The 144179-nt window shown below is 36.7% G+C and overlaps 1 pseudogene; it reads right to left on the reverse strand.

Moving 5' to 3' along the window:
* Positions 1–81476: 81476 nt before the first annotated feature.
* Positions 81477–84020, reverse strand: LOC129872002 (uncharacterized; annotated as a pseudogene).
* Between the last annotated feature and the right edge of the window lie 60159 nt (positions 84021–144179).

Here is a 144179-nt window from a genome sequence, read left to right on the forward strand (position 1 = left end):
GTCTATACATATGCAAAGTGACCTATCATTCTTTCTAACAAATAAAATGGGAGCACCCCATAGTGAAATACTTTGCCTAATGAAACCCTTATCTAACAAATCCTTCAATTGTTCCTTCAACTCCTTAAGTTCCACCAGGCCATACTATAAGGAGAAATAGAGATGGGTTGAGTGTTGGGAAGGAGATCTATGTCTAAATCAATTTTTCTTTCAGGAGGAATACCGGGCAAGTCATCCAGAAACACATCGGGGAATTTATTCACAATGGAAACCGACTCAATAGAAGGAGCTTTAGAATTTGTATCCCTAACCCACACTAGATGATAGATACATTCTTTAGAACTCATTTTTAGGATTTTAGGAACGATATGAATTGACCTCTAAATACTGAATCATTACCCTTCCATTCAATGGTCGGCTCATTAGGAAATTGAAATTTGACCATACGAATTCTACAATCAATAGATTCATAAGAAGCATGTAGCCAATCCATACCAAGAATAACATCAAAATCAGTCATGCCAAGTTCAACAAGATCCGAAAGGATTATTCTATACAAGACTGACACGGGGCAGTCTTTATAGACTTTCTTAGCTAGAACAGAACCACCAATGAGAGTATAAACCGAAAAAGGCTCTAGCAAGATTTTGGAACATATATCAAATCTTATGGCAAGGTAAGGATTAAAAAAAGATAATATGGCACTTGGATCAAGTAAAGCATAAAAATCAAAGTCAAAGACCGATAACATACTTGTAACCACGTCGGGAGACTCCTCAACATTTTGCCTAGCTTGGAGTGCATGGAACCTATTTTGGAGTTGGTCGCCACTTTGTTGAGCTTGTACTCCTTGAATAGCTTTCCTTTGAGGATACCCTTCTCTCCTATGGTTAGGGAATTCGAAAACCTTGTGCCTCATTTTACCACATCCAAAACAAGCACCCGTACAAAACAAACAATACCCCCATGGTTTCTCCCACACTTAGGACACTTGGGAAGAGTAGACCCACTAACACCACCACCTTGAGCCTTAGGATTGGGTAACTTGTATTTATCAAAATCTTTGGTCCAAACTTTGTGAAGAACCTTGGCCTTGTCGGAAACAACCATTACCATCACCGAACTTGGATTGAGAAAACTCTCCTTTAAATCGATCTCTCTTAAACTCTCTCACCTTTCTCTCCTTAAGCTTCTCTCCTTCAATTTTTTCGGCATATGTCATGATCCTAGAAATATCCATCTCCTTGATGAGGATAGCGGTTTGACACTCTTTCATCACCAAGTCAGATACCCCCAAAATAAACTTATTCATTTGAGCACAAGAATCAACTACCAAATAAGGAGCATACTTGGACAACTTTGTAAACTTGAGGGCATACTCCCTCACACTCATATTACCTTTCTTAAGGTTGATAAATTTCAAAACATTTTCCTCCCTCAACTCAAGTGAAAAATAGAGGTCAAGAAAACTAACTTTGAAATTTTCCCAACCTATGGGACCTCCTTCAACCCTTTCAGCCTTCCATTGATGGTACCACAGTTGGGAAACACCCTTGAGTTGGTAGACCGCCAACTTCGCTTTCTCCTCTGAAGACACCCCTATAATATCAACAATCTTATGCACCACATCAATGAAGTGTTGGGGATCTTCATCAACCTTGGACCCATGAAACTAGAGAGGGTTCTTCCTTCTGAAATCTCTAACCAGTAAAGCCGGTGTAGATGCATTGGGAGGAGACACTACTCCTTGGTTGACTTGTGTATTCATGGATTGGGATAGCATAGATATAGCAGTACAGAACTAGGCATGGATAACTTGATTGGCTAGAGGATCAGTAGGAGCTTGAGGGTCTTGTCCCTCATTTTCATCAACCCTTGTTAGAAGTGGAGCTCTTCTTGGAGACATTTTCTAAAAATTGCAAAGAACAATAGTTAGAGGGAAAAGACTTAGAGTACACTCTATTGCATGACATATATCATGAAAGAATTGAGGATTTCCTAAGATGCCTCATAGCCTCCTACTTATTAATATGGTGCACTTCACACTCATGAATAGACTCTACTTGACGTGGCATGTTGGACTCCCTAAGACACTTAAAAACCTTGTGCGGTGATACCAAGTTTGTCACGACCTGAACTAGAGCCTAACCGTGAAACAACAATTAGGATTCCCGAATAAACCCCAGCTAAGCCTCTTAGCATATCATAAGCATACACAATGTAATTAATAAGCAAAAACTCATAAATGTTCAACAATATAGCATATATAATGAGAATCATGAAAACATAAACTCCTTTACACAATATGCCGAGCATGCCTCTACATGACTACATAGGTGGGGACTATGACATATTCCTAGATCACCCTCAAGAAAATGATGAAATGACATAGAATAGTCTTAAAAATTTGACTTAGTCTAGAAGTGACATTAAACGAGAAAATGACTCGGCTTTCCCCCGAAGAATAAGGACTTACCACACAAATCTTCAAGATGGATCACAAACTAGCCACACGAATAAGATAGAGCGTATGTCCCTACATTATAATCATAATATAGGCAATAAAGTATGCATAGACATTTGAATGTACTATGTATGTAGGTGATGCAATGCATAATTAAAACCACATTGTGCAAATGACCATTTTAAAATCATGAGGAAAGTCTTAGTAAAATCATAAGTAAACATGAGAAAGGTCAAAGCACTTTAAATCATAGGAATATCATAAAGAAGTAAAGGATAAGAGTAATCTTTCAAAACATCATAAGGACCATACATATGTGGAAGATAACTATAACAAACATTAAGACCATGCGAGGTATTACATTATCATAATCATATGCTATATGTGGATCCACTAGCAAGGTCATATTGGCAATCCTATGGTGGTAACATAGTTAAAGGACTAGAGGTTGCTACTAAGACTTAAGTCGAGTCTGTACCTCAAAGTCCTCTCGGTGCTAAGTCAACATCCCATAGAATACATATCATAACATAATAATAAATAATACTTGTCATAAATCATAAGCCTTTCATAATCATACTTCATAAACATAATCATAAGAATAGCTCATCATCATATGATTCATGTAATGTGGGTGTAGTCCTTCCATCATTACAAATCCTTTTCATAAAACATCATTAGGGTCCTAATTCACCTTCATTCATAAAACATAATTTCATACTTGAAATTCATGATCATAACTTATACTTGAAATTAGGGTAAACATGACTACATGATCAATTGACTTGAAAATCATGAAGTTGGATTAAAAACATGCATGATCATATACTTTCTATCAGTCCATACATAATTCATAAACATAATATCATTTAGGAGTATAATTGAACATATCCATAATTTATATCATGAACCATAAAGATCAATGTAGAAAAATTCATGGAAGAACTCTTTAATTCAATGCAATAACCATCAATTTATATTAAGATAGACTCATACTCATGGTTGAAATCATAATTCATGCAATTGGAATGAATATCATAAAACCCATAAAAATATATATGGCTCCTTGGGTGAAAGTACCCTAGGATCAATTATACACATACCTTGAATAAGAAGATCAAAGAATTTGGAAGAATTTGATAGTTTTAATGGAGAGTTTGAGTGATTTTCTTAGAGGTCTTCAATGGAGTCCTTGATAGCCTTTTGTAGAGTGAAATATTTGAGATGGTGAATTGTAGAAGAATGAATCAAATTAGAAGTTTAGGATAGTTTATAGAGATGAATTATGTCCTAAACACGTCCAGATTTATTAACTAACAATTAGGAAAATATCTTAAGTGTTCCAACTAAAAAACTGATTTCAGACAGAAAATCCCACCAAAGTCTATGATGCGGACCCATTCCCAAATAGGCCAATTTTGACCTAATGAGATTTTGACCAGATTTTAATTTTGGGGATAAATTGCACTATGTGGGAGTAGGTGGGCGATGCGGACTTGCCGCACACTTTCCTATTTTGTGCAATTTCTTAAAAATTTTATCTTTCGATAAACGGGTTCTAAAAATTTATTGAGACCGTTTCCCCTCTAGTTTTGACCCTCTGATTGATATTTCGGACTCATATTAGCCAAAAAAGATAAGGTTAATGTATCTAAAGGTATCAATATATCATAAGCTAGAAAGATATAGGAGTATTGTTCCCAAAATATGGGAATTCACCAAAAAGGTAGCCTTCAAACAAAATCTCAACTATCCACGTGGCAGGGAATGAGGAGGTACATCGGTTCCTACATGGTGATATCATGTAGGCAAAAGTATGTATTAGTACTTTAAATGTACTAAGTATGTAGGCTTGCTATACAATATAAAACATTTAGGGAATTTATAAGTTAAAGTACATTAATGAGTGCATGCATGAGTAATCAAGTAGATAGCATTTAAACCATACATATGTGGAAAGATGACCATAACCGATAATATGACGTTGTGAGCTATAACATGAAATCCAACATAACCCTCACATTTGAAGAATGGAGACTACTTGCATAGGTAAAACTCCATCATTATTCTTTAACTTTAACTTTAAGGGCTTTTGTGGATCCATTGTCTAATCCTACAAGGGCTCCTTTTTGGCATATAGTTAATGAGACAAGAGGTTGCTACTAGGATTCTTTTACTGAATCCCACCTTAATACCCCATTCGGTGCTACGTCAAATCCCATAAAATAGTATATCATAGTAACATAAACATACATATAGTTTGAGACTTCAAATCATCATTCGGTAGAATAGCCACTTAAAACCTTCGGTGATTTAAATATGCAAGAATTGTCCTTATTGCATAAAGAATCCATCATTCATATCATTTCACCATTCTTTCATTTCATAAGACTCCCGTTTGATCGTAGACATTGCTTTCATAAATATTCATTTGGAGTCAAAAGCTTTCAAGTCAAACTTCATTGAAAACATAGTAAAACTAGGTCTATTCAATTCAACTTTCAAACATGATTTTCAATAGAATCATCCATAAACATTATCAATTGAGTCAACTCAAAACATACTTCAAATAACCCACCATTCATTTCAAAGAACCTTAATAGATTGAGATAGAAAATTACTTGAACTTCAATAATTCATACAATTGAGTAGTAATATAAGCTTACTTGAACATAATATCAATAATTTAAACCATAATCTAGAAAATGGAGATGGATTAAATAAGAACCATTTGAAAATTCATAAGCCCAAGATAGGAAATTAGGGCATTCATGGGTAGTAATCAATTTCATGCAATTTGCGTCAATAACCATAATTTCAATCATGCTCCATGCTAATAAAAAGAAATTAGAAGTACCCATAAATAATTAATAATTCAATTCAAAAATATTTATTGGAAAGGATTTTGGGACTCCATGGGTGGAAGAAACCATGGGTAAAGAAACCCACATACCTTAGAGAAAAACTCGAAGAAGAATTGGAGAAGTGTTGATGGACTTAGAGAAATCTTGATGTTAGGTCTTTAATGGGGAGCTTGACTCCTTAGCTTGAGAGGAAATCTCATAGAAGGTGATTTGAGGAAAAGAAGGAGCGAATTCTATGGTTCTAGGTAGTGAAAAGGGTGGAAAATGACCCCACAAATAGTCAAAACCCTTCTATACATGTTCAGGGAAATGTCCAAGTTGCCCTTACTTAAATATGGAAATGTTTGCATAAATTTGAACAATTCGGGAACAAGTCCGCGACACGGAGATATTCCATTTCCATATATTTTCTTCCTAAATAGGTAAATCAAGCTCGGGACATACAATAACACCATTTACACATAAAATGCATTCCTCAAATGCATTTTATGTACAATTTACTGTGCTAGGTCAAATTTGGCCAGGAAGAATTTGTACACTGGGGGAGCGGAGGTGTGACGCAGCAGGGTCACGAACCCTTCTATTTTGTGCATTTCTTGAAAATTTCATCTTGAGAAATACGAGTTCAAAAATCCTCTAAAGCCATTTTCCCTCTATTTTAACCTATTATAACACATTCCAACCTTTAAAACATGCGAGACCTTACAATTGGAAGTAACTTCAAATAATCTTTATTGTTTCTCACTCTTATATGCACCTACCAGGCTTATGGAGGTCCGTTTGGGTTTTACTTTAACTAGCACATGAGCGTACCCTCTTGGCTTATGGGGGACCAGGTTGGTTTAGTTAGTTGTATCTTCTTACTTTTTTGTTCTTACTACACTCCTACATATTCCTGTTAAGTTTGCTGCCTTATGACCTCTATTGTGTTCGATTCTAGTATTTCATAATACTTTTAATTTTCTTGCTCACTCGATCTATGATGCCTACTAAGTACCTGATGTTTTGGTACTTATACTATACTCTACATCTGTCTTTGTGATGCAGATCTGAGCACCAACTACCAATATTGAGAGCGAGCCTACAGAAGTTTGATTCGGAGGCAAGGGTGAGCATATGATGTTCTAGATTTTACCTATCTTTTTCTGTACATAGCTGACTAGTCATTTACTTTTTGAGACAAGTCTTTATTTTTGTGGTTCACTTTTGAGACTTGTATTCATTTTGTAGTAACTCTGTATATTTTACTTCCAAATTCTAGGAGAGGTCTTTTATTATGTATATTTATTTTGGGTTTGCTTCCTCCTTGAATCTTCTTTATTTTTATAAATTGATTATTCTTGTTTGGTCTCTAACCTTAATCCCATTACTTGTGGTTTTGGGATATGAATCATCTTAAATACTGATGGATTATAGTAGGTGCTATAATGAATCGAGAAATTGGTTCGTACTAAATTGGTATCAGAGTCTCAAGTTCACTAGTCTCACTTATATAGAGCTAACGTCTAGTAGAGTCCTAAACATCAATGCAGAGACGTCTGTAACTTATATTTGCAAGGCTATAAGATGTCGTTACGAAGATCTCGTCTTTTGTATTGCTTTCTTACAGTCGTGTATGATTGATTTCATGAAATCTCACTTGTTTCATTCTTTAACAAGATGGCTCATACGCACGGTACACTTGTCGACGGTAATGCACCTAAGCTCATAGGTAGCACCCCATATTGGGGAAAAGTCCTCCCCCGAGGTCGTTCTTAGGCTACAACATCAAACTGTAATAGAGAGAGGACTACAGAGCTGGTGGTGGAGCTTCAGACAACTTATATGCCTCCAAAATTAGTAGGGTTGGGACCAGGTTAGCCACCGCCCAGACCAGCTGCAGCTCTAGACCTTCAACTGATCTTCACTTAGATATTAGAAGTATTAAGGGGTATACAATAGGCCCCAACTCTAGTTGTTCTAGAACTGCAGGGTCAACTTAAAGTAATGCCAATAAGAAAGAGAAAACAATATAAGGTAAGAATATGGGCCTTGTACGCCCTGCAAGAGATTACCAAGGGTCTCGATACTAGGGGCACGGGAATAAGAAACTTCCAGTAAATAAAAGAAAGTGATGACATTGTATACTAATAGAGCAGAAGAGATCATGAACAAGATTTAAGGATTGTGCTCCAAACTTTTAGAGATCAGCGACTTTATTCCAAGTACTCAAAGTGTGAATTTTGGCTTGAGTCTGTAGCATTTTTGGGGCACATGGTATCCAAGGATGGCATCATGGTGGATATGGCGAAGATTGAGGCTATTTATGATTGGGCTAGGCCCATCTATATTACTGAGGTTCCTAGCTTTGTTAGATTAGCGGGTTACTACAAATGCTTTGTTAAGGGATTCTCTACTACTGCAATATCTATGACTTGGTTAATTCACCAGGATGTTCCCTTAGAGTAGTTGGAAGAGTGTGAGATGAGAAATTGGTAGCTCTTTGAGAGAGGGTTTTATAAGGTGATGCTGGGCAGGCTACCTTAGACTCAAATGTGGTTTCGAGATTTGATGGCCTTTTATGTATTTTGAGAGTTGGAGGTTTGATCAGCTGATCCTTTATGGTACCAATGATTTAAGATATTTTATCCATCTAGGCACAATGAAGATGTATCATGATTTAAGACATCACTATTAGTGGAGTGGCATGAGATGAGTCACGAAATTTATTTCCCCTTGGTTGTGTTGTCAGCAAGAGTAGACCGAGCACTTGAGTCCCAGTGGTGAGCTTCAGAGGTTATCCATTCTAGATTTGAAGTGGAAGCGTATCACTATGGAATTTATTATAGGATTGTCTCAGACTCCTAGAGGTGTTGATGGTATTTTGGTCATCGTAGATTGATTGACTGAGTTAGCAAACTTCCTTCTCATTCATACTTTGTTTAGTGCTGAGAGGTTGGCTCTTATCTATATTTGGGAGGTGGTTCATCTTTACAAGGTACCTATGTTTATCATCTCAGATAGGGGTTCTCAGTTTACTGCCAAATTTTGGAGGACCTTTTAGAAAGAGTTGGGTACTTGAGTTGATACTAGCATGACTTTCCATCCATATACCGACGGGCAGTCACAACATACTATTCAAGTATTGGATGATATATTGTATGTTTGTGTGTTAGATTTTAGAGGTCAGAGGGACCAACAATTGGCTTTGGCAGAGTTCACATACAACAATAGCTACCACTCAAGTATTCAAATTGCCTAATTCGAGGCATTATATGGTAGACGTTGTCCCTCTCCGATCAATTTTTTTTGAGTCTTCAGGTCCTAGGCCGTGTGGTACAAGCTTGCTTTAGGAGGCTTTTATAGAGTTCGGCCGATTCAGGATAGACTTAGAGCATTTTAGAGCATACACATCGGCCTTTTATATTTACAGTTCATGACCAGGTATTCCTCTACATATCTCCCATAAAGGGCATGATGAGATTTGGGAGGCGGGGCAAGTTTACAACCAAGTATATAGGGACTTTTGAGATTTTGAGGATAGTTGGAAATGTCGCCTATAAGTTAGCCCTAACTCTCACATTTTCAACTATTCACCCTATTTTCTATGTTTTGATGCTACACCGGTATGTTCAAGATGAGTCTTATGTGCTCCAATATGATTCAGTTGAGTTGGGTCATGTGATATTTATAGAAGAGCTAGTTTCCATTTTATCCAGAGATGTGTGACAGTTGCGCTCGAGAGTCATTCTTGTGGTTAAGGTTTGTTGGAGGCACCATCCAATCAAGGAGGCTACCTAAAAGACCAAGTAGGAGATGCGGAGCAGTTCCCTAGAATATTTGAGCCTTTAGGTACTTCTTGACCCTTACTTTTGTGGATGAAAGTCCATTTTTATTGTATATATTGTAATGACTCTCTAGGTCATTTCTATGAAAATTATTTCTTTTGGTTATTTAGAGCGTTCCTATAGCGACCCCAAGTCATTTATGACTTACTGGGACTGACTGTTCAGTCTCTTGGTCATTCATTTGGATCCTATGCCCGTTTCTGTATTTTGGAGCTTTTAAAACTTGAATTGTTGACTTTGGTTAAAAAATTAGTTAAACTGCCTCAGAATAGAATTTTGACGATTCTATCAACTTTAGAAGGGTCATTTTAGGCTAGTTGCATGGTCGTCTAGAACCGTAAAGGTTTCAATGCGAATTTGTACTATTAGGCATTTTATCTTTTAAGCTTTCGCCTAATAGGACTTTGATCAACATTCTTGGTAAACATGCTCAAATGAGTATTTTATTAGCGCTGTTAGATCTGGAATGTCAAGCTTGGTCTAGAATGACCCTTCATGCACTTTCTAAGGCTTTTGGTTTCATACTAAGCCCCATTTTTAAATTGGCTAAAAACAACACTTGGGTGTGGGACCCATTTTTATTTTATTGAAACAAACTCTATTTAAAATTTTAGCATAGCCTTTGAATTCGGAACATCGAATTTGGTGAGATAGCATAGTTTATTTGCACGTATGGGGTTTTGAACAAATTTTGAACACCTTGTTGGAGAATTGGGGCTTTCCAAAACCAATTGATATGCATCAATTAGTGCAGGTAAGTTCTGGCCTTCTCGTTAGTGGGCCATCTTTACTTTGTTCAAAAAGCTCAAGCGGCAAGCCTTCATATTTGCAAGCCATCTACCATGATGGTGGCCCCCTGGTCCCCTAACATTTGTGTTCACGAAAGGCAATTTCCTGACCCTCCGTGACTGCAGCCATTTTTTCCATGTTCTCGATAGTCATTTTTGTCTTGTCTTTTATTTAAAGACTAGACACGATCAACTATGGCAAGAAATATTCAAAGTGGGCTTTCTTTTGTTTAAGGTTTGATTTGGGTGATTAAGAGTCTAGTGTGTTCTGGGAGATTGTGGGATCATGTTATAGTGTTTGGTGATTGTCGGGGGGACCTTCGTTTAAGGTAATTTTGGGTTTGAAGGGGCTGCCATCCCTTCTCTTTTTACTTTAATGGTGGATTTTTCTCGCATAATGATCGTTTGGCTGTTTTGATCCCCGAATTGTATTTCATTTTAGGACACAAGTTTGGGAGCCAATAAGAATCCTTTGAAGGAGTCCATTCTTGAATTTTTGATGTGGGTCCTATATTCTCTTTTTAGGCTCCAAAATTGGTCCATCTCTTTTTAAGTGAATTTACTGTCTAAACATGCATATTAACATTATGATCCTATTTTTAATAGTGTATCATCATTCAGAAGTCGTACGAAAGAGAACAAATTGGAGATGAAGCGCACGCAGACTAAAGGTAAGCTAGGACTTTCTATACTTTAAATTGAGCATGAATATGTAATTGTATATTGATTTGTGTGAGTTTGGGATGGGTACCTAGTTGATCTTGCTAAGCTTCTTAAAATCTATGTTTTAGGCCTATTTCGGGTAATTCAGGATCGTTGGCATGTTAACTTCTTTATTTTTGACCATCTTTACCTTGTGGTGTGTTCAATATGTGTTTATTGGTTGATATTGAGCATATTTGGCCTTATTCTAATCTTAGTCTAGTTTTTTCTATAGATGTGCATAGTTTGGAGCCGATAGACGTTAGCCTCTCTCTGATATTGCTTAGGATGGCTTAGATCCCTGTAGACTAATATAGAAGACTTGAGTCATATAGTAAGAGCCTTAGCTAGTAAGTAACCAAATTCTTGAGACCTTTTATCCATAATTCCCTCTTTTCGTCGGCTCATGTGTACTTGGTTCTTGTTCAGAGGCCGCTCGGTGATTTAGGTTGGATTTTGTTTAGGCTTGGAGTGGTTTATTGATGACACTTGATTTGGGGTTATCCCCTTGTCGCTTATTTGGCCACTGAACCTAAATCGATCTGACTCATCTCTGTTCTCAATGAAAAACTTTGATTCTCTAAATCAGATTACGATTAAAGTCCCTGCCTCGGCTCTCAGCCTTGGTTAGAGTCCTTGGCTTATATTTTATCTTGGTTAGATTTTTCGATGTATCTTTCGCCTTGGTTAGAGTCCTTGGCGTATATTTTGCCTTGGTTAGAGTCTTTAGCATTTCTTTTGCCTCAGTTGGAGTCCTTGGGGTATCTTAAGCCTTGGTTTTAGTCCTTGACTTATTCTTCACTTCGGTTATGTCATGACCCAAGCTATGCCCTAGGCGCAACACGATGATTAGAATCTCGGAGGACCCCAACCAAGACTCTTAGCATATCATTCAAGAGAATGCATAAGGGAAATAAGAAAATTAGCAAAAACATAAACACGAAAGCCTAGTCTCAAAGTAAAGCATAAGTCTCAAAAATAAGGAATAAACGACAACATAGACTAGAAAACATCAACCATGCCTCTACTAACTAGATGGGGACATAAGACAAGCTCCTACCTCACCCAATATAAATGATGAAAGAAAGTCAAAAGCTCATAAGGAAGTAAAGTGTCATGTCCATGGAACATGAGGACTCACCAAAAGCAAAATTGTAATAAACTCTAGCCACGAATAGAAGGATGAGCATGATCATTGGACCCTACATTATGATACAATGTAGGCAAAATATATGCGTTAGTACATGGAATGAACTAAGTATGTAAGAAGTATGCATGAAAAATAAAAATATGACATAATCAATATAAATCATGGGATGCAAGACCAATATCTTAAACATGTGTAAAACCATGAAAATACTTAACTCATTCGTCATTGCATCGAAACATCATCATCTAGCTCATCTATCATTATCATAGTAAAATTATAAGAATAGCTCATTAACTTGCTTTATTCATAAAGAATCCATGGATTGGTGAGAATTGTCCTTTCATCTCTTTAATATGATTGTGCAAGAATAATCTTTATTTCACCATAACTTCTTTGCTTATAGAAACATTGAACATCATTCATAACTTTTTGCTTAAAGCATTTTTGAACATCATTCATAAAGCTTTCACTGAAATAAATTTGAAAAATATGATCATAACTCATAAATCATACTTGAAACTAACATATAGTGTAGGTCCTTAAAATCATGCAATGTCATGTGAATTATGCATAACTAGGCTAATAGTATTGAAATATATCATAATTAACAAGACTTAATGCAAATTAGGAAATTAGGGCTTTTAGAAGAATAAATCAAATGAGATTTTGAGAAGAAAGATTTGGGATTCCATGAGTGAAAGATCCCAAGGATGAATTCCCACATACCTTGACCTCTAGAAGCCCTAAGTTGCAAATAATTGAAGCTTGACTTTGAAGAAATCCTTAGAATTTACTTGATTAAGAGGGATACTTGGAGAGCATAACTTTAGAAAGAAGATTTTAATTTAAAGGGTTAGGGTGATAATGAGGGGGTTAGGAGGGCTTAGGATAGTTAATAGGTTAGAATAAACTCCCCAAAGCATCCACATTCTTTAATAAAAATATCGGAAATGACCACCCTAACTTAAACCTGAAATTGTGCCTGGACGGGGGACCCACCACAGTCTGTGAACCTCATCATGGGTATTGGTGACCTTCACAGAAGTCACCACAACTTGTGGTGTCTTCCCATGGTTGGCACCCAAAATAGGCTTGGAGAGTTAGGCTTCACGGTCCACAGCACGGCTTGTGGTTCGCACCACATGCCATGAATCCATCAGTGGTCCCTTCTCAGCATTTTCCCTTTCAACTGCTGATCTTCAAGGACACTCCCCATGGCTCGTAGAGAGCACTACGGGCCATGAAAGGTCTCGTGAAGGATCACCTTATGCAAAACCTGAGATTTTTCATAGAATCTTCTTTTGAACCTTATATTCCAACTTTCTAGCGTGGTCTTATAATATCTACCCTAGTGAATATTCATCCTCGAATGTGACTCAAACTAGATGAATGGAATCGAAAAGGAACATAGTAGCCCAACATGAATGCACAACATCTCAAAAGTGCATAAGATATGAATTTTTAAACGGTTCAGTTCTGCCTATAGGTTTTATAGCTACCATTCTTGATATATGTTAGTTTTGTGTATATTTATTCTTTTGTGGTTGAAGATATCATATCATGAATCAAGTTTTGGCATATTGAGATAGTTATTGAATATTAGGTGTATTATATTATATGAATATAATTAGAATCATGTTACTTGGAGGAATTAAAATTTTACCCTACGCTTGAAATTTGAAAAAAAATAAAATATGAGAGTTGACATATTAATTTAAATCAAGATTAGGAACTCGATTATAGATTCTGGTGAGTTTTTGGATATAGACTAGACATAAAGTGATATGGGTGTTGTTAGTTTCAAAATCTTATTGTGATTAATTATTTGATTATATTGTGGTTCTTTGGATACTGTTCGAAAGGGAAAGGCTCAAGTGGTTGATTGACTATGATTTGATTAAGGTAAGTAAACTTCTAAAACTCTGTAAATATTTAGAATCCTTGAATTTCCTTACTTGTATGCTTTGGGGAGTAATGGGAATGAGGTGATGGATTATGTATTCATATGAGTTTATCTTAATAAATAAATGGGGTTAATAAAATATAATGTGTGTCTATGATTGTGATTGAAAGGTGTGGAATGCTTGATATTGACATTGATGTGAATCTTATGATATGCCTTGATATTCCCATTGTAATTGTGAATTGATTGAACTTGTTATTTCTTCATTATTGGTGAACATGCTGATTGAATTTTGTTATTGAAAACTATGATGAGACATACATGTTGTGATGCCAAGGTCTTTTTCGGCGAGATTGTGTTGCTGAGGTAATTGCCGGAGAGATTGTGATATTTAGGTCATTTTGGCGAGAGTGTGGTGCGAGGTCATTTCCAATGAGAATGTGATGCCGAGGTTTTTTCAGGTAAGGTTCTGATGTCGAGGACATTTTCGGTGAGAATATGATGTCGATGTCATTTCTAGTGAGAGTGTAATGCTGAGGTCATTACAGGGGAATGTGACTGATGCTCGATTATTGATTGTGGATGAACATACTTGCATACTTATTTGTGGTGTATTCACTTTTGTATTTGATTTGTGTGATACTTGTGATTTCTGTCTTGTGATGACTTAACTGTGATTATGGAACATGTTTGAACTATGTATTATGAAATCTAGGTTGGGCTGATTTTCTGTGCAGGTTGTAGTTATAGAGGTTCAATAGGGAGGAAAAGAGTTCCTATATTCTTTGGATTTGTTTAGTTTATTTACTTTACTTACTGGGTACCGTGTTGATTGGTACTTATTCCTTGCTTATACACTTGTATAGGTTCTGAAGACGAAAATTGAGTTTGATATATCCATTATACTCTGAGGTTTCGAGGTGAGTTAGAGAGGTAACTGATTGACGCCTGATGATCTCTCTTTTCCCTTTTAACTTTATGATTTGTTCTATTTGAGATACAAAGACATTTGAGACTTGTATTATCTTTCATTTCATACTTATTAGTGGCTTGTACACGTGACAACCAGATTTTGGGGGTTAATTGAGATTATTTATGACTTTCACTTTTGTTTATTTTATATACTTAGTATTTCTGTAGTATCTCCTATAATTATTATGTTTAGGTTGACTTGTTCTTGTGGGATAAGAAAAGTGCCATCACACCCAGTTTTGGGTCGTAACAAATGGTATCAGAGCCCCAGGTTCATAGGTCTAAATAGAGTCTCGATTATCTGTATGGACACATGTATACTTATCTTTGAGAGGCTATGACGAGTATTAGGAAATTCTCATTTGTTCATTCTTTCTTATCGTGTGTGGTTACTTTGCTAGTACTAAGTTGGTGCACGTTCTTTTGATAGATGGTAAATACTAAAGCTACTATTGCTGGTGGTAGAGGGGAGGAAACTCCTGAGGTAGTTGTTGGGGTACTAACTAGGGGTAAAGGTAGAGCCAAAGCTCAAGGTCATGTCTGAGGAGCGGCACAAGCCAGAGGTCGTGCCCGAGAGGCTTCTCCATAGTCACAGTTGGAGGTTAGAGAGTAACATGTCCCTCTTGATCATGTAGCTCCGTTGCTTTAGGATATTTTGATGAGAGTGTTGGGGGTACCAGAGGGCCTTTCTCAAGGTGCAGCAAGATTGCCACAGGGTTCTTAGATGAGAGTAGGGTCACAACCCCTAGGTCAACATTAGGGTCTAGTTATTTATGATTAGTTGGGTCAACCCCTATTAGTACTAGCACCAGCTATCGGTGCACAAGTTGCCTCAGATATGGTTATGACTATTGTAGATCAGCAGTGCTATGAGAGGTTTCAAAAGATGAAACCACCTTAGTTCTAGGGTGGTAGGACCAAGGATGCTCACAAGTTCTTGACACTATGTCATGAGATATTGGAGGCTGTGAGTATGGATGATGCCCGAGGTGTTTTATTTGTTGCACTTCAGCTCTGTGGGTCGGCTAGAGAGTGGTGGACGATGTTCATAAGGTCTAGACTAATTGGATCAACTCCAGTTGAGTGGGGTACTTTTGCTTGGGCATTCGAGGATTTTTTTCATCCCATGGAGCATACGCGAAGAAAGCAGGTTAAAATTTGAAAGCTTGTCTCAGGGTGGTATATATGTTTCCAAGTATAGGAATGATTTTATCAGTTATATAGGCATGCTACGTCGTTGATCCCAGATTAGGCTGAGAGGGTCCACAGATTTGTGAAGGGGTTGACCTTCTCTATTCGATCCTAATTGTTTAGATCGGCCTGTGAGAGAGACTCCTTCCCGTCCATAGTGAGCACTGCTAAGGAGGAAAAAATTGATGGTTCGAGAGGAGTTTTGTGACCCCAAGAGGGCTAGTAAGATTTCTGGTGCGTCCTCTAGAGGTAGGGGTTCACATAGAGGTGGTGGTTTTGCCAAGCATCATTGGCCTGTGCATGCATCCATGCCAACATCTACTAATGGTTAGATATCCCTTAGTTCTCATAGTTCTGTCTGAGGTGGCCATAGTGGTTAATCTTGTACACAACAGTAGTCTTTCCAATCAATGTCTTATTTGGGTATGGGGATACAAGCCATATGGTACATCAATTCCCCTTCCAGGCCTATTTCACACCCTATTGTACTAATTCAACTGCTCCGGATAGAGATATGGTGCCTACGGCTAGGGGTTAGGAAAGAGGTCACAGAGGTAGATATGGTAAACCTTCTAGTAGTAGTACTATTATTCAGCATGGAGATAAAAGGGTTGTTCAGACTAGAGGTGGTAGAGGTTCTTAATGTTATGCTTTTCCAGGGAGACTCGAGGTTGAGGCTTCAGATATGGTAACCACAGGTATCGTCTCTATCTGTCATCGACCTGCATTAGTGTTATTTGATCCAAGGTCTACTTTTTCCTATGTTTCTACTTATTTTGCTTCTTGATTTGATTTGATATGTGATCGTATGCCTGTGCCTATATATATTTCCACACCCATGGGTAAACCATTTGTGGTGGATCGAGTGTATCGATCATGTCTTGTTTCTTTAGCTGGGTACAATACTTGGGTAGATATTATTATATTAAGGATGGTATATTTTGATGATATATTGAGTATGGATTGGCTCTCTCCATATCGTGTTATTCTTGACTATTATGCTAAACTGGTGACCTTAGGGATGCCTGGTGTCCTGAGGATTGAGTGCATGGGTACCAGTGGGTCTTACCTTAGCGGAGTTATTTCTTTTATTTGAGCTTAGAGGTTGATTGGAAGAGGGTGTTTTTCTTATTTAGCCTTCATCTGGGACACCAGTATTGAGTCACCTTCTGTGGAGTCTATTCCCTTAGTTTAGGAGTTTGTGAATATATTCCCTACTAAACTTCCCAGGAGTCCCTCCACCTAGAGATATTGATCTTACTATTAATCTGGAGTCGGGAGTTAAGCCTATTTCTATTGCTTTATATCTCATGGCTCCGACAGAGTTGAAAGAGTAATTACATGATTTGTTAAGCAAGGGGTTCATTCACCCTACTGTGTCTCCTTGGGGTGCACCAATCTATTTGTAAAGAAAAAAAATGGGTCTATAAGGATGTGTATCGATTATAGGTAATTGAATAAGGTGACTGCCAAGAACAAATCCCCTTTCCTGCATTGATGATTTGTTTGATTAGCTTTAGGGAGCAACATTTTTTTCTAAGATAAACTTGAGGTCCAATTATCATTAGCTAAAGATTAGGGCATCTGATATACATAAGACATCCTTTAGGACTCGTTATAGACACTATGAGTTCTTGGTGATATCTTTTGGGTTGACTAATGCTCCTACAACATTCATAGAGTTGATGAATAATGGTTTGACCGTACTTAGATTCTTATGTGATAATATTCACTGTTGACATCGTGGTGTATTCCAAGACTGAGTCAGATCATGTTTGCCATTTGATGTTAGTACTTTAAAAGTTGAGGTTGGAGAAGTTGTATGCAGGTTTTTCCAAGTGTAAGGGATGGATGAGACCTACTTCTCCTATTGAGATTCAAATTTTTATGGGGTTGGCAGGTTACTACAGAAGGTTCGTGCAGGGCTTTTCCACTATTGCAACACCATTGACTAGATTGACCTAGAAGACCATGGATTTTCATTGGTCCGACAAGTGTGAGGAGAACTTCTAAAATCTTAAGATTATTGACTTCAGCGTATGGGTTTTACTGTGTATTGTGATACTTTTGGTGTTTGTTTAGGTGGTGTGTTGATGTAATAAGGGAAAGTGATTGCCTATGCTTTGAGACAGTTGAAGGACCATGAAAATAACTATCCTACTCATGATTTGGAGTTACCGGCCGTGGTTTTCGTGCTTAAGTTGTGGCATTATCACATATATGGTTTGCATTGTGAGGTATTCATTGATCATAGGAGTCTTTAGAAAATATTTGGTTAGAGTGATCTGAACTTGAGGAAACATAGATGGCTTGAGTTGCTGAAGGTTTACGATATGAAAATCTTGTATCACCTAGGAAACGCCAATGTGGTGGCGGATTCCTTTAGTAGAAAGTCCTCTAGTATGGGGAGTCTTGCGGAGATTCGAGCTAAGGAGAGACCATTGGCTAGAGATGTTTAAAGGCTACCTAATAGCCTTTTCCAATTGCAAATTTTAGAGGATAGTGGTGTTCTTGCCTTTGTGGAGGCACGTTCTTCCTTGGTTGAGCAGATTAGGGAGAGACAGTTTGAGGATGAGAAGTTGTGTATCATTCGAGACACTGTGTTGAGATATAAATATAAAGAGGCAATACTTGATTCGAAGGGTGTGTTGATGATTGCCAGAAGGATTTGTGTGCCTAAGGTGGGTGATTTAACTAGACTTATTTTGGAAGAGGCTCATTGTTCGATGTATTTTATCATCCGAGAGCAGCAAAGATGAATCACGATTTGAGCCAGCATTACTGGTAGTGTGGTATGATGAAAGATATTTCAGATTTTATGTCTAGATATCTGACATGACAACATGTCAAGTGTGAGCATTAGAGGCCCTGAGGTGTGAGTCAGAGGATGCCCATTTCTACTTGGAAGTGGGAGCGGATCACCATGGACTTTGTTGTGGTTTTCCTCCCACCGTGGGTGGTCATGATACTATATGGGTGGTTGCCGATAGACTGACCAAGCCTGACTATTTTATTCCAGTTCGAGTGAAGTACAGAGCAGAGAAGCTAGTCTAGTTGTATATCTGCTAGATCGTTTGGCTTCATGATGTCTCAAAATCTATCAGATCAGATCGGGGTTCATTGTTCACTTCGCACTTTTGGCAGGCATTACAACATGATTTAGGTACTAGGCTTTATATGAGTACAACTTTTCACCCACAAACTGATGACCAATCTGAGCAGACAATTTAGGTGTTGAGAATATGCTTCGAGTAGTGTTATTGACTTCGACACTAGGTTAGATCAGGATTTACCCTTATTAGAGTTTGTCTACAACAACAGTTATCATTCCAGTATTCTAATGGCTCCATTAGAAACGTTGCATGGCCGATAGTGCATATATCTAATTGGATGGTTTGATTCGGCTAAGATGGATTCTTTAGATACAGACTTGATTAGAGATGCCATGGAGATGGTTCAGATGATTTGGGGTAGGTTGTTGACGACTGATCGTGGGTGCATTTATGCATCCAATAGCAAAAAATAATCCATATTCATAGTAGAGTTTTAGAGAAAATTCTTATAGTTTAATTAATTGGTTTGAATACTTGTGTGTGAATATATCTAACAAATATGATTAAGCACTTTCAGGGCTTAATATAGAAGAATGGATGTTCAAAAGATGATTGGATTGAAATTGGAGCTTAAAGGAGAAGTTGGGAACAAATGTGAAGGAAATGCACCATGCTAGAGTGTGTCCGCGTTGCGCATTTAGCTCTAGTCATTTAATTCTGACACAAGAAATTTGTGACACCTACATACCAACTAGAGTGTCTCCTGATTATGTGAGGCTGACCTTATTTCCTTTTTCTCTATTAGTATAGGCTAGAAGGTGGTTGAAGTCAGAAGCACCCAATTCCATTACTAAATGGAATGATTTGGCTCGCAAATTCTTATTTAGGTTCTTTCCTTCTGGGAAGATAACCAAGTTAAGTAGAAGTTGGGTGAAAATTTATACCAAGACTGGGACAGGTTCAAATATGTACTTATTAACTGTCATGATCATCACCAAGCTAACGAGGTTTTGGTCCATACCTTCACTGAAGGGTTGGAACCCAACACCAAAATTCTTCTTGATTCAGCTGCAGATGTATAAGATTTGGAGAAGATATATGATGAGCTCTACACATTGCTGAACTGTATATCTCAAGGAAATCCATAATAGAATGGAGAAACTCTAGGCCTGTTATCCTAAAACAGATAGGTATGCTTCAAATAGATGATGTGACAACCTTGACAAAGCAGATTACAGCAATGTAAAACATGATGTCTACTCACCTCAATAACTTACCTTTGGTGAAGCAACAAGCTCTAGTGAATATAGTTCAGCAGCAATAGACATGGTGTGAAGTGTGTGACAGCAGTGAAAACATGTCAGAATATTATGATACAAATCCTGAATGTGTAAATTTTGTAGGGAAAGAACAAAGGGGTGGAGGCCAGAAAAATTATGGAAACACTTATGACCCCGGTTAGAGGAACCATCAAAACTTATCTTGGGGTGGAAACCAACAGAACCAACACCAAGGCCAAGGTCAATATAGACCAAAGGAGGAGACTAATACTACAATCAGCAAGTCTAGAGTAGCCAAAAATCAAGTAGTGTAGGAAACATGAGCGTGAAAGACATGCTTAAGAAACATATGGCGGACCAAGATAAGCTAGTTGCAGATGTTCGCCAGTATCAAATCATAACTCAAAATTTAGAGAAGCAGGTGGGATAGCTGGAAGTGCTCCAAATTCTCGCCCGCAAGGTAGGTTACCAGGTAACACTGATCAAAACCCCAAGTAGGTATATGCCGTAAGCACACTAAGTGGATAAAAACTAGCTAAGCTAGTGACACAAAGCAAAGGTAGTGAAGGTAAAGGTAAAGCTATAGAGGTTAAAGATGGTGATCCTAGCATACCACAGAGGGAGAAAGAGCCAAAGACAAAACCACCTCGCCCATTCCCATAAAAATTTAAAAAGAAGAAGAAGTGGGAATATTTTAAAAAATTCATAGATATGCTTAAGAAAGTTCAAATTAACTTGCCTTCGATTGATGTGTTGTAGGGTATTCCAAAATATGCCAAGTTTGTCAAAGATAGTGTGGCCAACAAGAGCAAGTTAGCTGAGTTTGAAAGAGTAGCACTCATTGAAGGTTGTAGTTCAAGAATTTTGAACAAAGTAAAGCTACCAGCTACGCAAAAAGATCTAGATAGTTTCAAGGTATAGATAACTATTTGTAAGTGCAGTAATACAAGAGGTCTCTGTGATCTAGGTGCAAGTATAAACTTGATACCTAGATCTATGGTTAAGAGAATGGGCTTGGGAGAACCTAAACCAACTACCATTTTGTTATAATTAGTTGATCATTGTGTAGCAAAACCTGATGGTATTATTGAGGATGTGTTAGTTCAAGTAGGATCCCTCATCTTTCCTGTTGATTTTACTGTATTAGATTTTTAAACCTAATCTAGAGGTTCCTTTTATTTTAGGAAATCCTTTCTTAGCAACAGGAGGTGCACTTATTAATATTGTTTCATATAGGTTGACTATGAGAGAACATGACAAAGTTGAGGTGTTTGATGTATATCAGGCACTGAAATTGCCTATAGTCTATGAATAGTTATCTACTATAAGTATCATCAATAAGAAAGTGGCAGCTCAATGCATTTCAACAAAAGATCCTTTAGAAAGAGTATTGATGGGTCAAGATATTGAAGGTGACAGGAAAGCTAAAGAAGTAGATAGTGTTCTTGACATTCCAAATGTCAACATGTGGAAAAAGAATGTGAAACCATTAAATAGAGAATTGAGTCCTTCATCCAAGCCATCTCTTGAAGAAGCTCCTAACTTGGAGTTGAAGCAACTCCCAGCCCATCTCAGGTATGCTTTTTTTGGAGTTAATAATACTTTACCTATAATTATTTTGTCGTCTTTGTTTGAGATGCAGGTCATAGAAGCAATTAAGGTGTTAAAAAGGCACAAGAAAGCAATTGGATGGCAAATGGCTGATCTTCATGGTATCAGTCAAGCTTCGTGCATGTATAGGATTTTTATGGAAGAAAGACATAAGGCTAGTCCACAAACACAACGCCGGTTAAACCCTATCATAAAAGAAGTGGTGAAGAAAGAGATAATTAAATATTTAAATGCAAGCATAATATACCCAATTTCTGACAGTAAGTGGGTAAGCCCAGTTCAGTGTGTACCAAAGAAAAGGGGAATGACTGTAGTGACTAATGAGAAGAATGAGTTAATCTCCACTAGAATAGTGAAAGATGACGTATCTGCATGGATTACAGAAAGTTAAATGATGCCACGAGGAAAGATCTCTACCCAGTGTCATTTATTGATCAAATGCTCAACAGGTTAGCAGGCTAAGAGTACTATTTTTTGTTAAATAGATATTCAGGCTACAACCAGATTATCATTGCACCAGAGGACCAGGAAAAGACAACGTTCACATATCCTTATGGGACATATGCATTTAAGCATATGCCATTTGGTCTTTGCAATGCCTCTGCCACTTTTCAGAGATGCATAATGGTGATCTTCTATGATGTGGTGGAAGAGTTTGTTGAAATCTTTATGGAGGAACTTTTAGTGTTTGGAGAATCTTTTGATCTATGTTTAAAAAATTTAGAGAAGGTATTAGCAATGTGTGAGGAAACGAATCTCATCCTCAATTGGAAAAAATGCCATTTTTTGGTAAAGAAGGGAATTGTATTGGGGAAAAAGTTTATAAATATGGTTTGGAGGTAGACAAAGCTAAAATTGAGTTATTAAGAAGCTCCCACCACCAGTCTCGGTAAAAGATGTCCGAAGTTTCCTAGGTTATGATGGATTTTATCCATAATTCATTAAGGTTTTTTCAAATATTGCCAGACCCATGTGCAACTTGGTTGAAATGGAGGTAAAATTTAATTTTTAATGATAACTGTTTGTAGGCCTTTGAACTCTTGAAGAAGAGGTTGAATGAAGCCTCAATCCTGATAGCTCTTGACTAGGAGCTACCCTTTGAGTTGATGTGCAGTGCGAGTGACATAGCAGTGGGAGCAGTGCTAGGACAAAGGAAGGATAAATCTTTCACTCTATCTACTATGCCAACAAGACTCTTGACTCAACTCAGGCCAATTACACTGTGAAAGAGAAGGAGATGTTTGCACTGGTCTATGTATTTGATAAATTTTGCTCTTACCTGGTAGGTACTAAAGTGATTGTCTTTATTGACTATGAAGCTCTCAAGTACTTGTTGAACAAAAAGGATGCCAGACCCAGATTAATCAGATGGATGGTGCTGCTCCAAGAATTCGATATAGAAATCAAAGATCAGAACGGATACAAAAATCAAACAGCAGACCCCACTTATCCAGGTTAGAGGATTCATCATATGTGGGTCCCTAAAGGTCGATAAAGAAAGAGTTTCCAAGTGAGCAGCTATTGGCATTAGAGGTCAAATAAATCCCATGGTATGCTGATATTTTGAACTAAATAGTAAGTGAAATGTTTCCCCCTGAAGCAACCTCCCAACAAAAGAAGAGGCTAATGTTTGAAGCAAAGTTCTATATATGGGATGAACCTTACTTGTTCAAACAAGGTGCTGATCGGATGATAAGGAGATGTGTGCCTGAATTCGAGGTCCAACATATTCTACAAAGTCGCCATTCATCTGTATACGCTAGACATTATGTAGGAGAATGCACGGCTCATAAGGTATTGCAGTCTAGTTTCTTTTGACCTATTTTATTTAAAGATGTTGCAGGTTTTGTCAAAATTTGTGAACAATGCCAAAGGATGGCACCATATCAAAAAGGCATGTGATGACATTGAATAACATCCCGGAGGTAGAGATTTTTGATGTGTGGGGAATAGATTTCTTGGGTCCTTTCCCACCTTTATATGGAAATCAGTATATACTGGTGGTAGTTAATTACATTTCTAAATGGGTCGATGCCATTGCTTTTCTAACCAATGACTCTAAAGTGGTAAGTCATAGCCTTAAGAAGCATATTTTCATAAGGTTTGGCACTCCGAGGGCCATCATCAGTGATGGAGGTAAGCATTTCATATACCAAACAATAAAGAATCTGTTAGCTAAGTTTTGTTTCAGGCACAAGGTTGGCACATCATATCATCCCTAGACTAGCGTACAGGTTGAAGTGTGAATTAAATCCATTAGAAAATCGTCAATGCTATAAGAAAGTACTAGACCATTAATCTAGATGAAGTGCTTTAGGCCTATCGAACTGCGTCTAAAATACAAATCAGCAGTTCACCGAACCATATAGTGTTAGGAAAAGCATGTCACCTTTTGGTGGAGCTGGAACACCAAGCATATTAGGCCATCAAAATGCTGAATCTAGACCCGGAGCTGGAAGGTAGAAAGAGTATGGATCAACTTCACGAATTGGAATAATTTAGATTCCACGCTTATGAGAATGCGAAATTGTATAAAGAAAAGAAGAAGAGATGTCATGACAAGTATATAGTTGCTCACACATTTGAGCCAAGCCAAAAGGTATTGCTCTTTAACTCTCTTTTGCATCTCTTTCTAGGTAAGCTCCGATCAAAATTGAGTAGACCATTTGAGGTAGTGTGAATGTCGGCACATGGAGCTGTGGAACTATAGAATCGCACCATCAACAACATTTTTGGTGAATGGCCAATATGTTAAGCAATAATTTGGGCAATATGTCGATCGTAAAGAGGAAGAAATTGAGCTCAAGAATGAATAAATCCGGAGATGAGTCATGCCGCGACTATAAATCAGGCATTACGCAGAAGGAAACCCGTGAGGTAGTGTAAAAGTTTTTATAGTCATAGGTTATAATTGGATTTTTTGAGTTTGTTAAATTTCATTTTGTTTTAGTGTATAAGTAGGATATTATAATTTTTACATGAAAAAAAGAAGCTTGCAAGATCTCTAAAATAGTAGAATCCATGATGTCTCTACGTCACAGACCTCTCCTTCCCCGTTCAATTCTGGCCTGGGTATGTCTCGCAAAAAATTTCGAAAAACCCATGTCCAAGGAAAGAGTGCGCCAGGTCCGCATTGCAGACTTGGTTTATTCCTGTGTAAGTTTAATTTTTAAAATTTTTGTGCACCAAATAGTGTAGTCTGCGACGTCTTCATGTCGCCGACCTTGGATATTTTTCGGGCAGCATTAGTAAAAACGACATGCTTTAACCATTTTAATTGTTTTAACCCGACCTAGTTCCCTTTTAACCCTTAAAATTCACTTTTAATTTCATATTTTCAACCCCTTCACCGCACTTCACCTCTTCACCTCTCAAAATTCTCTCTTCTCAAGCAAAATCCACGACGCCCTAGTGAAATTCAAGCAAGAATTTCGAATTTCTTCTTCACCCACACAAGGTATGCATTCTTGCACTAATTTTATGATGTGGGTGGTTGAACTTGACATTGGTAAGTTCATGGACTTTGAGTTTTGCTCCATAACTTTGATTTTTTCTTTGATTCTTTGATTTAAATTGTCATGGGTATGTAAAGTTTGATGAGAATTTGCTTATTATGGGAAATGTTTTATGGTTTAAAGTTCTTGAATTGAAATCCTAGTTTTGATACTGTGGGGAGTTGATGCTTGTAGTTATGATTGATCATGTATGTTGAAGTCTTGAGTAAGTGTACATGTTATATTGTGTTAAATTTGGTTTGCTTTGTGAGTTAAGTGTGGGGTGAGCTTCTATTTTCCTAAGGTTTGGGTTAAAAGTATACTTTAAGTTTAGGGAGTTAACTTGGGATGATGCTTTATTGTTTAATCACGTATACTTGTAGCGGGGCATACTAGAATAAGGGAGGCTTCTACGAATTCATATTGTTTTTTTTCATCCTCTTGATTGATTGAAGTATAGATTGGTGTGAAGGCATGTACGCACATATTATTCGAATAAAGAGATGTTTGATTACCTTCATATAACTTGCATGCTACTGTAATGTTTGAGTGTGGGGTTGAAGGCCTTCTAGTTGCGAAAGTACATGTAAGAGCTTATATGATTTTGTTGTGACTCATGCGCAGGAAATTTTGTCATCCAGTAAAATTATGATAAGGAACCAGCAGCCTCTAGTACCAGGAAGAGGAACACAAGTGTGCCTTTCATACCACATGCACCATCTATGTCGCGAGGTAATCTCGTATGTTTGATTTCAAGGAAGTATATCAGGTGGGAAAGAATTGGTACAAAAAGAATACTGAAGCTCACTATATTTCAGATGTGCCTATAGAGGATGAGACCTTGTCCAGAGAATACCCACAAATCATGAGGAGATTAATGCAACTCAACATAAGTTTCTTATTCCCTAACACAGAGCCATGCAACTTGTACATGGTTAGGGAAGTCTATACCAATTACCAGCTGGATATTCACACTCATTATATCATAGTGCGGGGAGTTGATATTCCATTATCTCCTATGGCCATAAATGAGATATTTGAAACTGCAGAGTTTCCTACTACCCTCTTGATGGATCTTAATATTTCCCTACCTTACCAAGATATTCTCCACACTTTATATGGGTCCAACTCAACTACCAAGTAAGTCCATCATGAGCACCTGGGTTACCAGAAAGCTCTCCTATATGCCTATTTCAATAAGGAAGCTTGTGTGTGGCTGAAGATTGTGATTCATAGCCTTATCCTAGGCCTACACTACACGGATGTGAGGAGGGATAGGGTGTGTTTGGTATATTCCCTTATAAAGGGTATTGAGATTAATGTAGGTGCGATGATCAACTCAACTATCCATAACTGCAGAGTCCATCGCGGTTGAGGCTACGCCTTTGGAGGCCTAATCACCGAATTATGCCACAAGGTCGGGGTCCTCGAGGACCAGCATGATTATATAGCCCCCTTACTTCTGAAGCTTATGATGTTACCAAGATTAAGGGGCTAGACACAACTTATGGACCAGTCCTCTCTTCACTAAAGCGTGAGAAGCACGATGACATGATCACAGACCACATGTTTGGCCTGGAGATGCTTCGACACTGCACTGAAGGTCGTACTTCGACGGAGGAGGAACTGCGTGAAGTGGAAAAAACAATATCCACTCAATGAGAATGCTATGTCTATACTAGTAGTTGGGCTTGATTTTTATGAGCCCATTGAGGATGATATCCCCACTGATGAGGAAAAAATGATGGCAGTTTGGATGTTGAATAAAATTTAGAGGTAGAGAATTTCACTACATTGAATGTTTTTGATCAGGCTGATGTAGAAGATATAGATGAGTAGATAGGGAAGTCTCCTATGTCATCTATTTTGAATGTGTATGTGTATGACACTGAGGGCAGTGTCAATTATTTAAGAATGGGGTGGGAGATTGAATGTTTACTATATACATTTGTGTTATTTTGTAAAGCTGCTTTAGTTATTTTCATCTCAGTTGAAATGTTTAGATGTTTTATTTTAGATTTCACGGCATTTGTTTTCAATTTTTTGGCCATGGATAGTCCCCTTGAAATGTACAAAAAAATGTTATTTATATATGATCTTTTCTTTATTTATTTTTATTGTGGTAATGTGTACGTGAAGTGTTTTTCGAAGACACAAGATTGCATAAATAGCTAGCAAATGAGTTGAAAAGCATGAATTCTAAGAAAGCATTGACTGAGTCAAAACACCTACAACTCTGTTGTTAGACTTTAATGTGTAAGTTTAATTTGGAATCATGTGATTGATTGGGTTGAAATATCATTAAATTTTTCATTCTTAAATTAAGCATGTGTCATGTGTGTCAGAGGTTGATTTTGTGCAGTCCTTGTTACTCTTGATTGCTAGAACTTGCCAATGTTTTTGTGTAGAGAAAACAAAGGAAGGTTAGAATTAGGAAAAGGATCTAGGCATTTATTTGGTAGCCTCAGTTCAAAATGACTAATTGTAAAAACCCACCGTGATGTAATTCCATAGTTAGCCCTTTTGATCCTTTGACTAATTATTTGGTAGCCTCATTCGAAGCCTATTCCCATGTTTTTCTTAGACCAGAATTTTGATCCAAAAAGCCCAAGCTCTTTAGGAAAGAATAAGTCAAGAAATAGGGGGTTGCAACCTTGTGTTACCAAGAGTAAAGTCGTAGGCGCAAAACTGAAAGGAAATCTTGTGTTAGGGATGAAAAGAATGTTGAAAGTAAAAATAAAGCCAACTATATTGTGGTTGTGAAGAAAAAAAGAGTAAGAATAACAAGACATTCCCAACACAGATACGTGAGATGAAAAGAGAAAGGGTAAGCTAGAGAAAGAATAAAGTGATGAGAATGAGGTTATGAAGAAATTGCATGGAATGAATAAATGTAGTCTATTAAAAGAACTTGGGAACCTAGTCAATATACATGTAAATATTTACACCTACATGTCCCCTAGCCTACATTACAACCTCAAAAAATCCTAAGTGATTCTTAAGTCTTAGCTATATTAATTGAGCTGCATATTACACTAAGGACAAGCCTATGGTTTATCTCGAGTAACTTGTGACTTCATTTGATAGAGTGAGCGAATTTTACTTAATAGCCATCGTTATTATGATCAGATGTGACTGCAAGAGTATATGGGTAATTCTTTTTTTGTTAGGGCACTTGTTTAGTAGAAGAATGGTCATCTTGAATGAGTTTTGGTTAAGCAATTTACGTGAGTTTGTTGCATGTCAAAGTCAAATTTAGAGGTTAGGTTATTTTGGGTCAGTCGGTTGTTTGAATGAAGCTAATGTGCTATGAAAGTAAAGTATTTGTGAAATCACTGTGGTTTGGTAGGGCTTCTTTACATGCATGATGTGTGGTTTTTGTGCTCTTAGGATTGAGAGTTTGTTCGAGGACGAACAAAACTATAAGTGTGGGGTGGTGATCTTGGGTGCATTTATGCATCCAATAGACAAAATAACTCATGTTCATAGTAAAGTTTGAGAGAAAATTCTTATAGTTTAATTCATTTTTTAGAGTACTTGTGTGTGAATATAGCTAACCAACAGGATTAGGCACTTTCAGGGCTTAATATGGAAGAAAGGATGTTCAAAAGACGATTGAATTGAAAGTGGATCTTAAAGGAGAAGTTGGAAACAAATGTGAAGGAAATGCACCACGTAAGAGTGCCAGCCATTTAATTCCGACACTTGGAATTTATTTGGCTAAACAGAGGAGTATGCGTATGGTCCGCGATGTGGACCTGGTTTTGGAGAGATGAAATTTTGTCAAAGAAGAAAATGCAAAATTATACTATGCAGAAATACATCCATGTCGCGAGCTTCACTACAGGAGTTGAAACTTTGCATATTTCGAGGCTATAAATAGTCCACTTGTATTTTAATTTAAAACATTCAGTTTTTATTTCACGTTTGGACGAAGGAAGATGGAAGGAGAACTCTCTTAGGATTTTATTTCTTCTTCTCTTTTATTTGTAAGTTGGGTTTTATGCTATTTATTGTGCTTTGGATTCTTTCAAAAATTATAATTGTCTAAAATTCCTTGTTCTTGGGTTGTAGCCACAAGATAAAGGTTTAATATAGTTTGCTTTGATTGAAAAAGGTGTCTTTCATATAGTTGCTCTTATATTCTTATTTATACTATTTTAATTCTTGATCAACATTAAAATACATTAGTTTTCTACCCGGAACTCGAGAGATAGAAGGGAGATACAACACTAGAATATAAGGAGTATTTTTGTTCTAGAATTTCCTAGGATAATTCATTTATAGGATGCCCGTGACACATACCTATACAACATACATTGTTGTTAGACAGGATGATAGAATTAAAGCATCAGTGTAGGTTCATGCCTTTCCCTGCTCAATGATATAGTTAGGCTGCCAACATAGGTAGGCAATTAGAGTTTGAGAGACCGTAATTATAAAATCAACCCTATAAATTAGTAATTGAAAGACCCATTAAATTCCAGAGTGAAGTATGTTAGACCTTAAATCTGCGAGTGCTACAACCCTAGAGTTTATGTATTCATTTGATCACAACTTACTAATGTGCTAAATTGTTTCTTAATAATAGTTTTAATAATGTAGTAGAAAATATAACTGAAATCAACTTTTTTCAATACACACAAACAATGTAGTCAATTGAAAATGTTATTCACGCCTGATTAAAGTCCTTTGGGTTCGACAATCCACTTCTGAAAGGAGCCACTATATTACTTCTAAGACCACAAAAACTTGAGTGTGCTTTGGTAGATACCCAGAGTTACAAGAAGAGTTATGCAGACCAGAGGGTTCAACCCTTAGAGTTTATGAAGGGTGATCATGTATGTATTCGAGTGTCGCCCCTGAAGGGTGCGATGCAGTTTAAGAGGAAGGGCTAGCTCAACCCTCGATTCATTAGTCTAATCGATATTTTGGGACTAGTTGGAGAGGTGACTTATAGATTGGCCTTGCCACCTAGATTATCGGTTGTGCATAATGTGTTTCATGTTTCCATGCTCTGAAAGTTTGTTCCCGTTGAGTCCCATGTGTTAGCACTCGATTGAGTGGAGTTGGGTCCAGATATGACATTTGAGGAGGAGCCTATAACTATTCTAAATAGGAAGGTCCATACACTTAGAACCAAGGAGATAGCTTCAATGAAGGTATAGTTGATGCACCGTTCAGTTGGAGAGGGCACTTAGGAGATAAAAAAAATGTGTGTGTATATATATATATATATATATATATAATTTGATGGAGTTATCATTTCATAATCATGAGATCATGATTGGGAGGTGGTGATAGGTGTGATTAGATTATTTCAAAGGGTTTAGTTCTACATATAGGTTTCATAGCTATAGTTCTTGATATATGTTAGTTTTGTGTATAATTATTCTTTCGTGGTTAGAGATATCATATCATGAATCAAGTTTTGGCACATTGAGATAGTTAACTGAATATTAGGTGTATTGTATTAGATGAATATAATTATACTTATGTTATTTGGAGGAATTAGAATTTAACCGTAGGCTTGAAATTTGAAAATAAAATAGAATATGGGAGTTGACATACTAATTGACATCAACATTAGGAACTTGATTATAGATTTGGAAGTGTTTTTGGGTCTAGACTAGAAATATAATGATATAGGTGTTGTTAGTTTTGAAATTTTATTGTGATTATTTATTTGATTAGATTGTGGTTTATTGAATACTATTTGAAAGGGGAAGGCTCAAGTGTTTGATTGATCGTGATTTGATTAAGGCAAGTGAACTTCTAAAACTTTATAAATATTTAGAATTTTCGAATTTCCTTACTTATATGTGTTAGGGAGTAATGGGAATGAGGTGATGGATTATATATTCATATAAGTTGATCCTAATAACTGAATGGAGTTAATAAAAATATAATGTGTTGTTATGATCGTGATTGAAAAGTGTGAAATACTTGATGTTGACATTGATGTAAATCTTATGATATGCCTTGATAGTTCCATTGTAATTGTGAATTGCTTGAACTTGTTATTTCTTCATTATTGTGTGAACATGCCGATTGTATTTTGTTTGTTGAACAGTGTGATGAGAAGGACATATTGTGATACCAAGGTCTTTTCCACCAAGATTGTGTTGCCGAGGTCATTGCCGACGAGAGTGTGATGCGAGGTTAGTTCCAATGAGAGTGTGATGCAGAGGTCATTTTCAGAGAGATTGTGATGTTGAGGTCTTTTCTAGTGAGAGTGTAATGCCAAGGTCTTTTCTGGCAAGAGTGTGTTGCTGAGGTCTTTTTTGGTGAGAGTGTGATGCCGAGGTCAATGCGACGAAAGTGTAATACCGTGTTTATTTTCAGCGAGAGTGTGATGCTGAGGTCATTAACGCTGAGTGTGACTGATGCTCATTATTAATTGTGAATGAGCATCCTTGCAGACTTATTTGTGGTGTATTGACTCTTGTGGTTGATTCATGTGATACTTGTGATTTTTTCTTATGATGAACTAACTGTGATTGTGGAACATATTTAAATTATGTATTGTGAAATCTAGGTTGGGTTGATTTTTTGTGTAGGTTGTTGTTATGGAAGTTCGGCTGGGAGGAAAGGAGTTCCTGTATTCTTTAGATTTGCTTAGTTTTATCAGTTGACTTTTTAGGTACCGTGTTGGTTGGTAATCACTCCTTTCTTCTACACTTGTGTAGGTTCTAAGCCTGGACACTGATTTGAGATATTCATTATCCTTTTAGTCTTCGAGGTGACTTAGAAAGGTAGCTAATTATCATCTGGTGATCTCCCTTTTCCCTTTTTACTTTATGCTTTGTTCTATTTGACATATAAAGACATTTGAGACTTGTATTATCTTTCGTTTCATATTTATTATTAGTTTGTACACGTAACAATCATATTTTGGGGGTTATTTGAGATTATCTAAGACTTTTGCTTTTGTTTATTTGACATACGTAGTATTTCACAGTATCTCCTATAATTATTGGATTTAGGATGACTTGTTCTGGTGGGATAGGACAAGTGCCATCATACTCGATTTTGGGTCGTGACAGAAATATTCAATCTCAAGATAAAATATGACTGTATACTTATTTCATGAACATGTATGCATATGAAAATATGAGAATGACTTAAACACGGGATTTGGGCTGAATGGATCATGGAGGAACTCAATACCTCAACTAGGCACAGAAGGAAAAAGATCAGGATATCGGGACATCATATCGGCTTCGGATTCCCATGTAGCACCCTCAACCTCTTGGTTTCTCCATAAAACTTTAACTGAAGCTACTTCTTTGTTCCTCAACTTCTTAATTTACCAATCTAGGATCTCAATTAGAACTTTCTAATAAGAGAGACTCTCTTTCACCTCAATGTTTTTGAACGGTACAATAGAGATAGGATCACCTATGAACTTCCTCAACAAGTATACATGAAAAAACTGATGCACCGATGCCAAATTCAAAGGCAAATCGAACTCATATGCCTCCTTGCTAATCCGCCTCAAAATCAGATATGGGCCAATATGGTGGGGACTCACCTTCCCTTTCTTACCAAAATGCATCACACCCTTCATGGGTGAGATTTTCAAGTAAATCCAATAATTAACCTCAAATTCAAGATCTCTTCTCTTCACATTCGAATAGAATTTTTGTCTACATTGAGTTGTCTTCAATCTTTTTCTAATAAGTCTCACCTTATCCATAGCCCACTACTAGAAAATAGGCCTATGACAACACTTCAAATACCATTGCAATAGGTTGTAAAATTGTTGCAATAGACCTATTATGATCTATTGCAATGATTTAGGGAACCGCTACACCTGTTCGCATTACAATAGATCTATTGCAATGGTTTTTTGTTACGGTTGTAAAAAAGTTGCTATACACCGGCTTGTTGTTGCCTTTTCTATGGAAACAGTTAATTGTTTCTACAGGCATGGTCCAAAATCGTTGCAATATCATTTTTATGGAATAAATTTATAAGCTATTGCGGAATTTTTATTCTATAACAACGATTAATAAAGGAGCTTTAGCAACTGTTATATGGAGCTATAACAACACCTAATGAAGGAGCTATTGCAACAATTATTTGAATAATTTATTTATAATAATTAATATAATACACTAAAGTTTATATGAATTGCGAAAGGAAATTACTCATCAAGAAAATCATAATCCAACTCTTCTAATTTATATTAATCATGTATAAAACATATTATACAAGAGAGTAGTTACACATAAATTGACAATTTGTCAAAAAAAGTTTTCAAGAACATGTGAAGGCCTAACACGAAAAACCAATACAAAGTGTATGGTCTTGACTGCTTTCATCTATGACATAGTTGCTTCAGCCTCCAAAAATAGAGGAAATAGCTTAAACATCTCCTACTATAATTTACATCAGGCAGATTTAAAGATTTACTGCTCCTAAACTATTATTATTCAAACATGACACATTCTTGAGCATGGTGCATAAATAAATGTGATATTCTGAATGCAAATATTTTAAGATGTCATATGTAGCCATAACAACAACCTTTCTGAGAATAAAAATGAAGACTAAAATAGGAAATTAACCATTTATAAATTGGGATAACAATAGTAGCAGGAACATAAAAATTGTTAAAGAACATGAATCAGGGTTCAAATCACAAGAGACTAATGTAGGAATATAAAAAGATGGATGATTGTTTTGAGGCAGAGATAGAAAAGTTGGTATAAGGATCTAACAAGTGGATAAAGCCAACAAGATCATATCAATAATCATAAATTTTGTAAGCATAAAGAAACATCAGAGGATTACACTATAGAGGCACACATATAACCACATAAGATTTCTTTGTTCTCCTTTTACCGTATAGAATGATAATATTTCACATAACTCTTTTTTACTTCACATAAATGCAGTAACCACATGACTCAATTTTATTTCACATAACCTAAATAAAATTTCTACTTCGTTATCCCCTCCCCCATTATATCTTCCTAGTTCCTCCACCACTTCCCCCACCCCCAAACCCTCATTTCTCAACCAGCCATAATGCCTCTATGTAGTGACTAAATCAGCTATCATTAATTCATAGTATTTCAATGTGTCATAAATATACTTTTTAACTATAATAGAATTCAAAAGAGAATTTTTTTCCTTAAAAGTAGTTAAAAAAAGTGTGCAGAACTACTTTACATTCTGTTGTGAATTTTGCATACTATAAAACTGTTGTGCATTAGAAACAATTAGGATTTAACATGATCGATGATGTTAATACATCTTAAAATATAACATTAGTAAGAAGTTCCAAATCAATCTTGAAATTTTATCTTTCACAATTTCAAATAAACTTGAACAACATGTGGCTACGCAACGAATGTAGTCTTTTGTACCTACTGTTGATATTAATACCAAACATATTGTTTTGTTTTATTTTTTACTTTGAACATACTATAAATATTGTCCCTTTTTTGTTGTCCGAAAGCCGTCACAGAAATTTATATTTTCAGATAGCTTACTATCCCGAATCCCTTTCCAAAAAACACAAAAAGAAACACTACAAATGGAGTTTCTTGTGAAAAAACAAAAGGAACCTCAATTAGAAAGTAAATAGATCTAACATTTCAAATCGCAGAGAAGAAAAAACATTAATTCAGAAATAGCAGAAAGATATCACATAAAATAAAAAACTACAGCAGTAAGGGAATCATAATAACCAGTCATTAGAGAAGTTTCTGATCAACTAGTAACACAATAGAGCAATTAGCTTGAATTGGGGGAATTTTGTTGCATGATCGATTCGTGTTGTTTTCCAAATCCGGACTGTGTTTCAATTTGATTTTTCATCTTGGGGTGCTATTTTGGACTAGTTTTTTGGGTCAATTTTCAAATTTCTGATACAGGTACCATATTTTCCATTTTAGAATCAAAAATTGATCCGTCTTCGAATTCGATAGTTTTAGTGTCATACCGACTGTATTAATAATTTGATTCTATTGTTGATAGCGTGGCAGCGTTCAGAGGCTGTTCAAAAGAGAAAGGATCCGATTGACTTAGTTGGAGCCCGCGTGATTGGCCTACAGGTAGGCTACGATTTTCTTCACTTTAGACTAAGCATGTTTAGGCACTTGTATACTGAATTGTATGATTTTGGAGTGGTTTGGGCATCGAGCATGCTAAATCACTAGAATTCATGTCCTAGGTATTATTTTGGGAAACATTTTGAACGGATAAAGCACGACTCCTATTATTATTGTTTACCCCTACCTTGTGATGTGTGATGCGCCTTTGGTTTATATATGTTGAAAGCATGTTTGGCCTTAGTCTAGGCTTAGACTAGTGTTTCCTTATACTTGCGCGATTTTAGTGTCGTTGGTCCTTAGAACTTCTCCGACATCATTTTGGATTACTTAGCTCCCTGTAGACTGATGTAGCAGACTTAAGTCTGATAGTCTGAGCTTTAGCTAGGCAGTAACACATCTTTGGGACTTTACCTCCATAATGCCCTATTCTTCCACCAGTCTTGTATCGCTTGGTTCTTGATTCTGGAAGTCATTCGACTATTCTGATTAGATGTGGTTTAGGCTGGAGTGATTAATTGATGGCGCTCAGTTTAGGGGTACTCCTCGTGATGTTCAGTTGACCGCTGATCCTAATTCAGACCAACTTGCCTCTGTTTCTTGTTCAAGTTCCTAATTCACTCCATTTGGCAGGGTTTAAGCCCCTGCCTTTATGTTATTACCTCGGTTCAAGTCCAACACTCCTCACTTAGCCATGGTTTGAGCCTACTTCCTTTATATAGCCTTGGTTCAAGTCTTGCTCTCCTTACTTGCTTTGGTTCGACCCCTTAGATACTATTACCAGGTTCAAGTTTGTGGTATCTTTTACATGTGGATTAAAACCACGATTATCTATAACCCGGTTCAAGTTTATGGTCTAGCTTACACAAGGTTCAAATCCATGATTATCTATCACTGGTTCAAGTCTGTGGTCTAGCTTACACGTGGTTTAAATCCATGATTATCTATCACCCGATTCAAGTCTGTGGTGTCTCTATTATACGTGGTTCAAATCAATGCTTACCTATCAGTAGTGTTCAAGTCACTGGGTTTCTTTCAAATATCAATGTGAGTTCTTGATTCCCTGATGACTCTTCAATTCAAGTCCTTGTCTGTTCTCGGCTTTAGGTTAAAGTTTCAAGGATTTAGGATGGTTCGATTCAAGTTTTGGAAATTGGTGGTATTATCAGAACTCTATTGGCTCTATTTATTTTACTTCAGCTATTATTTCTCCTGTCAGGCTTATGGGAGTCCATCAGATTGTTACCTTAGACTTGTGCACAAGAGTACCCATCGGGTTTATGGGAGCCCAATGAATTTAGCTAGATTCTTTCTCTTTGTGTGTTCTCTATGCTTGTGTACATACCTACATTTACTTCTTTTCCTGCCTTTGGTTGTGATTACCTTCTCGTATTTCAGTTCACTTTTGCTTATGTTTCTCAGTCATCCTATGATGCCTACTGGGTACCTGTTATTTTTGTACTCATACTACACTCTGCATCTATTTTCGTGATGTAAGTCCAAGTACTAGATATCGGTGTTAATTCGAGCTAACAATTGTCCTGATCGGAGGCAAGGGTGAGCACATAGCGTTCAGGATTTTACCCGTCTCCCTCTGTGTATGTGTTTTACTTTTTGAGACATTCCTATTTCTATTGTCCACTTTTGGGACTGGTACTCTTTTTGTAGAAGCTCTGTACATGTGACTTCCAAATTTTTGAAGGGATATTTTTATTTTTATATATTTAGCTTTACTTCTGCCCATTCATTTATGTTCCTATTATTTCATTACTATTTTTAGATTGGATTTTTCATCTTCTACCCTAACATTCCATTATTCACAATTCTAAGATATGGGTAGGCTTGCCTACTGGTAGGTCATACTAGGCATCATTAGGATTTGAGAAATTGGGTCGTGATAAGTTGATTTTAGAGCCCCAGGTTCACCATTCTCACTTGTACAAAGCTAACATCTAGTAAGGTCCTACGGATCAGTACAGAGACGTCCGTTATTTATCTTCAGGAAGCTACAGGATGTCTTTAGGAATGTGTCTCTTTTATATCACTATTGTACAGTATGTGTCTTATCAATTTCTAGAAATCTCACTTGTTCCACTCTTTTACAAGATGGCTTACATGCGTGCCAGAGGTAGAGGCTGACTTCGAGGTCATGCCAAGACAGCAGAACCATCCTAAAATAGGGAGAATACTCCAGAGTCAGAGTGGAGCCAGTGATAGCTCTAGTACATCAATAATCGATGGGCCTGGGACCAGCTTAACTACAGCCCTATCTAGTCACAACTTCAAAATTACATGTGATGGTCGCCCAGATTTTGGCTTCTATTGGGGGTATGTAGAAGGACCTAGCTCCAGCTTCTCTAGTGTCGTAGGGTCAACCTACACTATAGAAACTAGTCGTTTAGTAGCCACTGACATCTTTCGCTTAGCTGAATGATTTGGCGGGCGTCATGACACTTCAGGAGTAGAAGATGCTCGTGGTTTTCCTTACACTATCATCCTCGAGGTTTTCTGGGGATATGGGTAACAATGCCAATGAGTTTCTACTCACTTGATCAGAGCGGCTGCAGACATTGGTTCTAATAGAGTCGAGAGGACCCAGCTTCACTACTTATCAACTAGACGGTCCTACCTGGCAGTGGTGGCATTCATATTTAGAGACTAGGACAGCTGGGTCTCCCCCAATGTCCTAGGCTTAGTTTTCAGAGGCCTTTTTGGCCCGGTTTATCCCTAGGAGCGTCAGAGATCAACTTTGGGATTAGTTGTCATGATTGGAGCAGGGCTCTATGATAGTATCAGAGTATGAGGCCCGATTCTATGAGCTCTCCAGGAATGCCGCCATGATATTAGCTATTGAGAAGGAGAGACTTCGATGCTTTGTCAGGGAATTGAGACTCAAGTTTTTAGCCTTAGGGGGGATGCTCATTTTTGTATATGGTAGACTAAATCTGCACACTTGAGTAGCTCTTTCGAAAGGCCCAAGGGGCAGTGACAAAATGCTAGGATTGATGAGTTCTTTAGACCTGGGTATCCTATGACAGATCTCTCCAGATATTCCAGTCGGGTCAGGGCTGAGGTGGTTCATTGATGAGTTCTTCTAGACAAGGTGGCCGACCTCCTTTTAAGAATCGACAGTCATAGGGGTGATATGAATGTAGGGAGCTAGATCATTGATCCCATGACTTCCCTCACCGTAGATTAACCTTACTAGCTCCACAGTCAGCTAGACGTGCGCTAGCACCAGCACCTCCAGTTAGAGGTGGAGGACAGGGCTAGAGCCATAGGGGTGGTCATCAAGGTGCATGGGGAAGTCCCCGAGGAGGCAGGGTCGATGTACAATGTAGAGGAGCCTAAGCCTACTTTTATGCAGCTCTAGCTAGAAAAGAGGCAGAGGCCTTAGACGATGTTATCACAAGTACGGTTTTATTATATCATCAGCCCACATCCACTTTATTTGATCTAGACTCTACCTATTCTTATATATATATGTATATTGTGCCTACCGACTAAGTATGAGTTTGGAGCCCGTAGTTGAGCCATTAAGTTTTTGACCCCTGTAAGTGATTCTTTCATAATGGATCATGTCTTTATATCTTATGTGGTGACTATTTAAGGGTGAGACACTAGGATCGGTCTCATATTGCTTGACATGGTGGATTTTAATTTGATTCTTGGCATGGAATGGTTATCTCCATACTGCGCGGTCTTGGATTGCTATGCCAAGACAATTACCTTAGCCATGCCTGCTATTTCGCTGGAGGTGTGGCAGGGCTCTTGTAGCTGCACACCCGTTGGGGTGATTTTTTTGTTCGAGCTTGGAGGTTAGTGGCTAGCAGGTGTTTGGCATACTTTCCTTGTGTTGGAGATGTGAGTAAGAAGGGCTCTATAGTTGACTCACTACCTATAGATCGAGAGTTTGCAAATGTGTTTCCTACGGATCTGCCTGGCCTTTCTCCTGATCGTGTTATTTACTTTTCCATTGATGTCGAGCTACGTACTCATCCTATTTCCATTCCACTATACCGTATGGACCCCGTAGAGTTCAAGGAGCTCATTTTCTAGCTTTAGGATCTCTTTGATAAGGGATTCATTCAGCCTAGTGTATCGCCTTCGGGTGCCTCAGTCCTATTCGTTAAGAAGAAGTACGGTACTATACATATGTGTATTAATTACAGGCAGTTGAATAAGGTGGTGGTGAAGAACTGTTACCTTATTCCTAGGATTGATCATCTATTTCACCAGCTATGGGGTGGCGTGGTATTTTCTAAGATTGATATGAGACTGGCTACCACCAGTTGAAGATTAGGGCAGCAAACGTCCCTAATACAATATGTAGGACTCGTTACGGCCACTATGACTTCCTAGTAATGTCTTTTGGGTTGACTAACGCCTCTGCCACATGCAAGGACTTAATAACTCAGGTGTTTAGGCCTTACTTGGACTCATTTTTTATAGTCTTCATCGATGACATCTAGTATCCTTGCGGAGATGGGATGAGCATGAGAAACATTTGAGGGTAGTGCTCCAAACTTTGAGAGATCAGCTGCTTTATGCTAAGTTCTCAAAGTACTACTTTTGGCTTGAGTCTGTAGCATTCTTGGGGCACTTGGTGTCAAAGTATGGCATTATGGTGGACCCGAAAAAGATTGAGGCTATTCGTGATTGGGCCAGGCCTACCTTTGTGACTGAGATTTGTAACTTAGTCGAATTGGTAGGGAACTACAGGCTCTTTGTATAGGGGTTCTGTACTATAGCAGCACCTCAGACTCAGTTTACTCACCAGAATATTTCATTTCTATGGTCGAAGAAGTGTAAGAAAAGATTTCTAAGACTTAAGGAGTTGCTTATCACCACTCCTATATTAAATCTTCCAGTAGAAGGCGAGGGATTCAATATTTATTATGATGCATCTGATGTCAATTTGGGTTGTGTACTAATGCAATAGGTCTAGATTATTGCCTATGCATCTAGGCAGCTTAAGCTGCATAAGCACAACCACCCTATTCATGATTTAGAGTTGGCGGTGGTAGTTTTTGTGCTTATGATTTTGAGGCCCTACCTGTATAGAGTTCGATGTGATATTTACACTAATCACATAAGCCTTCAATATATTGTTAGCTAGAGGTATCCTAATTCGAGGCAACACCGCTGGATTGAGCTCCTGAAGTACTATGACCACTTTATTCTCTACTATCCGAAGTAGTAGCAGATGCCTTGAGTCGGAAGGTGGTGAGTATGGGTAGTCTAACCTTTCTTTATACTTTGGAGTGACCATTAGCTTTGGACATCCAGTATTTAGCTAATCGGATGATTCGACTTGACATCTCTGATTCCTAGTGTTTGTTAGCTTATGTGGGGGCTCATTCATCTCTATTGGATTAGATTCGTAGACATTAATTTAAGGATGAGGATTTAGTTGCACTTTAAGATCAATTTTTAGGAGATGATGTCGGTCTGGCTACTTTAGATTTAGATGGGGTTTTGAGGTTTGGTGGTCGTCTCTATGTTTAGAGATTCAGGGGTTTGATTCAATTGATCCTTAGTTAGGCCTATGATTCCATATATTCTATCCATCCGGGCACCACTAAGATGTATCGTGACTTGAGGCAGCAGTACTAGTGGAGTGGCATGAGGAGAGATATCGTGAATTATGTGTACCATTATTTGAGTTGTCAGCAGGTTAGGGCCAAACACTTACGGCCTAGTGGCGAGCTTCATAGATTACCCATTCTCGAGTGGAAGTGAGAGCGAATCACCATTGACTCTATTGTAGAGTAGCCTCACATTTCCCATGGTCTTTATAGTATTTGGGTCATCGTAGATCGATTGACCAAGTAAGCATAGTTCCTTCCTACTCATACTTCCTATAGTGCTGAGAGGTTGGCCCGTATCTACATTAGGTAGGTGGTGCATATTCATAGTGTGCTAGTTTCTATCATCTAAGAATAAGTCTCACAGTTCACATCTAACTTTTGGAGGACATTTTAGGTGGAGTTGGGTACTCGTGTCGACCTTAGCATAACCTTCCACCCATAAACTGTTGCTCAGTCAGAGCGCACTATTCAGGTTCTTAAGGGTATGCTATAGGCTAGTGTTATGTGTTTTGGGGGTCAATTGGATCAGTTTTTTCGCTTGGCGGATTTTGCGTGCAATAACTACCACTCTATTATTCATATGGCCCCATTCGAGGCCTTATGTTATAGGCGTTGTCGCTCTCTAGTTGATTGTTTTGAGTCTACAAAGTCCAGGCCGCATGGTACAGACTTCATGTAGGAATCTTTAGAACATGTAAGGGTGATTCAGGATAGGCTTAGGACAGCTTAGAGTAGATACCAGAGTTATGTTGATCATAGGAGTTATCCGTTGAGATTTGTTGTTGGTGATAGGGTGTTCCTCCGTGTATCGCCCATAAAAGGTGTGATGAGATTTGGGAGGCAGGGCAAGATATTTAAGACAGATAGCGAGGTTGCATATGAGTTATCTTTGCCTCCGACCTTTTCAACTATTCATATGGTCTTTCATATTTTAATGTTTTTCCAGTGTGTTCCAGATGAGCCCCATGTGCTTCAGTATGCCACTGTTGACTTGGATAATCAATTGAGCTATATTGAGGGGCCAAATGCTATTTTGGCCAGAGATTTCAGGCAGTTGCGATCCAGAGAAATTCCTATGGTTAAGGTCAGTTGGAGGAATCATCCCATCGAGGAGGCTACCTAGGTGACCAACCATGAGATGTGGGCATAGTTCCCTGAATTATGTAATATCCCTCAAAATGCTCACAAATTCATTAAGAATGCCTTTGAAATAGGCCGCTCATGTAATGCATTATCCATAATCTTTATGGAAAATCCGAGTTCGGAATATCAATTAGGGGGTCAAAACTTGTAGGAAAATAGTCTTGCTGGATTTTTAGGACCCGTAGATCGAACAATAAATTTCTCAAAGAAACTGTGCAAACCAGTAAGGTGCCCGATAAGTCCATATCGCAGACTTGCTCGCCTCCGCGTCGCGAACCTGTCAATGGTTTTCTGGCCAAATTTAGCTTTTAGCAAAGGCACTTTAGACTTTTTCCTTATTGTTAGCTAATGAACCTAGACATTTTTAGGACGTAATTCAGCTCTATAAATTAACCTAAACCTCTAATTCTATTCATTCTTCTACAATTCACCTACTTAAATATTTATCTCTCTACAAAAGACTCTCAAGGGCTCCATTGAAGACTTCAAGTAAATTCACTCAAGGTCTCCATAAAAACTCTCAAGTTCTTTCAAATTATTTGGTGTTCTCACTTAAGGTATATGGGTATTAATTCATGGATTCTTTCATCCATTAAGCCCAAACAACTTCTCACAGTTTCCTATCAAATTAAAGTATGATATTTTATAGGTTTTATGATCTCGATTCTTATTGCATGAATTATGATTCAAAGTATGATCTTAGTCTATTTTTGATATAAATTGATGGTTATTGCATTAAATTGAAGAGTTTTTCCATGAATTCTCCTATTTTAATCTTTAGGGTTCATGATGTAAATTACGAGTATTTTGAATTATACTTCCAAGGGATATTATCCATATAAATTATGTATGGGATGATTTAAAGTTTATGATCATGCATATTTTTAAGTCAATTACATGACTTTCAAAGTCAATTGATTATGCAATTGAGTTCTAGTCTAAGCTCAAGGTATGAATTGCATGCAAGTTATGAAGTAAGGTGACTTAGGGTACTATGTGGTGACTTAAGGCCTAAAAGGTGACTTAGGGCCCTATATGGTGACCTAAGGCCTAACGATATGAATTATGCAAATATGATTGTAATGATGAAAGGACAATTCTCACATTACAAGTATGTTATGAAACTGAGCTACTGTATGATTTCAAACCTATGATCATGACTATGATATATGTAATTATGATTTCTAAACTATGCATGTATTCCATGGGATTTGACTTAGCACTGAGTGGACTTGAGGTGGGGGCCCTACCAAAAGCCTTAGTAGCAGCCTCATGTCCCATAAACTATGTCCTAGTTTGCCTTCATGACCTAGCTATTGGATCCACATATAGTGTATGTATGACCCGCCTAGCAGGGTAGAGTCTACCTTGGCAAGTAGATTCCCATTTTTCTTCATTGTATGGGGAGACAACGGGATTCCATGTTATAGATTGCATGGTCTTATTGTCGGTTATGGTTCCTATCCCACATATGTATGATCTCTTATGTATGCTATGATTTTAAATTATAATTTTTAAATGCTTTGGTCAATATAATTTTCTCATGACTTTACTTACCTCATCTTATCATGTGATTTACTTGACCATTGCATTCCATGATTTACGTTGCATGTTATGCCCTCATACTTAGTACATTCCAATGTACTAATGCATACTTTTTTCCTACATTGTCTCATAATGTAGGGGTTGAAGTTGAAGATCATACTCATCTACGTGGCTAGTTAAGCTTTCCTATCCAGTGGTATTTATGGTGAGTCCTTATTTATCGAGCACTAGTTATCGAGTTAGTTATTATTTTCAAAGACTTTTGCTATGTTTCATATTGAGCGTGAGCTAGGGATATGTCTTAGCCCCTGTCCATATTCATGAGTAGAGTCATCTAGTTGGACAAATGTTTCTAGTTTATGTTGTTATGTGATGTTCTTAAATTTCTATTCATTGTTTAGACTCTCTTATGATGTTTCTGATTTTACTTTACCTTATGTATGCTTATGATATGTACAAGAGTCTTTGTTGGAGCCCTTTGGGGTTTCAATCATCGTGTTATGACTAGGCCCTAGGTCAGGTCATGACAACTGATTTGAGACTTCAGGTACTTCTTGACTCTTACTTTCGCAGATAAAAGTTCTTTTAGTAGTGGATGTTGTAATGACCATCCAAGTTATTTCTAGATTAAAGCATTCTTGTAGCAACCCTAAATCATTGCTGACACTTACTGTTCGATCGCCTGATCGTTCATTTGGGGTTTTAGGCCTATTTCCTTGTTTTGGAGCTTTTATAACTTAAAAAGTTGACTTCGGTCATAACTTCAGTAAAATGACCTTAAAACAAAATTCTGACAGTTCCATCAGCTCCAAAATGGCCAAACTAGGCTACTAGCATGGTCGACATGAGTATCAAGATAATTGGTACGAGTTTGGGGGCATTTGGCATTTTTGCCTTAAAAATTTGCCGTATGGTTGAATTTGGTCAACATTTTTGGAAAACCCACTTGGATGGAAATTCTAACAGCGTTGTTAGTTACAGAATGTGGAGTTTGGTCTAGAATGACCTTTCATTTGCTTCTCGAGGTTTCGGTCTAATCCCGAGACTTGTTGTAGAAATAGGCTCAAAATGTCTCTTGGATGTGGGACCAACTTTTCATTAAAATTACCTCGTATGGGAATTTAGAATTCTTTATTGAGTCCAAAACTTAGAATTTAAGGGGGGGGTAGTGTATCTCCTTTATGTGCACAGGGTTTCAAATGAATTCCGAGTACCCCATCGTAGATTTGGACATTCCATAGTCCATATTACACCAGCTGAGTCTGGTGCCAAGCTAAAGAGACTCCTGGTGGCTTTAGCGACTATATGGAAACTTTAATGATAGTTGCTGGCGTTACTTCTGTCACGACCCAACCCCGTAGGTCGCGATTGGGGCTCGACCTAGACCCCCGTATACATGTTTATCAACTGTGGACAAGTCGAACTGTGAATAACACAATACTATGCAACATAACCCTATTGGGTGATAACATTTTCATAAACCTGTAGCCTCTTTCATTTGTATCACATCATGAAAGGGAACGCAAGCCGACAAGGCGGCTATAATATAATAACATATACCATACATAATGTAGACCCAGCTGAACCAAACTGACATATACAACCCACATATACATATCTACAGACCTCTAAAAGTATTACGATAACATATAGTGGGACAGGGCCCCCGTCGTACCCCTGAATAGACAAAACAATTTTATAAACAGTGGTCAGTACGAAAAACTAGGCTCCGATGCAATGGAGCCTCTTCTAGCTGAGTTGAATGAGATCCTAAGCTGACGGACTCCCAAAACCTATATCTATACCTGCGGACATGAAACACAACCCCCCCTGAAGAAAGGGGGGTCAGTACGACATATGTACTGAGTATGTAAATCATAACATAGCATAACTGAGATAGGTAAGCAGGGGAAAAATATATCGTAAAGGAAACCTCGATACCTGTACTCTGTAAATTATAAAAACATGCATGTTCAAATTATACCATATAGCCGGCCCTATCAGGGATCTGGTGAATACATCTGTAAAACCATCATATACCTAGTGCCATCACCACCTTATTACAACACATCATCATATATATACATACGTAATCTGGCCCTCTAGTAAGGGGCAGTGGACAATGTAATGGAATTGAGCACGAATCTAATAACCAGCCCGGGACTCGGAGAAGAAGATTTACAGTATACACGAGTAGAGTAGTGAGTAACCAAATGCAATTTAAATCATTATCAGAGACTCAACAGAATAAGAAAGTTAAGCTTTTGCATGAGGACCCGAGTAGTAGTGTAGTCATCTCGAGTGTCATCCAAACGCCATTATAGGCTATATCAATTGTAATCTCGGGGACCCTAGACATGTATTAACATAGGGACAAATCATTTATGGAATCAGAAACACTTAGTACCATATAGTCTTTAAGGCTTGGAGCCCGTACATTCATTATCTCCTTAATACATAGAAGTTTCCAAGGAGATAGCTCAACTACTATAAGAGTTCAGTATTCAAAAGTAAATAAGAGATGCTTAATAATGGAATCACACCGGAGCTCATATCATATCTACCCTACAAAAAAGAAATGCCAAAAAGAAAGAGAATAAGTTCTGTGTAGTCTGCACTTTCCTTCTGGTGATCATCATACAGATATTTCGTATCCGACCCATCATGGGGGTCGGTAAAAAATTATGGCATCATAATCTTATTTTCATACCAAGTACCTATCAAGAGAAAGGAGAGGTATCTTTATACACAATACTTTTTAACACGTAGAAGCCCTAACAGGCAACACTCAATTCTTGCAGGAGTACCAATACTAAGCAGTGGACAGGGATTATAAGGCATACTTGGAGTTCTATGAATGGAATTATCCCCTCAGTTTACGTACAATTCACTTAAGGCTAAGACATGCCAAAAGGAATGAAAAATAGCTTTACATACTTATTCCAAAATATGCCAAGAGGAAGCTTCACATACCTCGTATGGACTTTTCTTAATCACGTCCACGTCGTCGTCCTCCAAACCTATTTAACATAGAAGCAATGCGAGTATAAACAACCTTAAACTTTTCAGTGCCTTCAGTTTCACCTTGGTATTCATAGAACCTATGTCCTTGTTCGTCTCCTCGACTAGGTCTTTAATTAGTTAAGGCGTTAAAGAAAATTGGGCTGCACCTCCCCTATAACATGCCCTATCCGAATTTCCAATTAAATCCCTAAATACTAAATCCAACCAAAAACAACAACCTTCAGCATATTTTTAATCAATTCACACCAACAATATACAACATAAACTCCAAACGACTCGCTCAAAATTACGATACCAAAATAGGGTGTCTAGCCTTTATTTTGTAAAACCTTTAATTATACAAAATGGGGGTTCATGTGGATGAAACCAAAAGAACACACACCCATTTTAGAACACATTTAGTCCCTGCAACACACCCCCACACACCTGTAATAGCACACCACAAGCACAACACTTCACTTCGAAGACAATTCAACTATAACGACTCCAATTTAGATTGTCTTCAACGTCAAGAATTTCTATGATGTTTTCACATATAAATCCACTTAAACAACATATAATATACTTATTAACAATACCATAAACTCCAAATTGAAAGGGAAGGTCTTACCTTACCCGAAATTGGCTAAACTCACCCAAAACTCACTTCGGAAACCTCTTGACGTGCTAAATGGAGCAGGCTATTTGTGTTGCTTCTACGCTGCCCCAAATTGGAATTTTATGTTATAAAACATCATTATATAACCTTGGGATACCTTAAATAATTAATTTACGGAATGAAACTAGGGCCTTACCTTTCTTGGCCTCAAACCCGTAACCCTCTCTTCTTGCTCTTAAAGTTTTTCCTTCAACTTTCTCTCATTTTTCCAAGTGTAAAGATGAAGAAATGATTCTATAGACATCATAAGATACATATATACATCTCCACATGATTAAGGAATACCGTAGGTAAGTAATTCACGGAGGAAAATTAAGGAACTCACATTTAATTCTTCAAAACCATGGCTGCCTTGTTCCTTTTGTTCTTCATGTTGTTTTCCTCTTCCTTGGCTGAAGTTTCAGCTTTAAAATGTGATAATTAATGACTTAAGAGTCATATATATGTCTCCTCAAGAGGTGACACATGTCAGCCACTAAGGGTGACACGTGTCCAGCCCCCATTGGGCCAATATATTTATGCAGCCAATCCATGGCTGCCACGTGTCCTTGGTGGGGCCCACTCCCAAGTAGGTGGGTCACCTACTTGATCCCAAGAAGGTGGGTCACCTGCTTCCACATGTCACTTTCCTAGGCTGCCACATAGTACCTTCTCTTGCTGCCACGTGTTCTCTTCTCCTCTTTCCCGTGGGTTCATAATCTCGTCTTATTTTAAGAACCCGTGTAATCCATGCTATGTAATCTTGGTATGTACTCAAGTATCTTAGGTACGTAAGACTTCCAAATTAGTAGATTATGTAGTTTAATCGAGTCCTATGACTCGTTACTTGTCCTCCAAATCCTTCCGACTTCCCATGACCCTAATTTCAACCTTCCCTACCATGGGGTATCGTATTCTTCCTTCCTTAGAGTCGTTTGATAGGGTGGTAGATTATCTGACTCACTGGATAACTTCTAAGAAGCCTAAGAGACATTCCGAGCTCAAGAGTGTGGGGTGTAACATTCTTCCCCCTTTAGAACATTCGTCCTCGAATGTTAACTCTGCTTATAAGGTTTTATGAGGATTTTGAGGGTTCTGTATAACCGTTGTTTCTCCCTCCATTTAGGGGTTTAGACTACCTTTGTATATAGGGAACAAGTACGGATATCTTCTCCATTCCTTTTTTTTTTGACATTCTAGGTCATCCCCTTTCTAGTTTCTGCTTTATCATAATACCTCGACGGAATTTACGCCCTAGTTTGCAACCTTCTAACTTGCCGATCCAAGATAGCTATAGGTTGTTCCTCGCAGGATTTCATTTCCTGAACATCATCTATGGTACATACTCTAGATGGCTCACCAGTACCCTTGCGAAGCATCCCTATCTAATAGACTGGGCGTATAGTTTTCCAATCAGGTGGTAAGGTCAACTTACCGACAACTTTGCCCACCTTAAGAGCAGCTTGACAAGATCCATTGTATTTTAGGCTAAGTTTCCTTTTCTTGCCAAATCTTATTACTCCCTTCCTGGGTGACCTTGTTACGAATGCCTAATCATTAGTTTGAACTCTGACTGTCGATGTTGATTAATTGAATATCACTTCTGCCGACTCTAGACTTCCAGTCAATAGCTTGCTCAATCATGTCGGGGACTTTTAGTCTCTTCCCCCAATAGGGGGACTTACACATTCTACTATACAATATCTTATACGGGGCCATCTGGATACTGGAATATATCTTCTAGCGTTTGATAGTACGTTCACTCTGTCTAGCAGCTCGAGGGAAAAATATGGTACTAAGACTTACTTGTGTTCCCGATCTCTTCTTGGACTGATCTCCAAATGTTAATTATAATTAAAGTCCCTCTATCTGAGATAATAGCTGGGGAAACCTCATAGAGTCTTACTACCTCCTTGACTTATAACTTCACCTAGTTTCAGCTGCATAGGTGGTCTTGATTGAAAGAAAATAGGATAATTCATTAGCCTACTTATAATAACCCGTATAGCACCCTACTCTCGCCTAGTATGGAATAGGTGCATACTGACGTTGCTAATTTGGGAATCCCTAGCCTCGTATAGTCCTTCTCGACTCTTTTCAAAACACTAACTGACACTCTACCTTTTGGGTTTTGTTTTTCTTTTTTTTCAAGTCCTTAGGGTTGGCTACTGAGTAGTGCTAACGTTCGCTCATATAGTGACCTTTATAGCCATTTTGAGTTCTGTCTATTATTACCTGGCATAATTCCAAAGGATTTTGGCATATGTGCTCACCATCCTATAGTAACCAGTTAGTTCTGCCCATCTTACTTAAACTATTTCACAACTTTCCTTACCCCAGCTGGTAACACTTTGAATTTATTATCTCGTGTCATCCTTTACCTTTACAAGAATATGAGAAGGTGCTCAATTTAACTTGAGAAATATCCTAGCGTCGTCTCGCTAGGTCTCATGTGTTACCTTGCTGTTTTCTCCCTTGTCCTATGATCGATGTCGGAGTAGATCTTTGGTCCAACCATGGTCATGTCTTACTTTGTTCATAATACTAATTCTGTCTCGGTAGTTTGGCCTAACCTATCTTCGCCTCTCTCGGTAGGGTATTCAAACTATCATAATTGTATTGCCATTATTAAACCCCTATTACTTTTATCATGTACTCACCCTTCCCTTTAGTTGTCCCGAGTCATTTCTAATTGGTACCGGGTGTTGATTTTTAGAAAATTCTAGGAAAAGTTAAGACTTTTGAAATTTTGAGTTTTCATAAGCTTTAAATGTTCAAAAGTGGTATTTGGAGCCAACCGGAGCTACGGGTCTCAGAATGGAATTCCATCAATTCCACCAGCTCCAGAATGTCGAAATTATCCTAGGAGAGTTTACAAAATCAGTTTTGGAGTTTTAACCAAGATTTGAGGTCTTGAATTGAGAATTTGAGGAATTTTAGGCCAAGGTTTGACTTTGGTAAACTTTTGGAGTTTCGATACTCGGAATGAAATTTTGACAATTATGTTGGATTCAGTGAATGGTTTTTGGTCTAGAAGAAGTATTGGTTGAATTTTTAGAGGTCCCCAGCCCATTTTAGTATTTTGAAGGCCTAAGTTAGTTTAGTTGGGACTTTACAAGTTTCGAGTCAAGGAGACCTCGAATACAAATTCTGATGGTTCCATCAACTCTGAAATAACTAAATTATACTACAAGTATGGTCGGCTTAAATAACGAGGCAATCGATATGAGTTTGGGGCCATTTGGCTCTTTTAACTTTGAAAGTTAGCTATGGTTGACTTTGGTCAATATTCTTAGAAAAATGCTCGGATGAAAATTTTGACAGCGCAGTTTGTTTCAAAATGTCGAGTTTGGTCTAGGACAACCCTTCATTCACTTTTTGAGGCTTTCGATCTAATTTTGAGGCCCGTTGTGGAATGTGACTTAAAATGACATTTGGGTGTGGGACCTACTTTTTATTAAAATGACCTAGTATGAGAATTTTGAATGCGTCATTGAGTCCGGGACATTCGATTGAGGTAAACTTGTGAGATGTTTCATGGAGAACGTATTAGGGAGCTCAGAAACTGATTTGGGACATTCGATTGAGGTAAAATCTTGATTCTAGTTGCTGCAATGTCCATTTTCAGAATTAATTTTTGAAGAATTTTGAGAATTTATATTTTGGTTTATATGAAAATGATTTTGATTTTTATATTCAAGGGTCTAATTTCAAGAGAATTTCATGGGGAATCTACTGGTAAACTCAAAATCTTATGGCGAGTCTTCATGTGAGGTAAATTTATGAATCTAAATACTATTTTGGCCATTTTCAGTTTGAAATGGTGTGAAATTTTGGAAGATTATTTCTTGATCATTGAACTCCATTTTTAGTGATATTTTAGGCTAGATTGTGGAGTTTCTTGCAAGGAACGTCATGGTGTAATATGTTTGAATTGGAAGGCTCTATTGTTTTCAGAATTCGCTGATCAAGAAGCTGTCATTTTCATCTTTTAGTTTGAATTTTGTGAATTTTCATTGCATGTTTATTTTGAATAGATTTCTATATTTGTATTGGTTACCAAATTGATTTTTCAGTGTATGGTGACGTTTAAAACCTATTTTTAGGGCAAATTCATAATTCCGGATGCAGTCCCATATTTCCTATTTTGGACCCCGAAATTGATCTGTCTCCAAATATTTTGAAATTTGTGTCTAAATAACCGTATCAATATTGTGATTCTATTTTTGACAGCGTGACAGAATTCCGAGACCGCTCGGAAGGGAAAGGCTCTAACACTATGATTTCTAGCTTGTGTGTTCAGCCTACAGGTAGGCTACGACTTTCCCTTCTTTAGATTGAGCCGGAATATGTGAAATTATGTTGAGATTGATAGAATTTGGGTTCGGTGGCTTATTTGTATATCTTAGGTGTTAGAAATCATGGTTAGGGCTTTTCATTGGGTTTCTCGGGTATTTGGAAGCATGTGTATCTTGCCATTATCAGTTAGTATTGTAAGGAGAGTTGAATGAGTATATTGTTGATATTGTGGGGTATGTTGGCCTTAGTATAGGTTGACAACTGCTTTATCTTCCCCGGCATTGCTCCGGCGAACTTAGATCCTCGTAGAATGGTGTAACGGGCTAGTGCCTGGTAATTGGCCTTAGCTAGGCGACACCCATGCTCGTAATATCACCCTCATCCATAACTCGGTATGATCATGACTTTGGGATGCGGCGACAATACTAGATTTCATGACAATTTGGCTTTGGCTCTGGTTTAAGTTTTGATGGCATATCAATTAGCGCATTGGGGAGGAGATTCTCAGTACTGTTGTTGTCTAGTTGGAAAGAAGAGTATTCGGCACCATGGGATAAGTCCAGGCCTCCATTCTAAATTATCGAGGAACATCCGTGTACCCAGTCCTGGCCTCTACTGGCTTACTAGTATGATGAGCATTCGGGTACCCAGTCCTGACCTCGATCATATTGATGTGTAACGGTGAGAATCCAGGTACCTAGTCCTGGCCTCGACCGCACGGATGTATTATGGCAAGCATCTGAGTACCTAGTCCTGGCCTTGGCCATGTTGGACATTTGGGTGAGTATCTGGGTCCTAGTCCAGGCCTCGACCCCTAAGGCACCCCTGTTCATTGACTCTCGGAGATTCTGGTTTTGAAAATGATACAGTTCTTCAGTTCCTATTATTGCAGATTCTTGGTTCCCAGCCTTGGTAGTTGTAGATATTTTGTGTACTCAACACGCTTATGGTGGTTCATCCAGGTTTTATTTAATTTATGCCCGAGTGTCCAGTTGTGTATAGTTAGTTATAGTTATCAAAGACAGTACTCTTTTCACTTTAGATGCTTATGTTAATTCCTATTTAGGCTTATTCCTCTTTTCATATTGTTTTTACCTTTTCTTCCTAGTCAACCTATGATACCTACTGGGTACCTACTGTCTTGGTACTTATACTACACTTTGCATCTACTTTTGTTATGCAGGACCAAGCACTAGCTACCGCCGTGGATAGATTAAGTTTGTTACAGTCAGCTTTGAAGACTAAGGTGAGCACTTGGCGTTTTTGGATCATTTATGTCTCCTTCAGTATGGATGACCCGTCTTTTGCCTTTTGAGACTATCCAGTTGTTGTATATATATTTCCGGTCCACTTTTAGGACTTGTTCTTATCTTTTATTTTATAGAAGCTCTGTACTTGTGATTTCTGGGTTTAGGGAGGGATCTTTAATATTTTATATGATGTTTTGGTTTACTTTCACTTATTCTTTCTACATATCTTTATAATTCGCCACTCTTATTTAGTTTCTTCCCTCAAACACATCACTTGCAGTTTTGGGTTGATGGGTTGGCTTTCCTTCTGGTGGGGTTATAGTAGGTGCCATCATGGCCTAAGGAATAGGGTCATGACAAGTTTGTATCAGAACCCACGTTCATTGGTCTCACTTGTACAGAGCTAACCTTTAGTAGAGTCTCACGGATGGGTGCGGAGACGTTTGTAACTTATCTTTTCGAGGCTACGGGATGTCTTTAGGAACATTCTCTATGTTGTATCATTTCGTTCAGTGTTGTGTCTTATTAGTTTCCTAAAATATCATTTATTCTACTCTTTTGTAGCAATGGTTGATACGCGAGGTACCACCAGTCGTGATGACGTACTAGGGCTTGACAGGACAGACGCCGGTTCTATGGTATAGGTAGGGGAGCAGCACTAGCTCCTGATCCAGATATAACACCTGATCATATAGAGGAGCACTAGGAAACCCGTATTCCTCCTTAGTTGGAGAGGCCACCACCAGTAGCACAACCCCCGACCGCACCAGTTATGACCCCAACACTACAAACAATGATTACGCAGCTCCTCACGGCTATTAGGGTTATACCATAGTCCCCAACCCCAATAGCACGAACACCAGTGCCGCGGGATTTGCCTGCCCAGCGATCACCTGAGGTTCATCCACCTTCACTAGTTGTTACACCCCCACTAGCAGTTCCGGAGGGTGTGATGTCATTACAAGAGCAGAAGATGTTAGGGGTCTTTTAGAGGTTGTCACCCCTGACATTTTCTAGGGCCATTAGCGAGGATGCCATAGAGTTTTTGACTACCTATCAAGAGCAGGTCCATTCCTTAGGTCTTGTAGAGTCTAGAGGTGACGACTTTACTACTCACCAGTTCCGAGGGGTAGCCAGACAGTGGTCACGCTCTTATTTGCAGTCCAGGACAGCTAGCTCACCACTATTGACAAGGGCCAAGTTTTCAGAGGCTTTCCTGTCTCAATACATCCCTAGGATCATCAAGCAATGACTTTGTCATTATTTTACTTGGTTGGAGAAGGGACACATGGCGATTGTCGAGTATGAGGCTAAATATCATCAGTTTTCCCGGCATGCCACTATGATTTTACCCACTGAGGAAGAGTGGGTATGATGTTTTGTATGCGGATTGAGACCTTACCTAAGGTTGGGGACCGAGCATTTTGTTTCCGTAGGTCGCTCTTTTCTAGATGTGGTGGATTATGTCTGCACAACTAAGATTATTCATCGCCAGGAACAAGGGGGTAGCGATAAGAGACCCACGCATCACGGCAGCTATAGTGGGTCCCAGTCTAAGGGCCATAATAGTTATAAAAGGCCCCGCCAGCGGTTCCAGCAGGATAGATACCAACAGGGTCAGTCCATCCTGCCGGTTCAGGCCGCCCTACTAGTAGTTGAGGGTAGTCATCCCCATTCAGGTGGTTCCACCGCAAGGCAGAACTTAAGGGGATTAGGTCCTCTTTCTTCTTACTGCGGATGAGTTATCACGAGCCACTCAGACTCAGGATGCTTTGATTATAGCTCACTGGAGCACTAGGATAGAAGTTATATCCCATACTTTTGTATATTAGAATGTTTTTAATCTCTTCTAAAGTGGCCATGTGATCCATATTATCAATGACGTTATCAAAATGATCATAAAGAGGGGAGGATGTAATGCTTCATATTTTGCATAGACTAGTTCTATGTGGGTAGTGATAGTTTGAAATAGGTTTGGAAGGATTTGAAAAGGGTTTGAGGCCAAATAATTTGTCATAGTAATTGACCTACTTGCTTAAGCTATTGGTTTAGATGTCTCACATAATTAAGCTACTTGGTTATACGTCTAGGTTAAGTAGCAAGGATCACACAAGTTCTTAAGGTAAGACTAATTGCTAACCTCCTAAAAAGACCAAGTAGATAATGCACCTGCTTAGAATATGTGGACTACATTTTAAATGAAAAGGGCAAGTAGGTGATGCAACTACTTACAAACTTGTGGCAGAAATTAAGTGGGGATTAGTGATTAATTAGAATTAATTAACTTAATTAGACCACTAAGTGGTCCCCACCAAGAAATGTGGCAGAAGTTGATTGGTGTGTGGATGATAGTGGGACACATTTCAACCATGGACACATGTCATAAGGGTGCACATCTGTCCAACCCCTAAGTCAGCATATATAAGCCTAGTAATGGCTAATTAGCTAGTCATTTATCTCATTCTTCTTCAACCTAATCTAGAGAGAAAGAAAGAAAGTCCAAGTCATGGCAACTCATGGCTATGGATAAAGCAAATCAAGGTCCCAAATTTTGATCCATAAATTAATTCTCTAAGGTATTTTCAACCAAACGGAGGTGATTAACAACATGAATTAATCATTGGAGCAGCAAGAAGGCCTAACGTGTAATCCATGAGTTTCAGCCAACTTAAGGAGTAAATTTGTTAACGTAAGAGTTAATTATTTTCTATATGTTTTCAGATAAATTTGGACATGTGGTGAATGTGTAAATGTGAATTAGATGTGTGAAATTACGTATGTCGGTGTTAGAGTGTTGTTGAAGCCGTATGGGCTGTTTTAATTGAATTTGGCAAGATGATTGTATTTAGTATTTTAGTTGTTCTTCCCATGAGGATTAAGGAATTAAATGGCTAAATTTGAAGTTGTAATGGTTTATGGGCTGTTGTAGAACTTTGTGTAATGTTGACAAAGTTTTCTTTTATTTGAAAGAGTGATGTTTCTGTCGCGTGGCTACTGTTATATGCCATCAAATTAGATGAAAAGTGTTACACCCCATACTTTTGTACCTTGGAACGCTTCTTAAGCTTCTTAAGTTGATGGAAAGGCTTTTAAGTTTTTTAGAAGTCGTCATGTGAATCGGATAATCTATAACGCTATCAACTAATCCTAAGGAAAGGAGAATGAGATACTGCATAATAGAGAAGATTGGAAATAGGGTTATAAGAATCCGGAAGAAGTTAGAGGTCAAATAATGAGTCGTAGGACTCGACTTACTTGTGAAAGCTATTACTTGGGACATTTTACATATTAATCTATTGAATTGCATGTCGAGTTAACGTAGCAAGGATTACATAGGTTATTAAAGTGAGACAAGACTGTGAACCAATGAAAGAGACGGAAGGAGGCATAGCACCTACTCGGAAGCAAGCAGGTGATGCACCTACTTGGACAAAGTAGGTGATGCACCTACTTGGACCAAGTAGGTGACACACCTACTTGGACCAAGTAGGTGACACACCTACTTGGACCAAGTAGGTGACACACCTACTTGAGGGTGGACCCCACTGCCACATGTCAGTATATGAGTGGAGGAATGGCATGAGGTGGCGCCCTAGAGGGATGCCATATGTCACCCCTAGGGGATGCCACATGTCACTTCCAAAAGCGGGATATATATGCTGAAATTATGACTAAGGAAATCATTTTTCAGCATCTACCCTTAAGGAAAATTGGAGAAAACTTGAGGGAGAGAAGAGAGAGTCATGGCAGCCACAAGAACAAGGTAGGCCCTCTGTTTTCGATCCATGAATTAATTATTTAAGGTATCCTACAGTTACCTAATGGTGTTAATAGTGTGAAGTAATAATTTGGGGCAGCAGGAAGTGCAGCGAGCAACCCCACCAATTTTCAGCATGTTAAAAGAACTTCCGAGACAAGTTTTAGCAAGTTTTAGCAAGGTATGGCTTGGTTCTCTTCTACCACGTTTTGTTAAGGGTTTGAACATGTTATGAGGATTTTAATAATATAAATTTAAGGTTTGTATCATCACCAAGCGGACAACAAACAGCCACGACATTTCAGCCGCGCTAGAAGAACTTTCGAGGAATGTTTTGGCAACCTTTGGCAATTTCGGGTAAGGTAAGACCTTTTCCTTAAATTTGGAGTTTATGGTGTTGTTATGAAGTTTATTACACGTTGATTAAGTGGCTATAAATATGAAAATCCCATAAATATGCTTGACGCTTGAAACAATTGGAGTCGCTATAGTTAAATTATAGTCGAAGCAAGGTGTTGTGCTTGTGGTGTGCTACTGCAGGTGTGTGGTGGTGTGTTTTAGGGCCTTAAAGTGTTCTAAAATAGGTGTGGGAGATTATGGTTTCATCCACATGACCCCTCATTTCGTACAATTAAAGGTTTTGCAAAATAAAGAATGGAAACCCTATTTTGGTATCGTAATTTTCAGCAAGTTGTTTGGAGTTTATGTTGTGTAATGTTGCCATATTTTATTTGTATATGAGTTGCAGGTTGTTGTTGTTTGTTGGCTGTAGTGTTTAGGGATCTAATTGTAAATTCGGATAGGGCATGTTATAGGGGAGGTGTTGCCCGATATTCGTTAACTCCTTAACTAACTAAGGAACTAGTCGAAAAGGTAAGCGAGGAGATGAGTTCTATGAATACTCGTATGTAACTTAAGACGCTGGAAAGTCGAGGGTTCTTGATGCTCATATTTCTTTCATATTAAATAGGTTCAAGAGACGACGAGACGAACGTGTTAAGAGTAATCCGTAAGAGATATGCAAAGCTAACGTTGCCTCCTTTTGGCATATTTTTGGCATAAGTATGTAAAGCTTATTCTTTCTCTTGGCATATTTCGACATAAGTATGAAAAGCTAATCTTTATTTTGGCATGGTTTTATGAAACAAATATATGACTTTTGTTTTGTTCCAAGGAAGTTCCTATTCTTAGAGCCACTAGGATGGCCAATTTCATGGTTTCCAAAGGACATTTTATTGCCCTTTGATATGAGTATATAATTCCAGGAGTTCCATTTTGATGTTATCCATAGTGACTTTCAAAAGGTACTTAATATGATTCTTGTCTTGATTTTGAACGATATCTTATTTTAATTATTCCATTGAGCCTCATAATATATCTTGAAATATGGAAATGATTTCAGAAAAAATATTTTGACATAGACCATCGTGACATCTGAAAGACATGCACTGTGATTATCGCTCAATTTCTCTTATATGACTTGGCATCGGAGTTACGCTATCGAGCCTCTGAAAATGTTTTGTATTTTATATTGCATATAATTTCTCACTACTCCACTTATGGATGCCTCAATGCTTCCTTCATCGAGCCCAGGTCAGGTTTTTTTATCGTGCATACTTATATGCATTGTTCGCCGTGCCCCGACGTGAGGGGGAAGGTACGACCTATACATGGGTTTTATGGAGTTATAATGTTCCATGTATATATATGATATGATATGATCTGATATGGCCATTTGATATGATATGATCTGTTACGGAGATATTTCCTACTCTGGAGTTATGATGTGTTGTGGCGCCAGTGAAGGGGCGGCGACCATATTTTGATTTGTTCACCAAGTCCCATAATGGGGCCGGATATGGCATATATTTTTCTGCATACATTATCTGTGGTTATGAAAAGTATTTTGATATTCTAGATATTTTGCTCATTTTTGCAGCTTCTGTTCTGGTAATGGTTTTACTTATTACATTTTGTGTTTTATATGCTCAGTACATATATCATAATGACCCCCTATTCTTTGGGGGGCTGTGTTTCATGGCCCATTGTTCTGGAGCCTAACTTTTGAATGCTGGTCATTCGATGTATATATTCTATTATTCAGGGGTACGGCGGGGGCCCTATCCCGCCATATGATACAGTTAATACTCCTATAGGTCTGTAGATACATGTATGTGGGTTGTTCTGAGTTTGTTCAGTTGTAAATATTTTTATGATATAGCAGCCTTATCGGCTTGTGTACCCTTTCATGATATGATATGAATGAAAGAGGCTACATGTACATGAAAGTGTTATTACCCACTGAGGTTCTTTTGTATAGTTCTTATATTTGATAATTATATATACGGGGGTCCAGTGCGAACCCCAGTCATGGCCTACGGGGTTGGGTCATGACAAAAAGATTTTATGAAATAACGTGTAAAAATCAAAGGTGTTCATGAGAGTATCGGGCATTTCCTTACATCATTAGTTGAAGGTTGTTTTGATATGTTGTTGTTGTTCTTGGTGAGTTTGGAAGATTAATGATAGTTAAAGTTATGTGTTATGTTGTATGTTGGTTGGGTTGTTGTAGGATTGTCTCAATGAAACGTTAATACTATGGATCATTAAAGATAACTTGAATATGTGGTGGTCGTATGTGGATTGTTATCAAATGTTATGAATGTGCGGCTGTTTAGGATATTGTGCGGGCTGTTCGGAATATTCTCAAGTCTTGTCTTGAATAGCCTCACGATAGTACTTGAACATGCGGTTATTGATGTTTGCTTAGTTATTATATAGTTAGTTGAATATAGGGAAAACGTTGTCTAATTATCTAGAAAGGAATTGCTAATGTTGGGACACACTTGAATATCTCTGTAGCTTAACCATAGTTTTTGACATTTTAATATAGGTTAGGATGCATTCAGGCAGCGTACACGTGTTGTGTTGCAAATAAATTCTAAAGGTATGTAAAGCTATCCCTTTTTTCTTTTGGCATGTCTTAGATATAAGTGATGTATGGTATGAGCTTTGGGGTAATTCCATTCATCTGTTCCAAGTATGATTCATGATTCTTAATAACTTTTTGAAGTTAAAACTCTTAAAGTAGTTGAGCTACTACCCTTGAGTCTTCTGTATGTTGGACACTAGTTGGTATTTGAAAGTCCCTAATCTTAAGGACCCTATAATGATTAATGTCCTTAACTTTCATAAGCTATCTCGCGTTATCTTGATACGTGTCTATGATACCTAAGGCTTTATCTAATATAGTTCATAATGACATTTAAAGAGTACTGAACATGACTATCGACCTGATACTCAAGTATTGATTAGTCTACTTATCTATTGAATCTCAAATGATGATCTAAATGCATATGGTTACTCACTACTTTGCTCGTGCATACTGTTATTACATCTCTCACTGATTCTCGAGCCAGGTATGTTATCATGTTCATTTTACTACATTATCCACTGAGTCCATCACTAGAGGGCCGGGTATGCTATATAATGATATAATGCTGCAATGATATGGTTATGGCATCGAGTCCCACGATGGGCCGGGTACGGTATGCGTGTACATGACTTTATTCACCAAGTCCTTTACTAGAGGGCTGGGTAAGGTATATGTATATGATGATACAATAATATGGTGACACGATTATGGCACCTAGTCCCATAATGGGCCGGGTATGGTATATGACAATGATATGCATGATTTGTTCGGTAAGGCACAAGTATAGTGAGTTATTAATTATCATACTTGTCTCATTGACTCTCTATTTCATGTATGATCTTTCTTACTATATTTCTTGTTTTATATACTCTGTACATTTCTTGTACTGACCCCCTTCCTTCGAGGGAGGAGGATGCGTTTTATGCCTGCAGGTACAGATACTCGTTTAGGGGATTTGCCAGCTTAGGATTTTCATTCAGCTATTTTGGAGTGCTCCATTGTCCCGGAGCCTAGACTTTTTATAGAGATCCTTTTAATGTATATATTTGGTTATCTAGGGGTATGGAAGGGCCCTGTCCCATCATATACTACTATTAATACTCTTAGAGGTCTGTAGACATATGTGTGGGTTGTATGTATATGTGTTCGGTTATGCCTATATAACTTATATTTTGGGATGTTCCCATTCATAGAGGCAGCCTTGTTATCTAGCGTATGTACATATTTTGGGATGTTGTATGTAGTGACAGCCTTATTGGCTCATATATTATGATATTTTAATTGATTGTGAATCCTCATGAGATAGGTTACCGTGATATATGTATGTAATGCTTGAGATGACATCGTGTCTTCACAAAGTCTCTATATTTTGTTTGGTTTCAGCTTGATGATATCTAATAGATATGTATATGAGTGTCTAGCTAGGGCACCAGTCACGGCTTATGGAGTTGGGTCATAATAATAGAGAGTTTCCCGGTCGAGCTAGACCATTGGTAGTAGTGCCACCTCTATTAGGAGGTATATATCGGGGTCAGGGTAGCGACGATGGTTAGTAGGTTATTTGCGGAGGTCCCCAGTGAGGAAAATCATGTGGCAGGGTAGATGGTCAAGGGGCAAGACGACATGGCCATTTCTATGCTACTCCAATGAGGGTAGAGGCTAAGTCATCAGATGATATTATCATAGGTACAATCCTTATTTGTCAGCATATTGCTTCAGGTTTATCTGATCTAGGTTTCACTATTCCTCTGTGTCTGTATATATTGCTCCCCATCTAGGTATTACTTATGAGTCACTTGAGGTGTCGTTGCATGTTTTGACCCCGATAAAGGATTTCTTAGTAGTCGATCAGATTTGTAGATACTGTGTGGCGACTATTCAGGGGTATGAGACTTGGGCAGATCTTATTTTACTAGATATGTTGGACTTCAATATTATTCTTGGCATGGATTGGCTATCCCCTCATCATGCGGTTTTGGAATGTTATGGCAAGACCATTACATTATCCATGCCTAGCATCCTCCAGTCTTATGGTGGGGCTCTTATAGTCGCTCACCAGTTAGTATCTTATCCTTTATGCGGACCCTATGGCTAGTTGCGTTCGGGTGCTTGGCGTACTTATCACATGTCCGTGATGTATCCAATGAGGCCTCTACTGTTGATTCAATCCCTATGGTTAGGGAGTTTATTGATGTCTTCCCTACTAACCTACCTGGCCTACCCCAAGAGAGGTCAAGGAGCTCAGTGTGCATCTTGAGGATTTTCTAGGTAATGGCTTTATTCGTTAGAGTGTGCCTCTGTTGGGTGCAACCATCTTGTTTGTTAAGAAAAAGGATGGGACTATGTGGATGTGTGTTGATTACAGGTAGATGAACAAGGTGACGTTGAAAAACTGTTACCCCATGCCTCTTATTGATGATCTGTTCGACCAGTTTCAGGGTGCGGCTATGTTTTCTAGGATTGACTCGAGGTCCATCTACCGTCAGTTGTGGATTAGAGAAACCAACATTCCTAAGACTACTTTCTGGACTCGCTATGGCCACTACGAGTTCCTTGTGATGTTTTTTGGTCTTACAAATGCCCCCGCAGCTTTTATGGACATTATGACTCAAGTATTCAGCCCTTATTTTGACTCCTTCATAATTGTATTCATCGATGATATAATGGTATACTCGTAGAGTAGGGAGGAGAACGTGCATCATTTGAGGGTTGTGATTCAGACTTTGAGAGATCAACAACTTTATGCTAAATTCTCAAAGTGAGAGTTTTGATTGGAGTTTGTGGTATTTCTGGGACACGTGGTGTCATGACCCAAAAAATGAGGTCATGGTGGCACATATCCCAAATCCCATCCTAATGTGTAAGCCTAAAAATTATCAAACCATATGAGACTCCCAAAGGGAAGTCAAGCCATAATTAAGCATAATAAATGAAGAATAATGAAATTATCCCAAAACCTAGTTTCATAAGTATAAAGAGCATCAAATACAAGGTTCGACTCTGAAGATACAATATAAATCTCTTAATGATACAAAAGACTGAGAAATAAAGATAGACTAGTGACGATCCGAATCCCGGGATCTCACCAGTAATCAAAGAATACACTAACTGCTAGAATATCATCTACCATGTGAGGTACCCTGACTAGTATCTACATCAAAAAGGGACACAGAAGTAAGAGTGAGTACAATCCATATGTACTCAGTAGGTTTTAGCCGACTGAGTATAATGAATTAATCAAACATATGAAATAAACTAAGAAATGCTTCTACCTACATACAGAAAAGTCCCACTCCAGCATCGGTGCCTCCTATATATATAAAATGGGGCAAATAAATTAATCCCGTAACAACAGCTCATAATCACAACTAATTAGATACTTCAAGCAGTACAGATATCAATTCAATTCAATGTAATATGATCATATAATGATGTGGTGGTACGGTGGAATCTAGACAGTCACACAGCCTATCGTATACACCTGCAGAGTTGTGCTACCAAGAAGGACCCATGAGGGTCTCACAAATCATATACCTCAATCACAATATCTCATCATCCTTTCCACCTCGTGTTTAAGGGATCACAATGTATCCACTACCCTGCCGTAAAACTCCTTTGGTCAGAGACTCAAGATACGAACGTTTAAAGGTGTTTTATTTTCTTACTCACAAAGAATTTCCATATTTCTCAACTTCTCATGTTTCATGACATGATGAATGAGGATGAACGCATCAAAATATGTATGGCATGGAAGTAATATTCAACTCACATGTAGTACAATGTTCAAAGTTCTCAAGACTTAACCTACACATGATATTCACTCCTTTCTCAATAATATCTCAATATTCAAGCATGCTCAAAACCCCCAACTAAACCCCTCAGGTGGGCATCACAAGTCAATTAATATACTCAAGCCTCTTTCACAGGAAAATCATGAATCACATGCTCTCAAAGAAAATAAGATAACATATAAGGCCCCCACACGGGGCTATGTAATACAAATAAACCCCCACACGGCAACACATTAATAAATAAGTCCCTACACAGGTATCAAATTATATATAACATCCTGAAATCATACTACAACCCATCCTAAAGTCTACAACATATGAATGACTAATTACCCCATCTCAGTCTCAAAGAAGGAAAGTCAAACCTACCTCAATTATCGAAACCGCAATCGAATACCTCCACTGAACAAGAAACTCTCGAATTCAATGCCTAAAATGATAACCCACTATCAACATTGAAACATACACATCATAAGGAGTCCAATCACACTCATATTGATAAGTTTCAGAACCGGGGGTAAAATGGTCCAAAAATTAATTATTTTTGAAAAGGGTCAAATCTAAAATTTATTGGACAATCACATTCGACTAGTAATAAGGAACTCATGGTTTCAAAACCTATAAAAATAGAGCTCGAAATGAGTTACGATTCACTATTTTCCTTAAATTTGGAATAGGGATGAAACAAAGATTTTTGGGGTTTGAAACTAAGATTTAAGAGTTAAAATCATCAGATACTTAATGAAAAAGAAATGTTTTAGGTCAAAAATCACTTACCTAACACTTTGCCTCAAAAATCTCTTCTCAAATCGCCTTAAGCAGTTCAAGAACTCAAATAAATGGTGAAAAATATTAAAATGAGAAGAAAGGGGCATTTTTTGCCCAAAGAGTTACTGTTCATACGTGTTACTATTCACGTGTGTTGATTACTGACCGCGTCTTGACCGCGGTCAACTTACGCCACCACCCTTCAAAACATGTTTTTGACCTTAAAAACTCCTTCAGAACACTATAAATATGAATGAATAGTGCAAATTGATCAGAAAATATGTTTCTGAGCCAATGGAACTAGAAAAATCACCATCCGATACTCGGAACTCCATTTGTTGACCAAAGTCAAACTTAGCTCATAAAAATCAAACTTTTCAACTCAAGATATCAAATTCATGTACTAACCCCAAATGTGATATCGACAACTCTCCTAGACCGATTTTCATAATCTGGAACTGATAGAACTGAAGGAACCCCATTCTGAGATCCATAGCTTCGGTTGGTACCAAAAACTAATTTTTAACACTTAAAGCTTATGAAAACTCAAAAACTCACACAATTCACAACCTATTAATATTTTAACAAAACCAATAACACAAACCTATCAAATAACACCCGAGGGCACTAAGAATATGGGTAAAATGGTAAATTTGCACAAATTTTACAAAAATGACCTTCAAGGTCATTACAATATCCACCACTAAAAAGGTTGTTCTTCCTCGAACATAATATAAAATAAAGTACATGGGGTCTCAAAATGCTAGTATATCGAGCCTGCATATTAGACTCTAACTCCTAAGACATCTCTTTAGAAGGCTGATGTTGCCACTATACCTTAACCGAAGCGACCTCCTTGGTCTTGAGTCTACGAAGTTGCCTATCTAGGATAGCTGTCAGCTCTTTCTCATAAGTCAAATCCGAAGACAAATCTATCGCATCATAAGAAATCACATGAGACTCATCCGGTATGTACTGTCGAAGCATGGAAACATGAAATACTGTATGGACAGCTGACAATTTAGGGGGTAAGGCCAACTCATATGCCACCCCACCTACTCTCCTTAAGATTTCAAATAGGCCAACAAACCTAGGGCTAATCTTTCCCTTCTTCCCGAACCTCATCACACCTTTCATGGGTGATATTTTAAGCAATACACAATCATCCACCATGAACTCTAAAGGACGAACCCTCCTGTTAGCATAACTCTTCTGACGATATTGAGCAATCAATAATCGACCTTAAATCAAACATACTCGCTCCACAGCATCCCTGAGTAACTCAGTATCCAATACATTAACCACAATAGAATCAAACCACCTAATGGGTGATCTATACCTACGACCATATAATGCCTCAAATAGTTCCATCTAAATGTTAGAGTGATAACTATTATTATAGGCAAACTCCGCTAAGGGAAAGTGTTTGTCCCATCAGGCACCAAAATCAATCACATAGGCCTTAAAAATATCTTCTAACACCTGAATAGTCCGCTCAGACTGACCATATGTTTGGGGATGAAATGTTGAACTCATCTCTAGTCGCGTACCCAAACCACGCTGTAATGTCTACAAAAAGTGAGAGGTGAACACTAAAACCCAATCTGACACAATAGAGATAGGCACCCCATGCAGCCTAACAATCTCACAAAGATAGATCCTAGCTAGCTGATCCGCATTGTAGCTAGTCTTCACCAGAGGAAAATAGGCTAATTTGGTCAATCGATCCACAATCACCCAAACAGAGTCATACTTACCCAATGTCATGGGTAATCTAGACATAAATTCCACAGTGATACACTCTTATTTCCACTCGAGAATGGTTATCCTTTGCATAAGACCATGCGATTTCTTATGCTTATACTTTACTTATTGGCAATTTAGACACTTAGCCACAAAATCAACATTGTCTCTCTTCATTCCACACTACTAGAAGTGTTGTTTCAAGTCATAAAACATCTTTGCTACTCTCAGGTGAATTGAATACTTGGAACAATAATCCTCTTCCAATATCATACGTACCCATCACCAACCTTGGGCACACAAATACGACCATTAATCCTCAAAACTCCTTTTAGATTAAGAGAGGCTAATTTTGCTTCACCACTCAACACTTTGTGTCGAATCGCCCTTAACTTTTCATCTTCAAACTAGTGTGTATGAATCTGTTCCATCAAAATAGACCTAGCCTCTATAAAAGCCAAAATATCATGATGTGTAGAAATATCAAGTCGGACCAACTGTCTAGCCAATGACTGAAACTCCAACTCTAATGGACTCTTATCAGCCTTAAGGAAAGCCAAAATACCCATACTAGATTCTTTGCAACTTAAGGCATCCGCTACTATATTAACTTTGCCCAGATAATAAAACATGGTGATGTCATAGTCTTCCAATAACTCTAACCACCTACGCTGCCGTATGTTCTGGTTCAACTGAGAAAATATATACTTAAGGATACGGTGGTCAGTATAGACCTTGCAATGCACTCCATAGAGATAGTGCCTCCACAACTTTAGAACAAACACCACTGCCACCAACTCTAAATCATGGGTAGGATAGTTCTTCTCATTTAACTTTAGTTGTTAAGAAGCAAAAACTATAACTTTACCTTTTTCCATCAATACACCACCCGAGCCGACTCCTGAAGCATCAAAAAACACAATACAGGCTACACCCTCCTCGAGTAAGGCTAGAATAGGTTCTGAAGTCAATAACTTCTTATGCTTTTGAAAGCTCGCCTCACACTCATTAGTACACAGAAATGCCATGGTCTTTTGAGTTAGCCTAGTCAATAGGGCTACAATAGAAGAGAATCCCTAAACAAATCAATGATAATAGCCTGCCAACCTAATAAAACTTCTAATCTCAGTAACTGAAGTAGGCTTAACCCAATCACGAACCCTGCAACATTGGCCGAATCAACCATAATACCATCCTTGGTCACTACATGACCCAAGAATGTCACGGACTCAATCCAAAACTCACATTTGAAGAATTTTGCATATAACTTCTTCTCTCTCAATCTTTGAAAGACTGTCCTCAGGTGCCTAACATGATCCGCCTCATTCTTGGAATAAACTAAGATTTTATCAATAAACACAATCACAAACAAGTCCAAATAAGGTTGAAATACCCGGTTCATTAACTCCATAAAAACAGTCTGGCATAATCAACCCAAAGGACATAACCACAAACTCATAATGCCTAAAACGAGTCCTGAATGCATTCTTCGAGATATCAGATTCCCAAACTCTTAAATGATGGTAACCCAACCTCTAATCAATCTTTTAGAACATCGATGCACCCTGAAGATGGTCAAATGAATCATCAATGAGAGGAAGAGGATATTTTTTCTTGATGGTGACTTTGTTGAACTGTCGATAGTCAATACACATCCTCATAGTACCGTGTTTCTTCTTCACAAATAAAACCAGTACACACTACGGTAATACACTAGGTCTAATAAACCTCTTCTTTTATAAATCTTCCAATTGTTCTTTGAACTCCTTTAATTTTGTTGGAGCCATCTGATAAGGAGAAATAGAGATGGATTTAGTGTCAGGCTCCAAATCAATCACAAAATCGATATCACGATTAGGAGAAACTCTGTGTAGGAAATATATCCATAAATGCTTTCACCACCCTCGTAGCCTCTATAGAAGACGACTTTGTAGTGAGATCACGTGCATGGGATAAATAAGACAAACAACCATTATCCATCAAGCGAAGAGCAAGAATATAAGATATCACCCCTTTAGGATACGAACTCGGATTACTCTTTCCACTAAGCTAGGTAAACCGGGATAAGCTAATATCCTTGTCTTTGCATAACAATCTAATATAGCATGATAAGGAGATAATTAGTCAATAACCAGTATCACATCAAAATCAAACATATATAATAAAATCATGTCTGCACGGGTTTCTCTACCCAAAAATATCACGAAACATCCCTTGTATACCTGATTCACCACTAAAGATTCACCTACTAGGGTAGAAATAGTAATAGGCACAACAAAGGACTCATTCACATAATTAATACCCATATTAAAATAAGTTGACACATAAGAATAGGTATACCCTGGGTCAAATAATACTGAAGCAGAATGATGGCAAACTAGAACAATACCTGTAATAAGTGCATCAGAACAATACCTGTAATAAGTGCATCAGAGGGCTCTGCCTCATATCTACACGGTATAGCATAGAATAATTGATGGTCACCCTTAGCCTGTGAACCACCATGAGCACTACCTCATGCTCCACCCTTTGAACTACGGGTACCATTTCTAGTATTCTACGAAGAACCTCGAACAGCGAGATCATTTGTAGAACAAACAACTGGTGCCCTGGGCCGTCTGGTAGAAGGAGAACATTTAGGGCAATCTTGGGCCTTATGCCTAAACTCATGACATACATAACAACCTCGAGAACCTGAACCCTATGGAGGGATAAACAGAAGTGTTGACACGGCCTCCAGAGTCCAAAAAACCCTGAATAGATGCCTGGATTAGTCTTCCCAAAAAACTATGGGTTCTTGAACCCGAATATTCTCTTCTCTTAGAGGAATGACAGCTAAACTGACCCTGTCGATGGAAGCTCCTGGCCCCATCCTGGATTGCACATCGAATACTCTCTATCATCCTGACATCATCAATAATACTCTAAAACATATCGCTAGACAGTACAAGAGAATCTATAGCCTCCTAAAGATAATTGGATAATCATTTCACCAACTTGAGTATCTACTCAAACTCGGTTGTAATACATGATATACCATAGAGATATAACTCTGGAAGTGATCCTCGTATTGAAATATGGATAGGGAGCCCTGCTCCAGTCTGTCAAACTCATCCACACGCTGATCACCAAGGCTATAAGGCATAAATCCCTCAAGGAATACCTCAGTAAACTATTCCTAACTCATCATAGGAGAAATAATAGGTCTACAAAAAAAAACCAACCTCCACCACTCTTTTTCCACTCCCATAAACTGATATGAAGTGTAAGCTACTCCATGTGCCTCTAAAATTCCTAGGTTGAACAACCTATCTTGGCACTTAATCAAAAAGTCTTAGGCTTTCGCTCTGGCAGTGCCATCAAACCTTAAAGGCGCCAATCAAACAAACCTCTCGAGGCTCTTTTGCTTAGCTACCAACATGGCAACACTAGTAAAAACTGGCAGAGTTGCAAATCTTAAAGGTGCAATAGAAGGTTTTAAAGAAGAACCGGGAGTCTGAAACCCTACACTAAGACCCTAAACTAGAGGTGTAGCACAAACTATGATAGGAGAACCTAAGGTACCTGGAAGAATACCAGGGGTAGGATCAACATCCAGACTAGCCAATAACCAAACCAGTATCTACTAAAGCATTAGAGAAATATTGGGAACCATAAGTGGAAGGGATGGCCTTTGCTCCTCAGTCTTCTGCTATAAGTCATCCTCATCCTCATATATGGGCTTAGGTGATGGCTCTCTAGAACATCCAAGAGTAGGTATTGCTCTCCTCTTTCAGCCTCATCCTCTAACTCTACCACGTCTTCTACTTTACCTGTGTATTAGGGCTCGGGCAGCAGGTGTAGCCTCACCCTCAGTAACTGTGGCTCTAGTCCTCACCATCTATGTAAAAGGAATAGATCAGAGGTATACAATACTTGATATGAATAAATAGCATAAAAGGAGTAAAAATAAAGAAATCCTCGAAGGAAATCCTCCTATTAAGTATCTTGTAACCTCTCAAAGATAAGTACAGACGTCTATATATGGATCCACAAGTCTCTACTAGACACCCTACTCTTTAACTTATGAGACCGGTGAATCTAGTGCTCTGATACCAATTTGTCATGACCTAAAAAATAAGGTCGTGATGACACACATCCCAAATCCCATCCCGGTGTGTAGGCCCAAGAAAATAAAACCATAAGAGACTCCCAAAGGAAAGTCAAGCCACAATTAAGCATAATACACGGATAATAATAAAATTATCCCCAAACCTAGTTTCGTAAGTTTAAAGAGCATCTATTACAAGGTTCGAGTCTGAAGATACAACATAAGTTTATGAATGATACAGAAGATAGAGATATAAAGATAGACTATAGCTGATCCAAATCTCGAGACCTCACCACTAATATGAGATTACAATATCCGCTAGGATATTAGCTAACACGTGAGGTACCCTGACTAGTGTCTGCATCAAAAAAGGACACAAAAGTAGGGGTGAGTACAATTCATGTATACTCAATATGTTTTAGCCGACTAAGTATAAGGAATTAACCAAATCTATGAAATAAATTAACAAACACTTCTACCTGCATACAGAAAAGTCCCACTCCGGCATCTGTGCCGCCAATTTAAATAGAATTGCGCAAATAAATTAATTCCATAACAATAGCTCATAAATAAACTAACCAGATAATTCAAGCAGTACATATATCAATGTAATGCAATGTAGTATGATGAAATAATGATGTGGTGGTCCAGTGGAATCAAGACTGTCGCATAGCCTATTGTATATACCTGCCGAGCTTTGCTACCAAGAAGGACCCATGGGGGTATCACAGACCATATACCTCAATCACAATATCTCATCATCCTTGCCATATACTTTTGATCAAGGGATCATAATATATCCACTACCCTACCATAAAACTCCTTTGGTCAGGGATTCAAGATGCAAAGGTTTAAAGGAATTTTATTTTCTTTCTCAAAAAGAATTTCCATATTTCTCAACTTTCCATGTTTCATGAAATGATGAATAAGGATGAATGCATCAAAACATGTATGGAAAGGAAGTAATTTTCAACTTACATGTAGTACAAGGTTCAAAGTTCTCAAGACTTAACCTACACATGATATTCACCCTTAATAAATAGTAATGGAAAGAAAATACTTCAATTTAAATATTCACCCCTTTCTTAATAATATTTCAATATTTAGGCATGGCTCAAAACCCCTAAATCAACCCTTCAGACGAGCATCACAAGTCAATTAATATACCCAAGCCTCTCTCAAAGGCAAATCACAAATCACATGCTCTCAAAGTAAATAAGATAACAAATAAGACCCCCACACGGGCTATGTAGTACAATTAAACCCCCACACGGTAATACATTAATAAATAAGCCCCACACGGATATCATAATATATATAACATTCTCAACTCATACTACAACCCATCCCAAAGTTGATAACATATGAATGACTAATTACCCCATCTCAGTCTCAAAGAAGGATAGTCAAACCTAACTCAATTGCAGAAACCACACCTGAATACCTCTATTGAACAAGCAACTCTCAAATTCAATACTCATAATAATAACCCAAAATCAATAATGAGACATATATATCACAAGGAGTTCAATGACACCCATATTGATAGGTTTCGAAACTGGGTAAAATGGTCCAAAAATTATTTATTTCCAAAAATGATCAAATCTGGAAGTTTATTGGAAAATCACATTCTACTCCTAATAAGGAAGTCATGGTTAAAAACCCCATAAAAATAGAGCTCAAAACGAGTTAGGAATCACTATTTTCCTTAAATTCGGATTAGGGAAGAAACAAAGATTTTTGGGGTTTGAAACTAAGATTTAGGGGTTAAAATCATCAAATATTTAACAAAAAAGAAAGGTTTTAGGTCAAAAATCACTTATCTAATACTTTGTCTCAAAAATCTCTTCTCAAATTGCCTCAAGGAGTTCAAGAACTCGTACAAATGGTGAAAATATTGAAATGGGGAGAAAGGGGCATTTTCTGCCCAAAAAGTTATTGTGCACGCGTGTTGAGTGCCAACCGCATTGTGACCACGGTCAACTTACACCACCAACCTTCAAAATATGTTTTTGACCCTCAAAACCCCTTTGGAACTCTATAAATATGAACCAATAGTGATAATTGATCAGAAAATACGTTTTAGAGCCAATGGAACTAGCAGAATCACCATCTGACACTCGAAACTCAATTTTTTAACCAAAGTCAAACTTAGCTTTTAAAAATTGAGCTTTTCTACTCAAGACCTCAAATCCATGTATTAACCCCAAATATAATTCTGATAACTCTCCTAGACCAATTATTATATTCTAGAGTTGATGAAACTAACGGAACCCCAATTCGAGACTCGTAGCTCTGATTGGTACCGAAAACCACTTTTTAACACATAATGCGTATGAAAACTTAAAAACTCACACAATTCACAACCTATTAAGATTTTAACAAAACTAATAACACAAACCAATCAAATAACATTCAGGGGCACTAAAGATAGTGGTAAAATAGTAATTTTACACAAATTTCTAAAAATGACCCTCAAGGTCATTACATGTGGTGTCTAGTGAGGGTATCTGGGTGGATGGTGAAGATTAAGGCTATTCATGGTTGGTCTAGTCCCAGATATATTATAGAGATTCAAAGCTTCATTAGAATGGTTGGGTATTATAGATAATTCATTGAGGGTTTCTCCATCATTGCATCATATTAACCCGTTTGACCCGCCAAGATATTTCTTTTGTGTGGTCAGAGGAGTGTGAGAGGATCTTTCTGAAACTCAAGGAGCTTTATGAAACTCAAGGAGTTTCTTAACACTATTCTTACATTAACTCTTCCAGTTAAGGATGAGAGATTCACCATTTGTTATGATGCATGTGGCGTTAGTTTGGGTTGTGTACTGATATAGTAGGGCTGGTCTAGTTAGCTTCCCCATTTGTCTCCCTTACCATTGATTTTATGGTGGTGCCGTTCCTTGTTAGATAGGTGGCTAGACCAGCTTTGTTTAGTGTTGGGAGGTGTGGTACTGGTGGTTTTGGTTAGATTAGAAGGTTTTCATTGTTAAAGGTTGTCCCATGGGGTTAGTTGTTGAATGGTTCTTCATACAATTGTTCTTAACTAGCTTTGATTTAATTAGTAACCCCCTCTTCTTCCATTCTAGTTTTCTTAGCTTAGAAGGTTGTCCTTATTAATTTGCCTCGATTGGTTCATAGTAGAAAGGTTGGCTATCAAGGTAGTATGTGGTGGAGGTGTAGCATCTTTGGAGTTACAATAGATTCTGCTTATTGATTCCTCTTTATGCCTTATTTGTATTTCCAGTCCTTAGACTGTGGAGTTGAGGTTTACTCTCTTTTACCTACCTAGTGGGGAAGTTGGTTGGAAATCTCATATATAAGATGGGGTGAAGGTAATTTGTGGAGTGTGAGATTTTAAATTTGTTCATGATGAAAATCTTGATTTTTGCATATTCAATAGATTGCGATGTTTGTGAATAGGAATAGATGCCCTTGGACTATTACTGATCGGTTGTCCATGCTTATGCACCACCTACCAGCTTGGTTTCCCTTGCACTAGGATGATTGGCTCATACTTAAGGAGGCAGAGTGTTTTGTGGGCACACTATGCTAGTTTTTCAGATGTTTCTATGGTAGAAATGAGTCACTAGGGTTGAAATCAGTACAATCTTGTCATTTGCGGTACCATCATCCTTTGGAGCGGAGTGTTCAGTTCAAGAAGGTGAGTTTTTGTTTGGGTTCTTGGTTTTTCAAGTTGAGATTGGGATTTGGGGCTTTTCCTTGGGTGTTTCATTGTTTTGGTTATTTTTATCCTCCAATATTAAGATAGAGTATATAACCCTTCGAGGTTGGTGTTGTATGGTTTAGTAGGCAATTTCCTGATTGTGTTGCTAAGGACTAGTAGAATGCCTTTAGTGTCTTGGAGAAAAAGATTTGGAAACCAAAGACAAGTATTTAAAATTTTGAGTGAGTTGTATCTGCCATGGTCCTGTATTACTCATTTTGGTGGTTTATGTTTAGTTTGGTCGACCGCAGTTAAAATCTAGTGTTTTTGGTCAAGTTCGGGCTAAGCAAGCTAGAGTTGGAGCCTCGGAAAGGACTGGAGGATTTTTTGGAGTTAGAAGTGAAATTGAGGAGTTTTCTCTCAGCCTGAGTTCTGTGATGGTTTTATTCAACCAGAGAGGGTGTCCGAGATTTAGGCAAAGCATGTGCGCCCAGAACCTCATCCTTTCGTGCCTCAAGGCAGTGACTATAGTTTTACTTTTGCGGATGAAAGTTCTTTTAGTAGTGGATGTTGTAATGACCACGAAGGTTATTTTTTTAATTTTGTAAAATGACCATTTTACTCCTCTCTTTAGTTGCCCTGAGTCATTTCTGATTGGTACCGAGTGTTGGTTTTTATAAAATCCTATGAAAAGTTAAATCTTTAGAAATTTTGAGTTTTCATAAAGCTTTAAGTGTACAAAAGTGGTATTTGGGACCAACCGAAGCTACGGGTTTTGGAAAAAAATTCCATCGACTTTAGTAGCTCCAGATGTCTCAATTGACCTAGGAGAGTTTATGGAATCAACTTTGGAGTTGTAACTAATATTTGAGGTCTTGAGTTGAGAATTTGAGAAATTTTAGATCAAGGTTTGACTTTGGTCAACTTTTGGAGTTTCGATGCTCGAAATGGAATTCCGATGACTCATTTGGATTCGGGGGATGTTTCTTATCTAGAAGAAGTGTTGGTTGAATTTTAAGAGGTCCCGAGCCTATTTTGGTATTTTGAAGGCCCAAGTTGGTTTAGTTGCGACATTTTGAGTTTCGAATCAAGAAGACCTCGAATTCAAATTCTGATGGTTCCATCAACTCCGAAATAACCAAATTATGCTAGAAGCATGGTCGTCTCAAGTATTGAGGCAATCGATACGAGTTTGGGGTCATTTGGCTCTTTTAACTTTGAAAGTTATCCTATGGTTGACTTTGGTCAACATTCATGGGAAACACACTCAGATGAAAATTCTGACAGCGCGGTTAGTTCTGGACTGTCGATTTTGGTCAGAAAGACCCCTTGTTTGCTTTCCAAGGCTTCCGATCTAATCTCGAGGCCCATTGTGGAATGTGCCTTAAAATGGCACTTGGGTATGAGACGCACTTTTCATTAAAATGATCTCGTATGGAAATTTTGAATGCGCCATTGAGTCCAAAATATCGAATTTAGTGGGATAGCATATACGGTTTATTTTTATCATATTTGAATGATTTCTGAGCACCCCGTCAGAGATTTTGGATTTTTCCAAAATAAGATTTTGCAGCAATCTGGTGCAGACCCGTTTTTGGATTTTCTCTCAACTTTAAAACCCCATATCTTGGGCTATAGAGCTCCAAATTGGGTGTTTCAAAAGGCAAACTTGTGAGATTTTTCGAGGAGAATGCATTGCGGAGCTCGAAAACTGATTTGGGGTATTCTATTAAGGTAAATTCTTGATTCTAGTTGCTTCAATGTCCATTTTTGGAATTAATTTTTGAAATTTTTTGAGAATTTATTTCTTGGTCTATATAAACCCGATTTTGATGATTCAAGTGTCTAAGATTAAGAGAATTTTGTAGGAAATCCGCTGGCAAACTCAGAATCTTATGGGGAGGCTTTGTGTGAGGTAAATTTACGAATCTACCTACAGTTTTGGCTATTTTTGGATTGAAATTGTGTGGAATTTTGGAAGATTGTATCTTGATTATTTGGACTCCATTTTTAATGATTTTTGAGACTAGATTGTGGGGTATTTTTGCAAAAAACATCATGGTGTAATTTGTTTTGAAGGGAGGGTCTAGTGTTTTCAGAATTCGTTAATCAAGAAGCTGCCATTTTCATCTTTTAGTTCGAATTTTGTGAATTTTTGTTGCATGCTCATTTTACGTAGTTTCCCAACTCTTTATTGATTACCAAATTGATTTGCGAGCATGGATTGATATTTAAAACCTATTTTTGGGGTCAAATCCAAAATTTTGGGTGTGAGTCCCAAATTTCCCGTTTTGGACGCCAAAATTGGTCCATCTCCAAAAATTATAAAATTAATGTCTAAACGAGTGTATCGACGTTGTGGTTCTATTTTTGATAGTGTGGCAATGTTTCGAGATAGCTCGAAAGGAAAAATCCACTGTAATTTGGAGCTCGCATGTTCAGCCTACAGGTAGGCTACGACTTTTCTTTCTTTAAATTGAGACAGAATGTGTGAAATTATGTTGAGATTGATGGAATTTGGGTTGGGTATCTTATCTGTTTATCTTAGGTGTTAGCAATTATGCTTAGAGCTTTTTATCGGGTTTCTTGGGTATTTGGAAATATGTGTATCTTGTCATTATCTATTAGTATTGTAAGGAGAGTTGAATGAGCATATTGTTGATATTGTGGAGTATGTTGGCCCTAGTATAGGTTGTACACCTTCTTTAGTTGCCTCGACGTCACTCCGGTGGAATTAGATCCTTATAGAATGGTGTAGCGGGCTAGTTCTTGGTAGTTGGTCTTAGGTAGGCGACTCCCTTTTCTCCTAATATTACCCTCATCCATAACTCGGTATGATAATGACTTTGGGATGTGGCGACAATACTAGATTTGGTGACCATTTATCTTTGGCTCTAATTCAAGTTTTGGCGGCATATCAGTTGGTGCATTAGGGAAGATATTCTCGATAGTATTGTTGTCTAGTTGGAAAGGATAATATTCGGTACCATGGGATAAATCATTTGCGAGCATCCGAGTACCTAGTCCCAGCCTCCGTTCTGAATTATCGGGGAGCATCTGGGTACCCAGTCTCGGCCTCTGCTGGCTTGCTAGTATGACGAGCATTCGGGTACCCAGTCCTGGCCTCGATCATATTGATGTATTATGGTGAGTATCCGGGTACCCAGTCCTGGCCTTGACCACACCAATGTATTATGGCAAGCATCCGGGTATCCAGTTCCGGTCTTGGCCATGTTGGACATTCAAGTAAGCATCTAGGTGACAGTCTCGGACTCAACCAATAAGGCACCCTTGTTCATTGACTCTTGGAGATTCTTGGTTTGGAAATGATACAGTTCTTCGGTTCCTGACATCGCAGATTCTTCATTCCCAGCCTTGGTAGGTGTATCTATTTTGTGTACTCGACATGCTTATGGGGGTTCATTTGGATTTTTATTTAATTTGCACAGAGTGTCCCTGCTGGGCTTATGGGTGCCCAGTTGGGTATAGTTAATTGTAGTTCTTATAGACAGTACTCTTTTCACTTTAGATGCTTATGTTGATTCCTATTAGGCTTATTCATCTTTTCCATATTATTTTTACCTTTTCTGCTCATCGGCCTATGATGCCTACTGGGTATCTATTTTCTTGGTACTCATACTACACTCTGCATCTACTTTTATTATGCAGTACCGAGCACTAGCTACCTCTATGGATAGATCGAGCCTGTTGCAGTCAGCTTCGGAGACAAAGGTGAGCACTTGGCGTTTTTGGATCATTTTTGTCTCATTCAGTTTGGATGACCCATCTTTTGCCTTTTGAGACTAGCCAGTTGTTGTATATATATTTCTGGTCCATTTTCAGGACTTGTACTCATCTTTTATTTTGTAGCAGCTCTGTACTTGTGACTTACAAGTTCTGGGAGGGATTTTTAGTTGTTTATATCATGTTTTGGTTTACTTCCGCTAATTCTTTCTGTTTATCTTTATAATTTACTACTTTTGTTTAGTTTCTGCCCTCAAAACCATCACTTGAAGTTCCTGGTTGACGGATTGGCTTACCTACTGGTGGGATATAGTAGGTGCCATCACGACCTGAGGAATCTTGTCGTGACAGAATTTTCACAACCCAAATCTCAATTCATGATGGAACCTATGTCTCCAACCGATAGGTAAGCCAATCCAACCATTTTATCAATTTAGTTAATTAAGAAAAGTAAATAATAAATGATAATCCGAATATCCCATATGTCAAGTCTCTCACAAGTATGAAATATGGAAATCTAAAAATATCACCCAAGATTTGGTGTCATAAGTACAAGAGCTTCTAAAATAGGATTCAAATATGAAGCTAAATGACCAGTTTAGACATAATAAATATCCTATATGAATACTAAAATAACATAGTAAATGAAAAATAGAGAGAGGTGTGGGCCACGAAACGGCCAAGCAACTCACCCCAACTCCAAGGTAACCTAATCTTGGACTCAAAAAGCTCCACTAGATTCGCTCTTATTTGGAATCGAATATGCACCAAAAAAGAGTGTAACAAGTGTAGTATGAGTACAAAACCATGTGTACCAAGTATATCTCATTGACCGACAATAAATAAGTAGTGAAAGGAGTTTATATAAAAATCATTCTCAAATTTTATAATTCTACATTATACTTATCAATCAAGTCTCACCAAAATAGGGTAATCAAATGTCACAAAATATTTAACACATGAGATGATATGCCTCAAATACCAAGTAACCTCACAACCGTATATACACAATACTTCTTAGAATATACTTTGAGAGTTTGTGACCCATGGGGGACTCGCGAGGTCCATATACCGACATGGATGATCTCCATGTGTCTGTGCGGACGATTTCAATGCACTATCATAAAATCAAACCATCCCCAGCATGGACGATTTCCACGTGCCCAACATATAATCATAAAATTCTCTCTCCTGAACGATTTCCCTTCTATTCGACCTATACTCATACTCAATCTCATATTCATGCATGTGCACAGTATAATTTCAACAACATAGGGGATGATGATGCATCTCAATAAATCAAATATCAGTATGACATATAATCACCTCAACTATCACAATTATATGGGTTCAAATAAGAACCACAAGCACACCAAAGAAATCAATCAATAATACATCAGGTAATGCCTATATGCTTTGGCATTCTCAAATTACAATCATTTATTCTATAGTAATAAACTTTCCCTTTATAACAATGGTACTCGTACCAATTCTCATCACACCATTGATACGACACCCCCATCTTTCGCCCTTGCCCATTATTTATTTAAATTTTTAATATTTAATTAGAGAAACATCCTTCAACGAAGTGTAAAAGTCTTAACATACCTCAAATACTGAACACGTGTAATAAATCCTCAAGATTTTGCCTTTCCTTTTTGCATCGTCTCAGAACATTCCAAATCTATTAAAAATTCATTATTCATAAGTAAATAAATTTGTAGACCCCCATATTACTATATGTCTAGTCTAGACCCAAAATGCACTCTAAATCTATAATTAATTACCAAAATTGCAAGCCTAGGATTAACTCTAAATTCCTTCAATACCATAGATATGATGATATTCATATAATCAAGTACACCAGCATTTAATTTCCTATCTTAATATACCAAACATAAATCATAATGTGATAATAATAAGAAAATAAGCCAACTTACGAACCCTTCACAGAGCTACGATCTAAGAACACCAAATCCTATGCCATGTATCAAATCTAACTCCAAATTATTAGCCACGAGCAGATATCACACATATGTATATTAATTGCCCATAAAAACAAACATGTACAAAAAGGATAACTCACGTGAACAGCAACTCACGTATTCCAATTTTTTTTAAAAAACTTTTCTTCCTTCTGTTCAACTCAATGGTAACTATATATATATTTATTTTATTCTTTTGTCCTCCTATATCACTGACAAAACCCCTTTTTTCTTATATAAAAACATATACACCAATCCTTACCTGAAGCTCTAGTCCCCGTCGCAGCCGCAGATATGTTCTCGTCTGTTTTTTTCCTTCTCAAAGTACAGATTATAAAATACTTATTCCTCTTTTATCTAACTTAGTTACCATGAATGTAAAACAGTAGTGGGTATGACCCATTTCTAATTTTAAAATAACTATTATCTTTCATTATTAAATAAATTATTAAAAATAATAAATTACCACATAAATTAATTATTTTTAAAAAATACCCTTTAACTAAATAACCACAGTTAAGAAGATAGTTCAAAACTCTTATTTAAACTTTATGGGAAGAGTCAAAATAGTTCTAAAGCTCAAAATGATCTAACGGGTCGTTACATCATCTAACACTAAAAAACGTTCGTCCTCGAACTGTTAAGGATTATGAAGTACCTGAATGATCAAAAAGCTGAGGATATATAATCGTCATGTCTGACTCGGTCTCCCATGCAGCCTCCTCCACCGGACGATGCTTCTATTAAACCTTCACTGAAGCAATCTCTTTCGACCTCAACTTTCGAATTTGTCTACCCAAGATTGTTAAGGGCTCCTCCTCAAAGGTCAAATTTTGATCAAGTAACACTAAGTACCATTGAATCACATGAGCACCATCCTGATGATACTTCTTTGACATTGAAATATGAAATACAGGGTGAACACCAGACAACCCAGGTGGCAAAGCTAACTGATAAGCAACCTCATCAATAAGCCCAACAATCTCGAAAGGACTAGTATATCTTGGGCTCAACTTTGCCTTCTTCCCAAATATCATCACCCTTCATGGGTGAAACCTTCAATAAAACCCGCTCTCCAACCATGAACTCTAAATCACGAACCTTTCAATCTACATAACTTTTTTGCCTACTCAGAGCCATAAGAAGCCTATCCTGAATCAACTTAACCTTATCCAAGGACTTCCTCAACAGATCTGTACCCTACGGCCTAACCTTAAATACATCAAACGAACCAATTAGAGATTGACATCTCCTACCCTACAAAGCCTCAAATGGTGCCATCTGAATGCTCGAATGATAACTATTGTTATATGAAAACTCTTCTAAAGGAAAAAACTAATCCTAATGACCACCAAAGTCAATGACACACGCCCGCAACATGTCCTCAATGACCTGAATAGTCCGTTCAGATTGACCATCAGTCTGAGGGTGAAATGTTATAGTAAGATCCACCCAAGTACCCAATTCATTCTGTATAGATTGGCAGAAATGAGATGTAAATTGTGTGCCACGATCTGAAATGATAGAAATAGGCACTCCATGTAAGCGAACTATCTCCTAAATGTATATCTTGGCTAACTTCTCTAAATTATAGGTAGTTTTAACTGGTATAAAGTGCGCATACTTGGTCAATCGATCCACAATGACCCATATAGCATCAAACTTACCCAAGGTAGGCGGCAATCCTACCACAAATTCCATAGCAATACACTCCCACTTCCACTCAGGTATGGGCATCCTCTGAGTCACACCTCCAGGCTTTTGGTGTTCATACTTCACTTGTTGACAATTTAGATTTCGAGACACAAAATCTACTATGTCTCTCTTTATACGACACCATCAATAATGATGCTTCAAGCCACTATACATCTTAGTAGCCCTTGGATGATTAGAGTACCTCGAACTATGAGCCTCCTCCATGATTAGCCTAGTCAAATCACCTGTTCGAGGAACATCAATACGACCTTTTAGCCTTAAAACTCCCTCAACATCTAGAATAACCTCCTTGGCTTCACTTTTTAACATGTCTCAAATCTTACACAAATCACCATCATTAAGCTATTGAGCCCGAATCTGCTCTAATAAGGGTGATATTGACTCCATGTAAGCCAAAACTCTACTCGATTCTAAAATATCAAGTCACATAAAGCTATTGGCTAAAGACTGGACATCTATGGCCAAAGGATGCTCTTCACCCTGTAACAAGGCTAGACTACCTATACTCACTGTCTTTCGACTCAAGGTATCTGCTACCACATTTGCCTTACCCAGATAACAAAGAATAGTCATATCGTAGTCCTTAAGCAACTTCAACCATCTCCTCTGCCTCAAATTAAGATCCCTCTGATTAAATATATACAGGAGACTGCGATGATCTGTAAACACCTTAAAATGCACACCTTAAAGGTAATGTCTCCAAATCTTTAATGTGAATACTACAGCTGACTACTCAAAGACATGAGTAAGGTAGTTCTTCTCGTGAACCTTCAACTACCTCGAAGCATAAGCTATCACCTTTCCCTTCTGCATCAATACATAACCAAGACCAACTCGAGAAGCATCACAATATATGATAAAACTTTCTCCCTCCACTAGTAGAGTCAAAACTGAGGCAGTAGTCAATAAAGTTTTGAGCTTTTGAAAACTTGCCTCACACTCATCAGACCACAGGAAAGACACTTTCTTCTGGGTCAATCTAGTTAATAAAGATGCAATGGATGAGAATCCCTGCACAAATCATCATTAATAACCTGCAAGGCCGAAGAAACTCCGTATCTCAGTAACTGAAGCAGGTCTGATCCAATCTCAAACTGCCTCAATCTTCTTAGGATCCACCATATTACCCTCTTTGGACAATACATGTCTTAAGAATGTCATCGAACTAAGCTAGAACTCACACTTTGAAAACTTTTCATAGAGCTTCTTGTCATTCAGAATGCCAAGCATAATCCTCAAATGATGCTCATGCTCCTCCCTACTATGGGAGTATATCAATATATCATCTATGAAGAAAATAACAAACGAATCCAAGTAAGGTTTGAATACTCTATTCACCAAGTCCATAAAGGCTAATGGGGCATTAGTTAGCCCAAAAGACATAACCAGAAACTCATAATGGTCACAACATGTCCAAAAACCCATCTTAGGGATATCCTTCGCCCTAAATTTCAACTGATGATAACCAGATCTCAAGTCAATCTTGGAGAAAACTAAAGCACCCTGAAGCTGATCAAATAAATCATCAATATGAGGTATCAGATACTTGTTTCTAATGGTAACCTTGTTCAACTGCTAATAGTAAATACACATATGCATAGATCCATCCTTCTTCTTCAAAAATAACACTAGAGCACCCCAAGGAGATACACTCAGCCTAATAAACCCTTTGCTCAACAAATCTTACAACTGCTCATTCAACTCCTTTAATTTGGCTGGTGCCATATGATAAGGAGGTATGGAAATGGGTTGAGTGCTCGGTTCTAAGTCAATACAAAAATCAATATTGCGGTCTAGAGGAAGACCTGGCAAATCAATCGGAAAGACCTCTGAAAACTTATTCACCACTAGAATAGACTCAAGCATAGGACCCTTTATACTAGTATCTCGAATATGTGCCAAATAAGCCAAACATCTTCAATCTACCAAGCGACCAGCCCTAAGAAACGATATCACTCTTTTTGGAGAATGACTAAGAGAACCTCTCCACTCTACTATAGGAATCCCAAACATAGCTAATGTAATTGTTTGAGCATGATAATTCAAAATCGCATGATAGGGAGATAACCAATCCATCGTAAGAATAACATCAAAATATACCATATCTAAGATTTTCAAGTCTACGTGAGTATCTTATCCCATCAAAGTAATCACACACGATCGATATACCCAATCTACCACTACGGAATCCCCATTAGGAGTATAAACATGTATAGCCAAATCAAGAGACTCACATGATATATCCAAACTCAAAGCAAAATATGTGGACACATAAAAATACGTAAAGCTTGGATCAAATAATACAGTAGTTGATCGATGACAAACCAGAATAATACCTATGATAACAGCATCTGAAGCCTTTGCCTCTGGCCTACCCGGAAAAGCATAATAATGGGCATGATCTCCCTAAGATTGTGAATCTCTATGACCGCTACCTCGACCAGAGTGGGAACCACCTCTACTAGAATGAGAACCACCCCTATCACTCTGCGCACCTCCCCTAATTGAAAGTTGTGCAGCCCTAGAAATCAAATCCTGAGAATCCTACTATGAACCACCACGTTTGATCCTAGGGAAATCCCTCATAAAATGTCCCATATCACCATACTCAAAAAAAACCTTACAAGGTGTAGGATGACTAGAGAAACCTGAATGACCAGAATGCCCTCCACGACCAAAAGTTCTAAAAGATTAACCCGATGAAGTATATGTCAAACTAAAAGTACTGTGCACAACATAATTAGCCTCGGATGCTGGTATAGAAGCATAAATGGGAGACAGAGAGTTATAATCTCTCCTTGAGTAACCTTGGCTCCTAAGCGGAGCACCCCCATAATCACCTGAATAGTGGGCCCTCTTGCCCTCACGTTGCTCAAATCCCTCACATTGAATCATCTCTAACTCCTTGGTAGCATCTACCACTTTTTGAAATCAAACATTAGAAGCATCAACCTGAGAAACTCCCATCTGAATTGGAATAATCAACCCTTGACAAACCTCCTCACTCTCTCAGCCTCGGTGGGAAGTATCATTGAAGCATGCCTTGACAAGGCATGGAATTTAACCTCATACTCAGCGATTGACATGTCTCCTTACTGCAAACCCTCAAACTCATCCCTTTTGCGCTCCCTCTCAATGCGTGGAACAAACTTATCTATAAATACCTGAGTAAACTGAGTCTATAAGAGTGGAGATGATCTAACTGGCCTACTACCAATATAGTCCCTCCACCACTGCATGGTCGATCTAGTCATCTAAAATGTTGTGTAGTCAACTCCATGAGACTCCACTAATCCATGGTTGTGCAACCTCTCATGAAAACTGACTAAAAATTCATATGCATCCTCATTCAAGTCACCATTATAGATCAGAGGATTCATCATTCTGAATCTCCCAAACATCTTTTGTTCATCAGTGGTCATGGCAAACGTATTAGCCAAATATGATGCAACCCCTATCAATACCATATTAACTAAAATAGGAGCTGTAGCAGTAGTTGACTGAGTGCCTGGAGTTTGTTTGAGAACCTAGAACAACTATCTGATCTGGAGTCTAACCTCCAATACGAGTTTGGGAGCCATCAAATGTGATAGGCAATGTTCCCGCCTAAGCATCCCCTTTAAAAGTCCCAACATACAAAACAAAGTATCTTGAAGTACGGGAATGGCAATAAAACTAGGTGAATCCTGAGCTCATCCATACCCCTCAACATGATCCTGCACATCCTTATGAATCATATTTGCATCTGGAGATACTCCCCCAGCATGGCCCTGAGTGGCAGTCCGTACTTGGCCTCCCACATGTGCTGCAATATGGCCTCAACCCCGACCTCAACCTCGCCCCCACCTCTACCTCGTGTAGTGACCCCAGAAGCAGGTACATGAATAGGCTCTTGACCACCACTCACAGATGCACGAGTCCTCACCATATGTGAGAGAATGAAATAACAATATTAGAATTCCAACAGATTTAAAAGTGCATGCTAAGGAATAAAAGAATAGACGTTTCCTAAATGTCTTATAGCCTCTCGAAGATAATTATAGATGTCATCATACCAATCCGCAAGACTCTACTAGACATTTCTCTTGTACTTGTGAGATCGATGAACCTAGAGCTCTTATACCAAATTGTCAAACCCAAATCACAAGTCATGATAGCACTTATGTCCCCAACTGATAGGTAAGCCAATCCAACCATTTTATCAATTTAGTTAACTAAGAAAAGTAAAGAATAAATGATAATCCGAATATCCCATATGTTAAGTCTCTCACAAGTATGAAATATGGAAAGCTAAAAATATCACCCAAGATTTGGTGTTATAAGTACAAGATCTTCTATAATAGGATTCAAATATGAAGTTAAATGACCAGTTTAGACGTAATAAATATCCTGTCTGAATACTAAAATAACATAATAAATGAAAAATAGAGGGAGGTGTAGGCCGCGAAATAGCCAAGCAACTCACCCCAACTCTAAGGTAACCCAATCTTAGACTCAAAAAGCTCCAAGAGATGCGCTCGTATTTGGAATAGAATCTACACTACAAAAGATTGCAATAAGTATAATATGAGTACGAAACCACGTGAACCCAGTATGTCTCATTGACCGACAATGAAGAAATAACGATAGGAGTTTATATAAAATTCATTCTCAAATTTTATAATTCTACATTATACTTATCAATCAAGTCTCACAAAAATAGGTGTAATCAAACGTCACAAAATATTTAACACATAATCAAGTAAAAATAAAGAAGATAATGAGATGCAATGCAACACCACAGGATGCTATGCCTCAAATACCAAGTAACCTCACAATTGTATATACACAATATATCTTGGAATATACTTTGAGAGTTTGTGACACATGGGGGACTCGTGAGGTCCATGTACAGACACGGACGATCTCCACATGTCTGTGCGGACAATCTCAATGCACTATCATAAAATCAAACCATCCCCAGCATGGACGATCTCCACATTCCCAACATATAACTATAAAATGCTCTCTCATGAACGATTTCCCTTCTGTTAGACCTATACTCATACTCAATCTCATGTCAATGCATGTGCACAATATAATTTCAACAACATAGAGGATGATGATGTATCTCAATAATTCAAATATCAGTATGACATATAATCACCTCAACTATCACAATTATACGGGTTCAAATAAGAACCATAATCACACCAAAGAAATCAATCAATAATACATCAGCTAATGCCCATACGCTTTGGGATTTTCAAATTACAATTCTTCATTTTATAGTAATAAACTTTTCCATTATAACACCGGTAGTCGTACCAATGCCCATCACACCATTGATACGAGACCCCCATCTTTCTTCCTTACCTGTTATCTATTTAAAGTTTTAATCTTTAATTAGAGAAACATCATTTAATGAATTCTAAAAGTCTTAACATACCTCGAATGCCGAACACGTGTAACAGATCCTCAAGATTTTCCCTTTCCTTTTTGCAAGGTCTCAGAACATTCCAAATCTATTAAAAATTCATTATTCATAAGTAAATAAATTTGTAGACCCCCATATTACTATATGTCTAGTCTAGACCCAAAATGCACTCTAAATCTATAATTAATTACCAAAATTGCAAGCCTAGGATTAACTCTAAATTCCTTCAATACCATAGATATGATGATATTCATATAATCAAGTACACCAACATTTAATTTCCTATCTTAATATACCAAACATAAATCATAATGTGATAATAATAAGAAAATAAGCCAACTTACGAACCCTTCACAAAGCTACAATCTAAGAACACCAAATCCTATGCCTTGTATCAAATCTAACTCCAAATTATTAGCCACGAGCAGATATCACACATATGTATATTAATTGCCCATAAAAACAAACATGTACACAAATATATATATATATATATATATATATATATATATATATATATATATATATATATATATATATATATATATATATATATATTATTCTTTTGTCCTGCTATATCACTAACAACAACCATTTGTCCTTATATAAAAATATATACACCAATCCTTACCTGGACCTCTGGTCTCCGCCGCAGCCGCAGATAAATTCTCATTCATTTTTTTTCTTTCTCAAAGTAGAGATTATAAAATAACTATTCCTCTTTTATGGAACTTAGTTACATGGTCTTTAAAAGAGTATTGGGTATAACCCACTTCTAATTTTAAAATAACTATTATCTTTCATTAATAAATAAATTATTAAAAATAATAAATCACCACATATATTAATTATTGTTTAAAAATACCCTTCAACTAAATAACCACAGTTAAACGGATAGTTCAAAAGTCTTATTTAAACTTTAAGGAAAGAATCAAAATAATTCTAGTGCTCAAAATGACCTAACAGTTCGTTACATCATGACCCACTTCTAATTTTAAAATAAATATTATCTTTCATTAATAAATAAATTATTAAAAATAATAAATCACCACATAAATTAATTATTTTAAAAAATTACCCTTCAACTAAATAACCACAGTTAAACGGATAGTTCAAAAGTCTTATTTAAACTTTACGGGAAGAGTCAAAATAGTTCTAGTGCTCAAAATGACCTAACGGGTCGTTACAACTATGCCCTTACCTTTGTCTGCTGGCGATTGACCAGTTGGTCTCATGCTGAAGTAACATCAAATTAGTTAGTTTTAATTTGTAATCTACTTAATTTTTCAGCTAAATCGTTATCCTTTCCTTTAATATATTTGAACACAATATTATTATATATTAATATTATATCCATAAAGTTAATCCATCTTCTCTTACTAAAGCTTTACTATTTATTGTTTGATGAAATTTAACTATGGCTTCACAATCTATTCTTACTAATAATTTATTTTTATTTAGGATATATACTTTAAAGCTATTTAATCCATATATTATTGCTAATACTTTGGTGTCTATACTACTCCTATTTTTCTTTTCTTTATACTGACCACTTTGGTATGCACATATTCTTTCTTTATTTTTATTACTATATTTATTAGGTCTGGCTTTTAGAATGTCTCCCCATCCTAACTTACTTTCATCTGTTTGAATTATTAAATAATCTGATTCTAATGGTATTTTTAAATCTTGTATATTTTTAACTTTTTCTTTAATTTGCTGTACTAATTTAATAGCTTCTATATTAAAATATTTTTGACACTTACTCCCTGTTTTTGCGTATAAGGGTCCTTCTATCTTTCATAAGTCTTGGATAAAATTTCTAGCATAATTCACAACGCCTAAAATTTTTTGTAGGTCCTTTGTATTATCTAATTTATCTGGCATGTCTAATATCTTTTTTGCTATGTGTTGTTGTAATTTTATTTTTCCATCTCCTGAAGATACTCCTAAGAAGTTTATATGTGTTTTACATAATTCCATATTCTTTTTACTATTATTCTGTATTTTACAAAAAGTCTAAAAACTATTTGTAGATGGCCTAAATGTTCTTGGATATCTTTACTAAATACTAAGATATCATCTACATAAACTAATATGAATTTCTTATAATCTCTGAACATATCGTCCATTTTTCTTTGAAAAATAGGCAGTGTTGTTTTTAAACCAAAAGGTATAGCTAACCATTCAAAATGTCATTCAGGACAAGTGAATGTGGTCCATTCAATGCTTTCTAGATGCATTTTATCCTGTTAGTATCCACATTTATAATTAAATTTGCTAAATAATTTTTTTATCTTTTATTCTATTGATTAATTCATTTTTATCTGATAACTTATATGCATCTGTTCTAGTATTGTCATTTAGTCTTTTATAATTTAGCATTATTCTAGTCTTTTCTCTTACTTGCTCACTATGGTTTCTTACCATAAATGCTGCAGACCTATGTTATTACTTCTAGTTTTAGTAATTCTTTAATTTGTTTACTAAATTATTTTGTATCTTCATTACTTGCCTCTATGGCTCCTATTTTTATGATGTATTCAGGATTAATTATGTCTAGTTTACACATAATTTTATTACAACCCCAATGTATTAATGGTTTTTCTCCAATTATTTTTATTTCATCTAATATTGCTATTATATTATCTAGGTCTTTGGGATTTTTTATCAATTTTATTGTCACACTCCGAGAGAGTACCCTAGGTGTGGCCAAAACTCAATAACCATCTCTGGCCTCTGGGAGAACCACTTGATCTCATCACTCATTCATTCATCAGCGAAAAACTTGAATGAAAATAAGAAGTAGTTTTAAAGGAGAACTAATCCAATTATATCATCAAACTCTGTCCATGAAGCCTCTAACACTATCAGACGGTGCCGACGACATATACATGGCAACCTCAAAAGAAACATAATACTCAACAATAATAAAAGAATAAAGAGTTCCACCGAATACAAGAAGAATTCACTAAATAGTAGGAAAGTAAAGATCTTAAATGATGCGTATGTTGAGGATCTCTAACACATGTTTCTGCATCATAAAATGATGCAGGTTGAATGGTGTCAGTACAAGGAATGTACGAGTATGTAAAATGGCAAGAAAGTAAGGACAGATATCAAGAAACTCCTCTTAGGAAGACTCAGCTCAGAACTCAACATCATCTCAACATCAATATGTAATGCAAGTTTAAAAAATAATAATAAGCAATGCTTACTCAGTTGGGAGTTTCTCTAATCGACAACCATCACTTTTGAGCTAGCGATGATACAACGAACTGATATCATTGCCACATCCATCCAATATATTTCTAGGGTAAAGGACATCACCATCTTGGATCCAATCATCAAAGTCCTCTTTTTGGGACTTAAGAGGCATAACCTCCATCCTACGCTGGCTACATAGTTCTAGTGTTTGAGTCAATTAAACTCTTACCCAACTCGGTGCTCAATACTACTCTTAAAATATTTGCTCATATTAACCTCATAATCTAGTCTTATTGGACTTTTATTTAAAATATCAAACTCATCTCAGTACCTTTTCATCAATCATTATATTTCAAAACATTATTTACATCCCATCAAAATATCTTGCTCAAAACATCATTTAATCTAAAGAATCAAATTCATTTAGACTCAATTTTTTTGCTCTTTCAAAACTCAATAAAGTACATATATAGTATTAATTCAAATCTCTTTTGTCAACGAATATTAAAAGCGAACATCTTTACTCAAAACACGCGTAAAAATATTCATGAATATAAAATTAATTAGGGTTTATGGGAAAGTAGCCACGAACAACAATTCCAATAATATTAGAGATAAAAATAATAATAATCTTAATGAATGAATATATCTAAATCAATAAAAGAAGAATTAATTCATTTAGAATTCAAGAATTAGGGTAAACCTCAACTATAACTCAATTATGATGAATTTAAATATTGGGCGAATGAACGAACTCAATCCAATGCTATGAATAGCCTTACATACGCTAATATAAGATAGGTAATTAAACTTCAAATACTTAATAATCTATGCATTTTGGAATCATGATATGAAAACCCATAAAGTTTCATATTTGAATTAAATAAAAGACTTTGATAATTCATTTGAGCTTCATGGATGAAAGGATCCATTAATCAATACCCACATACCTTAGGGTAAGGTTTGAAGAGAATAAATATAATTATTCATATAATCAAAATACTTTAGGCATGATAGTGGAAAAAATACTCTTATTAAAGCCTTACATACCTGAAATCCAAAGCTTTACTCCGAATTGAAGAACTCAATGAACACTCTTGAACACCTAGCCTTTTCTCCTCGCTGAAGTGTTTTGTGTACTACTTAGAGTATAAGAATCACCGAAATAGTATTTCTACACTACTAAAAACTAAAACTATATTTGCGAATGAGTAAAGAAGTGTATAGAGAGAAGAGTTGCTTGAGAAAGCTTGATGAATAAAATGAGAAAATAAGGTGGGTATTTATAGGTGTAGAAGAGGGACCTAAGAATAAATAAAAAAAATTACAAAGGGTGATCTTGAAAATTCAATAAAGGATTGTAAGTCATGGGTGATGTCAAATAGAGGACTATTGATGGCATAGGTATGTCAAATGGATCTATATAATTCCATGGTTGGTGAGATGAACCTTCTTTTAACAGAATAATCTTTTTTGGAGTTACGTTTGAACAAGATACCTTCCTCATTAGGATTTGGTGTATTCATATGAATTATAGCTATAGTAGTCTACTTTAATGTTATTTGAGAATCAACTAATTTCGAGTAAAGTACAGTGAAATATGAATTTTCTTCTACAAATACTCTATTTTTTCACAGCACCAGGTCTTGTAAAAATTAATTTATTTGACCTACTTAGCTTCTGAATCGTAAGATATGATCTTCATAAAAGTTATAGGTAATGATGCTAGGTTATTCAAAAATTTAAATCACCTAATTTGGAACATCTTATGAAAAGTTATGCCAATAATATAGACGCAATATCATTTTCGTCAAGAATTGAAACACCACATACAATACTTTAGGGGGTGTTACAATATCTCCCCCTTGGGATCATTTGTCCTTGAATGAAGATGGAACTAGGAGACATCAAGAACGAATATCATCAAGACATCAATTTCTCAAAAACTCTGATACTCAAATGCCTAAACAACACATACTCAAATAGTCAATGACTCAAACTCAAGAATACATATCGACTCAAATGTAGAAGTAAGGAGTATTACCTTGAACATCTTCCTCGAAAGGCACGAATAGATGAGGATATTTAGCCTTCATATCTTCTTTAGATTCCCATGTATCCTCTTCAATAAATTGATTTTTCATTAGGACTTTGACAGATACCACTTTCTTAGTTCTTAATTTACGAATTGGACGATCAAGAATCTGGACTAGAGTTTCTTCATAACTCAAACTCTCTTTCACCCCAATGCTCTCAGTCGCAACAAAAAGTGAAGGATCTCTCAAACACTTCTTAAGAATAAAGATGTGAAACACAGGATGAATAGCTGATAATTCTGGGGACAACTCCAATTCATAGGCTATGTTACAAACCGTCTTCACAATCTGATAGGACCAATGTAGCAGGGACTAAGCATTTCCTTCTTTTCAAATATCATCACACCCTTCATGGGTGAAATTTTTAGGTATACCCAATTATACACTTCAAACTCTAAATCTCTCCTCCTAACATATGTGTAGGATTTTTGGCGACTCTAAGCAGTCCTTAACCTCTCTTGGATGGTTTTCACCTTCTCCATACCTTGGTGAACCAAGTCTGGTCCAATCAACTCAGCTTCACTAACTTCAAACTAGCCAATTAGTCATCTACAAATCCTCCTATACAGAGCTTTATAAGGAGCCATTTGAATACTCGAATAGAAGCTATTATTGTATGCAAACTCAATAAGAGGTAAATGATCATCCAATTACCTTTGAAGTCGATGATATAAAATCTCAACATATCCTTCAAATTCTTTATCGTACGCTCTGCCTGACCGTCTATCTGCAGATGAAAAGCGGTACTAAGATTCACTCTTGAACCGAAAACCTTTTGAAATGACTTCCAAACTGAGCAGTGAATTGAGCTCCCCTATCTGAGATGATAGACAAAAGAACTCCATACTGTCTAACAATATCTCTAAGATACAGTTTGGCATAATCCTCTGTGGTGTACGTAGTCTTAACCGGCAAGAAATGGGCCAATTTGGTCATCCTATCCATAATCACCTAAATAGAGTCATAATTTTTGCGGGTTCATGGTAAATTGTTAATGAAATCCATGTTGATCATCTCCTACTTCTATTCTGGGATCTCTATATTTTGAGTCACTCCATAAGGCCTTTGGTTCTCAACTTTAACTTATTGGTAGTTTGAGCAGTTGGACACAAACTCTGCTATATCTCTCTTCATTCTACTCCATCAGTATACTTCTCTCAAGTCGTGGTACATCTTTATTGAATGTGGATGGATTGAATACCTAGATTGCGGGCTTTTTCCATGATTTACTGTCAGATGCCATCAACACTTGAATACATAATCTCCCTTGATATCTCAACACTCTATCTCCCCTTTTGGTAAAATCCATTACCTGTTTCTTGTGAACCTCGTCTTTCAGTTGAATAAGAATAGGTTCTTGATCTTGCTTTCCTTTCACCTATGCAACTAGAGATGATTCTTCTCCATTCAAGACTATTATACCACCCTCACTAGAATCAATAAATTGAACTCCCAAATGAGTAAGTCTATGCATTTCCTTTGCCAACTCCTTTTTTTATCTTCCACATGGGTTGTACTCCCTATAGATAACCTGCTAAGAGCATCGGCAACTATGTTTGCTTTACCTGGGTGATAGAGAATGCTCATGTAATAATCGTTGAACAACTCTAGCTATCTCCTCTGCCTCGAGTTCAGCTCCTTCTGACTGAATACATACTACAAGCTTTTGTGGTCCTTGAATACATCCATATGTACACCATAAAGATAGTTATGCTAGATGTTAATAGCAAATACCACATCTACCAACTCAAGGTCATGAGTGGGGTAGTTCCTCTCATGGCTTAAGCTGTCTGGAGGCATAGGCAATGAACTTACCTTTCTGCATCAACATATATCCTGACCCATGTCTAGAAGCATCACAATAGATTATAAAACCATCTGTTCCCTCGGGTAGGGACAGTACTGGAGCAATAGTTAATCTTGATTTCAACTCTTGAAAGCTTTTCTCACAAGAATCAGACCATTGAAACTTTGTTTTTTTCTGAGTCGGCTTAGTCAATGGTGAGGATATGGATGAGAATCCTTTATGAAAACTCTTGTAGTAACCAGCCAAACCTAAGAAACTCCTTATGTCAGTTGGAGAGGTAGGTCTGGGCCAGTTCTTAACTCCTCAATCTTTTGAGTATCAACTCGAATTCTATCACGAGATATAATATGACCTAGGAATGCTACAGACGCAAGGCAAAACTCACACTTCGAAAACTTAGCATACAACTCCCTCTCCTTAAGAGTTTGAAGGACAATCCTAAGGTAGTTAGCATGCTCACTCTTACTTCTAGAGTAGACCAAAATATCATCGACGAAGACAATCACAAACATATCTAGGTATGGCTTGAATATCCAGTTTATTAGGTCCATAAAAGCTGCAGGAGCGTTTGTCAATCCAATGGATATAACAAGAAATTCAAAATAACCATAGAGGATTTGGAAAGCCATCTTCGGGATGTCACATTCTCTCACTTTCAACTGATGATAGCCTTATTTGAGTCTATCTTAGAGAAGCATGTGGCACCCTGAATTGGTCAAATAAATCATCTATCCTAGGGAGATGATACTTGTTTTTTATGGTGACCTTGTTCAGTTGCCGGTAATTAATGTACATTCTAAGGAACCCGTCTTTATTTCGAATGAATAGGATAGGAGCACCCCAAGGTGAGACACTTGGCCTAATAAATCCCTTATCTAGGAGGTCTTTCAGTTGTTCTTTCACCTCTTTCAACTTAGTGGGAGCCATCATATAAGGAGGAATGGAGATAGGTTGTGTACCGGGAAGGAAATCAATACCAAAGTATATCTCTCTATCAAGAGGGATTCCAGGTATATCCTCAGGAAAGACTTTAGGAAACTCACTCACAATGGGAATTGACTCAAGAGATGGAGCTTGATCATTAATATTTTTAACTCGGACTATATGATAGATGCATCCCTTAGAGATTAAATTTTTGTCCTTAAGGTAGAAAATAAATTTACCCCTAACACTACAGAACTCCCCTTCAATTCTAAGATAGGCTCATTTGGAAATTGAAACTTGACAATTCGGGTTCTATAATCAACTAAGGCATAATAAGCATAAAGCCAATCTATGCCAAGAATCACATCAAAATCAACCATGTCCAACTCAAGTCAGCCATGGTATCCCTGTGATAGATTGACATAATACAATCTCTATAGACCCTCTCAGCTAAGATAGACTCACCAACAGGAGTAGACATGCTGAAAGGCCTAAGAAGACACTCAGGAAGGATCTCAAATTTACTAGCCAAGTAAGAAGTTACAAAAGATAATGTAGCACCCAGATCAAGTAATGCATAAACATCAAAAGAAAAGACTCGGAGCATACCAGTACCAACATCGGGTGCATTCTCTTGGTCTTGGCAACTACCTATAGCATACAGACAGTTTGTTCCCTCACCTACCCCTGAAGTTGCACCTCCTTAACTACCTCCATTCTGGGGTGTTGTAGAAGAAAACTGAGCTCTACTACCTCCATCTCCCTATCCCTTTGAAGGATACTCATTTTGGAAGTGACCTATCTGTCCACATCCATAGAAATCATTGGTTCCCACATGACACTCTTCCAAATGGAGCTTCCTACATCTAACACATAGTGGCTTTTCTCTAGAACCTTGAGCCACACTTAATTAGGACTGAGAACCCTAAACTCAGAAGTTTTGGTAACTCAGCGACCTATGATTATGTGTAAAAGCACTTGTTGAGGAAGGTGCATAATTAGAAGACCTCTTCTGAAAGAAGAACTTATTATCCTTCCCTTGCTTCTAGTCGTTCTTATGCCCAACAGGCTTAGCCTTCTTGCTTAATTGTTCCTCTCGGTCTTTTTTCTTGTCATCCTCAACCTGTTGAGCATACACTATCAATCTAGAAAAATCCAAGTTAGAAATCATTAGCATTGCCTTACATTCTTTCTTTACATATTTTCCTAGGCCAGAGATAAACTTTCTCATCTTTTCCATCATACGAGGAATCATTTCTGGGGCATATTTAGACAACTGAATAAACTTCAAACTATACTCCTTCACAGTCATGCTTTCCTACTTGAGGTTCACACACTCCTCAACTTTTGCTTCCCATATCTCTTGGGGAAAAAAGTGGTCAAGGAAGGTGCTTTCAAACTTATCCCAAAATGCAGGTCCAGTATCCTCACCGAAACTCTGCTCCCACTAGTCATACCATATATTTTCCACATCCTTGAGCTGGTAGGAAAGAAACTCAACACCCTCAACCTCGATAGTATGCATCACTTTCAAGATCTTCTACATCTCATCAATGAAATTTTGAGGATCCTCCTTAAACTTATACCCTGTGAAGACTGGCGGGTTCATCCTTAGAAAATATCTAATCCTTGTGGTGGCAAACGACTCTTGAGAGCTAAAGCTAGGAGTTGGTGAACTATGGTTACCCATCTGGGCAGCTACCAGTTGAGTGAGCATGGCAATAACTCCTCTGAATTCTACCTCCAAAATAGGAATGGTCTGAATAGTAGGTATTTGGGGTACCTCAGTAGACCTTGCAGTTCGGCCCCTAGTTCTCGATGAAGGTATCTTTGACTGTGAAACCTCAGTGATGGAAGCGTTCCTATGAATGGATGTACGTTTAGAAGGCATGGTCTGCAACGTGTAAACACATAAATTAGAAAAGAAGTTTAATAGAGTTAAATTTTATAGCATGAACTCAGATTATGAAAAAAGTGAAACAATTCCTAATGTCCTATAACCTCCTGATTATAAGTTTGGTGCACGACACACCCATAAGTAAGACTCTACTAGACACGGCTTTATAAAGACCCGAGGACTCTTGAACTCTGTTCTCTCATACCAAGTTTGTCACATCCCAAGAGGGTACCATGCGTGGTTGGCACTCATAAACCATCTATGGCCTCTGAGAGAATCACTTGGTATCATCACTTATTTTTTCATAAGCGGAATACATAAGTGAAAATAAGAATACTTATATGGGCTCGTCATCATCAACATCAAAGGAAAGAAATAATCCTTAGAAGAAGTAGTTTCAAAGGATAACTACTACAATTACATCATCAAACTCTGTCCATGATGCCTATAACACTATCAGACGGTGTCGATGACATGTCCATGGCTACCTCAAAAGAAACATAATACTCAAAACTAATAAAAGAATAAAGAGTTCCTCCGAATACAAGAAGGATTCACTAAATAGTAGGAAAGTAATGATCTTAAACAATGCGCATGTTAAGGATCTCTAACACCTGTTTCTGCATCATAAAATGATGCAGGTTGAATGGTGTCAGTAAAAGGAATGTACGAGTATATAAAATGGCAAGAAAGGAAGGAAAAATATCAAGAAACTCCTCTTAGGAAGACTCAGCTCAGAGCTCAACATCATCTCAACATCAATATGTAATACAAGTTTAAAAAATAATAATAAGCAATGCTTACTCAGTTGGGAGTTTCTCTAATCGACAACCATCACTTTTGAGCTAGCGATGATACAAAGAAGCGATGTCATTGTCACATCCATCTAATATATTCCTAGGGTAAAGGACATCACCATCTTGGATCCAATCATCAAAGTCCTCTTTTTGGGACTTAAGAGGCATAACCTCCATCCTACGCTGGCTACATAGTTCTAGTGTTTGAGTCAATTAAACTCTTACCCAACTCGGTGCTCAATACTACTCTCAAAATATTTGCTCATATTAACCTCATCATCTAGTATTATTTGAATTTTATTTAAAACACCAAACTCATCTTATTACCTCTTCATCAATCATTACATTTCAAAACATTATTTACATCCCATCAAAACATCTTGCTCAAAACATCATTTAATCTAAAGAATCAAATTCATTTAAACTCAATTCTTTTGCTCTTTCAAAACTCAATAAAGTACATATATAGTATTAATTCAAATCACTCTTTTGTCAATGAATATTAAAAGCCAACATCTTTACTCAAAACATGCGTAAAAATATTCATGAACATAAAATTAATTAGGGTTCATGGGAAAGTAGCCACGAACAATAATTCCAATAATATTAGAGATAAAAATAATAATAATCTTAATGCATGAATATATCTAAATCAATAAAAGAAGAATTAACTCATTTAGAATTCAAGAATTAGGGTAAACCTCAACTATAACTCAATTACGATGAATTTAAATATTGGGCGCATGGACGAACTCAATCCAATGCTATGAATAGCTTTACATATGCTAATATAAGATAGGTAATTAAACTTCTAATACTTAATAATCTATGCATTTTGGAATCATGATATGAAAACCCATAAAGTTTCATATTTGAATTAAATAAAAGACTTTGATAATTCATTTGAGCTTCATGGATGAAAGGATCAATGAATCAATACCCACATACCTTAAAGTAAAGGTTGAAGAGAATAAATATAATTTCTCATATAATCAAAATATTTTAGGCATGAGAGTGGAAGGAATACTCTCATTGAAGTCTTACATACCTAGAATCTAAAGCTTTACTATGAATTGAAGAATTCAAAGAACATTTTTGAACCCCTAGCCCTTTCTCCTTGTCGAAAAATTTTGTGTACTACTCGGAGTATAAGAATGACTGAAATAGTATTTTTAAACTATTAAAAACTAAAAGTATATTTCAGAATGAGTAAAGAAGTGTATAGAGAGAAGAGTTAATTGAGAAAGCTTGATGAACAAAATAAGGAAATAAGGTGGGTATTTATAGGTGTGGAGAAGAGACATAATAATAAGTAGAAATAATTATAAAGGATGATCTTGAAAATTCAATGGAGGATTTTGATGTCTGGGTGATGCCAAATAGAGGACTATTGATGTCATAGGTGATGTCAAATGGATCTTGATCTTTCCATGGTTGGTGAGATGAACCTTTTTTTAACAAAATAATTGCTTTTAGAGTTGCATTTGAACAAGATAACTTCCTCATTAGGATTTGATGTCTTCATATGAATTGTACCTCTAGAAGTATACTTTCATTTTGTGGAAGAATCAACCAATTTTGAGTAACCTATAGTGAGATATGAATTTTCTTCTATAAATACTCTATTTTTTGTAAACATTAATTTATTTGACCTACTTAGAGTCTGAATCATAAGATATGGTCTCATCAAAGTTATAGATAGTGATATTGGGGTTATTTAGAAATTTGAATCACCTACTTTGGACCAACATATGAAAAGTTATGATAAAAATATAGAAGCAGTATCATTTTCGTCGAGAGTTGAAACACCACATACAATGTTTTAGGGGGTATTACACCTATCTTATTTATTCGTGTTTGAAAATTATAAAATTTCATTTCTATCTTTATTAGTGTATTATCTTTCTCTATGTTTTGTAGGTATGATTCTTTAAGTAATTATCGTTTTCTTCATATAGGTTTTTTAAAGAGAAATTTCCCTTTTCGCCACATTCGTCACAACATGGTGTTGAATTTTTTACCAATCTAATGTTTCTATGGTTTTTTTATCTTCATTACATATAAGACTAGTATTATTTTCTTCAATATTCATAAGTTCTGTCTCTAATTCATCTAGATGTAATGTCCTTTGTGTGAATGTTCCATCTATTTCTATTTTTTTTTCCTTTTCTAGTGAAATTAGTCTTTGTTCTGATTCGTTTATCCGTGTTTCTATTGTTATTAACCATAGTTTAGTAGTTGTGTCTTTTATTTGAGTTTGTTCTTGTTGTTTATTGATTTTTATTTTTAATTTATCTTCTATGCAACTAATACATGCTTCCATATAACATTTTTGGCACTTAGCTCTATTTGTTTTGCTAGGGTACCATTTACATATATTACATTGATTACTATCTATTCCTTTTTGTCTTTCAAAATTATGATTACATTCTTGAACTATATTCATCATAGTACTTTTTTGTAAATTTTCTAGGTTTAATTCATTTATTTCTAATTCTATTTCATTAATTAGATTGTCTTCTTCCGAATCTGATTGGTTTTTTCTTCTACATCAATACTCATAATAGAATATATGCTCTCGATGTCTGACATGTCTTAACACCATTTTTGATTGACCTATAACTCATTTTTGGATTGCTATTTAATTAAATGTGTATTCTTAAATTTTTATTTATTTATTGTATGCTTAAGATTACATTTAGTATAATATTCAAAATTTTATTATTGTTATTATTATATAAATAATAATATTTATTTATTTATTTCATTGGTTATTAATTTAGAATATGAATTTTTTCATAACTTCGAATAATTAGTATTTATTTAGTATATTTGTTGACGCCTAATATTTGGCTCATCGTGTTTAAAATTAATTATTTTGGTCTGTCGAATATTAAACTCAATTATCCAATCATATTTTTTTTTGCGGACCCCCTCCCTTTCACATTTTTCAAATCCTCTCTCCCTCCTCTCTTATTCTTCCTAAAAAAGACGCCCATCAGCACTCCAAAGAGGACCAAAAAATCACAATTCACTGACAGATGAAGAAAAAGGAGATAATAATTTCATCTACCTTCAACTGACTCTCAAGACAATTCCACCTCTCCACTCTCTCCCTCACCTTCAGTATAAAGGACCCCTCTCTTCTCTTGTTTACGGTCAGTTTTTTTTTTTTTTGCAGAAGCTACCACAACCTATTGCTAGGCAACAACCGAAGCTCCAAACCAGCCGCTCCGGCTAACGGAGAAATGAAACTACAGCCTACCAAACAGATCCAACACCACCAGATCTCGACAGCAAAAGCCCAAAGTCCCAAAAAAAATCACGGTTTGGATTCTCTAACTTTCATTGCTTTGATTATTCAATATTTTGCTGTTAATAATACTATCTTATCATTATTGTTTATTATGATTGAAGAATAAAATTTCCACGGTAAGCATCTTTATCAGCAAAAACTTTAATACTTTATTGTTTGTTACTTTATTGTTGGTTACTTTATTATTTGTTATTTTTGTTTATTGTATTTTTAAATTTTTTAATAACTTGTTTAATTGATTATTGTTGTTTGGTGGTTGATTTCCTACAGTTTCGTTTTACTGATAATTATTCCCTTATTTATCACTAATCTTCATTGTTATTTTATATTGTTATTACCTAAATTAGTTGATTGTAAGTTCATATTTTCTACCAAAGTTTTGGTTTGATGCTTTGTGTCTCAGTGTTGTGGTTTAATGTTGTTACAATTTAATTTTGTCCTATTACTTTGTCTAGTTAAATAATTTTGCTAATCTTTACTTTTGTTGCTAGAATAACTAATATTTAGTAGACACCACATAAAATTGGCCAATAAAAAAAATCTCTCCGTCGATTTTCGAGGCCTCCCCATTTTAAAAGACAAAAATTTAAATTTAAATTTAAATTATATATTATATTTTGTAAGTTGAAATGGTCAATTGTCACTTTATTTTACTTTTTCTTTCAATTATTGTTGCTACTTTTGCTAATATATATATATATATATATATATATATATATATATATATATATATATATAGAGAGAGAGAGAGAGAGAGAGAGAGAGATTTGTTGACTACTTATAAATCTTGTTGGAGAAGTTGAAACTTTGGCAAAACTTTTGACTATAGTGTTAATACTTGGTTCTCTTATTTGACTGTTTGATGACCATTTTCTTTTCACGAAATATTTGTTGTTTCGTACATAAACTTGCTACTTTGATTTATTTTTAGCGAGTTCATGCATTTTTAAGTTGCACTATTTTAATTTGGTTACTGTTTTTCTATGTTTTATTAACTTTATGGTTATTTTATTTTTTATGGATTATGTTTGTATTTCCCAGTGATCTGGGCACTCTTCATTCAATTATTTGTTTATTGTTGTTTATATTTTCTTAATCATTCTACTTTTTTGGTTGGTTGTTTAATGTTGTTTACTTTATTTATATTGTTGATTCTATTTTTGTTTACTTATGATTTATTAAAATTGGTCTCATTCATTTTTGTAACAGTGCTAGACTCGTGTTGCTATATTATTTGGTTGTTATTATCAGTTTGTTATGATTGTTATTATTCGTTTGCTGCATCTTATTAGTTAATACTTCATTGTCTTTCGTTTGTTTCACACAATTTTATGATTGGAAATATATTGCAAGTTAAATGGCCAATGAAAAGATTTCTCCGTCTGTTTTTGAGGTCTCTCCATTTTAAAAGACGAAAATTTTAGTTTAAGTTTATATTACATAATATATATTACAAGTTTAAATTGGACAATAAAAAAATTTCTCCGTCGATTTTTGAGGCCTCTTCATTGTAAAAGACGGAAATTTTAGTTTAAGTTTACATTATACATTATATTTTGTAAGTTTACACTTATATCTTTTTTGTTTTATTAACTGTCATTCTTAATGTTCCTATTTTGTCGTTTTATTATCATTTTCTATGGGTTGAAATGATGACTTTTATTATTGTTGACTTTACGATTATGTTATTGCATTTAACTGTTAACTTGTAATTATTTTGGTAGAAAATTATTTCAAATGAGTTTTACATTATTTTGGTCATAGCTTATTTTATTTATTTTACACTATTCATTTTGCTAAGTTTTTTTGTGCATCGCTATTACTATTTGGGTTGCTTCCCCACAGTTGATTATATATATATATATTTTTATTTTTATTTTTTTGGATTACCTTTCTTTGTTTTAGCTATTTTTAACTACATATAATTACATGCTTCTTTCTAAAATTTTCAACAAGTTAGTTTACTAGTCGTTATCATTTGATTACTTTTTATTTATTTACTTACTTCGTCTTCTTTCTAAAATTTTCAACAAGTTAGATTGCGGGTCATTATCATTTAATTATTTTTTATTTATTTATTTACCTTGTTATACTGATGTAAACATTAAAATTATATTGGATTTAAATTCATAAATTAATTTATAGTATATTAAATTCAAGAAAATAATTCAAACGATGTGGCAATTCAAGTCAAATTAAATAAGCCACTAAAATTACACCACATGTCAAAGTTATATGGCAATTCAAGTGAAATTAAATGAGCCATTAGAATCATGCCATGTGCTAAAATTATGTGGCAATCCAAGTCAAATTAAATAAGCCAGTAAAATCATGTCACGTGTCGAAGTTATGTGGCAATCTAAGTCAATTTAAATGAGCAATTAGAATAATGCCACGTGTATATGTGACATATTTTGATCAATTAAATTAAAACTCTTCACCAAAAAAATCTGATTGGTCAGTTCAAACCAACCAATTAAATCACACCCTCATACCACTCCCTACAACTATAAATAGGGGTCCTCATTATTCTCAGAGAAGGGGTTTTGGAAAAAGAACAAGAAACAAGAAGAGAGCTTGTGGATCAAATGCCACAAATTTTCTACAAAGCTACAAAGTTCAAGTAATCAAATTCAAGCTCAAGTTCAAGATCAAGAACGAAGGAAAATATCAAGAAGTTCAAGATCAATTTACTTGTCATATTTATTATTCGTCATAATCATACAAGTGTTCATGACGAATAATTCAAATCCAAATTTGAAGACGAAAATTCAAGATCAAGCTATTCAAGCCCTTGACTCTAAATCAAACTCAAGTTTAACATATTTCATATTATTTGAAGAATCAGAGGATTATCACAGAGATTGTAATATGCACTACATTTTGAAACCAAATATTACACTTTGTTACTCCAATTTTCTGGTCTTGATTATTTTTTTTCTCGGCTCAAAAATTTGTTGTTTCAAATTTTGGCATGCCTAGTGGGACAATCTCTACCTCTCATCTCTTTACATCGATCATCAAACTTCAATAATACTTAAATGGCATATAAGAAGTTTGACTCCAGGACTATTGTTTCTAAGGCTACTGATTCCAAGTTTTCCTCTGAGGTAGAGAACATACTGGATGCTACAATGGGAAGTTTGGGATCCATCACTAGGAATAGAGAAAACTTGCTAGGACAACAAGCACTTCAAGTGCCGTCCGCATCAGTTCCTATTTTTGATCTTCCATCTTCAAAGGGGGAAAGATTCTTTCCAAATGAATTGGAACAAGGAGAGAATATAGCTGATATTGTTGAAAAGATGTTGGCTCGACTTAGTCCTTTTAACACAAGGAATTACACTATTCAAGATGAAGATGATGTCTTGATCACTAGATCTGCCCTAGTCACTCCACGTAACCTGTTTCAAACAAATTTCAATTTGAGGGAAAATCCATGCTTTACTCCATTATCCATAATGGTCATCCAAGAGATGATGACTAACACCTCAACTGTTGAAGAACAACTGGGGAGTTTGACAAAGGAAATTGAAGCTCTAACAAAATATGTGCTAGATCAGGATAATTGAATTGTCAAATTGACGGACAGAGTTGAAAATATTATGGAGGGAGACTCAAGTCATGCACATGGAAAACGTCCCATGATACAAGAAAAAGGAGATTCAGTTACAAAGCAAATAAATGTGGGTGATGAGCTACAAGTATTCGCGGAAGGAGAAATTCCTATTCATCAACTGAAGGACTTCATTATGGTAACTATGAAAGATAAGTATGACATGTCTTCAAAGTCATTATTTATGTATGCAAAGCCATACACTTCAAGAATCGATGTTTTGAAGATGCCTGCAGGTTATCAACCTTCAAAATTTCAACAATTTGATGGAAAGGGAAATCCAAAGCAACACATTGCCCATTTTGTTGAAACTTGCAATAATGCTGGAATATATTGAGATTATCTGATCAACCAATTTGTGCGCTCCTTACAAGAAAATGCCTTTGATCGGTATACAGATCTCGAGGCTAGCTTTATTGATAGTTGGGAACAACTTGAGCATGAATTTCTCAATCATTATTATAGCACAAGGCGTACTATGAGCATGGTTGAAATCACAAATACACATCAATGGGAAGATGAACATGTCATCGAGTTCATCAACCGATGGAGAAATGGAAGCTTTAATTGTAAGGATAGGCTTAGTGAAACCTCCGGAATAGAAATGTGTATTCAAGGAATGTGTTGGGGACTTCGTTATATGCTACAGTGTATTAAACCCAAATCATTTGAGGAACTAGCCACACGTGCTCATGATATGGAGTTGAGCATGTCTGCAAGCAAAATTGAAGGACCACATATTTATGAGCCTCGCAAGGGAAAAGACAAAATAAAGGTAAAAAAAGGAGGAAAATTGGCACCTAAGTTTGGAAATAAGGAGTCGATGAATGTTAATGTCGTGCCTTTGAAAGTGGCTACAAATCTAACAAGAATCAAAGGGTGAAAACCACAACTTTTCAAAATTACGTTGGTAGAAAGCTGACTTTGAAGGAAATGCAGGAAAAAGAGTATCCGTTCTTGGACTCAGATGTCCCAGCAATTTTTGAAGAGCTTCTGACATTAAAACTCTTTGTGCTACATGAAATGAAGCATCCATATGAGGCTGGGAGGACTAATGATCCAAATTACTGCAAATATCACCGTTTGATGGGCCATCTTATTGAAAAGTGTTTTATCTTTAAGGAAAAAAAAGATCATGGACTTGGCCCGTGAAGGAAAGATTTTGCTTGAAGACAAGAAGGAAAGTTCAAATCAAGTCTCTGTCACTTTTGGTTCACTCGACCCCATAGTTCGTTGCAACTTTATCGAAATACATGATGGTGGTGATGTCCTAGCCACATCACCACCAAAAATAATTAAATTTGGTGACTTCAAACCGATAGATGTTAACGTATCATCGCTCGTTCCTTTGATGAATAAAGTAATAGGGGAAGATAAACCTCTAGAGAAAACCCAATCTTGCGGTGCTTATACTGATGATAAAGGATAGATTTTAGTGACACGACGAAGATGTTGTAAAATGATCTTGCAAAGAGATCCAAGTAAGTAAATGACAAGAGCGAAGATAAAAAACTACCTAAAACTCATAGGGTAAAGAAGAATGTGAAGAAGTCAAGAGTTGGGGGGAATTACTATCAAAAACAATATTCTCCGGTGACATTAGAGGAATTCTTGCCAAGTTGGTTCCATGAAAAAATTTCTCATTGTGACACCAAGGCCTCGTGTTGTAGCATTGATAAAGAAGAGACAATGGAAGAAGGCACATCACCATCATTACTTCCATCACATGAAGGCCTTATTAAGTCTCGCTCTGAAGAAGTGGACACTTGTGTTGCGAAGTTTACATTCACTAATGGTGATCTTTTATTGGGTGAACATAAAGGACAAGTGTTAGGATCATGGTAGATGATGGATATGGGGTCAATATTTTCCCTATTCGTACTTTGAAGGAACTTGGAATCCCAATAAATGAACTATCTCAAAGTTGTCTGATGATTCAAGGATTTAACTAAGGGGTAGAGAGCCATTGGTGCTGTCAAATTAGATATAACAATGAGATATATACATTCGAGTGCATGGATGCATGTTATTGACTCAAAGACCTCGTATAATATCTTATTAGGAAGGCCATGGATACATAAGAACAGAGTGGTACCGTCCACTTACCATTAATGTTTCAAATACTTTGAAGATGGGGTTCAAAAGAAGGTAGTTGCTGATGATGAATCCTTCACCAAGATAGAAGCGCACTTTGCTAATGCAAAATTCTACTTAAAGAATCATGTTCCAAAAGAAGTCAAAGTTGATAACGCGATACTTGCTGATGTCACAAAAAAGGTTGATGTAGCACCTGATAATGAGAAGGTCATGATTGAAAAGAATAAAATGCTTTCAGATATGAGTAAAGTACCTAAGACAAGTGAGGCATCTTCAAGTACGAGAATGATTCCTATTTCTCACTATGTCCGAAAGACAAACAAGGTCAAGATCCCACCATCTGAGTTGCAGAGTAGCAAGTTGACATTTCCTATCAAGCAAATTGATGCAATCAAATCACCTTCAAAAATTATAGAAGGATTTGTCAGACCATCAAATCATGATTCATATGAATCACTTCTAAAAAGCGTACAAATGAGGCTTTTGACTCAAATGCATATAAGTTGTTGGTGAAAGCAGGATACAATCCCAATGAAGCTTTTAAAGTAGGGAAGCTTCTAAATGAAGTTATTGAAAAGGAAAATCATGGCCTAAATCCAACTCAAAGGATGATGATAGAGAGAGGGTATGTTTTCAAGCAATCGCGCGAAGGATTGGGTTACAACCAACTGTCGCCAGTTCGAATCTCTATAAAAAGGATGAGCATCAACTACATTACCCCTGTGGAAGAACCTATGATGTTCAACAAGAAGCCTTTTGTGTTTGATCGACTTAGTGGCATGACTTCTAATGTTTCTGCATCGGCTAATTGAATCAACTCCAAAAACTTCAATTTTTGATCAGTTAGGACTAATGAAGAAGAAATAAAAGCGCTAAGAAAATTATAAAACAATGGAAGAAAGGGTACATGCTCGAGAGCATAATTCACCTAAGAATTGCCCATTCGATTCCTTCTAGAATAAGGCGAGAAACAAAACTTGTAGTTTCACGTGGAGATGTCCTAAGAGCAAGAACTCATACCATAGTTCACACTAGGGAACGAGATGAAGATGAACAAAGTGTGGGATCATCAAATTACATCACAATATGTGACGAGGAAAGTACTTCACTATATGCAAAAATTGAGGATGGGTTTGTTGATATTCATGAATGCCATCACATATCTTTTAATGATGGTGATCGTCAAGAAGATGAGGATGCTAAAGATGCGCCATCTGAACTCGAGGAAGGAATAAAGAATATTGGTGATGCATTGAAGGAACTAAATCTTGGGTTTGATGATGATATAAGGCCTACATATGTAAGTGCTTCACTGGATGATGATGAAAAGAAGAAATATATTAAGCTGCTTATGGAATTTAGGAATGTATTTTCTTGGAGTTACAAAGAGAAGTCAGGATTACACCCTAAAGTTGCAGTTCATCATCTTGATGTGAAACGAGGCACTCGTCCTGTTAAACAAGCTCAATGTCGCTTTAGACCTGAACTAGTTCCTTTGATCGAAACTGAAGTTAACAAGCTCATTGAAGCAGGTTTCATTCGTAAAGTCAAATATCCTACATGGATTTCAAGCATTGTACCTATAAGAAAGAAGAATGGCCAAATACCAGTTTGTGTTGACTTTAGAGATCTTAATAATGCATGCCCTAAGGATGAATTTCCTCTTCCAATCCCTGAGCTTATGATTGATGCCACAACTGGATACGAGACAATGTCTTTCATGGATGGTTTGTTTGGATACAATCAAATTTTCATGGCACCAAGGGATGAAGAACTTACTGCATTTCACACTCCTAAAGGTATATATTGCTACAAAGTAATGCCTTTTGGTTTAAAAAATATTAGGGCTACTTATCAATGAGCCGTGCAAAATATTTTTGATGACATGCTTCATAAAACTGTTGAGTGTTATGTTGACGACTTAGTGGTAAAATCAAGGAAGAGTGATGACCACTTGCAAGATTTGAGAATGGTGTTTGAACGACTTTGAAGATACCAACTCAAAATGAACCCTTTAAAATGTGCCTTTAGATTTACTTCGGGAAAGTTTCTTAGTCTTATTGTTCGACATCGAGGAATAGAGATTGACCAAGATAAGATAGATGTTATTTTGAAAATGCCTGAGCCAAAAAATATTCATGAGTTAAAAAGCTTACAGGGAGAATTAGCATATCTTAGGAGGTTTATCTCAAATATGGCCGAGAGATGTCAACCGCTCAGTCGCCTTATAAAGAAAGATGTTCCTTTTGAATGAGACCAAACTTATACCAATGCTTTCGAGAACATAAAGTCTTATTTGATGAAGCCTCTAAAACTTGTAGCATGTTATGAGAGATATACATTCGAGTGCATGGATGCATGTTATTGACTCAAAGACCTCGTATAATATCTTATTAGGAAGGCCATGTATACATAAGAACAGAGTGGTACCGTCCACTTACCATTAATGTTTCAAATACTTTGAAGATGGGGTTCAAAAGAAGGTAGTTGCTGATGATGAATCCTTCACCAAGATAGAAGCGCACTTTGCTAATGCAAAATTCTACTTAAAGAATCATGTTCCAAAAGAAGTCAAAGTTGATAACGCGATACTTGCTGATGTCACAAAAAAGGTTGATGTAGCACCTGATAATGCGAAGGTCATGATTGAAAAGAATAAAATGCTTTCAGATATGAGTAAAGTACCTAAGACAAGTGAGGCATCTTCAAGTACGAGAATGATTCCTATTTCTCACTATGTCCGAAAGACAAACAAGGTCAAGATCCCACCATCTGAGTTGCAGAGTAGCAAGTTGACATTTCCTATCAAGCAAATTGATGCAATCAAATCACCTTCAAAAATTATAGAAGGATTTGTCAGACCATCAAATCATGATTCATATGAATCACTTCTAAAAAGCGTACAAATGAGGCTTTTGACTCAAATGCATATAAGTTGTTGGTGAAAGCAGGATACAATCCCAATGAAGCTTTTAAAGTAGGGAAGCTTCTAAATGAAGTTATTGAAAAGGCAAATCATGGCCTAAATCCAACTCAAAGGATGATGATAGAGAGACGGTATGTTTTCAAGCAATCGCGCGAAGGATTGGGTTACAACCAACTGTCGCCAGTTCGAATCTCTATAAAAAGGATAAGCATCAACTACATTACCCCTGTGGAAGAACCTAAGATGTTCAACAAGAAGCCTTTTGTGTTTGATCGACTTAGTGGCATGACTTCTAATGTTTCTGCATCGGCTAATTGAATCAACTCCAAAAACTTCAATTTTTGATCAGTTAGGACTAATGAAGAAGAAATAAAAGCGCTAAGAAAATTATAAAACAATGGAAGAAAGGGTACATGCTCGAGAGCATAATTCACCTAAGAATTGCCCATTCGATTCCTTCTAGAATAAGGCGAGAAACAAAACTTGTAGTTTCACGTGGAGATGTCCTAAGAGCAAGAACTCATACCATAGTTCACACTAGGGAACGAGATGAAGATGAACAAAGTGTGGGATCATCAAATTACATCACAATATGTGACGAGGAAAGTACTTCACTATATGCAAAAATTGAGGATGGGTTTGTTGATATTCATGAATGCCATCACATATCTTTTAATGATGGTGATCCTCAAGAAGATGAGGATGCTAAAGATGCGCCATCTGAACTCGAGGAAGGAATAAAGAATATTGGTGATGCATTGAAGGAACTAAATCTTGGGTTTGATGATGATATAAGGCCTACATATGTAAGTGCTTCACTGGATGATGATGAAAAGAAGAAATATATTAAGCTGCTTATGGAATTTAGGAATGTATTTTCTTGGAGTTACAAAGAGAAGTCAGGATTACACCCTAAAGTTGCAGTTCATCATCTTGATGTGAAACGAGGCACTCGTCCTGTTAAACAAGCTCAATGTCGCTTTAGACCTGAACTAGTTCCTTTGATCGAAACTGAAGTTAACAAGCTCATTGAAGCAGGTTTCATTCGTAAAGTCAAATATCCTACATGGATTTCAAGCATTGTACCTATAAGAAAGAAGAATGGCCAAATACCAGTTTGTGTTGACTTTAGAGATCTTAATAATGCATGCCCTAAGGATGAATTTCCTCTTCCAATCCCTGAGCTTATGATTGATGCCACAACTGGATACGAGACAATGTCTTTCATGGATGGTTTGTTTGGATACAATCAAATTTTCATGGCACCAAGGGATGAAGAACTTACTGCATTTCACACTCCTAAAGGTATATATTGCTACAAAGTAATGCCTTTTGGTTTAAAAAATATTAGGGCTACTTATCAATGAGCCGTGCAAAATATTTTTGATGACATGCTTCATAAAACTGTTGAGTGTTATGTTGACGACTTAGTGGTAAAATCAAGGAAGAGTGATGACCACTTGCAAGATTTGAGAATGGTGTTTGAACGACTTTGAAGATACCAACTCAAAATGAACCCTTTAAAATGTGCCTTTAGATTTACTTCGGGAAAGTTTCTTAGTCTTATTGTTCGACATCGAGGAATAGAGATTGACCAAGATAAGATAGATGTTATTTTGAAAATGCCTGAGCCAAAAAATATTCATGAGTTAAAAAGCTTACAGGGAGAATTAGCATATCTTAGGAGGTTTATCTCAAATATGGCCGAGAGATGTCAACCGCTCAGTCGCCTTATAAAGAAAGATGTTCCTTTTGAATGACACCAAACTTATACCAATGCTTTCGAGAACATAAAGTCTTATTTGATGAAGCCTCTAAAACTTGTAGCATGTTATGAGAGATATACATTCGAGTGCATGGATGTATGTTATTGACTCAAAGACCTCGTATAATATCTTATTAGGAAGGCCATGGATATATAAGAACAGAGTGGTACCGTCCACTTACCATTAATGTTTCAAATACTTTGAAGATGGGGTTCAAAAGAAGGTAGTTGCTGATGATGAATCCTTCACCAAGATAGAAGCGCACTTTGCTAATGCAAAATTCTACTTAAAGAATCATGTTCCAAAAGAAGTCAAAGTTGATAACGCGATACTTGCTGATGTCACAAAAAAGGTTGATGTAGCACCTGATAATGCGAAGGTCATGATTGAAAAGAATAAAATGCTTTCAGATATGAGTAAAGTACCTAAGACAAGTGAGGCATCTTCAAGTACGAGAATGATTCCTATTTCTCACTATGTCCGAAAGACAAACAAGGTCAAGATCCCACCATCTGAGTTGCAGAGTAGCAAGTTGACATTTCCTATCAAGCAAATTGATGCAATCAAATCACCTTCAAAAATTATAGAAGGATTTGTCAGACCATCAAATCATGATTCATATGAATCACTTCTAAAAAGCGTACAAATGAGGCTTTTGACTCAAATGCATATAAGTTGTTGGTGAAAGCAGGATACAATCCCAATGAAGCTTTTAAAGTAGGGAAGCTTCTAAATGAAGTTATTGAAAAGGCAAATCATGGCCTAAATCCAACTCAAAGGATGATGATAGAGAGATGGTATGTTTTCAAGCAATCGCGCGAAGGATTGGGTTACAACCAACTGTCGCCAGTTCGAATCTCTATAAAAAGGATAAGCATCAACTACATTACCCCTGTGGAAGAACCTAAGATGTTCAACAAGAAGCCTTTTGTGTTTGATCGACTTAGTGGCATGACTTCTAATGTTTCTGCATCGGCTAATTGAATCAACTCCAAAAACTTCAATTTTTGATCAGTTAGGACTAATGAAGAAGAAATAAAAGCGCTAAGAAAATTATAAAACAATGGAAGAAAGGGTACATGCTCGAGAGCATAATTCACCTAAGAATTGCCCATTCGATTCCTTCTAGAATAAGGCGAGAAACAAAACTTGTAGTTTCACGTGGAGATGTCCTAAGAGCAAGAACTCATACCATAGTTCACACTAGGGAACGAGATGAAGATGAACAAAGTGTGGGATCATCAAATTACATCACAATATGTGACGAGGAAAGTACTTCACTATATGCAAAAATTGAGGATGGGTTTGTTGATATTCATGAATGCCATCACATATCTTTTAATGATGGTGATCCTCAAGAAGATGAGGATGCTAAAGATGCGCCATCTGAACTCGAGGAAGGAATAAAGAATATTGGTGATGCATTGAAGGAACTAAATCTTGGGTTTGATGATGATATAAGGCCTACATATGTAAGTGCTTCACTGGATGATGATGAAAAGAAGAAATATATTAAGCTGCTTATGGAATTTAGGAATGTATTTTCTTGGAGTTACAAAGAGAAGTCAGGATTACACCCTAAAGTTGCAGTTCATCATCTTGATGTGAAACGAGGCACTCGTCCTGTTAAACAAGCTCAATGTCGCTTTAGACCTGAACTAGTTCCTTTGATCGAAACTGAAGTTAACAAGCTCATTGAAGCAGGTTTCATTCGTAAAGTCAAATATCCTACATGGATTTCAAGCATTGTACCTATAAGAAAGAAGAATGGCCAAATACCAGTTTGTGTTGACTTTAGAGATCTTAATAATGCATGCCCTAAGGATGAATTTCCTCTTCCAATCCCTGAGCTTATGATTGATGCCACAACTGGATACGAGACAATGTCTTTCATGGATGGTTTGTTTGGATACAATCAAATTTTCATGGCACCAAGGGATGAAGAACTTACTGCATTTCACACTCCTAAAGGTATATATTGCTACAAAGTAATGCCTTTTGGTTTAAAAAATATTAGGGCTACTTATCAATGAGCCGTGCAAAATATTTTTGATGACATGCTTCATAAAACTGTTGAGTGTTATGTTGACGACTTAGTGGTAAAATCAAGGAAGAGTGATGACCACTTGCAAGATTTGAGAATGGTGTTTGAACGACTTTGAAGATACCAACTCAAAATGAACCCTTTAAAATGTGCCTTTAGATTTACTTCGGGAAAGTTTCTTAGTCTTATTGTTCGACATCGAGGAATAGAGATTGACCAAGATAAGATAGATGTTATTTTGAAAATGCCTGAGCCAAAAAATATTCATGAGTTAAAAAGCTTACAGGGAGAATTAGCATATCTTAGGAGGTTTATCTCAAATATGGCCGAGAGATGTCAACCGCTCAGTCGCCTTATAAAGAAAGATGTTCCTTTTGAATGAGACCAAACTTATACCAATGCTTTCGAGAACATAAAGTCTTATTTGATGAAGCCTCTAAAACTTGTAGCATGTTATGAGAGATATACATTCGAGTGCATGGATGCATGTTATTGACTCAAAGACCTCGTATAATATCTTATTAGGAAGGCCATGGATACATAAGAACAGAGTGGTACCGTCCACTTACCATTAATGTTTCAAATACTTTGAAGATGGGGTTCAAAAGAAGGTAGTTGCTGATGATGAATCCTTCACCAAGATAGAAGCGCACTTTGCTAATGCAAAATTCTACTTAAAGAATCATGTTCCAAAAGAAGTCAAAGTTGATAACGCGATACTTGCTGATGTCACAAAAAAGGTTGATGTAGCACCTGATAATGCGAAGGTCATGATTGAAAAGAATAAAATGCTTTCAGATATGAGTAAAGTACCTAAGACAAGTGAGGCATCTTCAAGTACGAGAATGATTCCTATTTCTCACTATGTCCGAAAGACAAACAAGGTCAAGATCCCACCATCTGAGTTGCAGAGTAGCAAGTTGACATTTCCTATCAAGCAAATTGATGCAATCAAATCACCTTCAAAAATTATAGAAGGATTTGTCAGACCATCAAATCATGATTCATATGAATCACTTCTAAAAAGCGTACAAATGAGGCTTTTGACTCAAATGCATATAAGTTGTTGGTGAAAGCAGGATACAATCCCAATGAAGCTTTTAAAGTAGGGAAGCTTCTAAATGAAGTTATTGAAAAGGCAAATCATGGCCTAAATCCAACTCAAAGGATGATGATAGAGAGACGGTATGTTTTCAAGCAATCGCGCGAAGGATTGGGTTACAACCAACTGTCGCCAGTTCGAATCTCTATAAAAAGGATAAGCATCAACTACATTACCCCTGTGGAAGAACCTAAGATGTTCAACAAGAAGCCTTTTGTGTTTGATCGACTTAGTGGCATGACTTCTAATGTTTCTGCATCGGCTAATTGAATCAACTCCAAAAACTTCAATTTTTGATCAGTTAGGACTAATGAAGAAGAAATAAAAGCGCTAAGAAAATTATAAAACAATGGAAGAAAGGGTACATGCTCGAGAGCATAATTCACCTAAGAATTGCCCATTCGATTCCTTCTAGAATAAGGCGAGAAACAAAACTTGTAGTTTTACGTGGAGATGTCCTAAGAGCAAGAACTCATACCATAGTTCACACTAGGGAACAAGATGAAGATGAACAAAGTGTGGGATCATCAAATTACATCACAATATGTGACGAGGAAAGTACTTCACTATATGCAAAAATTGAGGATGGGTTTGTTGATATTCATGAATGCCATCACATATCTTTTAATGATGGTGATCCTCAAGAAGATGAGGATGCTAAAGATGCGCCATCTGAACTCGAGGAAGGAATAAAGAATATTGGTGATGCATTGAAGGAACTAAATCTTGGGTTTGATGATGATATAAGGCCTACATATGTAAGTGCTTCACTGGATGATGATGAAAAGAAGAAATATATTAAGCTGCTTATGGAATTTAGGAATGTATTTTCTTGGAGTTACAAAGAGAAGTCAGGATTACACCCTAAAGTTGCAGTTCATCATCTTGATGTGAAACGAGGCACTCGTCCTGTTAAACAAGCTCAATGTCGCTTTAGACCTGAACTAGTTCCTTTGATCGAAACTGAAGTTAACAAGCTCATTGAAGCAGGTTTCATTCGTAAAGTCAAATATCCTACATGGATTTCAAGCATTGTACCTATAAGAAAGAAGAATGGCCAAATACCAGTTTGTGTTGACTTTAGAGATCTTAATAATGCATGCCCTAAGGATGAATTTCCTCTTCCAATCCCTGAGCTTATGATTGATGCCACAACTGGATACGAGACAATGTCTTTCATGGATGGTTTGTTTGGATACAATCAAATTTTCATGGCACCAAGGGATGAAGAACTTACTGCATTTCACACTCCTAAAGGTATATATTGCTACAAAGTAATGCCTTTTGGTTTAAAAAATATTAGGGCTACTTATCAATGAGCCGTGCAAAATATTTTTGATGACATGCTTCATAAAACTGTTGAGTGTTATGTTGACGACTTAGTGGTAAAATCAAGGAAGAGTGATGACCACTTGCAAGATTTGAGAATGGTGTTTGAACGACTTTGAAGATACCAACTCAAAATGAACCCTTTAAAATGTGCCTTTAGATTTACTTCGGGAAAGTTTCTTAGTCTTATTGTTCGACATCGAGGAATAGAGATTGACCAAGATAAGATAGATGTTATTTTGAAAATGCCTGAGCCAAAAAATATTCATGAGTTAAAAAGCTTACAGGGAGAATTAGCATATCTTAGGAGGTTTATCTCAAATATGGCCGAGAGATGTCAACCGCTCAGTCGCCTTATAAAGAAAGATGTTCCTTTTGAATGAGACCAAACTTATACCAATGCTTTCGAGAACATAAAGTCTTATTTGATGAAGCCTCTAAAACTTGTAGCATGTTATGAGAGATATACATTCGAGTGCATGGATGCATGTTATTGACTCAAAGACCTCGTATAATATCTTATTAGGAAGGCCATGGATACATAAGAACAGAGTGGTACCGTCCACTTACCATTAATGTTTCAAATACTTTGAAGATGGGGTTCAAAAGAAGGTAGTTGCTGATGATGAATCCTTCACCAAGATAGAAGCGCACTTTGCTAATGCAAAATTCTACTTAAAGAATCATGTTCCAAAAGAAGTCAAAGTTGATAACGCGATACTTGCTGATGTCACAAAAAAGGTTGATGTAGCACCTGATAATGCGAAGGTCATGATTGAAAAGAATAAAATGCTTTCAGATATGAGTAAAGTACCTAAGACAAGTGAGGCATCTTCAAGTACGAGAATGATTCCTATTTCTCACTATGTCCGAAAGACAAACAAGGTCAAGATCCCACCATCTGAGTTGCAGAGTAGCAAGTTGACATTTCCTATCAAGCAAATTGATGCAATCAAATCACCTTCAAAAATTATAGAAGGATTTGTCAGACCATCAAATCATGATTCATATGAATCACTTCTAAAAAGCGTACAAATGAGGCTTTTGACTCAAATGCATATAAGTTGTTGGTGAAAGCAGGATACAATCCCAATGAAGCTTTTAAAGTAGGGAAGCTTCTAAATGAAGTTATTGAAAAGGCAAATCATGGCCTAAATCCAACTCAAAGGATGATGATAGAGAGACGGTATGTTTTCAAGCAATCGCGCGAAGGATTGGGTTACAACCAACTGTCGCCAGTTCGAATCTCTATAAAAAGGATAAGCATCAACTACATTACCCCTGTGGAAGAACCTAAGATGTTCAACAAGAAGCCTTTTGTGTTTGATCGACTTAGTGGCATGACTTCTAATGTTTCTGCATCGGCTAATTGAATCAACTCCAAAAACTTCAATTTTTGATCAGTTAGGACTAATGAAGAAGAAATAAAAGCGCTAAGAAAATTATAAAACAATGGAAGAAAGGGTACATGCTCGAGAGCATAATTCACCTAAGAATTGCCCATTCGATTCCTTCTAGAATAAGGCGAGAAACAAAACTTGTAGTTTCACGTGGAGATGCCCTAAGAGCAAGAACTCATACCATAGTTCACACTAGGGAACGAGATGAAGATGAACAAAGTGTGGGATCATCAAATTACATCACAATATGTGACGAGGAAAGTACTTCACTATATGCAAAAATTGAGGATGGGTTTGTTGATATTCATGAATGCCATCACATATCTTTTAATGATGGTGATCCTCAAGAAGATGAGGATGCTAAAGATGCGCCATCTGAACTCGAGGAAGGAATAAAGAATATTGGTGATGCATTGAAGGAACTAAATCTTGGGTTTGATGATGATATAAGGCCTACATATGTAAGTGCTTCACTGGATGATGATGAAAAGAAGAAATATATTAAGCTGCTTATGGAATTTAGGAATGTATTTTCTTGGAGTTACAAAGAGAAGTCAGGATTACACCCTAAAGTTGCAGTTCATCATCTTGATGTGAAACGAGGCACTCGTCCTGTTAAACAAGCTCAATGTCGCTTTAGACCTGAACTAGTTCCTTTGATCGAAACTGAAGTTAACAAGCTCATTGAAGCAGGTTTCATTCGTAAAGTCAAATATCCTACATGGATTTCAAGCATTGTACCTATAAGAAAGAAGAATGGCCAAATACCAGTTTGTGTTGACTTTAGAGATCTTAATAATGCATGCCCTAAGGATGAATTTCCTCTTCCAATCCCTGAGCTTATGATTGATGCCACAACTGGATACGAGACAATTTCTTTCATGGATGGTTTGTTTGGATACAATCAAATTTTCATGGCACCAAGGGATGAAGAACTTACTGCATTTCACACTCCTAAAGGTATATATTGCTACAAAGTAATGCCTTTTGGTTTAAAAAATATTAGGGCTACTTATCAATGAGCCGTGCAAAATATTTTTGATGACATGCTTCATAAAACTGTTGAGTGTTATGTTGACGACTTAGTGGTAAAATCAAGGAAGAGTGATGACCACTTGCAAGATTTGAGAATGGTGTTTGAACGACTTTGAAGATACCAACTCAAAATGAACCCTTTAAAATGTGCCTTTAGATTTACTTCGGGAAAGTTTCTTAGTCTTATTGTTCGACATCGAGGAATAGAGATTGACCAAGATAAGATAGATGTTATTTTGAAAATGCCTGAGCCAAAAAATATTCATGAGTTAAAAAGCTTACAGGGAGAATTAGCATATCTTAGGAGGTTTATCTCAAATATGGCCGAGAGATGTCAACCGCTCAGTCGCCTTATAAAGAAAGATGTTCCTTTTGAATGAGACCAAACTTATACCAATTCTTTCGAGAACATAAAGTCTTATTTGATGAAGCCTCTAAAACTTGTAGCATGTTATGAGAGATATACATTCGAGTGCATGGATGCATGTTATTGACTCAAAGACCTCGTATAATATCTTATTAGGAAGGCCATGGATACATAAGAACAGAGTGGTACCGTCCACTTACCATTAATGTTTCAAATACTTTGAAGATGGGGTTCAAAAGAAGGTAGTTGCTGATGATGAATCCTTCACCAAGATAGAAGCGCACTTTGCTAATGCAAAATTCTACTTAAAGAATCATGTTCCAAAAGAAGTCAAAGTTGATAACGCGATACTTGCTGATGTCACAAAAAAGGTTGATGTAGCACCTGATAATGCGAAGGTCATGATTGAAAAGAATAAAATGCTTTCAGATATGAGTAAAGTACCTAAGACAAGTGAGGCATCTTCAAGTACGAGAATGATTCCTATTTCTCACTATGTCCGAAAGACAAACAAGGTCAAGATCCCACCATCTGAGTTGCAGAGTAGCAAGTTGACATTTCCTATCAAGCAAATTGATGCAATCAAATCACCTTCAAAAATGATAGAAGGATTTGTCAGACCATCAAATCATGATTCATATGAATCACTTCTAAAAAGCGTACAAATGAGGCTTTTGACTCAAATGCATATAAGTTGTTGGTGAAAGCAGGATACAATCCCAATGACGCTTTTAAAGTAGGGAAGCTTCTAAATGAAGTTATTGAAAAGGCAAATCATGGCCTAAATCCAACTCAAAGGATGATGATAGAGAGAGGGTATGTTTTCAAGCAATCGCGCGAAGGATTGGGTTACAACCAACTGTCGCCAGTTCGAATCTCTATAAAAAGGATGAGCATCAACTACATTACCCCTGTGGAAGAACCTATGATGTTCAACAAGAAGCCTTTTGTGTTTGATCGACTTAGTGGCATGACTTCTAATGTTTCTGCATCGGCTAATTGAATCAACTCCAAAAACTTCAATTTTTGATCAGTTAGGACTAATGAAGAAGAAATAAAAGCGCTAAGAAAATTATAAAACAATGGAAGAAAGGGTACATGCTCGAGAGCATAATTCACCTAAGAATTGCCCATTCGATTCCTTCTAGAATAAGGCGAGAAACAAAACTTGTAGTTTCACGTGGAGATGTCCTAAGAGCAAGAACTCATACCATAGTTCACACTAGGGAATGAGATGAAGATGAACAAAGTGTGGGATCATCAAATTACATCACAATATGTGACGAGGAAAGTACTTCACTATATGCAAAAATTGAGGATGGGTTTGTTGATATTCATGAATGCCATCACATATCTTTTAATGATGGTGATCCTCAAGAAGATGAGGATGCTAAAGATGCGCCATCTGAACTCGAGGAAGGAATAAAGAATATTGGTGATGCATTGAAGGTACTAAATCTTGGGTTTGATGATGATATAAGGCCTACATATGTAAGTGCTTCACTGGATGATGATGAAAAGAAGAAATATATTAAGCTGCTTATGGAATTTAGGAATGTATTTTCTTGGAGTTACAAAGAGAAGTCAGGATTACACCCTAAAGTTGCAGTTCATCATCTTGATGTGAAACGAGGCACTCGTCCTGTTAAACAAGCTCAATGTCGCTTTAGACCTGAACTAGTTCCTTTGATCGAAACTGAAGTTAACAAGCTCATTGAAGCAGGTTTCATTCGTAAAGTCAAATATCCTACATGGATTTCAAGCATTATACCTATAAGAAAGAAGAATGGCCAAATACCAGTTTGTGTTGACTTTAGAGATCTTAATAATGCATGCCCTAAGGATGAATTTCCTCTTCCAATCCCTGAGCTTATGATTGATGCCACAACTGGATACGAGACAATGTCTTTCATGGATGGTTTGTTTGGATACAATCAAATTTTCATGGCACCAAGGGATGAAGAACTTACTGCATTTCACACTCCTAAAGGTATATATTGCTACAAAGTAATGCCTTTTGGTTTAAAAAATATTAGGGCTACTTATCAATGAGCCGTGCAAAATATTTTTGATGACATGCTTCATAAAACTGTTGAGTGTTATGTTGACGACTTAGTGGTAAAATCAAGGAAGAGTGATGACCACTTGCAAGATTTGAGAATGGTGTTTGAACGACTTTGAAGATACCAACTCAAAATGAACCCTTTAAAATGTGCCTTTAGATTTACTTCGGGAAAGTTTCTTAGTCTTATTGTTCGACATCGAGGAATAGAGATTGACCAAGATAAGATAGATGTTATTTTGAAAATGCCTGAGCCAAAAAATATTCATGAGTTAAAAAGCTTACAGGGAGAATTAGCATATCTTAGGAGGTTTATCTCAAATATGGCCGAGAGATGTCAACCGCTCAGTCGCCTTATAAAGAAAGATGTTCCTTTTGAATGAGACCAAACTTATACCAATGCTTTCGAGAACATAAAGTCTTATTTGATGAAGCCTCTAAAACTTGTAGCTCTTATACTTGGAAAACCATTGATTTTATACATTGCAGCACAAGAAAAGTCAGTAGGAGCACTTCTCGCACAAGAAAATTATTAAGGGAAAGAAAATGCCCTGTATTACTTGAGTAGGATAATGACACAAAATGAGATCAAGTATTCACCTATTGAGAAGTTATGTCTGGCACTCGTATTCTCGATTTAGAAGATGAAGCATTACTTCCAAGCTTATATTGTACAACTTGTCTCTAAAGCGAATCCTATCAAGTTTGTCATGTCCAAGCCTGTCTTAAGTGATCGACTAGTAAGGTGGTACCTCTTATTTCAATAATTTGAAATTGTGCATATATCTCAGAAGGCAGTAAAAGTACAAGTACTAGCAGATTTCTTGGCCAATCATCCATTTCCGAATGATTGGGAGTTATTTGATGAATTTTTTGATGAAGACGCAATGCTAGTTGAAATTCAACCACCTTGGAAGATGTATTTTGATGGTGCTGCACATCATGAAAGAACCGGTGTTGTAGTGGTATTTGTCACTTCCCATGGAAAAGTTTTACCGTACTCTTTCACCCTAACACAAAACTGCTCCTATAAGGTTGCTGAATATCAAGCACTCTTAGTTGGGCTTGAAATAACCATTGATATAAAACAATTACAACTATAAGTTTTTGGGGATTCCAAGTTGGTGATCGATCAAGTCTTAGGTAATTATGAAGTAAAGAAGCCTGAGTTACTCCCATATTGCAATTATGCTCAAACGATGATAGGATGGCTCGGAGAGGTGACTATTCAATATGTACCTAGAAAGGAAAATAAGAAGGTTGATGCATTGGTAGCTTTAGCTTCTGCATTAGTATCGCCTGATGAAATGCAAGTTATGGTTTGCCAATGATGGATAACTCCACCTCCAGATGAGCATGAAGAAGAATTTTGTCAAGTTATCGCCACTATGGAGGCTGAAAGTGAAGATTGGTGACAACCAATAATAGATTACTTGTGTTATGGAATATTGCCAGAAAATCTTCGAAGAAGGACAGAAATCCGACGACGAGCCCCTTGTTTTCTTTACCATAAAAATACACTTTATAGGTGGTCGTTCAATGGAGTTCTTTTACGATGTTTGAGGGAAGATGAATCTACTCAAGCTATGCAAGAAACACATTCTAGAGTATGTGGAGTGCATTAATCTGGGCCAAAACTTCATTTTCACATAAAAAGGATGGGACATTACTGGCAAACCATGGTGAAATATTATTTGGATTACGTTCAAGATGTAAAGCTTACCAATTCCATGCGAATTTTATACATCAACCCCCAGAAGTATTGCACCCAACTATTGCCTCATGGACATTTGAAGCTTGGGGTTGGGATGTTGTTGGACCATTGCCTAAGTCATCTGGTGGACATTTTTACATCCTGGTTGCAACGGACTACTTCTCAAAATGGGCAGAAGTTGTTTCTCTTAGAGAAGTGAAGAAAGAGAATGTCGCTAACTTTATTCGAGTCAATATTATCTACTGTTTTGGTATTCCTTGATGCATATTGACAGATAATGGAAAGCCATTAGATAATAAGTTAATGACGAAGATATGTGATCTTTTTGGCTTCAAGCAACACAATTCCTCTATGTATTATGCGGCTGCTAATGGTCTCACAGAAACATTTAATAAGACACTCTGCATCTTGTTGAAGAAAGTTGTTTCCAAGTCTAAAAGAGATTGGCATGAAAGAATGGAAGAGGCTCTTTGGGCATATAGGACTACGTATCGCACGCCAATATAAGTGACTCTCTATTCTCTTATTTATTGAGTTGAAGAAGTCGTTCCACTTGAGAGTCAAATCCCATCATTGTGCCTTGCCATTCAAGAAGGACTTACTAATGAAGAAAATGCTCGGTTACGCCTTGAAGAATTGGAGGTTCTTGATGAAAAAAGACTAGAGGCCCAACAAAGTCTGGAATGTTATCAAGCTCGTCTAGCTCGATCTTTTAATAAGAAGGTTCGTCTGAGATGCTTCTAAGTAGGTGGTCAAGTTCTTGTTGTAAGATGGCCAATTATTACTTCTCATCGGTCTAGAAAAAATTTTCTGCTAAATGGGATGGACCATATGTGGCACAAAAGGTATACTCAAGTGGCACTTACAAACTGGTTGACTCAGAAGGATTGAGCATTGGTCCCATTAATGGAAAGTTCATACAGAGATACTATCCTTGAAGAAAAGAAACACGCTCCTTAAGGTATGAGTATAAATGGCATGTTAATCCTATCCCTCAAGAGTATAAACTGTGCACGGCATCAAAAAAAATGTCCCGTAGGTTGAAAATCTCAAAAGAAGCAGCCTAGGCAAAAGTTAGGACGCAAAAAAATCACTCTTTCAGAACTACGTTATGACTTAATCCTCTTCACTGAGGTACGTAGGCGCTTGGAATTACATTCTGAGTTCAGTTGCATGAGTATCCAAAAAACTCAATCTCTCTTGACCCTGTTCACCGTGGTCCGTGGTGCTTAGAGTTACATCCTAAGTTTAGTCTCATAAGTACAAAATAAATAGGGCACACTATTATTTTAGCACCATGATGTTATTTTATATTGTCATATATAACTTGTGAATTAGAGAAGGCCAATGTAACATCCCCTAAAAACGTTGTATACAATGTTTCAATTCTTGGCTAAACAAATGATACAACCTCTGTATTTTGGGCATAACTTTTCATAAGATAGTCCAAATTGGGTGATTCAAATTTTTTAGTAACCACCATATCATTACCTACAACTTTTGTGAAGATCATATTTTAATTGTTGGAGGTTAAATAGGTCAAATAAATTAATTGTTGTAAGAGAGGATGCTGTGATGGAATGGAGTATTTATAGAAGAAAACTCATATCTCACTGTAGGCTACTCCAAATTGGTTAATTCTTGAATTACATAAAACTAGACTTCCATATCTACAATTCTTATGAATACACCAAATCCTAATAAGAAATTTATCTTGTTCAAACGCAGCTCCGAAAAAGAGTATTATATTAAAGAGAACTCATGTCACCTACCATAGAAAGATCTAGAACCCTTTGACATCATCCATGATATCAAAATCCTCAATTGAATTTTCAAGATCATCCTTTGTAATTATTTTTATTTATTTTTAGGTCCCTCTTCAACACCTATAAATATGCACCTTATTTCCTCATTTTATTCATCAAGCTTTCTCAAGCAACTCTTTTCTCTATACACTTTTTACTCATTTTCAAATATAGTTTTAGTTCTTAGTAGTGAAGAAATACTATTCCGATGATTCATATACTTCGGGTAGTACACAAAATGTTCCGGCGAGGAGAAAATCTATGATTCAAGAGTGTTCATTAAATCCTTCGGTTCTGACTAAAGCTTCGATTCTAGGTATGTAAGGTTTCAATGAGAGTATTCCTTCCACTCTCATGCCTAAAGTATTTTAATTATATGATAAATTATGTTTATTTTTATTAAGCTTTACTCTAAGTTATGTGGGTGTTTATCCATGGGTTCTTCCACCCATGTAGTCCAAAAACTCTTTCAATTAAATCTCTTGATTTCAAGTAATATGTTTTATGGGAAATTCTTATTTATTCTTAATAGCATGAATCATGGTTAAACTAATGATTATTGGTCTATTTTGATGCAACATGATTTCATATGTATGAATTGATGGATTGCAAGTAATTTATCTATTTATCTCTTTAAAGGTTCTTGAAATTCATGGTGGGTTGGTTAAAATATGATTTTTAATTAATGGATTTCAATGTATTTATGCATATTTATTTACATACATGTTTGCAAGTTAAAGTGATTTGAACCCACCTAGTTTTACTATATTTTTCAAAAAAAGCTTTGACTTAAAAGCTTTGATTCCAAATAAATATTTATGAAAGTAATGTCTATAATCAAAAGGGAGTCTTATGAAAAATAAATGATGAAATGATATGAATAATGTATTCTTTATTCAATAAGGACAATTCTTGCATATTTGAATTATCAAATGTTTTAATGAGCTATTCTACCGAATATGATGTTTTGAATTCTCAAGCTATATGATATGACTATTTTGAAGTATTAAACTATTCTGTGGGATTGACTTAGCAATGAATGGGTCATTGAGGTGGGATTCGATAAGGGAATCCTAGTAGCAACCCCTTGTCTCATTAACTATGTGCCAACATAGGAGCCCTTGTAGGCTTAGGATAGTGGATCCATGAAAGTCCTTAAAGTTAAAGTTAAAGAAATGAATGAAGTTGACGAAGTTCTACTGGCAAGTAGTCTCCCTGGCCAACGTAGGGGGTTATGTTGGATTCCATGTAATAGTTAGCATGGTCTTAAATGTCGGTTATGGTCATTTTCCCACAAAATGAATGTTTTAAAGGATATTTATATGATTTATTATGCATGCATTACATTATGTTCCATATTACATACAACAATAACAACAACAACAACGTGAAATCCCATATCGTGGGGTCTGGGGAGGGTAGAGTGTACGCAGACCTGACTCCTACCAATGTAGGACGGCTGTTTCCAAAAGACCCTCAGCTCAATAAAAGCATAGAAAAAGGTCAGACAAGATTATTAGAGTAAATAAGTAGATGACGAAAACGGTCCAAACAATAGTATAATCAAAGCACAAAAAACAGTAGATATTATTATTAGATAGTAACATAAATACCATAAATAACATACATCAGAGTACAAGGAATCATAGTGCGTTAATACGCCTACGAATAAGGGTGAATAAAACCACTATGTACTAGCCTTCTACCCTAATGTGTGTCCTCCACACCCTCCTATCTAGGGTCATGTCCTCGGTAAGTCGTAAATGCGCCATGTCCTGTCTGATCACCTCTCCCCAATATTTCTTCGGCCTACCCCTACCTCTTATGAAACCATCCATGGCCAACCTCTCACATCTCCGCACTGGTGCATCTGGGACTCTCCTCTTCACATGTCCAAACCATCTCAGTCGCGTTTCCCGCATCTTGTCTTCTACCGTGGCCACTCCTACCTTTTCTCGAATAGCCTCATTTCTAATCCTGTCACTCCTGGTATGCCCACACATCCATCTCAACATTCTCATCTCGGCAACCTTCATCTTTTGCACGTGGGAGACCTTAACTGGCCAACACTCCGCCCCATATAACATAGCTGGTCTAACGACCACTTTGTAGAACTTGCCCTTAAGTTGTGGTGGCACCTTCTTGTCACATAACACACCAGAGGTGAGCCTCCATTTCATCCATCCTGCCCCAATACGGTGTGTGACATCCTCGTCGATCTCTCCGTTGTCTTGCATGATAGAACCAAAGTACTTAAAACTACTTCTCTTTTGGATGGCTTGGTCCCCGAGCCTAACTTCCGCGACAACCTCTTGAGGTGTCTCACTGAACTTGCACTCTAGGTACTCTGTCTTGGTCCTACTCAGCTTAAACCCCTTAGACTCCAAGGTGCGTCTCCAATCTTCCATCTTAGCGTTAACTCCGCTATGAGTCTCATCGATGAGGACTATGTCGTCCGCAAAAAGCATACACCATGGCACCTCACCTTGAATTTGTCGCGTCAATCCATCCATCACCAAGGCAAATAGGAACGGGCTAAGAGCTGATCCTTGATGCAACCCCATCATAACTGGGAAGTGTTCTGAGTCCCCTCCTACTGTCCTTACCCTGGTTTTGGCACCCTCGTACATGTCCTTGATCACCCTTATGTACGCTACAGGTACACCTTTAGCCTTCAAACATCTCCATAGTATCTCTCGTGGGACTTTATCATAAGCCTTTTCCAAGTCGATGAATACCATATGCAAGTCTCTCTTCCTCTCCCTATATTGCTCCATTAGTCTCCTCATAAGGTGGATGGCTTTTGTAGTTGAGCGTTCCGGCATAAATCCGAACTGGTTCTCTGAAATAGACACGCCTCTCCTCACCCTCATCTCTACCACTCTTTCCCACACTTTCATAGTATGGCTTAGAAGCTTAATACCTCTATAGTTGTCACAGCTCTGGCTATCCCCTTTGTTTTTGTAAAGCGGGATCATGATGCTCGATCTCCATTCTACGGGCATCGTTGTCTTCGTAAAGATGACATTAAATAACCTAGTCAACCATTCCAAACCTACCGAGCCCGCACTCTTCCAAAATTCTCCAGGGATCTCGTTAGGTCCGGTCTCTCTTCCCCAGTGCATCCTACGAACAACATCCTTAACCTCATCGACCGTAATACTCCTACAACCCCCAAAATCGTGACTCCCTCCTGTATGTTCCAAATCTCCCAACACAATTTCTCTGTCCCCTTTGTCATTCAAAAGTTTATGGAAGTATGACTGCCATATTTGTTTGATAAGGGTCTCCTCTACCAATACTTTTCCATCTTCGTCTTTAATGCACTTCACTTGATCCACATCGCGTGCCTTTCTCTCCCGGGCCCTGGCTAGCCTGAATAATTTTCTGTCCCCACCTTTCTCTTCCAGTTTAGCATAAAGACGTTCAAAAGCTGCCATTTTTGCCGTTGCAACTGCCGACTTTGCCTCCTTCCTCGCTATCTTATACAGTTCTCCATTCGTCCATTTCTCTACCTCATCCTTGCTCTCCATCAGCTTAATATGCCACCTTCTTTGCTTCCACTTTCCCTTGCACTTCTCCATTCCACCACCAGTCCCCTCGATGCCGACTACGACTACCTGTCGAGACTCCTAGCACTTCCCTTGCTACAGCCTTAATATTATTAGCTGTCCTATCCCACATATCATTCGCATCCCCACTACTATCCCAGGCCCCCATATCCTTCAATTTCTCTCCCATCTCAAGGGCACTAACCGTTGTCAAACTGCCCCATCTAATCCTTGGTCGTTCTTCCTCGACCCTCCTCTTCCTCATCATCTTTATCCCTAAATCCATCACTAAGTGCTTATGTCGGGTTGTAAGGTTGTCGATCGGAATGACCTTACAGTCTTTGCACAAACCTTTATCATCCTTCCTAAGGAGTAAAAAATCTATCTGAGTTTTAGCCACTGAATTATGGAAGGTTACCAAGTGGTCCTCCTTCTTTGGAAAACTCGAGTAGGCTATCACCAATCCGAAAGCTCTTGCGAAATCCAACAGTGCAGTTTCTCCTCCATTTCTGTCCCCGAAGCCAAAGCCCCCATGCACATCATCATACCCTCCCGAAATAGATCCGATGTGCCCATTGAAATCTCCTCCCACGACAAGCTTCTCAGTAGGTGGTATGCCTCCCATTAACTCATCCAACTCCTCCCAAAAGCGCCTCTTATCCTCCTCTCATAAGCCCGCTTGCGGCGCATAAGCACTAATAACATTCAACGTGATCCCTTCAACGACCATTTTAATCGACATCATCCTATCATTGACTTTCCTAACCTCCACCACCTGATCCCTTAAATCACTGTCTATTAAAATGCCTACCCCATTTCTATACTTCGATTTACTAGAAAACCAAAGCTTATACCCGTCTACCTCCTTAGCTTTAGAGCCGACCCATTTTATCTCCTGGACACAGGCTATATTAATCTTCCTCTTCTTTAGAATCTTAACCAATTCTATGGATTTACCCATTAACGTCTCAATGTTCCAATAACCTATTCTCAGTCTAGACGCTCCTTTAACCCACTTACCTCTCCTTACCCTCGTCCCCGTCAATGAGCGAGAACATGACCCTAGTCTACCATCACTATCCAAAGCCACGAAAATTCGTATGAACTAATAAATTATTCGGGGGTTTAAAATCGGTAAAATGTAACTACAAGTATATGAACAAAGGATAGAATATAAGGATATAAAAACTGGAGGTACCAACTCCGGTAGAAATGAACCTGGTTGCCGCTGGAAAATACTGCTCATGTCAGAGTACTATTCACGTCGGCGTACTTAGTTGTGTTGCAGCGGTTGTTCGTCACCGGAAATATAGATCAGTACACCTGGAAAAAAAAAACTTTGTCGGAAAAACTAGAGCTTCGCTGGAAAAACTGGAGCTTCGCCGGAAAGACTTGAGATGTATTTCAGTAGTACCTTTTCCACCGATCCACAATAGTCCTCTCACAAGAGCTCGGCAGCAGCCACACAACGCTGCAGCTGCAGCTGCTCCAATGCTGCGCGTCGCCGTAGTTGTTGCAGCTCGCGTCGTTGATGTTTCCTCAATGTTCATACATCCTTACATACTTAGTACATTCAAAGTACTAACACATACTCTTTTGCCTACATGTTATCACCATGTAGGTACCAGTGCTTTTCCTCGTTCTCCTCCACGTGGCTAGTTGAGATTCCGTTGAAGACTACTTTTAGTGAGTTCCCATGTTCAGAGAACAATACTCCTTTATCTTTCTAGCTTATGATATGTTGAGATTTTTTATTATGGAATTTCTTCTATTATGATTGAGAGTGAGCTAGGGACTTGTATGAGCCCCGTTAAAACTAAAAGTTAGAGGTATTGTTGGACATATGTAAGTTGAAGATTTACTATTATGATTTTTTCTTGTTTATTTATCATCATTACCTATGAAAGGCTAAAACAAATGCTAAGAGGCTTGTTTGAGGTACTTTTGGGTTCCTCATTCGCGATGTCACATTTAGGCCCTAGGCTTGGGTCGTAAAAAACCTGGTATCAGAGCCTGAGGTTTTGAATAGTCCTTGGAGTCCGACATACTGCGTCTAATAGTGTGTTGTTCATGGTTGTGAAGCGCGCCACAGTTATGAATAGAATACTATAAGGCATTTAGGAAAAAATTCACTTCTTTCAAATTCATGTCGTGCCTTAGAGTGTCCTAAACTTTCCTTTAACTAACGACCCATTTCTTGTTCTCTAGATAATGACTCGTGGAAGAGCACCTCGAAGATTAAGGGTTGACGATAAGGACCAAACTCTTCCGGTTCCCAATGCCCCACATCATGAGAATGGGGTATCCCATGCTGAGTTTTGAAGTGTAATTACTTTTTTAGCTTAAGTCATAGCCAACTAAGGGCATCTAGGTGATCCTCCTCCCCAAATGCAAAATCTAGCCTCTAGGATTCGGGATTTCCAAAGGATGAATCCGCCCGAGTTCGATGGTTCCAAACTAGATGAGGACCCTTTGGAGTTCATTAATGAGGTATATCAGATTGTGGCTATCATGGGTGTGCCACCAAATCAGAAGGCCGAGCTAGTGGCCTATCAATTTAAAAGTGTGGCTCGAGTATGGTACAAACAATAGGTTATTAAGAGGGATGAAGAAATAGGGATGATAGAATGGGAAGAGTTCAAAGGTGCCTTCCTAGACTGCTTCTTCCCATTAGAGCTAAGGGAGGCCAAAATCTAAGAGTTCATCAACCTCCATCAAGGGAGTATGAGCGTGAGGGAGTATTCTCTCAAATTCACTAAGTTGTCAAAGTATGCTCCCTTCATGGTCTCCGACCCAAGAGCTAGGATGAGCAAGTTTATTTCCGGTGTCTCAAGCTTGGTGTCCAAGGAGTGCAAAATGGCCATATTGGCCAAGGATATGGACATCTCTCAGTTAATGACTTACGCAGAACAAATTGAAGAAGAGAAGCTTAGAGATAGATCAAGGGGGTTCAAAAAGGCTAGAGTGAATGGTGGAGGGTTTAACCCTCAAAGGTCTGATTATGGAAACAATGGCAAAGACCAAGGTGGGCAATGATTGGTGGGATAATTTTCCACCAATACTCCTTCTCCAAGGTTCAACAAGGACAAGGGTGGTAAACCAATGATTCCAAGAGAGAATGTTGCTACTCAAACTTTCCCCTCTTGGTAAGACTCATAAAGGGGAATGCATAGCCGGCTCCAACACATGCTTTAAGTGTGGCAAGATGGGCCACCATGCTAAGGATTGTAGAGATGGTGGTGGTAGGCCTCAAGGCCAAATTGCTCATGGTCAACAAGTCCAAGGAGGTGTCCAACATACCAACTATTTTATGCCTTTCATGGGAGATGAGAGGTTGAGGATGCACCTAATATTATTATCGATATGTTAAAGGTTTTTTCTTTTGATGTGTATGCACTATTAGATCCGAGTGCAAATTTATCGTTTGTTACTCTATTCCTTGCCAATAGATTTGATGTTTTACCTGAAATGTTATTAGATCCCTATTTGGTGTCTACCCTCGTTGGTGAGTCGGTTATTGCTAGAAAGGTCTATAGGGGTTGTCTTGTGTCTTTCTTGCAAAAAGTTATTCCTTTTGATCTCGTTGAACTTGACATGATAGATTTTGATGTCATTCTTGGGATGGATTGGTTACATGCATCTTATGATTCCATAGATTGTAGGACTAGTTGAGTCAAGTTCCAATTTCCAAATGAGCCTGTTATTGAATGGGAGGGTCGTGATTCGGTGGTGAAGGGTAAGTTTATTTCTTATCTTAAGGCTAGCAAAATGATATCTAAGGTTTGTATGTACCACATTGTGAGGGTTAGGGATGTCAACTCCAAAAGTCCTCCTCTTGAATTGGTTCCTATAGTCAATGAATTCCCCGATGTCTTTACCGATGATCTTCCCGGTGTTCCTCCTAAAAAGGAAGTTGATTTTGGTCTCGATCTTCTCCCCGATACCCAACCTATCTCTATTCCTCCTTACCGTATGGCCCCAGCAAAATTGAATGAATTGAAGGAACAATTAAAGGACTTGTTAGAGAAGGAGTTCATAAGATTAAATATTTTGCCATGGGGTGCTCCCATGTTATTTGTGAGAAAGAAAGATGGGTTGCTTCGAATGTGCATAGACTACCGATAATTAAATAAGATGACCATTAAGAATAAGTACTCACTCCCTAGAATAGATGACTTATTTTATCAATTGCAAGGGGCAAGTCACTTCTCCAAGATCGACCTACGATCCGGCTATCACCAACTATGGGTGAGGGAGTGTGACATTCCCAAAACGGCCTTTTGAATAAGGTATGGTCACTTTGAGTTTGTGGTGATGAGTTTTGGGTTAACAAATGCACCGGCGATGTTCATGGACTTGATGAATAGGGTGTTCAAACCTTACCTTGATACCTTTGTGATGGTCTTCATTGATGATATTCTAATTTACTCTCGGGGTGAGGAAGAACATAAAAATTACTTGAGAGTTGTGCTTCAAACATTGAGGGATAGGAAATTATTTGCAAAATTTAGTAAGTGTGAATTTTTGTTAAAGGAGGTGGAATTTCTTAGTCACGTACTATCCGATGATGGGATCAAGGTTGATCCTAAGAAAACAGATGCAGTCAAAAATTGGCCTAGACCATTATCTCCTTCAGACATTAGGAGCTTCTTGGGTCTAGCCAGGTACTATAGAAGGTTCATCAAGGGTTTTTCTTCCATCTCATCTCCTATGACAAAATTGACCCAAAAGAAAGCCAAATTTGTATGAACGGATGAGTGTGAAAAGAGTTTCCAGACCTTGAAAGATTGACTTACCTCCGCTCCTAATTTGACTCTCCCAGAAGGATTAGAAGGGTTTGTGGTTTATTGTGATGCTTCAAAAATTGGTTTAGGTTGTGTCTTAATGCAAAACAGCAAGGTCATAGCCTATGCTTCTAGGCAATTAAAGGTGTATGAGTGTAACTACCCTACTCATGACCTTGAATTGGCGGCCGTTGTTTTTGCTCTGAAGATTTGGAGGAATTACCTCTATGGGGTGCATGTGGATATATATACTAATCATAAAAGTCTTCAATATGTGTTCACCCAAAAGGACCTTAATCTAAGGCAAAAGAGATGGCTAGAAATCTTTAAGAACTATGACATTAGTGTTCACTATCATCCGGGTAAACCAAATATGGTTGGTGATGCACTTAGTAGAGTGTCTATGGGGAGTGTGGCCCATGTGGATGAAAGGAAGAGATAGTTGGTGAAACATGTTCACCGGTTGGCTAGATTAGGGGTGAAGTTATGTGGTACTAATGATGGTGGTATGGTTGTTCAAAATAAGTTTGAATCCTCTTTGGTGGTGGATGTTAAATCAAAGCAAGATCTTGAACCAAAGTTTATCGAGTTAAAGAAGTTGGCAAAAGAAAAGAAGATAGAGGTCTTTTCCCAAGGGGGACATGGGGTGCTATACTACCAAGGTCGGATATGTGTTCCATATGTTGATGGCCTAAGGAGTTTGATCTTGATGGAAGCTCATAATTCTACATACTCCATTCATCCAAGTTCAACAAAAATGTACCGAGACATAAAAGAGTTGTATTGGTAGGGTGGCATGAAGAAAGACAGTAAGGTTTGTGTCTGAATGTATGAATTTCCAACAAGTGAAAATCGAACATCAAAGGCCGTGTAGCCTAGCCCAAGACATTGAAATCCCTACTTGGAAGTGGGAAGATGTGAATATGGATTTTGTAGTTGGTTTGCCTTATACCTGGAAGCGTCATGACTCGATTTGGATAATTGTTGATAGAGTGACTAAGTCAGCTCACTTTCTATCGGTTAAAACTTCCTATAGTGCCGAAGACTATGCCAAGTTGTATATTCAGGAGTTGGTGAGGTTGCATGGTGTGCCATTATCCATTATTTCGGATCGTGGTACCTAATTCACTTCTCACTTCTGGAGATCATTTCAGAAAGGCCTCGGTACTAAGGTAAAATTGAGCACAACATTCTATCCTCAAACAAATGGGCAAGACAAAAGAATGATTCAAACACTAGAGGATATGTTAAGGGCTTGTGTGTTGGAGTTTAAAGGAAATTAGGATGACCATCTACCACTCATCGAGTTTGCCTATAATAATAGTTACCACTCAAGTATTGAGATGGCACCGTTTGAGGCTTTGTATGGGAGACAATGTAGATCACCAATTGGTTGGTTTGAAGTAGGAGAGATGACCTTGTTGGGCCCCGATTTGGTACTTGATGCTTTAGAGAAGATAAAGATCATTAAAGAAAGGTTGAAGACGACTCAAAGTTGTTAAAAGTCCTATTCCGAAACTAGAAGAAGGGATCTTGAGTTTAATGTGGACGATTGGGTGTATCTGAAGGTTTCACCCATGAAAGGTGTGGTTCGATTTGGTAAGAAAGGGAAATTGATCCCTAGGTATGTAGGGCCTTATAGAATTGTGAGACGTGTTGGCAAAGTTGCATATGAGTTGGAATTACCATTGGAAATGACCCTGGTTCATCCGGTGTTTTATGTGTCTATGTTGAAACAAAGTGTGGGTGATCCTAGTTCCATTGTACCTATGGGAGTAGTGAATATTGAAGAAAACTTGACCTATGAAGAAGTTCCAATCGAAATTTTGGACCGGCAAGTTAAGAGATTGAGGAACAAAGAAGTTGCATCTGTTAAAGTCCTTTGGAGGAATCAACAAATAGAAAGTACAACATGGGAAGCGGAAGCGGATATGATTAAGCGATACCCTCATCTTTTTTCCTCTATCCAAACCTAAGGTATTAGGTTGTCCTTGCTCAATTACTTGAAATCCTTGCATCTCAACTTTTCTTATCATATGCTTGCAAAATTATAAAATATGTTTCAAACGATGTTTTAAATTACACTATTACATAAATGATGGGTTGTTGGTTTACAGTCTACTCTACTCAATCTAAGTCTTTTCTCATTTGAGTACGAATGTTCCCAAGGGGGAGATAACGTAACATCCCCTAAAAACGTTGTATACAATGTTTCAATTCTTGGCTAAAAAAAATACAACCTATGTATTTTGGGCATAAATTTTCATAGGATGGTCCAAATTAGGTGATTCAAATTTTTGGGTAACTACAATATCATTACCTACAACTTTTGTGAAGATCATATTTTAAGTTTCTGAGGTTAAGTAGGTCAAATAAATTAATTGTTGTAAGACAGGATGTTGTGATGGAATAGAGTGTTTATAGAAGTAAACTCATATCTCACTATAGGCTACTCCAAATTGGTTGATTCTTGAACGACATTAAACTAGACTTCCATATCTATAATTCTTATGCATACACCAAATCCTAATAAGAAATTTATCTTATTCAAACGCAGCTCCGAAAAAGAGTATTATGTTAAAGAGAACTCATCTCACCTACCATGGAAAGATCTAGAACCCTTTGACATCATCCATGATATCAAAATCCTCAATTGAGTTTTCAAGATCATCCTTTGTAATTATTTTTATTTATTTTTAGGTCCCTCTTCTACACCTATAAATATCCACCTTATTTCCTCATTTTATTCATCAAGCTTTCTCAAGCAACTCTTTTCTTTATACACTTCTTTACTCATTCTCAAATATAGTTTTAGTTCTTATTAGTGAAGAAATACTATTTCAGTGATTCATATACTCTTGGTAGTACACACAAATGTTCCGGCGAGGAGAAAATCTAGAACTCGAGAGTGTTCATTAAATCCTTCGGTTCCGACTAAAGCTTTGGATTCCAGGTATGTAAGGCTTCAATGAGAGTATTTCTTCCACTCTCATGCCTAAAGTATTTTAATTATATGATAAATTATGTTTATTTTCGTTAAGCTTTACTCTAAGTTATGTGGGTGTTTATCCATGGGTTCTTCCACCCCTGTAGTCCAAAACCTCTTTCAATTAAATCTCTTGATTTCAAGTAATATTTTCTTATAGAAATTCTTATTTATTCTTAATAGCATGAATCATGATTAAACTAATGATTATTGGTCTATTTTGATGCAACATAATTTCATATGTATGAATTGATGGATTGCAAGTAATTTATCTATTTATCTCTTTAAAGGTTCTTAAAATTCATGGTGGGTTGGTTAAAACATGATTTTTAATTAATGGATTTCAATGTATTTATGCATATTTATTTACATACATGTTTGCAAGTTGAAGTGATTTGAACCCACCTAGTTTTACTATATTTTTCAAAAAAAGCTTTGACTTAAAAGCTTTGACTCCAAATAAATATTTATGAAAGCAATGTCTATAATCAAAAGGGAGTCTTATGAAAAATAAATGATGAAATGATATGAATAATGTATTCTTTATTCAATAAGGACAATTCTTGCATATTTGAATTACCAAATGTTTTAATGAGTTATTCTACCGAATATGATATTTTGAATTCTCAAGCTTTATGATATGATTATTTTGAAGTATTAAACTATTCTGTGGGATTGACTTAGCACTGAATGGGTCATTGAGGTGGGATTCGATAAGGGAATCCTAGTAGCAACCCCTTGTCTCATTAACTATGTGCCAACATAGGAGCCCTTGTAGGCTTAGGCTAATGGATCCATGAAAGCCCTTAAAGTTAAAGTTAAAGAAATGAATGAAGTTGACAGAGTTCTACTGTCAAGTAGGCTCTCCGGCCAACGTAGGGGGTTATGTTGGATTCCATGTAATAGTTTGCATGGTCTTAAATGTCGGTTATGGTCATTTTCCCATAAAATAAATATTTTAAAAGATATCTATATGATTTATTATTCATGCATTACATTATGTTCTATATTACATTAATATTTTAATATTTTCTCAATATTCATGCATCCTTACATACTTAGTACATTCAAAGTACTAACGCATACTCTTTTGCCTACATGATATCACCATGTAGGAATCAGTGCTCCTCCTTGTTCTCCTCCACGTGGCTAGTTGAGATTCCATTGAAGACTACTTTTGGTGAGTTTCCATATTCCGGGAATAATACTCCTTTATCTTTCTAGTTTATGATATGTTGAGATATTTTACTATGGCATTTCTTCTATTATGATTGAGGGTGAGTTAGGGACTTGTCTTAGCCCCGTTAAATCTAAAAGTTAGAGGTATTGTTGGACATATGTAGGTTGAAGATTTACTATTATGATTTCTGCTTGTTTATTTATCATCATTACCAATGAAAGGCTAAAAGAATGCTAAGAGGCTTATTTGTGGTACTTTCGGGTTCCTTATTCGCTATGTCACGTTTAGGCTCTAGGCTTGTGTCGTAACAGCCAATCAAGACAGAATTTGAATTGACTTCAAAGAAATATTCGTATAAATCCGTAAAGCTATTAGCTGTGATTATTCTACATATTGTAGTACTATGAATTTTCTTTTTGGCTTCCCTACGCTGAGATATAAGTATTTTTTTAATAAGATCATGCAAATATGAATCTGTCAACTTTTCTGCATGTGAAATTCATTTTTGAAGTTTGTTTAGAACAATCTTGGGGGACTTGAGCTATAAATTTTGGATATGTTTTAAATTAAGAAGTTTGGCTTTTGATAAATTAAGTCTCTCCTAGTTTTGGTGCTCTCATACAATGATATATCTTTCATACTATCGAAACACACAACGTATCGCAACTTTGAAGAAGAGAAAGTCAAATCTTTAAAGTAAACCGTAATTCAATCTGCAAAAAAAAACAAAAAAAACATTTATTAGCTCTTAAATTAGTAATTTAATAATCATGGTCATTAATCTCAATAATGAACGATTATATTCTTTGAGCAAGAACTATGCCTTTGATTCAGATGGTGTAAAGTCTTTGCCACAAATTATGTAAAGTCTTTGCCTCAGACAGTGTAAAGTCTTTGGCTTGGACTATGTGATGTCTTTGACTCAGACGGTGTAAAGTCTTTGCCATAAATCATATAAAGTCTTTGCCTTAGATAGTGTAAAGTCTTTGGCTTGGACTATGTGATGCCTTTGACTCAGATGGTATAAATTCTTTGCCACAAATCATATAAAATCTTTGACTCAGATGGTGTAAAGTCTTTGGTTTGGACTATGTGATGCCTTTGATTCAGACGGTGTAAAGTCTTTGCCATAAATCATGTAAAGTTTTTACCTCAGATGGTGTAAAGTCTTTGGCTTGGACTGTGTGATATCTTTGACTCAGACGGTGTAAAGTCTTTGGCTTGGACTATGTGATGTCTTTGACTCAGTCGGTGTAAAGTCTTTGCCACAAATCATATAAAGTCTTTGCCTTAGATGGTGTACAGTCTTTGGCTTGGACTATGTGATGCCTTTGACTCAGATGGTGTAAAGTCTTTGCCATAAATCATATAAAGTCTTTGCCTCAGATGGTGTAAAGTCTTTGGTTTGGACTATGCGATGCCTTTAATTCAGACGGTGTAAAGTCTTTGCCACAAATCATGTAAAGTCTTTGGCTTGGACTATGTGATGTCTTTGACTCAAACGGTTTAAAGTCTTTGCCACAAGTTATATAAATTCTTTGCCTCAGACGGTGTAAAGTCTTTGGCTTGGACTATGTGATGTCTTTGACTCAGACGGTATAAAGTCTTTGCCACAAATCATATAAAGTCTTTGCCTCAGACGGTGTAAAGTCTTTGCCTTGGACTATGTGATGCCTTTGACTCAGACGGCGTAAAGTATTTGGCACAAATCATATAAAGTAATGACCTCAGATGGTGTAAAGTCTTTGGCTTAGACTATTTAATGCCTTTGACTCAGACGGTATAAAGTCTTCACCATAAATCATGTAAAGTATTTGCCTTAGATGGTTTAAAGTCTTTGTCTTAGACTATGTGATGCATTTGATTCAACCGGTGTAACATCTTTGTCAAAGATAATGTAAAATTATTGGCTCAAACAATGTAGCACCTTTGACTCCAATAGAATAAAAGTTCATTGTATATGAAGTAATATTTTTACTTGCAAAATTTTTAAAAAAATGTACCTCGTATCTTGATGAACTCAAGAGTGTATGCAAAAAGAAATATCAAAATAACTAATGCCAATGATAAAAAATAAATAAAAGGAGAGAGTCTATTTATAGAATAAATAGTGATGGTGAGGGAGTCCTTCTCCCTAAGTAACTATAATTACTTTTTGGGTTAGGACTCTAGTGGAATGGTACAAATTTATTCTCTCCAAATCCTAATTGATTGTGAAATTGTGAAAATTTGGGCTATCCGTATTCTAAAAGGATTGTGTCGTTTCTGAATTCTAATTGGATGATTATTATCATTATTTTTTAAAAAAGGCCTAAAAAAGGACCTACGGCCTCAAAGAAGAAGAAGAAATTACCTTATATTGTGCTCCCTCGTTGTGGCTTTCAACACTGCAATTGATGCAAAATATGAAGAGCATATCTCTATTTATAGAGATCCCTAAGGTTGCTGTGGAAGTATTTGTTTCCATGTGAAACACTTAAACCAATTATACTCCTAAAAGAACTTGAATTATTGGACTACTAATTGTATCATTGACCGACATTAACTATCCCTCTAAGTGGATTATGATTTCAGGCTTAAAGAATATAATAATAATTATTATTATTATAACTCTGATCATCATACTTATATAAGGTCCTTCAATTTTTGGTCTTTATCAGATTATGGCGTGCGAAATTTATATGTATAATTTAATATTGATCTCAATTAAAATGTTAAGTGAATACTTCAAGCCCAATCTTCAAAAAAATATAATATTTTAACAACACTTGAAGTAGGGGGCATTTGTAAATATTAAAATTATATTAGATTTAAATTCGTAAATTAATTTGGACTATATTAAATTCAAGAAAATAATCCAAACGATGTCGCAATCCAAGTCAAATTAAATGAGCTACTAAAATTACACCACGTGTCAAAGTTATATGGCAATCCAAGTCAAACTAAATGAGCCATTAGAATCATGCCATGTGCCAAAATTATGTGGCAATCCAAGTCAAATTAAATAAGCCACTAAAATTATGCTACGTATCAAACTTATGTGGCAATATAAGTTAATTTAAATGAGCCACTAGAATAATGCCACGTGTATATGTAACATGTTCTGACCAATCAAATTAAAGCTCTTCATCAAAGAAATCTGATTGGTCAGTTCAAACCAACCAATCAAATCACACCCTCATACCACTCTCTAAAACTATAAATAGGGGTCCTCATTATTCTCAGAGAGGGGGTTTTGGAAAAATAACAAGAGGCAAGAAGAGAGCTCGTGGATCAAATGCCACAAATTTTCTACAAAGCTACAAAGTTTAAGTAATCAAATTCAAGCTCAAGTTCAAGATCAATAACGAAGGAAAATATCAATAAGTTCAAGATCAATTTACTTGTTCATATTTATTATTCGTCATAACGATACAAGTATTTGTGATGAATAATTCAAATCCAAATTTGAAGACGAAGATTCAAGATCTAGTTATTCAAGCCCTTGACTCTAAATCAAAGTCAAGTTCAACATATTCCATATTATTTGAAGAATCAAAGGATTATCATAGAGATTGTAATACACACTACATTTTGAAACCAAATTTTACACTTTGTTACTCCAATTTTTTGATCTTGATTATTTATTTTTTCTCTGCTCAAAAATTTATTGTTTACAGTTGATTAATATTTAAATATTGCGTGTTACTTTATATTGTCCCGGTTAGCTTCGTATACTTTTTTTTATTTGTTGGTTGCTTCTAATGTTTTACATTATCTATTAATTAGTCTTATATGATTTTGTATTCAACCTATGCACTTTATATCAAAACTGGCCGATTTAGAAATTATCGTCGATTTTGAAGGTCTCTCATGTTTATAAGACGAATTTTATTTTACTATTATTATTAGTATTATTATTATTATTATTATTATTATTATTATTATTATTATTATTATTATTATTATTTATACCTTAGTAATACTTATACTAAGTATCTTTACAGATACCCAACTCAGAGTTGCTTCCCGAAGAAGCTATTCGAATTTAATGAAATTTAAATATTATTTTTAATTTATTATTGTGTATATTATTGACTTTAGGCAAAACTTAAGACGTAAATACTTACATAAATAAATTTAATTGATTGAATTATTTAATCAATTAATTTACATTTTTAGACAATATTAAAAAATCTTTTTTCTTTAAAATATTTTTTATAATTTATCCTGTTATTGATATTGTAAGTCTAAAATGTTATTTAAGAATATTTTTTTTCTTCTATAAAAGAAATATTTTCCTTTTCACACATTACAAAAGTTTTTTTTATATGGTAAAAGAGTTCCCTTTTTTTCATATTAATAAAGGGCAATTTTCTTAACATGTCATAAAAACTACCTTTTTTATATATATTTATAACGTCTTTCTAATATTTTCATACATATAGTTGACGATAATATACATTACTTACTTGATACATACTCTTTTATACATATATTTTAATACAATTTTAGTACATATTTTTTTATATATGTGTGTTATACTTGAAAATAATAATTTTATTTCCTCCCTTTTTGATAAATTAAGTCTAGCCGGGTACTATATTTTGTGGATTTCGAAGGATGCCTAACACCTTTCCTTTGAAATAATGTAAACCCTTACCTAAAATCTAAACTGGTTTTTTCGTAGATGAAAACGCGAGTCATACATTTCATACATCACATAAGTTTCCTTATTTTCCTTAATAAATTAGGTGGCAACTCTATACAATAATTAATCCTTTTAGAGTCTATAAATTGTGCTTTATCTAACCTCGATAAAAGTAGGGCATAACAACATGTATTCATCTACATTTAATAAGGTTTCATGAAGGTATACTATTAATTGAGAATTTCTAGTTTCGCTGTTATTTCTTTTGGGACATATATTTGCTAAATATTCTATAATTCCACAAGTATAACATTCTAATTTATTTTTATAGTTTCTATCATTCCTATATTTTCTAACATGTCTGTCTTTATTTAAGTATGGTTTTTTGGCTGAAGATTTATGTAAGTAGTATTTCTTACGTTTGTATGGTTTTTGATTGTAAGAGGATCGTCTTTTATACTTCGTTTGCTTGCGTGGCTCTTTATCATAACTTTGAGTTGTATAAATCATAATTTTACTGAAATTCATTTCGTTTTGTTTTAGTAGTTTCTGTATCTGTATGTTGGTACATTTTTCTTGTAATATTTCCATGACATGTTGTATTTTTTGTCCTATAGACCACAAGGCTGCAGAGTTTTGAACTACACCTTCTCTTTTGTACCATCTTTCATCTATTTCTCTTCCTAAAGCTCTAGTGATTTATGGAATAACTTATTTCCTAGTTCTTCATCAAAAGTATTTCCACTAATGGTACACTAGTAGAAATAGTCTTTTAGAAAGTTCTTTATATATAAACAATTTGAAATACTTAATTGTTCTAATTTTATTACCGCACTTCTTTGTAATGCTATTAAACCACTATTAGGATCTTCTCCAGTTAAGAGAACATGTATTTTATTTGTAAAGTTATATAGATTTGGTCCTATAAAGATTAAGCCTTGAAATTCTTGGGGATAGGTTTGTTTATATGTTTCCCATAGTGTTTTGGAGGATTTGCCTAGGAAATTTTCTAAGTATTTATACATTGTCTCTGCATCTGTTTCATGATTGTTTTTTATAAAGTCTACTACTACTATTTCTTTTCATAAATCAATAATTGTATTCCATATTTGTGGGTCATGGGCGGCTATATTTAATATTTTTCCTTTATTTCCTCCTTCTTGTAGTCTAATGGGTTCTTTAGTTAGCATTCTTCTACCTGTTGGTTTAATATTTTTAGTTATCTTTGTATCAGGTCTAGACCATGCTTTAGGTAGTAGATTTCCTGTACTATAGCTAACAGTTTGAGCTGGAGTAGTTCTTTGGAAAGGGCTAGTACTATTTGAACTAGTTGCATCCATTAATTTTGCATGACTAATTATTGATGAGATGTGTTTGTTTTCTTCATTTTTCAGAGGTTGTGTATTGAGATTCTGACTCTTCGGTTATGTATGATAATCTATATGCTAAATTATCACTTCTTTCTTTACACAGTCTAAAATATTATATCGTTTAATTATATCCATTTTGCCTTTTTAACATCCTTTACATTTAAAAACTATATAATTATTTTCTTTGTATAATCTTTTTGCTTCTTCTATGGTATTATCCACTTCATAGCCTTCTTATTCTGTGTTCATAAATTCTTCTTTTTTTGTTTCGATGGTACTTTTTATTTCATTATCATCTAAATCCTTTTGACTTGTATAATTATAATCAGTGATCCTAATCGAAGTTTCTCCTCTAGAACTAGTACATATCAGGTGAGTCTCTGGTGCAAATAACTTTGGCTTGCTTAATTTATCTAGGTTCCATTCTATTCGTCCATATTCTTCTTGGTTTATCTTTATAGGTTTTATTAATTTTATACATTTTTTACCCATTATTTCAACGACATCATTTACTTGAAGTTTAAACATTGTATTAGTACACAATCAATTTTCCTATGAAACATATACACATTGGTTAATTATTTCCATTATTCATTTCTTCGTATCCTTTAGTCTGATTGCCTATTTTAATATATTTTCTGAATTCTTTCAGAGTCATTAAAAAATCTGGACTAATATAAAATATTCCTCCATTATTTGTCATATGTACTTCTATTAATCCTAGAGGTCCTTGCTAATATTCTAGAGATAAAGTTATTTCCAATTTTATTATCTGAGAAACTTACTCTTGGCCGGTCTTCTTCGATGTCCTGTCTTGATCTATTTGAAAGAAAGTCTATTTTTGTGGTTTTCTAATTATCTTTTGTTTATCGTGTTGTGGGGTTATCTCAACTCTCTTTAATTGAGTAATTAATTCATCGTCTATCTCTGTATTTTTGGGAGGTTGGAGTTCAGGTTGTTTTTCTTTTAATAATTTGTCGACCTTTATGTTTAATATTATTAATAATGCTATTATTGTATTATTTTGTTTGAGTATTATCGTATCTGACTGGCTTGACATGATTTGTATAGAGAATCCTACAGGCTCTATGTGATAATTTGTTGTATTTTCTAAGGCTTTTCGATAATTTGTGTCCTACTTCGATCCAAGTCTGGAAAAAACCATTTGTCTTTCCATGTATAACAACTGTCACGCCCCGGGAGGGTACCCTAGACGTAACCGGCACTCAGAAACCATTTCTGGCTCCCAAGCGAATCACATAACCTGATCAGACATCTGTTCATCCATTCAATCAGCGAAAGACTTAAAATAAAGAGAATATTCGGTGGGCAACTCAAATGATCAATCTAACTCAAGGAATAAAGGCCATGGGCCAACAAATCAACTCCAATAATTATCATTAAAAATAGTTTGACAAGAATAATTCAAGGAAAGAAATACTCAATCGACCCATCACTATCTAGTCTATGAAGCCTCTATCACTACTATCTAATTAGTGTCAATGACATGTTCATGGCTACCTCAAATCAAAATAAAAAGGGCTAACTCGATGCAAGAATACATAAGCGGTGTCCTCCGAATGTAGGGGAGGACTCACCAATACGCTGAGTGCGAATAGATCCCCAATGATGCTCCTATTGACGATTTCTTAAACCTGTCTCTCTGCATCATGAAACGATGCAGGTCCAAATGGACGTCAGTACATGGAATGTACGAGTATGTAATATGGCAAAATGGAACATACCTCAAGGAATAATAACATCGGTCCACATATCTCAAATTAGAAAGATAAGAGAGATTCAAATAAGGCGTCATAAGTCTAAAGTAAGAATACAATTTAGACAAAGACCAATCATATAATTTACAATTCGATCTCTTTCAATCATGTACAATCCGATCCA

The sequence above is a fragment of the Solanum dulcamara genome, chromosome 2, assembly GCF_947179165.1.
Source record: "Solanum dulcamara chromosome 2, daSolDulc1.2, whole genome shotgun sequence".
NCBI lineage: Eukaryota > Viridiplantae > Streptophyta > Magnoliopsida > Solanales > Solanaceae > Solanum > Solanum dulcamara.